This window comes from Pelophylax lessonae, assembly GCF_965119305.1.
Source record: "Pelophylax lessonae genome assembly, chromosome: 2".
NCBI classification, from domain to species: Eukaryota; Metazoa; Chordata; class Amphibia; order Anura; family Ranidae; genus Pelophylax; species Pelophylax lessonae.
Genome location: NC_138769.1, coordinates 166,162,326 through 166,306,504, shown reverse-complemented (window position 1 = coordinate 166,306,504; position 144,179 = coordinate 166,162,326). Strand labels below are relative to the sequence as shown.

General features: G+C 44.0%; 2 protein-coding genes and 1 pseudogene across 4 annotated transcripts; 2 read left to right on the top strand and 1 right to left on the bottom strand.

Moving 5' to 3' along the window:
- The first annotated feature begins 19,751 nt into the window (after nucleotides 1-19,751).
- Nucleotides 19,752-23,101, top strand: LOC309548006 (annotated as a pseudogene). The gene is made up of 2 exons: nucleotides 19,752-19,765; nucleotides 22,404-23,101. The product of its transcript is annotated as an uncharacterized misc_RNA (transcript).
- A 14,526-nt stretch (nucleotides 23,102-37,627) lies between these two features.
- SAT1 (spermidine/spermine N1-acetyltransferase 1) lies at nucleotides 37,628-46,936 on the bottom strand. The gene is made up of 6 exons (XM_082248476.1): nucleotides 46,696-46,936; nucleotides 45,606-45,657; nucleotides 43,804-43,887; nucleotides 42,794-42,895; nucleotides 42,629-42,669; nucleotides 37,628-38,150 (listed from the first exon to the last, which is right to left on the bottom strand). Exons 1-6 carry the CDS (start codon nucleotides 46,759-46,761, stop codon nucleotides 37,980-37,982), a joined length of 516 nt encoding a protein of 171 aa, XP_082104602.1. The 5' UTR covers nucleotides 46,762-46,936; the 3' UTR covers nucleotides 37,628-37,979.
- A 25,060-nt stretch (nucleotides 46,937-71,996) lies between these two features.
- Nucleotides 71,997-139,121, top strand: ACOT9 (acyl-CoA thioesterase 9). 2 transcript variants are annotated; one of them, XM_082245925.1, is made up of 16 exons: nucleotides 71,997-72,047; nucleotides 85,898-85,995; nucleotides 89,479-89,505; nucleotides 100,159-100,204; nucleotides 100,295-100,465; nucleotides 100,651-100,688; nucleotides 113,647-113,730; nucleotides 117,902-118,005; nucleotides 120,228-120,301; nucleotides 120,594-120,661; nucleotides 122,773-122,884; nucleotides 122,986-123,076; nucleotides 124,387-124,472; nucleotides 124,689-124,776; nucleotides 131,083-131,233; nucleotides 138,549-139,121. In XM_082245925.1, the coding sequence occupies exons 1-16, from the start codon at nucleotides 72,031-72,033 to the stop codon at nucleotides 138,620-138,622; spliced, it is 1,329 nt and encodes a 442-aa protein (XP_082102051.1). In that variant the 5' UTR covers nucleotides 71,997-72,030; the 3' UTR covers nucleotides 138,623-139,121. The 2 variants fall into 2 exon arrangements, with proteins under 2 accessions (XP_082102051.1, XP_082102052.1); XM_082245926.1 differs by lacking the exon at nucleotides 89,479-89,505.
- Nucleotides 139,122-144,179: the final 5,058 nt, after the last annotated feature.

Sequence of the window (144,179 nt, the reverse complement as noted above, 5' to 3'; positions counted from 1 at the left end):
ATCAGATGGTAGTTGGATGTAAACTGACAGGTGATCTGTTTACATCCAACCACTCATAGAGTAGAGCGGGCTGTTCTTGTGCATATGTGGAGCAGACACGGACCGGCCCTCCACCTGCTCAGCGGTAATCAGAGGACTCCCCGTGTGAAGGGGGCCTTAAAGTTACTTACGTGCCTGCCCACAATGTACACTTAGCTGCATATGCACAGCTCAGTGTAGAATTTTGTAAATTCTGAGATGACTGAACTCCCACACATGTACGGAAGTGACATGTTTTCGGCCAGGCCAATGGAAATGGCTGGGGATGGATACCTAAAAGCCACCAAACTGCAGATGTCAGCAGCCGGCGGAGAGCTAAGGGACTTTGCAGAGAAGGTGAGTAAATCTCCACTTAAAGGTCTCATTTACACTTGTGGTTGGGGCAAGGTAAAAATAGGGGGTCAAATAAAATAAATAACAAAATACTTAATTGGGGTACATTCCACTCTGTACTGTGATGCAGTGAATGAATTTGCTACATTACAATACAGTTCAATTCACACAATACCTTACATTCACTCAGTGGTATGATGGCTGATGTGTTGTACAAGCCAAAATTTCCCCATACATGATGCCACTTTTCCCCAAAAGCATTATGTGGCCCCTAAAGTACCACCACAATACAGTTCATCCAAAAAGTATTCTCAGCGTTTAACTTTTTCTGCACTTTGTTATGTTACGGCCTTATTCCAAAATGTATTAAATTCATTATTTTCCTCACAATTCTACAAACAATACCCCATAATGACAACATGAAAGAAGTTTGTTTGAAATCTTTGCAAATTTATTAAAAATAAAAAATGAAATAATCACATGTATATAAAAATTCACAGCCTTTGCCATGACACTCTAAATTGAGCCCAGGTGCATCTTGTTTTAACTGATCATGTGGTAAATTCAGTTGATTGGACATGATTTGCAAAGGCACACACCTGTCTCTATAAGGTCACACAGTTACCAGTGTATGTCAGAGCACAAACCAAGCAATGAAGTCCAAGGAATTGTCTGAGACCTCGAAGACAGGATTGTATAGAGGCACAGATCTGGGGAAGGGTACAAAAAATATTCTGCAGCATTGAAGGTCCTAATGAGCACAGTGGCCTCCATCATCCATAAATGGAAGAAGTTTGGAACCACCAGGACTTTTCCTAGAGCAGGCCGTTCCGCCAAACTGAGTGATTGTGGGAAAAGGGCCTTAGTCAGGGAGGGGACTAAGAACCCGATGGTCACTCTGACAGATCCAGCATTTCTCTGTGGAGAGAGGAGAACCTTCCAGAAGAACAACTACCTCTGCAGCGCTCCACCAATCAGGCCTGTATGGTATAGTGGCCAGACGGAAGCCACTCCTCAGTAAAATGCAAACTACAGCCCGCCTGGAGTTTTCCAAAAGGCACCTGAAGGACTCTAAGACCATGAGAAACAAAATTATCTGGTCTTATTAAACAAAGATTGAACTATTTGGCCTGAATGGCAAGCGTCATGTCTGGAGGAAACCAGGCACCGCTTATCACCTGGCCAATACCATCCCTACAGTGAAGCATGGTGGTGGCAGCATCATGCTGTGGGGATGTTTTTCAGTGGCAGAAACTGGGAGACTAGTCAGGATTGAGGGAAAGATGAATGCAGCAATGTACATAGACATCCTTGATGACTCAGACTGGGGCAAAGGTTCATCTTCCAACATCCTAAGCACACAGCAAAGATAACAAAGAAGTGGCTACAGGACAACTCTGTGAATGTCCTTATGTGTCCCAGCCAGAGCCCAGAACTGAACCCCACTGACATCTCTGGAGAGATCTGAATATGGCCGTGCACCAACACTCCTTATCCAACCTGATAGAGCTTGAGAGGTCCTGTAAAGAAGAATGGGAGAAGCTGCCCAAAGAAAGGGGTGCAAAGCTTGTAGCATCACACTCAAATAGACTTGAGGCTATAATTGGTGCCAAAGGTGCTTCAATAAAGTATTGAACAAAGGCTGTGAATACTTATGTACATGGGATTTTTTTTTCCCGTTTTTTATTTTTAATACATTTGCAAAGATGTCAAACTTCTTTCACATTGTCATTATGGGGTATTGTTTGTACATTTTTTAGGAAAAGAATTATTTTTTTTTCCATTTTGGAAAAAGGCTGTAAAATAACAAAATGTGGAATAAGTGAAGTGCTGTGAATACTTTCCGGATGCACTACACCTAGCGGTGCAATGTCAGAAGTGCATTGCAGACCCCTGCTCCTCACATCCTACATGGCACTGCAACAAAAGCAAAGGAAAAGTTCACAACCTTTCAAAACATTTCAACAAGCAAAGGGTGTGATGGGGAGCAGGGGGTAAGAGAGAGGAAAAGAGTTCACAGGCCTTTATTGAAAGGACAAAAACACAAAAGGGTGAGTGGGGGAAGGGGAAATTTTTTTTAGACATCCTCTTCCTGCTTAAAGAGGAGCTTCAGCCTAAAATTAGCATCAAGCTCAGCATGTATGTTGAAACTGTGCCCATCTTCCTCTATCAGAAAGTTGAAATCCTCACCAAGCACTACTGCTCAGGTTGTGACAAACTGGGTCCTCAGGGTCTGGAAGAGCAACAGCCACACACTCTTCTCCGGGGAGGTGTACACATTGATGAGCCTAATCGGCTCTCCTGCCCATGAACTGTCTATGACTATGACCAAACTTTGTCAATAGACGAGCTCCTGGACAACTGTGAGACGACCACCCCTGACAAGAATGGCCACCCCGGCATATTTGCAGTCACCATGTTAGCCTATGTACATGGCCACATAGGCTAACATAGAGGGACGTTTAGAGGCTGACATAAAATGCCTGTAAAAGCTAAATGTTTTACGCCTTGTGTGCATGAGGCCTAAGTTTTGCCCTTTTTTAACAGTTCTCAGGTTTTGTAATTTCTTGGCGAAATAGGTATTTTAATGCATTTCTTTTTCAGCGGGCAACAATGTATAAAGGATCAAACAAGGAAAGTGAAGAATAGTCGCGCATGTTTGGACTTTTTTTCCCTTATTACTCAGTGATTATTCTCTGCCCCAAAGCAGTTATTTGTGCTTTTGACCCCTTTCATTCTGCTGTAATTATAATTTATGATGCGGAAATTATGTTGACGACCTTGTCCGCCTTTTTCAGATTTTAAGGATGCCGACAGGAAAATGTAGTCAAAATAGTATTCAGTTATCATAATATGGAAAAAAAAGTTCCTACTTCAGCTTAAGAGGACAACACCCAAAATTAGGTTTTTAAAATGGAAGTGATAAGGACACTTTACACTTTAGGGCTTATTCAGCAGGGCAAACAGCCAAAGTGCAATAAACCATACCATACAATCAGAATGTAGCTTTTAATAATCCAATCTCTTTTTTACTTTTCTATTTCAATGTATTTATTATTATTGGTTTGAGCATTTAGTACAGATCAAACAGTCCACATTGTAGGTACAGAGCCAAATACATAGATCAACAATATTGCAAACTGGTGTCCAATAAACACTGTAGGACGATCAGTGAAGATTTTTGCTGGTGCGTATCTCATACCAAGGAGAAGAATAACAAATGCGTACACAGAGTTTTGATATTGGTACTAATATATGTGTAGCGCTTAACCCATAAATACACAAAATGTTTGTAAATGTGAGTATGTGACAAACAATATCAAAAGCATCAAATAAATGATGAGTCCGTGGATTCTAAAATGATAGTTCCAACAGATATGTGCACAAATAAATTAATTCCAACAACTGAATGTAACTCATATAGTTGAAAGATATATGAGTAGCAATCCAAACTTGTAGGCGCTGATCCACAGAGTTACACAGGTGAAAAATGATGTAGTTGGTCATCCAAATTAATGGATAAACCCAAAAACGCTTGAAAGAGTATTGGCAGGATCCACCCAGTTCACTGGTATCGGACAGCAAGCATTCAATAGAAAAAACTCCGCGATCATAGATAAAACAAAATATATGGAGAAAAAATAGCGTGATACCATACAGAGAAAATGGGGGAAACAGAATAAAGTGGGAGGTTGCACTCACACATGAGACCCCATATATCCCGTGTATCTCTTATAAATCATAGGTGGAAAGAAGCACCGCAGATCCCAGAGAATTCCACATCCTTACTGCGCTGACAGTAAAGAACCCCTTACATAGTTTAACCACCTCCCAACCGGGCCATAGTACATATACGGCCGGGTGGGAGTCTCGTCCTTCTGAATGGACGTTCCCGGAACGTCCTTCAGAAGGAAAGAGATCGCGCCGCCGCGGGCACACGCAGTGGCGCGGTCTCGATGTGCCTGTGTCCCTAGGACACAGAGCAACAAGCCTCGGCAGGAGGGCCCTGTGATTGACCCTCCTGATCACATGACGGCTGTGACCAATCACAGCCGTCATGTAATGTCAATACAGCCGTTGTAACGGCTTCGATCTCTTCTCCTCCTGACAGATCCTGTCAGTGAGGAGAAGAGAAGAGGATCAATTCTGCAGCTGGGGTGATCAGTGAGTATTTCTAATTACTCACTGATCACAGGGGGGGGTCTGTGCTGGTAATCAGATGATTGATTACCAGTGCAGCCCTGGGGGGAGGGGATGCCACTAGAGCCACCAGGGATGCCCACCCATGACCACCAGGGATGCCCACCATGGCCACCAGGGATGGCAAACAGGGCTCAGAGAGCCTGCCAGTGGTGCCCCCCTATCAGTGCTGCCCACCAATGCCATCTTTCAGTGCTGCCCACCAGTGCCCGTTATTGCCATCTATCAGTGCCGCCCACCAGTGCCCATTATTGCCCATCAGTGCTGCCTATCAGTGCCCATCAGTGCCCCCCATCAGTGCCGATCAGTGCCGCCCATCAGTGCCCATCAGTGCCGCCTATCAGTGCCGCCTATCAGTGCCCATCAGTGCCCATCAGTGCCGCCGATCAGTGCCCATCAGTGCTGCCTATCAGTGCCCATCAGCGCTGCCTATCAGTGCCCACCAATGCTGCATATCAGTGCTATCTATCAGTGCCACATATCAGTGCCCATCAGTGCTGCATATCAGTGCTACCTATCAGTGCCCATCAGTGCTGCATATCAGTGCTATCTATCAGTGCCACATATCAGTGCCCATCAGTGCTGCATATCAGTGCTACCTATCAGTGCCCATCAGTGCTGCATATCAGTGCCACCCCATCAGTGCCACCCCATCAGTGCCACCCCATCAGTGTCTCCTCATCAGTGCCTGTCAGTGCGGCGTCATCAGTGCTCATCAGTGCAGGAAAAAACGTATCTATTTACAAAATTTTATAACCTAAACAAAAAACTTTTTTTTTTTTTCAAACTTTTCGGCCTTTTTTTATTTGTGCACCAAAAAAGAAAAAACCTGGCGGTGATCAAATACCACCAAAAGAAAGCTCTATTTGTGGGGAAAAAATGACATAAATTTGGTTTAGGTACAGTGTTGCATGACCGCGCAATTGTCATTTAAAATGCAACAGCGCTAAAAGCTGAAAATTGGTCTGGGAAGGAAGGGGGTTTAAGTGCCCTGTATTGAGGTGGTTAAGGTTAAACCACTTTTCTTCTAGTTTTAGTGAGTGGCCACGTGTCTTATTGTATTCCCTTTCTCTGAAAAGTTTGTTCCTTATGCTGTGGTAACCAGGAAAGTATTTGTACATTGATATCATATCCCCTCTCAAGCATCTCTTCTCCAGAGAGAATAAGTTCAATGCTTGTAGTCTTTCCTCATAGCTGATGTCCTCCATTCCCCTAATTATTTTTGTTGCCCTTCTCTGGACTCTCTCTAGTTCCAGCACATCCTTCCTGATGAGGACCGGTGCCCAGAACTAGACGGCATACTCCAGATGTGGCCGGACCAGAGTCTTGTAAAGTGGGAGAATAATCTCTTTTTTTCTGGAGTGAATTCCCTTTTTTTATACATGCCAGTATTCTGTTGGCTTTGCTTGCAGCGGCTTGGCATTGCATGCCACTGCCAAGCCTGTTGTCGACTAGGACCCCCAGGTCCTTTTCCATCTTAGATTCACCCAGAGCGAGTAACTTGCGTTCGTGCTTCTGACAGCCAAATGCATTACCTTACATTTTCAACATTAACCCTAATCTGCTATGAAGTTGCCCACCCCATTATATTGTTCAGGTCTGCTTGTAAGGTTACCATGTCCTGCATAGAAGTTATTGCCCTGCTCAACTTAGTATCGTCCGCAAATACCGAGATTGTGCTTTTTATCCCATCCTCTAGGTCGTTTATGAATAAATTAAACAGGATTGGTCCCAGAACAGATTATTGGGGGACCCCACTTTCCACACCCTCCCAATCTGAGTACTCCCCATTTATCACCACCCTCTGGACTCACCCCTGGAGCTCAGTTCTCTATCCAGGTACTCACCATATGGTCCATACCTACGTACCTTAATTTGTACAGTAAGCATTTGTGGGGAACTTTGTCAAATGCCTTTGCAAAGTCCAGATACACCACATCCACAGGCCTCCCTTTATCTAGATGGCAACTCACTTCATCGTAGAAGGTTAATAGATTGGTCTGGCAAGAACGATTTTTCATGAATCCATGCTGATTACTACTAATAATACCATTTTCATTACTAAAGTCTTGTATATTGTCCCTTAACATCCCCTCCAAAATCTTGCAGACTACTGATGTGAGGCTGACTGACCTATAGTTACCCGGGATATATTTCGGCCCTTTTTTAAATATTGGTACCACATTGGCTTTTTCCCAATCAGCTGACACCGTACCCATCTGTAGACTATCCGTAAAGATCAAGAATAACGGTCTGGCTATCACCTGGCTGAGTTCTTTAAGAACCCTCTGGTGCAAGCCATCCGGTCCCGGTGATTTATTTATGTTAAGTTTCTCAAGTTTAGTTCTAAGTCTATCTTCTGTTAACCTGGGGGGTACTTCCTGAGGTGTATTATTTAATTTACCATAACAAGGTGGGTTAGTGTAGCCCCCAATTCTTTTTTGAAGACTGAAGAGAAGAATTTATTTAGCACTTTCGCCTTCTCTCTGTCCTCTGTGACCAGATTCCCTTCATCGTCTTTTATTGGTCCAATGTGTTCTGGTTTCGCTTTCTTACTATTTATATACCTAAAAAATTTCTTGGGGTTTTTTTTACTCTCTTCTGCTATATGTCTTTCGTGTTCTATTTTAGCCGCCTTGATTTCGCCTTTACATTTCTTATTGCACTCTTTGTAATGTTGGAATGCTGCCAATGACCCCTCAGCCTTGTATTTTTTTGAAGAACTTTTCTTAAGTTTTAACCGCCTTAGCGGTATCCCCGAGCGTGACTCGGGGTAGGAATTTTCTGCTATTAGCGGTATCCCCGAGTCACGCTCGGGGTCAATGGGCAGAGCGTGCAGACAGCGCAGCGGAGCTTCTCTTACCTTATCCTGGCGATCCAGCGATGAGCTCTCATTGCTGTGACCGCCAGCCGAGATCTCCGCCGCTCGTCTGTCGGTAGGAGGACTTCCTAGTTCCGTTCCCTGCAGCAACAATGCTGCATGGGAGCGGAACTAGGTAGGGAAATTAAAAAAAAAAAAAACGTTGCACAAAACACATAACACATTTTATATTATATATATGCATATATACATATATATATATATATATATATATATATATATGCATATATATATATATATATATATATATATGCATATATATATATATATATATGCATATATATATATATATATATATATATGCATATATATTTATATATATATATATATGCAAATATATATATATATATATATATATATATGTACATATATATATGCAAATATATATATATATATATATATATATATATGTATATATATATATATATATATATATATATATATACCTATATACACACACACACACATATATATATATATATATATATATATATAAAATTATATTATTGATTCGATTATAATTCATGCGTTTTATATATATATATATATACACACACACATATATATATATATATATATATATATATATATATGTATATATATATACACACATATATATATATACACATTTATATATATAATATGTAACGCATGAATTGTAATCTAATCAATAATATAATTTTATTATATATATTATATATTAAATAATAAAATAATATTATTGATTCGATTATAATTCACTTGTTTGTGTTTCAAATTTATCACATCTGGGATGTCTACTAGAGACTTGTTTTGGTCAGGTTTAAGTCAGTAATTACTAAGAATTGTAGGCCTATAATACATAACGCCAAATTTCCATGAAAAGAATTGTACCGCTTTTGGAACAGAATTCCTGACAGAATCATACCGCCAGGGAGGTTAATATGCATTTTTATATTGGAGTTTAGCCACCCTGGGTTTGATTTTGCTCTTTTCAACGTATTCCCCTTTGGAATGCACTGGCCAATCCCTTTATTTAGTATGTTCTTGAAGCACTCCCTTTTTTCCTCCGTGTTCTTTTTCTGAGGGTTCTATCCCATTTAATATTGTCTAGCACAGAGCGTAGTTTAGGGAAGTTGGCTCTTTTGAAATTCAGTGTCCTTATATTACCCTTGTGTTTCCTATTTCTATGATTTATACTGAAACTAATTGACCTATGGTCACGGTTTCCTAAGTTGCCCTGTATTTTTATATCTGTGATCAGGTCCGTATTGTTGGTAATCAGTAGGTCTAGTACCGCATTTTTTCTTGACGGTGCGTTCACCATCTGACCCATGAAATTGTCCTGCAAAACATTTAGGAACTGCCGAGCCATGGATGAATGCGTGGTTCCTTCTGCCCAGTCTATATCTGGATAATTAAAGTCCCCCATTATAATTAAATTTCCCATCCTTGCTGCCATTCCAAGCTGTGATAGGAGGTCCGCCTCTTCCTCCTCTGTCTGGTTTGGGGGCCAATAGCATACGCCCAATATTACTCTCCACATAGTACCTTCCCTTTGAAGTTCTACCAATAGGGATTCTACCTCCTCCTTAGCTCAGGTTGCAATGTCGTCCCTCATATATACCTGTACACTGTTCTTAATATACAGACATACCCCTCCCCCTTTTTTACCTCTCTATCTCTGCGATATAGGGAATATCCCTGAATGGTCGCCAATCAATCATGAGAGTGGTCAAACCAAGTCTCTGAAATCCCCACAAAATCGAATTCCTCCTCATACATTAGCAGCTCCAGCTCTCCCATCTTGTTGGCCAGGCTTCTAGCATAGGTATACAAACTATGTAATTTTGTCCGGTTGCATACTATATCCCCGTTCAATGTTTTTAGGCTGCTCTTGTGATTTTTTCCCCATACCCACCTTGGGTTTAGGAACTCTGAACACCCTACCGCTAATGTCCCCATTTATGCCCGCTGAACCTTGCTCCCGCTGGCTAATTCTACATCTGTACTCTCCCCCCCATCACCTAGTTTAAAAGCCCCTCTAACTTGTTGGCCATCTTCTCTCCCAGTACAGCTGCGCCCTCCTGTAAGATTCTGGTACCTTCGGTACCCTTCCAGCCCATTTCTTCCGCATTGCGTTCCACCATTTAGGTAGGTGGAACGCATATAGCTACCTGTCCCTTTAATTCTCATGACGTCATCACTAGGCGCCGCTCTGAGCGGCTATTTCAATCGCCGGCTTTCACTCACAAGGTGTTCGTGCAAACCGCTTGTTATACAGCCTTGTCTGACGCTGCCGAAGCCTCCAGCTATTTCCTGTATCTCGCTACTGATCCTGTATCTCGCTACCTGATCCTTACCTCATTACCGGACCCCTCATCTCTCTAAACCAACTAGTGATAAGTACCCCACAAGGGATTCCTTCCTATCAACTTACACTATCTACTCTTGCATACTAAAGACTGTTGCTATCTATGCATTACTATTTCTATCATCTGCACTGTTACATAGATTGCTAGCTCTTGAGTCTACTACCATCTATATCCTTGCACTGAGTTAGCAATTCCTGTACACTTCATCTGCTGTCCCCTACCACATGTTATTTGTACATGATTGCTAACCTATCTGCATACTATCTATCACCATCTGCTAACACTCCTGAACATTACTATTGAGTGCCTATCATTGCTATCACTACTCACGCCTGTCCTTCCAGCACATCACCTCTATACTATCGTATACAACCTATCACTCCAGGAACATCTTATCTGAGTGCCTGTATATTTGCATGCTGAGGCAGGCTGGGCCACAATGATGAGTCTGGAGAGTTGGATATGGTGATTCAACACATCTCTACACGACTACTGAGTGGAAATTCTGCAGCTGCAAATCCAGTTCACTAAACAAACGCCGGAGCGTTACACCTCCCCATTTAGGTGCAATCCATCCTTACTAAAGAGCCAGTAGCTGACTGAGAAGTCGGCCCAGTTCTCCAGGAACCCAAAACCCTCCTTACTACACCAGCTCCTCAGCCAATTGTTTACTTCCCTAATCTCCCGCTGCCTCTCTGGCGTGGCTCGAGGTACAGGTAGTATTTATGAAAATACTAACTTGGAGGTCTTTCTCCTCAATTTAGCTCCTAAGTCCCTGAAATTGTTTTTTTTTAGGACTCCCCATCTCCCTCTGACTTTGTCATTGTTCCCACGTGTACCATGACAGCTGGGTCTTCCCCAGCCCCACCCAATAATCTGCTCACCAGATCCGTGATGTGCCGAACCCGAACACCCGGTAAACAACAGACAGTTCGGCACTTACGGTCTTTTTGATAGATTGCCCTCTCTGTCCTTCTAATAGTTGAGTCCCCTACCACCAGAACCTGTCTTTCCTTTCCCTTGCTCCCCCCCTCACTGGAGGAGTTCTTCCCCTGGCAGCTAGGGGCGTCGCTCTGCTCCAGCAATGCTGGTCCATGACTGGTTTCCCCAACATCACACAACAGGGCGTATTTATTGGGATGCTCCAGCCCAGGACAGGCCTCCTTGCCTTGTTCCCTTCTACCCTTCCTAACTGTCACCCAACTACTCTGCTCTAATGCCTGCACCCTTGTATCTCCGCCCTCCTCTGTTTTGGCCCCTGCCTGCACCTGCCGGGTATGTTCCCAGCTCTCCTTCAGTATGGAGATTCTTCTCAGTGTTGCCAGTTGTTCACAGTGCCATTGAATTGTCTTTCATTGGTGTTTGTCTTCCTCCAGTGTCCCTAATTATGAAGATTCTTCTGAAAATTTGGACAGAAGACTTTTATGCCATACATGTGCTTTCTACCTGCTGAGAAGGCCTTGTTTTTCATTGCTCCCCCAGATGTCATCAGCACCACCAGTTCCATTTCTGGTGAAACAAGATATTTTATGTCAATGGCAGCACTCCAATCCAGTGAGACTCTGTTAATAGCCTGGCTATTGAATTGGCTGGACTAGAGGTGCAGGGATTCTCATCCGAGGTGGTTCAAACCTTGGTGAAGACCACAAGACCATGAACGCTACATATGAGAGGATAGGAAGGAAGTTTGTTCTGTTTGCTCAGCAAAGTTTTTCGATCCTGTGTCCCCAGCTCTAGCCAATATTCTTAACATTTTCACAATCAGCGCATGAGGTTGGTCCAGCATACAACTCCATTAAAGTACAGGTCTCTGCCTTTATCCTTTTTTTCAGGCTACAGATGGGTGGAAAAGCCATTGAACAAATGCTTCATGCAGGCAGTAATCCATATACAACCACCGAGGCGATCCTTGTTCCCTTCATGGGACTTGGTTCTGAAAGCACTAGTACAGGCATCCTTTGCTCCAATAGCTTCATTTCCATTGCAGTTCCTAAGGGTAAAACTAGTTCCTCTGACAGCAGTTGTTTCAGACAGAAGAATGTTGGAGATTGCAGCACTTTCCTGCAAAGATCCCTTTTGTGTCTTTTTACCAGAAATAGTGATACTACGTCCATCTCCAAGGCTCATTTCCAACGTGCTATCCAGTTTCCATGAAGACTGGGGGCAATCCCTCCGAGCATTTACACGAAGTCACTGAGCACACTGCAGGGAGACTTTAGTTCCTTACACATGGACAAGTTGCTACCAGTGTACATGCAAAGGTCAAAAGACATGAGGAAAGTGGACAATCTTTTAATTTTGCCATCAGGTCATCCTCTACTGATTTACCAGGGTGATTAATTTGGCTTGCAGGAAGTAGGGCTTTCTGCTCAGGAACAGGTGCAAGCTCATTCGAGGGGTGGCAGCCTTTGGGGTAGTTATGCCAGGATTCCAATGAAAGATATGTGAGACAGCTAGCCCTTCATTCGACTTTACAAGGTAGGTGTGCAGTCAGCAAGTTCTGCAAAGTGTGGGACGAGACAAATAAATTATGTTTGTCTTTGGGCGCTTTTCTTTGATTATCAATGTTTCTTTTCATGTGTTCTCTACCACCCATTTATTCAGCTAGTTATATCCTATTGTGTGCTGACGTGAGGTAGAGCCAGGGATACAGAAAATTGTTATCAAATACTTACCATAATTTTCCTTTCCTGGCCTATCCTCACGTTAACAACAGGACTCCCTCCCTAGTGGCCTGTCGCAGGCTAGATTATCAAACACTTCAGTGGGGGAGGGGCTGTCTTTTATTTAGCTAGGAAGAGGTGGTCCTGTGGGCTCCAGAGGAGGCATTAACCCATTATGTGCTGACGTAAGGATAGGCCAGGAAAGGAAAATTACGGTAAGTATTTGATAACAATTTTCCGTAATATATATATATATATATATATATATATATATATATATATATATATATACAGGTGCATCTCATAAAATTAGAATATCATTAAAAAGTAAATTTATTTTAGTAATTAAATTCAAAAAGTGAAACTCATGTATTTTAAATAGATGCGTTACACGCAGAGTGATATATTTCAAGCATTTATTTATTTTAATTTTAATGATTATGGCTTACAGCTAGTGAAAACCCAAAATTCAGTATCTCAGAAAATTAGAATATTACATAAGACCAATAAAAAAAGGATTTTTAATACAGAAATGTTGGCTTACTGAAAAGTACGTCCATGTACAATATAGTATGCACTCAATACTTGGTCGGGGGTTCTTTTACATGAATTACTGTATCAATGCAGCGTTGCGTGGAGACGATCAGTCTGTGGAACTGCTGAGGTGTTATGGAAGCCTTGGTTTCTTTGATAGCGGCCTTCAGCCTCATCTGCATTGTTGGGTCTGGTGTCTCTCATCTTCCTCTTGACCAGTGGTGGCCTGTCCATAGGGGGCGTAGGGGCGCCGCCCCCCCCCCCCCAAAAAAAAGAAGAAAAAAAAAGATTTAAAAAAAATAAATAAATTTAAATTTTTAGTCCACTAGGGGCACCAGACCTAGTGGTGGGTATGGGAGGGGGGTTTGACCCCACGTGCAGGGGGCAGAGGCACCGATTGGCGGCCTTCTGGGGGTCATCAGGGCGCTGAGCAATGCGCCCCGACACTCCCACTTTTCTGATGTCCTGGCTGTGATTGGTCCAGACTCCAGCCTGGACCAATCACAGGAGGACATCCCGGGACCTGGTGACATCTTCCCGCCTGCCGGAGAGAGGAGAGCCGCCGCCGTGCCCGTGTGAGGAGTCGGAGTGGTCGGGAGAAGTTCGTAGAGGAGAGAAGAAGCACTGCTGCAGCCGTCCGTGAGTGTCAGTATCGTCACTCGAGGTAAGTTCGTGATGCCTCAGGGGGGGCCCATGATGCCTCAGGGGGGGCCCACCCGGCCAACACACTGTCACTGACAGCTTTGAAGGGGGCACGCACGCACGCTGATCTCTGCATTCGGGGCATCATGTATGCTGGTCACTACATTAGGGGCACGCACGCTGATCTCTGCATTGGGGGCATCATGTATGCTGGTCACTACAGTGGGGGCACGCACACTGATCTCTGCATTGGGGGCATCATGTATGCTGGTCACTACATTGGGGGCACGCATGCTGATCTCTGCATTGGGGGCATCAGGTATGCTGGTCACTACATTTGGGGCACGCACGCTGATCTCTGCATTGGGGGAACCACGTATGCTGGTCACTACATTGGGGGCACGCACGCTGATCTCTGCATTGGGGGCACCACGTATGCTGGTCACTACATTGGGGGCACGCATGCTGATCTCTGCATTGGGAGCATCATGTATGCTGGTCACTACATTGGGGGCACGCACGCTGATCTCTGCATTGGGGGGCATGTACGCTGGTCACTACATTGAAAGGGGGCATGTATACTGAAAGGGGGCATGTATACTGGTCACTACATTGAAAGGGGGCATGTACACTGGTCACCGCATTGAAAGGGGGTATGTACGCTGGTCACCGGATTGAAAGGGGGCATGTACGCTGGTCACTGCATTGAAAGGGGGCCTGTACTGTGGGGTTTGTGCTAGGTGGCCTGTACTGTGGGATTAGTGCTAGGGGGTCTGTACTGTGGGGTTTGTGCTAGGGGGACTGTACAGTGGGATTAGTGCTAGGGGGTCTGTACTGTAGTGTTTGTGCTAAGGGGCCTGTACTGTGGGGTCTGTGCTAGTGGGTCTGTACTGTGGGATTAGTGCTAGGGGGTCTGTACTGTGGGGTTTGTGCTAGGGGGCCTGTACTGTGGGGTTTGTGCTAGGGGGCCTGTACTGTGGGGTTTGTGCTAGGGGGCCTGTAGTGTTGGATTAGTGCTAGGGGGTCTGTACTGTAGGGTTTGTGCTAGGAAGCCTGTACTGTGGGGTTTGTGCTAGGGGGTCTGTACTGTGGGGTTTGTGCTAGGGGGCATGTACTGTGGGGTTTGTGCTAGGGGGCCTGTACTGTTGGATTAGTGCTAGGGGGTCTGTACTGTAGGGTTTGAGCTAGGGGGCCTGTACTGTGGGGTTTGTGCTAGGGGGTCTGTACTGTGGGGTTTGTGCTAGGGGGCCTGTAATGTGGGGTTTGTGCTAGGGGGTCTGTACTGTGGGGTTTGTGCTAGGGGGCCTGTACTGTGGGGGTTTGTGCTAGGGGGCCTGTACTGTGGGGTTTGTGCATGGGGGTCTGTACTGTGGGGGTTTGTGCTAGGGGGCCTGTACTGTGGGGTTTGTGCTAGGGGGCCTGTACTGTGGGTTTTGTGCTAGCGGGTTTGTGCTTGAGGGGTTTGTGCTTGAGGGGTTTGTGCTGGGGGGTCTGTACTGTGGGGTTTGTGCCACTCTCAGTCAGTGTATCCCTTAATAGGGTGTCTCTCACAGTATATCCCATAATAGGGCCCCTGTTTCCTATTATGGGATATACTAGTACTGATGGAGCCCCTTAATATGTGATATATTGGGAGAATTTGTTCACGCAAGCAAAATACAGGGGACAAAATGGGTGGAGTCTATAAGGGGTGGGGCTTCTGAGAAATGGGAGGGGTCGAAATGGAAGGGCGGGGTCTTGCGCCCCACCATCTTATAACTTCACCAGCCGCCACTGCTCTTGACAATACCCCACAGATTCTCTACAGGTTTTAGGCCAGCCGAGTTTGCTGGCCAACCAAGCACAGTGATACTATGATTATTTAACCAGGTATTGGTACTTTTGGCAGTATGGGAAGGTGCCAAGTCCTGCTAGAAAATGAAATCAGAATCTCCATAAAACTGGTCAGCAGAGGGAAGCATGAAGTGCTCTAGAATTTCCTAGGAGAGGGCTGTTCTGACTTGGACTTGATAAAACACAGTGGACCAGCAGATGACATGGCTCCCCAAATCATTGCGGGCTGTGGAAACTTCACACTGGACCTCATGCAACTTGGATTCTGGGCATCCCCACTCTTCCTACAGACTACCTAATTATCACCTATACAGAGAACTATTTGTGCGTATAGTTACATCACAAAAATATGTCCAATCTCATTGTTGTAATGATATTTATTGTCAGGCTTCTCTTTCTAAATTGCACTTTAATTAGTCACAATTCCTTGTAATTAAAATAAAAAAGAAGGAACAGACCAAAGTGTTTAAATCCAAAAGGCAAGCAGCAAAGTCAGAGTTAATCTCTTAGGCCATTGTCATTCAGGAAGTTGTGGGTATGTAAAACCAACAATTGCTAAAGTAAAACAAGACCTGCCTGTAATCCACTCATGGTAGCAGAATGTACACACGGCTCCGTTGCTCAGTTCATGAGGAATCATACAGATCTCAAGCACAGGACACTTTGCTTCTTCCAAGTGTTCCATGAACACAAAATGTTTTTAACTATCAAATAAGCTCCTTCTACCTCATCTGTAAAATATTTTGGTAATGTAATAAAAGGAACACTGCAGAGTACAGAGCAAATGGGCATGTGCGCAGAGAAGTGTATAAAATGTACTACATTCTCTTGTATATGTAAGCCTTCACCTTTTAAAACAACTGAACCACTTTAATACAGGGCACTTCCCTCCCTTCCTGCCCAGGCCAATTTTCCCCTTTTAGCGCTGTTGCATTTTGAATGACAATTGCGCGGTCATGCAACACTGTACCTACACCAAATTTATGTCATTTTCCCCCCACAAATAGAGCTTTCTTTTAGTGGTATTTGATCACCTGTGCGATTTTTACTTTTTGCTAAACAAATAAAAAAAGACCGAAAAGTTTGAAAAAAAAAAAAGTTTTTTTTGTTTATGTTATACAATTTTGTAAATAAATAAGTTTTTTCCTGCACTGATGAGCACTGATGAGACTGCACTGACAGGCACTGATGAGGAGGCACTGATGGGGTGGCACTGATGGGGTGGCACTGATGGGGTGGCACTGATAGGCGGCACTGATATGCGGCACTGATAGGCACTGATATGTGGCACTGATAGGTAGCACTGATATGCGGCATTGGTGGGCACTGATAGGCGGCACTGCTAGGCACTGATAGGCGGCGTTGATGGGCACTGATAGGTGGCACTGATGGGCACTGATAGGCGGCACTGGTGGGCACTGATGGGCGGCACTGATCGGCACTGACGGGCGGCACTGATGGGCACTAATGAGCACTGATAGGCGGCACTGGTGGGCAATAATGGGCACTGGTGGGCGAACTAACGGATGGCAATGATGGGCACTTGTGGGCAGCACTGACAGGGAGGGCACTGGTGGGCAGCACTGATGGGGAGGGCAATGGGGGGCTCCCTGAGTCCTGATTGCCATCCCTGGTTGCCATAGTGGGCATCCCTGGGGTCATAGTGGGCATCCCTGGGGTCATAGTGGGCATCCCTGGTGGATCTAGTGGCATCCCCCCCCCCCGAGGGTCTGCACTGGTAATCAATGATCTGATTACCAGTGCCGACCCCCCCCCTGTCAGGGGAGCCGCCGATCGGCGCTCCTTTACTCGTGCCTGTCAGGCACGAACTAAGGAAAGCCGATCAACGGCTGTTCCTGTTTTACTATGTGACCAGCCGTGATTGGACACGGCTGATCACATGGTAAAGAGCCTCCGTCAGAGGCTCTTTACCGAGATCGGAGATGCAGGGTGTCAGACTGACACCTCGCATCACCGATCGCCGCTCTGCGCGCCCCCGGGGGGCGCGCAGAGCTGTGTTATCCTGCCGCCGTCATATGACGTCCGGTCAGGATAACACAACCACATTCCCGCCGTCATTTTGTAATAGGGCGGGCGGGAAGTGGTTAAAGTACAAATGAAAGGTAAAACATTAGATATAAAAAAAGAATTAAAGGGTAATACATGATCACCTTCCCTCTGTTCTCAGCTGCATAAAGAGGTGAGGGTGGAGAAACAGCAGTACACTGATCTTCCACAGTGAATGTTTGTGCGGGGGGGGGTTGTCTACCACATTACCACAGCTAGAGAACGGACCATGCTAGTGTGGTGTGAGGTCGGTTTAGGAAAGCAGAAGGACTTGCAGGAACACTAGAGATTTCACAAACAGGAAAAATACAAAGAGGGGAGGATACTTTTTCATACAGGTACATGCTATAGCAGGCACATATCAGGAAATGTTATTTAATAAAAAAAAGTAAACACATAGTCTAGTCTGCCAGAGCCAGACTATTCGGTCTGATGATTGTCAAAAGGATTGATGTGTCTGTTAGTGGGGGACATTTTTTATTATCAAATCATATTCAGTTTTTGTGTAAGCTATATATTAATAAAATTGTAAAAAAAAAATAAAAAAAAAAATAGTTTGGCCTCGGAAATTGGGAACATGAAATGAAAATAAATAGAATACATTACCAATCAAACCACCAAGCTACTCCATCACTCCCTCGTTATCTTTGGTCTTGTCTATTGCAACTCCCTCTACCGAGGCTATCCTAGCTTCAGTCTATCATGAATGCTGCTGCCAGATTCATCCTCCTTACCAACCATTCATTGTCCACCAAACCACTCTGCCAATCCCTCCACTGGCTTCCAGTCACCTAATAAAAAATACTCAAAATACTAACAACATACAAAGCCACCCACAACCTAGCCCTGAGCAACATCACCAAACTTTATTTAATGTATCACCCACACTGTCGTCTCAGCTCCTCCCAAGACCTCCTGCTCTCTAGCTCTCTCGTCTCCTCCTCCCTTGCTCACCTCCAGGACTTCTTCAGAGCCTCTCCTATTATCTCAGACTCTCTACCCCAATCTGTCGGACTATCCTACTCTGTCCACTTATAGATAATCCCTAAAAACCCATCTTCTTAGGAAAGCATATCCCACCTTTACTGTACTTTTACTTTCTTCATCAGGTCATCACTCACAGTTACTACTTTTTGTACCACTGGCTTCTTTTTAGATTGTAAGTTCTCACAGGCAGGGCCCTCCTAACCTTCTTGTCTTTAATGTTATTGTAACTCTACTGCCCCCCTTTATATGTTGTCTTGAAAAGCACTGTGCAAACTGCTGAAATTATATACATAATATGCCAGGTTCTATTTTCTTTTCAGATTATTCCATGTCTGCTGGTCCATATGCACCTGGCCAGCTTTTATTAGATATCATCAAATAAACTGTCTACTACCATCCTAATCTAAAAGACAATAACCCAAGAACTTTTATTTAGTAAACTCAATACTGATACAAAGATTCAAGCATTTATGTACCTGGACCCTGCACGATGAGCCTAGCATGAAAATGCTAGTTGTCTGGCTGCCCTCATTGGCTTTATGACTTAGAAATACTGACAAGTTTACTGTTCAGACTTCATTTACAGCATGCTTGTTCTAGGCTAGTGCCTTTAGAAAGTAATGAAGCCAGAAAATCAGCATGACAGAACTAGCATTTAAGATTGATATCAATGGCTGCCTCAATATTTCTCTCAGTACTGGTTTTATTAAGACAACTGTAATAAAAAACAACTTCTATAAAATATGTAGTTTGTACAAAATGACACAGGTGCTAGGCCTGAAAGCATATTAACACCTTACCAAATCTGTGCCACAAACAGCCACAGTCCCTTTTAGCTTTAGAGTCTTTTTACACGGGCGTTCTGGCTGGTGGACTCCGTTTTGCTCAGCAGGGGATCGACCCGCCAATCCCCACTTAGTAGGCGGATGACAGATCTGTCTCCACTCACTGTGCAGAGATGGACCTGTCAGAGCCCCGCTCTCCTCTATGGGAGATCGGATGAAAACGGATTGACTGTCTGTTTTCATCTGATCCCATCCGATCTGCCAGATGGATAGAAAATAGAGTTACCATCCATCTGGATTTCACAGACAGGATCAGATCGGATAGCAGCGGGTGTCAGTGGACATGTCACTACTGACATCCACTGCCCCATAGGGGTGAATGGAGCATCCGATCAGGTCCGCCCAAAAAACTGATAGGCGTACCTGATCGGAAATGTCATTGTCACAGTAGGTCTTATTTTCTAGCAAGTGGTAAGATGTGTATTATATTTTTTATATATATATATAGATAGAGTATCTCACAAAAGTTAGTACACCCCTCACATTTTTGTATATATTTTATTATATCGTTTCATGTGACAACACTGAAGAAATGACACTTTGCTTCAATGTAAAGTAGTGAGTGTACAGCTTGTATAACAGTGTAAATTTGCTGTCCCTTCCAAAAAATAACTGTGTTCCGGGTTCGAGCCGAGACTTCCAGTCTCATACCTGGTACACAGTGGAGTCTATGACAGGGGCACTCAGCCATTCTGAGAAAGCATGGTATGCTATCAATGAATGCAAACCTCTGATTGACTGAGTCAGAGAAGTGGGCTGATGACCTCATAACCTCTGACTAAGCCAATCAGTGGAAGCTTTGTGCCGCTGTGATAGACTCTACTGTGTTCCGGGTATGAGACTGGAAGTTTCGAATCGAACCTGGAACACAGATGTACAGTATATCAAAAGATGGAGTTCAGCTTTATCCTTTGGCACTGTGATTGGCTGTAGAGTGCTGATGTCAGTACTTGATCATGAACTGTCACAGTTCTAGGAGTGCCAATGAATCGTGCCCCAGAAAAGACAGCAACTCATGTGTGGTGGCTGGATGTTAAGGCCTACCTGTCTTTTCACCACACATCTGTGTATTGCTGCCTTAAAGGCTTTAATATTCCTTAAAGTCCAACTCCAGAATCTGTGGGTACATTTTTTAATCTGGCTGTAGATCGATCAAAATTCAGTAGGTTCAGGGGTTGCACAGGCGGGGATTGCATTGGCAACTATCATCTTGGATAAAGTATTAATATTGGATTAAGTATTGCACTTCGGCTCAGCACTTTCTAAAAAGCTCTTCTCTATCCCTCCACAGGTAATCTATGCTGCTTCGAAAATCCACCTTTAACTGAAATAGAATCATTTCCCACAGTCATTCTTGGAGACTTCAACATCCCTGTTAATCTTAACACTCCTGCTACCTCTAAACTTTTGACCTAAAACAATGGACACATGCTTCTACACACTCTAATGAAATAGAATCATTTCTCTAATTTGCTTAATGGTAATCTATGCTGCTTTCAAAATACACCTTTAACTGAAATATAATCATTTCTCTAATTCGCTTAATGGTAATCTATGCTGCTTTCAAAATCCACCTTTAACTGAAATAGAATCATTTCTCTAATTCTAAAACAATGGACACATGCTTCTACACACTCTACTGAAATAGAATCATTTCTCTAATTTGCTTAATGGTAATCTATGCTGCTTTCAAAATACACCTTTAACTGAAATATAATCATTTCTCTAATTCGCTTAATGGTAATCTATGCTGCTTTCAAAATCCACCTTTAACTGAAATAGAATCATTTCTCTAATTCGCTTAATGGTAATCTATGCTGCTTTCAAAATCCACCTTTAACTGAAATAGAATCATTTCTCTAATTTGCTTAATGGTAATCTATGCTGCTTTCAAAATCTTTTACCTCTGTCCATAGAACACTGATGTTTGTTTTGCTTTCTCTTGTCTATACCCAAATTATGTGATCTATCGGCCTCCTGGACCGGTATCAGGCTTCCTTGATGACTTCTCTGCCTGGCTACCTTACTTTCTCTCTTCTGAAATTCCCACAGTCATTCTTGGAGACTTCAACATCCCTGTTAATCTTAACACTCCTGCTACCTCTAAACTTTTGACCTAAAACAATGGACACATGCTTCTACACACTCTACTGAAATAGAATCATTTCTCTAATTTGCTTAATGGTAATCTATGCTGCTTTCAAAATACACCTTTAACTGAAATATAATCATTTCTCTAATTCGCTTAATGGTAATCTATGCTGCTTTCAAAATCCACCTTTAACTGAAATAGAATCATTTCTCTAATTCGCTTAATGGTAATCTATGCTGCTTTCAAAATCCACCTTTAACTGAAATAGAATCATTTCTCTAATTTGCTTAATGGTAATCTATGCTGCTTTCAAAATCTTTTACCTCTGTCCATAGAACACTGATGTTTGTTTTGCTTTCTCTTGTCTATACCCAAATTATGAGCTGTCCTTATCTTTATTACTCTGCCATTCTGCTCTCTTGCTATTCCTTGTAGTCTGTCTTTTGTGTGAGAAGTTTATTCTGTCAACCATGTGTCCCTCCTATGCAATCCTAATTGATTAATTGGCAATACCTCCACCCAACTCAGTATAAATGTAAGCCCTTTCTAGGGGAAGCACAGGCGGGGATTGCATTGGCAACTATCATCTTGGATAAAGTATTAATATTGGATTAAGTATTGCACTTCGGCTCAGCACTTCAGCGAATGCACAAAGCATACAACTGCAAGCCTACAGACAGACTACAGGTGATCTGAGACTCTATACAACTTTTCCATCTCACATTCAGTCTACTTCTCAATCTCACCACCCTATATTATGCAATCCCTAATTCTCCTTCTCATGTTTGCATCCTCTCTCCTAAAACTTTCTCTCCTTTACTCCTCTTCTCTGCCCCACAGCTTGTATATATCACCCTCACTCCTATCCTCACCTTTATACTGCACTCATCAACTCCTGCTGATTCTGAACCCACACACCAATAAAACCTCCAGGACACTGAGATGTGTCCCCTCTCATAAATCATACTCCCATATCACCTCCCTCACCCTTCTGCTTCTCCTAACCTCTGGAGATATTTCCCCAAATCCTGGACCCCCATCATTTACCTTTGGCAAACATACCCGTCACCCCCTATCCTCTGACACCAGCCGAAAATCCACACAATCTGGTTTCTATTCCTCTTCTGCCTAAAGCCAACCTCCCCTTCTCCTGCGCCCTCTGGAATGCCCACTCTGTTTGCAACAAACTCACCTCTGTCCATGACCTATTTATCACAAACTCCTTCAACCTGCTTGCAATTACTGAGACCTGGCTTCAAGAATCTGACTCTCCTTCTCCTGCTGCCCTCTCCCATGGTGGCCTCCTGTGGACTTACTCTCCCAGGCCTAGTGGACGGAAAGGAGGTGGGATTGGAATTCTGCTTTCCCCTCAAAGCACTTTTCAGGTTCTTCATCCACCCCCTTCTCTGTCTCTCTCCTCATTTGAAGCTCACTGTATACGTCTATTTTCTCCAGTTTCATTGAGAATTGCTGTGATCTATCGGCCTCCTGGACCGGTATCAGGCTTCCTTGATGACTTCTCTGCCTGGCTACCTTACTTTCTCTCTTCTGAAATTCCCACAGTCATTCTTGGAGACTTCAACATCCCTGTTAATCTTAACACTCCTGCTACCTCTAAACTTTTGACCTAAAACAATGGACACATGCTTCTACACACTCTAATGGCAACAGCCTTGACCTCATGTTCTCCTACCTATGCACCCCTCGCAACCTCTCCAACATTCCATTCCCTCTCTCTGATCACCACCTCATTAGTTTCAGTCTCTCCTTGTCCTCCTCCTTACCTTCCAACTACCGAACAATTACCCGTAGAAACCTTCGCCATCTTAACCCTTCACTTCTTTTTTCTGCTACAGATGGTCTCTTCAACACAATCTCATCCCTTTTCCTGCCCCAACATGGCCACTTCTGTCTTCTGTCTAGTTCACTGTCATCTACCCTGGATTCTTTGGCCCCCCTCACTACACACAGAATCAGGCCCCGACCGCTACAACCCTGGCAGATAGACAATACCAGAAGCCTCAAAAAACATAGTCGCGATCTTGAGCGTCTGTGGCGTAACACTAAGTCACAGCAAGATTTCAGCCAATATAAATCTGCCCTCCAAAAATACAGTTCCTGCCTCCACACTGCCAAACAGACCTATTCTATCACTCTCATTAACACCCTCTCACACAGTCCCCGTCAACTCTTTTCTACCTTCAACACTCTACTTCGTCCTCCATTACTTCCACCCACTAACTTACTCACTGCCCAAGAGATTGCCAATCACTTCAAAAATAAGATTGATACAATTCCTAAAGAGATCTTTACACTACAGATATCTCCCTCACCTTACATACCTTGTCCTCCTGCACAATCAATACTTCCCTTGTTTAACCTAACTAGTGTAGAGGAAGTCACTAAAATTTTTTCTAACGCCCACCTAACTTCCTGCCCCCTGGACCCTGTTCCTTCTCAAATACTAAGGTCAGCCTCTGGCTCTATCCTACACTCTTTAACTCATATCTTCAACCTCTCCTTCTCCACTGGCATCTTCCCCAACTCTCTAAAACATGCACTATTAACTCCCATACCAAAGAAACCCTTTACTAGACCCCACCAATCTTAACAACTTAAGACCCATCTCCTTACTCCCTTTTGCTTCCAAACTCCTTGAACGTTTAGTCTACAACCGCCTGAGCAAGCACCTCATTGAGAATAACCTTCTTGATCCCCTTCAGTGTGGATTTTGCCGGCAGCACTCCACAAAAACGTCTCTCCTTAAACTTACAAATGACTTACTAACAGCTAAAACCAATGGTCACTACTCAGTACTCTTACTTTTGGACCTCTCTGCTTCCTTTGATACTGTTTACCACCCCTTCCTTCTCAGAAAACTCAAAAGTTTGCTCGGTCTCCCTGACTATGCTCTCCATTGGTTTGAATCTTACCTAACTCACCGCACCTTCAGTGTCACTTACAATTCCACTTACTCCCCTGCAACTCCTCTTACCCTTAGGGTCCCCCAAGGTTCTGTCCTTGGACCGCTAGTATTCTCAATCTATACCTCCTCCCTGGGTCAGCTAATAGCCTCCCATGGCTTCCACTACCATTTCTATGCTGATGACACCCAAATCTACCTCTCTACCCCTCAGCTCACCCCATTAGTCTCCTCCCTCATTACTGATCTACTAACAGACATATCAGCCTGGATGTCACACCACTTCCTCAAACTGAATCTATCTAAAACCGAGCTCATATTATTTCCTCCTCCACGTGCCTCTTCCCCTGAATTCTCTGTCAAGATCAATATAACAACTATCAGTCCTTCCACACATGCCAGGGTGCTAGGGATAACCCTGGACTCTGCACTGTCCTTTCAGGCTCACATCCAATCCCTGTCCAAATACGGCCCTTTTTAACCAACGACACCACCAAGCTTTTAATTCACGCCCTGGTTATCTTTCGCCTCGACTACTGCAACTCCCTCCTCATTGGATTACCTTTACATAGATTATCCCCCTTTCAATCCATAATGAATGCTGCTGCAAGACTTATCCACCTTACCTACCGTTCAGTGTCCTCCACCCCTGTCTGCCAATCCCTTCACTGGCTTCCACTCACCCAACAAATAAAATTCAAAGTACTAACAATAGTTTACAATGCCATCCACAACTCTGCCCCCAGCTACATCACTAACCTGATCTCAAAATATCAACCAAGCCGCTCTCTTCGGTCCTCTCAAGACCTCCTGCTCTCTAGCTCCCTTGTCACCTCTTCCCATATTCGCCTTGAGGATTTCTCCAGAGCTTCTCCCATTCTTTGGAACTGTCTACCCCAATCTGTCAGACTGTCCCCTAATCTATCCATCTTTAGACGATCCCTGAAAACTCTTCTTATTAAAGAAGCCTATCCGGCTACTAACTAATACACTGTTTCACTTTCTTCATCAGCTCATCCCCCACAGCTATTACCTTTTGTATCAATTGACCCTTCCTTTTAGATTGTAAGCTCTAACGAACAGGGCCCTCTGATTCCTCTTGTTCCAAATTGTATTGTAACTGTAATGTCTGACTTCATTTTGTTAAGCGCTGCGCAAACTGTTGGCGCTATATAAATTCTGTATAATAATAATTAAGTTGAATTTGTTTGTAAGTCAGAACAGGTAAATTTTTTAGGTGTAGCTCCAGCCAAAAAAATAATTTTTACGTTTTTTGGATAGCATAGGGAATAGTTAAAACCCTGTGAACATTTGTTTGGCTGTCTGTACCCGTTCAGAAGATTTCACCTCAATTTCTGTTCCTGAGAAAATTGGATTTTGAACATTTTGAGTTGTTGTGGAAACAAGGATTGGTGATAAAGCTTCAGTGGAGACACCTTTTTCCCATGATGACTCTTACAGTAGAGAATTTCCCTTCCTAGGGGTAGATTTCCTCTCCCTTCCTGTTGTCTCTCTCAGTTTGTAAGTAGGAGTCATTTGTAAGTCCGATGTTTGTAACCCGGGGATCGCCTGTATACACTTACAGTGACCTCTAAAGAGTGATCCCTGGTTGATCGCTCTTCAAACGACATTTGACAAGCAATAAGTAGGTGTTATGCCATCTTCTCACTGCCTTTTTTTACCCCTAAAAACCTGCGCCGTAAACCCATTGCAAGGTGGTCGAGGCGCAGGCAGTATCAGTCACGTATGGCAGGCAGTAGTGACTGCAGATTATGATGGAATGAATGTCAGGGGAACAATTCTTGCATGTGTACACCTCTGTCCACTGTCTTTGTAACTTTAGGGGGAGCGGAGTGGGGGTGGTGGGATAAATACACGACTCAGCTGTGGTCTCAAAAATACATGACTTAGGAATGGGCTCATTGGAAACCCACATCACACATCCAGCAGGTGATCCAGCAGGTGGTGCTGTGCTGCAGGAGAAAAAGAGGCGCAGATACAGTATGCAACCTGCCAAAATTACGAGGGTTGTATACCAATGCTAAAAGTCTGGCCAACAAGATGGGAGAACTGGAGCTGTTAATGTATGAGGAGGATTTTTATTTTGTGGGAATTTCGGAGACTTGGTTCGACAGCTCTCATGATTGGCTGGCAAACATTTTGGGGGTATTCTCTGTATCACAGAGGTAGAGAGGGTAAAAAAGGAGGAGGGGTATGCCTTTATATCAAGAACAACCTGCAAGTGAATATGAGGGACGATATCACTAATGGAGCTAGGAAGGAGGTGGAATCCCTATGGGTAGAGCTTCAAAGGGAAGGTATTATGGGGATAGTAATATTGGGCATATGCTATAGGCTTCCAAACCAGAGAGAGAGGAGGGAGAGGTGGATCTCCTATCACAGCTTGGAATGGCAGCATAGATGGGAAATGTCATTAAAATGGGGAACTTAAATTATCCGGATATAGACTGGGCAGAAGGAACTGCACATTAATTTAAGGCTCGCCATTTCCTAAATGTTTTGCAGGACAATTTCATAGGTCAGATGGTGAACGCACCAACTAAAAAACAATTCGTTACTAGACCTACTGATTACGAATAATACAGACCTGATTGCGAATGTAGAAATAAGGGGAAACTTAGGAAACAGTGACCATAGGTCAATTTGTTTCAGTATAGATCACACATATAGGAAACACAAGGGTAATACAAGGACACTGAATTTCAAAAGAGCCAACTTCCCCAAACTGCGCTCTATGCTAGACGCTATTAAATGGGATTAAAATCCTTGGAACAAAGAACACGGAGGAAAAATGGGAGTGCTTAAAAAGAAATTCTTTAAGTATATAAATAGTAAGAAAGTGAAGCCAGAACACATTGGCCCCATAAAGGATGACAAAGGGACCCTGGCTACAAAGGACAGAGAGAAGGTGAAGGTGCTAAATAAATTCTTCTCCTAAGTCTTCACAAAGGAATTGAGGGGCTACATTAACCCAGCTTGCAATGTTAAAGTTAATAACATGTCACAGGAAGTACCCTCATGGTTAACAGAAGACAGACTCAGAACTAGACTTGAAAAACTTAACATAAATAAATCACTCGGACCAGATGGCTTACACCCGAGGGTCCTTAAAGAACTCAGCCAGGTGATAGCCAGACCATTGTTTCTAATTTTTATGGATAGTCTTCTGACAGGAATGGTACCAGCGGATTGGAAAAAACCCAACGTGGGACCAATATTTAAAAAAGGGCCAAAATATATCCCGGGGATTAGCCTAACATCAGTAGTCTATAAGATATTGGAGGGGATGATAAGGGACTATATACAAGACTTTAGTAATGAAAACAGTATCATTAGTAGAAACCAGCATGGATTCATGAAAAATTGCTCTTGACAGACCAATCAATTAACCTTCTATAAAAGAAGTGAGCTGCCATCTAGATAAAGGAGGGCCTGTGGATGTGGTGTATCTGGATTTTGCAAAGGCATTTAATTCAGTTCCCCACAAACGCTTAATGTACAAACTAAGGTACGTCGGTATGGACCATAGAGTGAGTACCAGGGGCGAGTCCAAAGGGTGGTGATACATGGGGGATGCATGTAATGGTCTAGTGAGGAAAGTGGGGTCCCCCAAGGATCTGTTCTGGGACCAATCCTATTTAATTTATTCATGAACGACCTAGAGCCGGGGTCCTCAATAGGCAGACTCCGGGCCACCTCCGGACCCACACGGACTTAAATCTGGACCGCTGATGCGGTCTGCTTCCTTCTGTCATCAGCGCGGGGGGTTAGAATTGAGAGGATCAGGAGGATCGGAGTGGCTGTGTTTTACACTTACAGCGCTGCATGATTACAAAAAGCCGAGTTCTTCTGCGGCGGAGAGGATGTCCTACAAAGTCCCGTCTCCTGGGCCAGCTCTTACCTATGATAGACAGAACACTGGTGACGACTATCATAGGAGCCGGTGTCCAGGAGGCGGGACTTTGTAGGACATCCTCTCCGCCGCAGAAGAACTCGGCTTTTTGTAATCATGCAGCGCTGTAAGTGTAAAACACAGCCACTCCGATCCTCCCGATCCTCTCAATTCTAACCCCCCCGCTGATGACAGAAGGAAGCAGACTGCTTCGGCGGTCCAGATTAATGGGGGCACGCTTACTGGTCAATCTGCATTATTGGGGGCACGCACACTGGTCAATCTGCATTATTGGGGGCACGCACACTGGTCAATCTGCATTAATGGGGGCACGCACACTGGTCACACTGCATTATTGGGGGCACGCACACTGGTCAATCTGCATTATTGGGGGCACGCACACTGGTCACTCTGCATTAATGGGGGCACGCACACTGGTCACTCTGCCTTATTGGGGGCACGCACACTGGTCACTCTGCAATATTGGGGGCATGCACAATGGTCACTCTGCATTATTGGGGGCACGCACACTAGTCAATCTGCATTAATGGGGGCACGCACAATGGTCAATCTGCATTAATGGGGGCACGCACACTGGTCAATCTGCATTAATGGGGGCACGCACACTGGTCAATCTGCATTAATGGGGGCACGCACAATGGTCAATCTGCACTAATGGGGGCACGCACACTGGTCAATCTGCATTAATGGGGGCACGCACACTGGTCAATCTGTATTAATGGGGGCACGCACAATGGTCAATCTGCATTAATGGGGGCACGCACACTGGTCAATCTGCATTAATGGGGGCACGCACAATGGTCAATCTGCATTAATGGGGGCACGCACAATGGTCAATCTGCAATAATGGGGGCATGCACAATGGTCGCTCTGCATTAATGGGGGCACGCACATTGGTCGCTCTGCATTAATGGGGGCACGCCCACTGGTCAATCTGCATTAATGGGGGCACGCACAATGGTCGCTCTGCATTAATGGGGGCACGAACAATGGTCGCTCTGCATTAATGGGGGCACGCACACTGGTCAATCTGCATTAATGGGGGCACGCACATGGTCACTCTGCATTAATGGGGGCACGCACAATGGTCGCTCTGCATTAATGGGGGCACGCACACTGGTCAATCTGCATTAATGGGGGCACGCACATGGTCGCTCTGCATTAATGGGGACACGCTCTGCATTAATGGGGGCACGCACATGGTCGCTCTGCATTAATGGGGGCACGCACAATGGTCGCTCTGCATTGGATGGGGGCAAGTTTTGGGGAATGCCTTTTTTTGTTGTTGGCGTTCTGTATTTGGAATTTGACGGTCACTTTTCCGGACCTCGGACTTAACGGAAAATTTGTAAGTGGACCTTTCAAGTTTACATTTGAGTACCCCTGACCTAGAGGATGGAATAAACAGCCCAATCTCTGTATTTGCGGATGATACTAAATTAGGCAGGGCAATAACTTCCACGCAGGATATGTAAATCTTACAAGATGACCTGAACAAAATACTGGGATAGGCATCTACATGGCAAATGAGGTTTAATGTTGAAAAAAGTAAGGTAATGCATTTGTGGGCCAGAAATACGAAAGCAAGTTACTCACTAGGGGGAGAGCCTTTAGGAAAATCTAAGATGGAAAAGGACCTGGGGGTCCTAGTAGACGACAAGCTCAGCAATGGCATGCAATGCCAAGCTGCTGCAAGCAAAGCCAACAGAATATTGGCATGTATTAAAAAGGGGATTCACTCCAGAGATAAAACAAGAATTCTCCCACTCTACAAGACTGTGGTCTGTCCACATCTGGAGTATGCCATCCAGTTCTGGGTGCAGGTCCTCAGGAAAGATGTGCTGGAACTAGAGAGATTCCAGAGAAGAGCAACAAAGCTAATAAAGGGACTGGAGGATCACAGCTATGAGGAAAGACTGCAAGCATTGAACTTCTTCTCAGTGGCGTACCTAGAGCATTTGGCACCCGGGGTGGATCCTATATCTGGCACCCCCCCCCCCCCCAACTTTAAAATGTAAAAACACCCACAAAAAATTGTAATGTGTTCAAGAATATATTTTTTGCACAAATTTCACAGCCCCCCATCACAGTGCCCCTTGCAGTCTGCCCTCCGTCTCTCTAATCACAGTTCCCCCTTTTGCACTCTCTGCCTCCCCTGCACAGTCCTACCTTCAGCATAAATAGATAGCTAATATTATTAGCAATGTGTTTAAGTTTGAGTAATAGATTGGAGACTTGCTAAAGGAGATATTCAGAGACTACAGACATGATACAGGAGATGGTCAGAGACTACAGACATGATACAGGAGATGGTCAGAGACTGAAGACATGATACAGGAGATGGTCAGAGACTGAGGGCATGATACAGTAGATGGTCAGAGACTGCAGACGTGATACAAGAGATGGTCAGAGACTGCAGACATGATACAGTAGATGGTCAGAGACTGAGGACAAGATACAGTAGATGGTCAGAGACTGCAGACGTGATACAAGTGATGGTCAGAGACTGCAGACATGATACAATAGATGGTCAGAGACTGCAGACATGATACAGTAGATGGTCAGAGACTGCGGACATGATACACTAGATGGTCAGAGACTGCAGACATGATACAGTAGATGGTCAGAGACTGCAGACGTGATACAGGAGATGGTCAGAGACTGCAGACATTAGTACAGTAGATAGTCAGAGACTGCAGACATGATACAGTAGATGGTCAGAGACGGCAGACATGATACAGGAGATGCTCAGAGACTGCAGACATAATACAACAGATGGTCAGAGACTGCAGACATGATACAGGAGATGCTCAGAGACTGCAGACATGATACAGTAGATGGTCAGAGACTGAGGACATGATACAGTAGATGGTCAGAGACTGTAGACGTGATACAGGAGATGGTCGGAGACTGCAGACACGATAGAGAAGATGGCCAGAGACTGCAGACATGATACAGGAGATGGTCAGAGACTGCAGACATGATACAGGAGATGGTCAGAGACTGCAGACATGATACAGGAGATGGTCAGAGACTGCAGACATGATACAGTAGATGGTCAGAGACTACAGACATGATACAGGAGATGGTCAGAGACTGCAGACATGATACCAGAGATGGTCAGACTGCAGACATGTGTAATGTTCCGGTACCTTTGGTACCCTAAATTACACTTTCCACAAGTGTATGCGCCCTACCATTTACTTTTGGAAAGGTGCGCATACACCTTTAAGACTGGAGCTGTCATCACTCAGCGCCGGACTAGATGGCTATTTAAGGCGTCGGCTCTCACTCACATGTGTTCGTTCAAACACCCTTATCTGGATGCTAACCTTGCTTGAAGCTTCCATGCTTGCAAGCTTACTTCGCTGACGGAACCTCGCTGCGCTGATCCCTGTATCCCGCTACTGGATCATCCGCCTCTCCTGAACCACCCTTCGGCTGTATCGCTAATAGTGCTAAGTACCCCGCAGGGGAATTCTCTATAAACTTATACTAAGCTTACACTATCTAGCTCTGCATAGTAGAGACTGTTTATCACATCTGCATAAACTAGATTGCTAGCTCTTGAGACTACTGCTACTTTTCTGCACTGGGTTGATCTCTTTTGTATGTCCACCTGCTATTCTATCATCTGCTATCATACAACATTGTTAAACCTTCCTGCATCCATCTGCTACTGTCTCACCTTCAAGTGTCTATCACCTACCACCTCCACTCAACCTATCCCTCAAACCTTCATCATTGTGTTACCACATATATAAAGTCACTCTAGGAACCAGCTTGCTAATTGTGTGTATTTACTGGCTGAAATAAGACCTTCCACACATGATGAGTCATTGAGGTTGGGAATGGTATCTCAGCATATCTCTTACATGACAACTGACGTGGAACTATTTCTGCAGCTGAAAATCCACACCATATAAGAAACGCAGGAGCGTTACAACATGATACCAGAGATGGTCAGAGACTGCGGACATGATACAGGAGATGGTCCGAGACTGAGGACATGATACAGTAGATGGTCAGAGACTACAGACATGATACAGTAGATGCTCAGAGGCTGAGGACATGATAGAAGATAGAAGAGCACTAGGGGGGCCTGAGAGCACAGACGAAGCAGAGAGCACTGGAGGAGTTGAAGGGCACGGTGGGGGAGGGGGGCTGGAGAGAATTAAGAGGGGGTTTGGAAAGCATTGTAGGGGGGTTGGAAGGTGAAGGGGTGGAGAGCACTGGGGGGGACAGGGAGCACTTGGGGGCGAGCAGGGAAAACCATGGGGGTGGAGAGCACTGGGGGGACAGGGAGAACTTGGGGGTTGGGCAGGGAAAATCAGGGGGGTGGAGAGCACTGGGGGGGGACAGGGAGTACTTGGGGGGCAAGCAGGGAAAATCAGGGGGGGTGGAGAGCACTGGGGGGACAGGGAGAACTTGGGGGGGTGGGCAGGGAAAATCAGAGGGGTGGAGAGCACTGGGGGGGGACAGGGAGCACTTGGGGGTGGGAGAAAGCACTGTGGGGAGCTGAAGAGCATGGGGGGGGGCTAAAGAACAGGGGGGGTCAGCAAAAGAAGTTGTATAGGAGGGGGATGGGGCAGCTGCATATAGATTAATTGATCTTTCCCTATTCTTTCTGCAGGAGGGAGAGGAGGAGAATCAGTTATTCAGCAGGCAGCTGCAGGAAGATTAGAGAAAGATGAATTCCTCTATATGCAGCAGCCCCATCCCCCTCCTATCCAGCACACACACTTGGGCAATGGGCGCTCACCTTCTTCCCGACAAGGCTCCGCCCCTTCTTCCCACGCGGCTCTGCCCCCTTATTCCCGCCGCGGCTCCGCCCCCAGCTGGCAGCACGGACTGAAGGAGCTGCCACTGCAGCTGCCTTCACACTGCGGGATCTGTCTGCACACACCGGCAGGACACCAGCTGACACCCCCCAGAGCGTGGCACCCGGGGCGGGCCGCCCCCCGCCCCCCCCCCCCATTGGTACGCCACCGCTTATTCTATCTGGAGAATAGACGCTTGAGAGGGAATATGATAGCAATGTACAAATACCATACTGGAAACTCTAGCATAGGGAACAATGTCCATTTGCTAAAATTAGAAGAGAAGCGGTTTAACCTTAAACTGCGTAAAGGGTTCTATACCGTCAGAGCGGTAAGGATATGGAACTCTCTTCCACAAGTAGTGGTATCAGCGAGGAGCATCGATAGTTTAAAAAAAGTATTAGATGGGCACCTTAACGACCACAACATACAGGGGTATTCGAGATACTATTAACATAAACACACACACACACACATAGGTTGAACTGGATGGACTGGTGTCTTTTTTCAACCTCACTAACTATGTAACTATGTATGAATTGAATATGTGTCAGCGCTGCCCAAACTATTTTCTATACTAAGAGCAAGATTTGTGGGACTTTAAATGAGGACAGTTGCTAGTAGATATTGAGGGTAATATGCAATCTCAGAAAAGATAAATTTATTACATAATGCATAAAATTACATTGTGAATAAATGAAATGCTAAACATAGAGAACTGAACATGAAATATTTAAATACATAAAATACATATATAATAGTCCATCAAGAACTACATAATCCATCAGTACGCTGTATAAATAAAATAACACCATGTAACTCAGTCTTCAATTGTTAGGTTTTCTTCTTCATATCTTATAGGCTCAAAAAAAAGCGTTTCGTGGTGCAATATCCACTCATCAGGAGCTAGTATTGAAAATCTGGGTCTGTTAATATAAATTAACAGTGAGATATAGCATATATGATTAGGCATAATATATCCATTGCTCCAATGTAAAATAAAGAGAACAGCCACTTACTAAGGTAGCCAGATCCAAAATAGAATAATTCCAACCAACAAGGAGGTCAGCTAAACCCAGCAAAGGTCGAGGTAATATGTTTGATGACACCTCTCACGTTTGTCTTTGGCTTTTTCACTGCTTGACTACCGATGGTTGGTGCACTATATATCTCAATTTCTCTTTTCTTCTCCACTTTTCATAGGGTGCATATGTCTTTGCACCCTCCATTCATCAGTCACATTATGGGTTTCTTGGGTTTCACCCCCCTAATTTTTACTAATATTCCATTTTGGTATTCTGGTTTCACCTTATCTCCACCTTTACACACTGTGGTATCTTTGACATTCCAGCAGATCCTTCTGATGCCCCTGTTTGGGTATACATCATTATACCCATTTAAATATATATTTTCTATTCTTTCTCTTTTTTTGGAGTACAAATAACTTTTTATTATTACTATGCAACATGATGAACACACGGGCATTCATGATTACAATTATATCTATATACAAACAATTATTGCTATCTTTCTAGATCGATCTGGTCATGAATCTTTCTCCATTACCACCGAATTCTGGGATGTACCGTCCGCTCTCCCTGTGGGACACTTCCATGTCTTCCCTTCATCTCCTCCTCCCCATGTACCGACCTCGGCCCATTTATCCGCCTCAGCCCCGGGTTAGACCTTTGCTGGGTTTAGCTGACCTCCTTGTTGGTTGGAATTATTCTATTTTGGATCTGGCTACCTTAGTAAGTGGCTGTTCTCTTTATTTTACATTGGAGCAATGGATATATTATGCCTAATCATATATGCTATATCTCACTGTTAATTTATATTAACAGACCCAGATTTTCAATACTAGCTCCTGATGAGTGGATATTGCACCACGAAACGCTTTTTTTTGAGCCTATAAGATATGAAGAAGAAAACCTAACAATGGAAGACTGAGTTACATGGTGTTATTTTATTTATACAGCGTACTGATGGATTATGTAGTTCTTGATGGACTATTATATATGTATTTTATGTATTTAAATATTTAATGTTCAGTTCTCTATGTTTAGCATTTCATTTATTCACAATGTAATTTTATGCATTATGTAATAAATTTATCTTTTCTGAGATTGCATATTACCCTCAATATCTACTAGCAACTGTCCTCATTTAAAGTCCCACAAATCTTGCTCTTTGTTTTTATGTATAATAGGGATGGAGGTTCAGTTATTTAGTTAGACCTCAGATCATGTTCCCCCTTTCCCTTTCTATTTTCTATACTACATAAAGTGCCAAATATTTATGTGCAAAATGGCAATGTAAACCAATATTGATGATGTAATTTACATAAGTTACTGCAGCAATTCCTTAAAAATCAAACAATATATAAATCAGTGCTGCTAAATATCTGTGATTCAAAGGGGAAAAAACGTGACATCAAAAGTAGTTCATGTGAAAATAAATAAGTAAAGTTCATATCAAATAAAAAGTTCTGTGTAATGGTGGCAGAAGTTGATTGAAGTGCTCATGCCACTAGTTCTGCCACCATTACATTGACTGGACTTATCTTTTAAAGTCTTTGTTGTGATCTTTGAGAATGAATTACAAGCAGCTAGAGAGATCAGGGGTGTTTTAAAGCTTCTTTACTATTTACTAAGAATATTTAAATACTTTGATGTCCATAGACTAAAGCACAGGTTGACTTTAAATAGGTGCTTCTTCTTTTTGTGTTTCCTGTTGCTCATGCCTACTTTATAGTAAGCCCTATTTCAGCATTTTAAAGTCATCCACAATATGATGCAAACAATCTCATACTGCATACACTTCCTGTGTGCAAGTTCCTTCATCAGCCAATCAGGTATACCTGGTTATCTAATGTAGTCTACCAAAAGTGAACTTTTGCCTTTCCCATACTGGGCAAAGCAACACGTTCACTATAATGCCCCCCCCCTATACCTTAAGTTATGTTCCTTGTTGCTTTGTTTAGCTACCATAAGTAGTTGAAGCCACCCTGGTAAACTTTAGGTTTCTGAAATCATAGCTTACACTCGCCATGGTCTCTCCCTATGTGAATGCACTAGTGCTTGGTCCAGCATTGCCACATAGAGTGAGTCCTGTGCTCCACCATATCCAGAAAAGCAAAGTAATTTCTTTGTTTCTAGCAGTTGACGGGGAATTGCAAATGACAAATGGGACACTCCTTGGTACTACTTGGACACTTTCAAGTTCATCAAGGAGCAGGGACTGCATGGAGTTAAACCTGACTTGTGGAATCAAAAAAGTATCTACAAGTTGATCAGAGCAACAGACATTGTTGAGACTGTTCCAGGCCTCCCTTCAGCCACTTGCAAAGTGGTCTGGAGGAATGTCTCTTTAAAGGGACTAATCAACACGCAAAAAGATCTGGCATGGATGGCTATCCAGGGGGGGTTGCCACTCAGGACATTTATGCATGACAGAAACCTGTGCAGATACAGGCACTGCCCTTTTTGCATCATCCAGGAGGAAACTGCTTTTGTTTTAGAGAATTAGGGAAGTGCCAGAAAAGAGGGAGAGGTTGAAGATGTGAGTTTGAGAGCGTAGAATAGAGCCAGAGGGTCAGAGGGTGTTTTATGCATTTATACTTATTAGCAATTAAGCAACACTTGTTATGCGATTATATATTATATGAATTATCCAGTTTTTATTTATTTGTGAATTTGCACATTTTGGGATTTATATAGTTTCTCGGGAGATCTGCACAAGTTTTTGAATATTTATTTTACTGTTACCTAATAACAGCAATTACTAACACTTTCGCACATTAATCAAGGAATTGTATATATTTGTTTTTTGCAAAAACCTCATCATTGGTTACACATTGTATACCAACATCACCAAACCATATATTTATATACAGCTACAGCGCAGCACCAGTATTACATTATATTACCCATCACATTGGCCACGGATTAGCTAATCGGTGCTTGCAGCAGTTAACAACTTTACCACATTTAAAATGATAGCACGGGAGCACTTACTACACATAAATTTAGCAACTCATAATGACCATAACAGGTGTGCAGACCTATAGGCTCAAGTACAGGTATCTTACCAACACTGTTCCTGAGAGATGTAATAAGGAAGTTCAAAGCCTATGTTTAGCTGAAATTAAAAACATAAAATTTAACACAAGAGAGACATAAGTATGACGTGTCCCTGGTGCTGATTCATCTTCTTTTAAAAGAAATCTCAGTTACACCCCCACCTTCTCCTAAAAGAAGAAGAATCAGCACAAGAGATACACATTATACTAATTCTAATTTATGTCCTTTGTGCTGATTTTTATGTTATTGATGTTAGCTACACTTAGGCTTTAACTCTTTAGCATTTACTGTAAACTGAAAAATCAAGTTTGGGTGGACTGATCCTTTAGACTGGTGACAAGCTTTGAGCATTACAGTAGTGCTTTGAGCATTACAGAGAAAAGACAGACGACTTGGACATAGTACAACACATGCTGCTCTTTAATTAAAATAAAAAAAACTGGTTAATTATACAAAAACCCTAAATACCAGTGTGTACACTGTACACAATCAAATGACTTACAAGAATGAAGTAACATATATTACACATACAACTGAGGATCTTATTTTTAGGGCTCTTTAAACAGTCTTGGGCCATGAACGGCATAGCTGAAAAAGCAGAGGGGGGTAAGGGTGACAATCGCATGCTATAATGCCACTGGTACTATAGCTTTTGAATTAGTTGCCATGCAAGACGCTAAAGAATACTAAGCAGGCAAAAGAAAAGCAATTTTATTTGTAAGTAACAATTTCTTCTTGGAGGCACTGAGTTCACTCCTCAGCCGCCATCTTGCACAGGTACTCCTTGTCAATTTTAAAGAGGCGCCAGCCTTCTTCAGTGGACAGATCTGATGCTCCACGTCTTTTATAGAACCTGATCGATGGCTCATTCCATTCGGCCACCAGGAAGTGCATGCTGCTACAACGGCACTTTACAGCAATCTAGGCAAAAAAAAAAAAAAAGTTAGTTAGGTTGTGTACACCAACAAGATATACAGCTTAACATTACTATACTTTATTTGATTCCTATACAATTACAAAATAGTAATTTGTGTTGCTTGATTTGTACCAGCATAAAGAAAATCTGTTTTACTGACAACAGGATATTGCTCCTAAAGTGCATGTAATTTTATTTAGTTTAGGCCAGGGCTCGACAAACCCCAGGCAACCCCAGGTCGCCATGCAAAAGGTTTTTAATTTTGTCACCTGGAGTGCTGCCCGAATTCTTCCAACACCCTGGGTGTGCCGTCTTCCCTCTCCCGCTATGTATCCTGGGCTCCGCTTGCCCATCTGCGGGCCCAGGACTGCCATAGCGGGTGCCACCAGGTAGAGGGGAGGGAGTAAGGCGGAGACGCGCCTGTTCTCCTTCCCTTCTAGTTGTTGACCCCAGAAGTGATGAAAGTCCCCATTGAAAGTTTTCCTGGCAATCAAGGCCAGGAAAGAATGCAATTTAGTGCGTTGTGGATTGCATTACATTCACTGGAGCACAGGGGAGACATGCAGGGTCTTTTAGACCCTGGATGTCTTATTAAAGAGAACTTGTCACCAAAAAAAAAATCATCACATAGGGTTCCCTATGTGATGTAAAAAAAAAAATTAAAGTTAAACCCAAGCACATAACCCCCACCAAAAACAATTGAGGCCCACCCCCACATATACGCATGTAAACGCACACGGCGAGGTGCCTAAGCCTGAAAACATAGATTGGGATACACATGTTACATATCCCTGCACACGCTGGAATGAGAGCAATAGTTCTAGCACCAGACCTCCTTAACAATAAACGCTTTATAACGCTAAATTGATGACCTTTAGGGGGCTTTTAAAGCATTGCTTTAAAACTTTTTTTTTTACAATACAAAATATTGAAGGACAGAAAAATAGCAAACATAATGCTGTATAACATACTGTAAATATGGCGTTTGGTCCACATGAATAAAGGTTGATATATTCTTTGGTATAAAGGTGGTAATGGTATAAAGGTGGTAATGGGAGATAAGAAAGGTAGAACATCAGCTCAATAATAAAACAGCATAGATAGAAGGCAGAGGAGAGCATACAAAAGGGCATCATACGTTATCACTCCAGTATATCCAGGGTTTCCACAACTTAAACGTATTAATTTTTTTTTTCTTTCCAACCTGAAAGAGAAACACATAATGAGCTAGTATGCATCGCATACTAGCTCATTATGAAATACTTACCTTAGAACGAGCCCCCGCCGTGCCACCCGCTTACCTGTATGATGGGCAACATGTTCAGTCGTCCGTCTTCCGGGATCGCGGCATCCGGCCATCTGATTGGCCGGACCCACGATTACATCACTCCCGCGCGTGGCGTGTGGGAGCCGATGGCCACGGCACGGGGCTCTGAAGGAATGGCACCAGCGGCCATTCCTTCAGAGCGCATGCGCCAGTGATGTCACTGGCTACATTTAAGGTAAATATCTCCTAAATTGTTTAGGAGATATTTACAGTACCTATAGGTAAGCCTTATCATAGGCTTACCTATAGGTAAAAGTTGCAGAGGAGGGTTTACTTCCTCTTTAAGAAAACTAGGAAATTTGCCGTTTCTTAAAGCTAGTAAGCGTTAATGCATAAAATTGGTTTTCAGAATCTCTATGGTTTCGGAAGGATTTGGTGCATGTGACTTTTTCCAGGATTTAGTGATGGTGGATCTAGCCGCCAGAAGTATATGCGACACCAATGTGTGAAAGTGAGAGGGAATATGATCTTTACCCATATTAATTAATATTAGGGCAGGGTTGGGCTTCACAAGCATGCCAGTTACTGATATCTGTTGGAAGATTTTCCTCCAGAAACCACCAAGATGCTTACAGTACCATAGAATGTGCAAAAATTTACCAACGGAACCACAGTTACGCCAACAAAGTGGGGAGTTAGCAGGACCGATTTTGGCAAGGCCGCATGGCGTATAATACCAGTGTGTGATTACTTTTAGGGATAGTTCCCAGTGGTCTATACAGCTCAAGGCTCTATAAAGGGATCTAAGGGTTGCTTTCTATTGTGGAACTGAAAATTGTGATGCTAGATCGGTTTCTCATTGGGAGCAAGGCTGAATTCCAGGCAAAGGTCAACTTATCATGGAATAAGTTGTTAAAATAGGATGATGACCTAACAGGGACCTTGTCAGATGACAGAGCAGACCATACCCCATCTGGAAGCCAAAGGAGGCATGAAGGTAGAGAGCGTAAGGCACAAAATATCTGTTGGCAACGATGCCTCTAGTTGCAAGAGGGTTCTCGTTTTGCTTTAAGACCTTTACCGTAAAATTGTGTGACATAATAAATTGAAACTAGCGCTATTTTATTCTCTAGGGCACAGGTGTCAAACACAAGGCCCGTGGGCCGAATCCGGCCCTCCAGGCCATTTTATGTGGCCCTCGCACCTCTCCTGTAGCTGCAGGAGAGCTCCAGTCCTCCTCCAGACCTTATACTTTCTGCTTTCCAGCAATGCCTCCAGCTTCTTCCCAGCAGCGTCACAAGGTAAGAGAGGTGCACTGTGATGTAAGGGAGGGTGGGGCACTCAACTTCTGATGGTGGAGAGGCTCTTGACGTCTTATGTAAGGGTAGGGGATGCTCTTGACATCTAGTCTTACAGATATAACCCGCCCTTTTGAGGGCAATCATAATGCTGATGCGGCCCGCGATTAAATTGAGTTTGACACCCCTGCTCTAGGGTGTCTGCTTTCAGAAAATATATAAGGTTTGGGGGTTTTATGTAATCTTCAGGCCTCAAATGATTTAATAAACGTGCAAAAAACGCATAAACGGCTCTGGCTGTGAAAGGGTTAAAGGGAACATGTTACATGTTCCACCCGTAAGATTTGTTAGGTAAAAAAACAAAAAAAAAACAGGCTGCTAACCTTTTCAGCTGGCTAATTAATAGTTACAACCCCTGTCAGTTTTTTTGTCACCTGTGTCCCTTTACCACTATACCCCCCCCCCCCCCCCCACTAACAAAAGTTTTAGCTTTACAATATGATACGTTTTAAAATAGGGGCTTCTGTATTTACTAACTATACAGTATACTATCCCAGCTTATACAAAAGTAAGGAAAGGAAACTGCCATTACATATTAGCAGACAGTTTTTCCATTTCAGCCCTACGCGACTGTTAGAAGAAATGGCTTTTAGATGGGTGGAAACAGCTTAAATAGGCTCATTTAAAAAAAAAAATGTATGTATATATATATATATATATATATATATATATATATATATATATATATATATATATATATATATATATATATATATTGGTTACTTTATGGGGCCATTTCAGATAAATAAAAAACTTTCTGAGTTCCTTAGGAATTTAAGACAACAGTAGAACCAGTATTTATATTTACAAGGGCATTTGGGCTAGACTAAAACTAGTATATATTGCACTGCAAGTAGAATACTGTCAGAGTGAGCTGTAGGGTAATTTTTATATGTAACATGTAGGTTTTGGCCATTTTTTTTAAATGTGTTCTAGTGTAAAATGCAACTGATTATAGTATTTATTAACCTCGTGTACTCAGCAGTGATAATTTATCACTGCTTGTTAAAGCGCGCCAGGGATTTTCATACTACTGTAACCTCGCTTTGTCTCACGAGATTACAGACCCCCCATTGACTTCTACACAGATCTCCGAGAAAACCGTTCTCCTCTGATCACCCTGGGCGAACTGAAGTTCTCCGATTCATAAAATGGGTGCCAGATGTGATCATTTTCCCCGGAGAACTGTAGAGAAGCCAACAGAGAAACAAATTCACCCGTTCATAAAAGTACACCTAAATTGCCATTTTGGGATTTTATTTACACTCACCTGTTTTTAAAAAAATAGCAAAAAGTGGGCACTTAGATACTTGCTGTAAATGAACGATTGCCACAATTACTCACTATCCACAGCCAATTGATACAATTTGTAAGTTCTATATTATCACAGGATCAACTTGGTGTGAGTCCATATATAATATGACAAATATCTAGAAAATAGTCCCAATCCACCACTCAATCCACCATGTGAAAACGTATGTGATGGTTATCTCTTGTTAATAGGTGAATAAGTGCTCTCTCCACATGCCCAGGTGAAGTGTGCACTTACCAGAAATATGTGGCTGACAAAGCAGCCTATGCGCTGTAATGACAAAGCAGCCTACGCGCTGTAATGACAAAGCAGCCTATGCGCTGTAATGACAAAGCAGCCTATGCGCTTGTATTAATTGGTTGTGGATAGTGAGTAATTGTGGCAATCGTTCATTTACAGTGAGTAACTAAGCTCACACTTTTTGCTATTTTTTTTTGTTTGTACATTTTAGGAGGGCAGCTAATTCTAACAAATTCTGTATTTTATAATATCTATGAGCATCCAAGGAAGCGCCTCTGCTGTGTATTGTTTTTTAATTACACTCACCTGACTCAAGTGCTTGAATATATCTGACCCGATGCCAGAACCTGTGAAAAAAAAAGAAAATTTAAAACAATGTAGTTTGCCATTTGGTTTTAAAACAGGTTAAAAAAGGTTAGACCATAAAAGAAAAGGTTTCAAGATTAGTATTTGAAAATACCCAATACATACCTCTGAATTCATTCATGACAAAGAAGTCTTCCAAGTACAGAAGCTTCCCTATCCATGGGTCATATGTGAAGTAGTACATAGCAAACCCCACAATGGTGTATCCTGTGAAAAGAGATCACTTTTAGCAAGGATCTTAAATCCGAAAGAAACAAAAAACACATTAGCAACTGTTGTATCATATCACCATCATGTTGTCATATACATATAAGTATATTTGCTGTATAATGCAATCAAAACACCTGGCATCATCTAATTTAAATTCCAAAATATTCAGATACTTTATGTGGTAAAACTACCGCCAAGCAGCAGCAAGACAAAAAAAAATTATGCAAGTTAAGGAGCAATTTCCTTTTACACGGCAGTTCAGAAAAGTTGTCCATACGCTAACTCCTTGAAAAATGATTCCATACAAAAATAGACAAAAAAGTTCTCTTTTTAGTTATTGAGCATTAAATCCCAAACTGCAAAGAGAGAATATAGAGGACAAAGGCAAATCCATACAGTTGACCTAAAAGAAATATTGGTAAAATTTGAGCCAAAATGCCAAGGAGACAAAACGTCTACACACCAAGGAAATATATTCTAGAATTGTGTTGGCCATGGCCAACTCTAGATCAGCTTTAGTACAACAGTTGGGAACTGGTTGCTCTCGAAAATAGGCACAGATGGTAAAGGAACGAATCTCTTATGGCTTGCATGGGTTTCTGATCTACCGTGTTTGTTGGTTATGGTTGAATGGAAGTCCCTGATGGCCTTACCTCGTTTCATGCTCATCTATGTTATTGTGTAACGGATCTTTTAGTTACCTCCCCGCCCACCCATGTACACGGAAGGGCCATCCATGTACATGGCGAAGCTAGAGACTGTAACCTGAAGATTGGGGACAAATTAAAAAGAAAATGTGATTTAACAAATATTGCATCTGCTTACATACAGGGTCAATACAAGAATTGCCGCAAGGCTAAAAATGGATCATTGAGTATTAAAAGCATAAAAGAACATCTCATTACCATCAATAGTTTGGTTCTCTTTTGGTACTTCAGCAACAAGACAGTGGTAGAAAGGATGTTCTCCAAAGCCATCTTCTAAAAGATCTATAGATAAGAAAAGAATGAAAAAAAAAATACAATTTATAACAAACAGTCCACAATTATTATCTCCTTTATTCTGTTCTGTGATCCAGCCAGCATGTATCTGTATTATCGAAATACAAAATTATAAAATACTGAGTAAAACAAGTAGTAATGTTCTTTCCATTGGTTTGGCCTACTTTACTTATCAAGGCAGTAAGTAGCCTGTCCATAATTAATTTCCTCTCTGTCTGTTACATTGTATTTAATAAGGCAGAGAGTAGCCTGTCCATAATTCATTTTCTCTCTGTCTGTTACATTGTATTTAATAAGGTAGTAAGTAGCCTGTCCATAATTCATTTCCTCTCTGTCTGGTACATTGTATTTAATAAGGCAGTAAGCAGCGTATGCATAATTAATTCCCTCTCTGTTACATTGTATTTAATAAGGCAGAGAGTAGCCTGTCCATAATTATTTTCTCTCTGTCTGTTACATTGTATTTAATAAGGCAGTAAGTAGCCTGCCCATAATTAATTTCCTCTCTGTCTGTTACATTGTATTTATCAAGGCAGTAAATAGCCTGTCCATAATTAATTTTCTCTGTCTTTTACATTGTATTTATTAAGGTAGTAAGTACCCTGTCCATAATTAATTTTCTCTCTGTCTGTTACATTGTATTTATCAAGGCTGTAAATAGCCTGTCCATAATTAATTTTCTCTCCATCTGTTCCATTGTATTTATCAAGGCAGTAATTAGTAGCCTGTCCATAATTAATTTTCTCTCTGTCTGTTCCATTTTATTTATCAAGGCAGTAAATAGCCAGTCCGAAACATATTTTCTCTCTGTCTGTTCCATTTTATTTATCAAGGCAGTAAATAGCCTGTCCATTATTAATTTTCTCTCTGTCTGTTCCATTTTATTTATCAAGGCAGTAAGTAGCCTTGTCCATAATTCATTTTCTCTCAGTGGGTTCCATTGTATTTATTAAGGCAGTAAGTAGCCTTGTCCATAATTCATTTTCTCTCAGTCGGTTCCATTGTATTTATTAAGGCAGTAAATAGCCTGTCCATAAATTATTTTCTCTCAGTCGGTTCCATTGTATTTATTAAGGCAGTAAGTAGCCTTGTCCATAATTCATTTTCTCTCAGTTGGTTCCATTGTATTTATTAAGGCAGTAAGTAGCCTGTCCATAAATTATTTTCTCTCAGTCGGTTCCATTGTATTTATTAAGGCAGTAAGTAGCCTGTCCATAAATTATTTTCTCTCTGTCGGTTCCATTGTATTTATCAAGGCAGTAAGTAGTCTGTCCATAATTATTTTCTCTCTGTCTGTTCCATTTTATTTATCAAGACAGTAAGTAGCCTTTCCATAATTATTTTTCTCTCTGTCTGTTACCATGTATTTATAAAGGCAGTAAGTAGCCTGTCCATAATGAATTTTCTCTGTCCGTTCCATTTATTTTTAGCTAGGCAATAAGTATCTTTGTCCATAATTAATTTTTTTTCTTGGTCTGTTCCGTATTATTTATCTAGGCAGCACTGTAAAAGCTCATAAGACAAGACTGGCAAGCTGCCCATTCGTTAACACAAAACAAGTCAGCCATTTTGTTCTAAAAATAGGCAGTTTAGAGTACAGCAACCGTCATAAAAACAGGTGAGTTAAAATAATACAGGAAAAAAAAATAAAGGTAAACCTTTTTATAAACACATAAAAGCAAAAAACATAAATCATAGCTTCGTACCTTTCTCAGTTAACACTACTTGGTTTTCCATTTCTTCATATTTAGCCAATTCCTAAACAAAAAAAATGAACATAAACAACAGTTTAAACAAAAAAGAACATAAAGAAATGATTAATAAAGCCGAAGAGCTAGAAGGTTCTTAGATAATGAAAAAATGATGCCAAGTCATCCTCCTTCCATATAACACATCCGTACGTATGCAAGAACGAGTGCAACAAAGAGTGTAAAGGTCAGTAGAGCTTCATCCAGCACATAAAGGGTGGCATTGTCCCCAGCCCACGTATAACTTGGCACAGGAAGAAGAAGGGACGGACAGCGTGGCATAGACATTAGGGATCTTTGTTAATGTTAGGGAGAGGGAGGAAGAAAACGATTTCACTACATTCCTCGGGAAACAAGTGCATAGTTATACACGGCAGATGGTATACTCAAGAGGATTGAGACATCAAACGCCCGGATGTGAAACGTTTTCTTTTTAGATCACAAGCTAACACTCTTGTATTGATTTATATTTTGATTGTATTGTCTCCCTTTATATCGTAATTGTTGGCTCTATATAAATCCTGTATAATAATAATAAAAAAATATCCCATCCTATCATTTCTCTGTAAGTGCCGTCTGTTCGCTATATAAATCCTGTAGAATAATAATTAAAAAATATCCCATCCTATCATTTCTCTGTAAGCGCCGTCTATTCGCTATATAAATCCTGTATTATAATAATAATAATAAAAAATATCCCATCCTATCATTTCTCTCTAAGCGCCGTGTATTCGCTATATAAATCCCTTATAACAATAATAAAAAATATCCCATCCTATCATTTCTCTGTCAGCGCCGTCTATTCGCTATATAAATCCTGTAGAATAATAATTAAAAAATATCCCATCCTATCATTTCTCTGTAAGCGCCGTCTATTCGCTATATAAATCCTGTATAATAATAATAAAAAATATCCCATCCTATCATTTCTCTGTAAGCGCCGTCTATTCGCTATATAAATCCTGTATAATAATAATAAAAAATATCCCATCCTATCATTTCTCTGTAAGCGCCGTGTATTCCACCGACGGCAATGAAGGATATTCACCTTTATAAGTCGCAAAATGTCTTTACAGTCTCCGGGTATAGCTGATCGTATGACATAATTGGCCATTTTCGTCTCTTGCTCTTTTTTCCTTTTCTGACTAGACCTCTGAATGTGAAGAGTAGTAGAAGGTGTTTCTTCATTCGCTTCCCAGGGGCTTCCGCTCCTTAGTCAGTCTGGGACCCTGACTCGGCAGAGACTCCACAAACACGCCACTGTGTTCAGCCAACTTCGATGACGAAGTGCACACGAGCTGCACCTTTCCCTATTTATGGATGCTCAGTTACTCTAACCACACCCCTCCCTGCTTTCTTTAACCAATGGGAGAGGGGCATTACATAACTCCCTAGCAGAAAGTCTTCTTCCCCTCCCTTCTAACGTCAGAGATTCCTGGAAGCCGTGACTCACCATACAGGCTCCGATACAGGCACCAGCACCACCTACTGTCTCCTATACACAAAAAAATAATTATCTTACAGTATAACTAAAGGCAAAACTTACTTTTAGTTTTGGATAGAGTGGATTAGAACCCCTGTTGGTTTTTATTTTTGTTTTTTTTTATTGCGATCTTTGCCCCCGTTAAGGAGAGTCACCCTCTCTGTTTGTTCTGTTTATCATTATTATTGAAAGTGAAAGTAAAAGAAAAACCAACATTTTAGGTTGTCCCCAGAAAAGTAATAGAGGGGAAATCTTCCAATGGGGACACTACTTCTGGGCGTCCCCAAGGAATTCCTTTAATTTGCAAGGATTTCCTCTCATTTCCTATATGGATATGGAACAGGAAGTGAAGGGAAATCTCCTCAATGGGGCACAGATGACAAAAAAAAAAAAAAAATCTGAAAGGGGTTATAACCCTCCCTTGCTCTATCCCAAATGAAAAAAAAAAAAGTTTTGCCTATAGTTCTACTTTTAAACAAAAGAAATTTTATTTTAAGAGCCGGTTCACACTGGGGCGACCTGTCAGGTGACCTGGTCGCCTGACAGGTCGCCGTAGGTCGCCTGCCATAGAGTAGCTGTGGACCCGTTCTAATAGGAGCGACACAAGTCGCTCCGACTTAGAAAAAGGGTCCGAAGCTTCTTTGGGGCGACCCGGAGCGACCTGCATAGACTTCAATGTTATGAAGTCCGTGCCGGCCGCTCCGAGGTCGCGGTGCGAGCAGCGCACCGCGACTTGTGAGGTCGCCCCGGCAAGTCGGATCGCTGTAATGTGAACCGGCTCTTAATAGAAAAATCCTATATTTTGATAAAATAATAATAATAATTTGCAACTTAAGAAAAAAAATAATATTCCTGTCTTAAAAATCCCTTCATTATGCTTTCATGTTTGGAGTAAGGTTGACTGTACATTATTCAATCTGATTGCACAATTTCCTTTAGATCTATGTACTGGAAGGGCTTGCCTGGTTTCATACGTATTGCATAGATTCTTTCAACTTGTTCTTACATGACATTGTTTTGGTAAAGGAGATCGTACAGAGATACAATCAGATTGTATGGTGTATGGCCAGCTTAACTCTAAGTAAAAGACCTATGTAAACCCGATCGCTGAACTCTTTTATGGTTGCAATTTGAAAAGCAGTGTTTAATGTTTTTTGAAAATCTGATGCTTTCATGAAAACATTACCTGGCGAATATGCAATGAAAGTCCTTGCTTAGGCACATCTTGTTATAAGGTGACAACGTTCTGTCCCTGTATCCCAACTGTTCTCCTGTGTTGTCACCCTGTCACCAGGGCTTCTGATGGAGACCAATTAAGCACATATTCCATAGGCATAGTCCACTTTTGTCAACAGCAGGTAACCCAGCCTGAAAAATGGCATTCAGCAATTACTGGAGTATATGCACATGTAGGCAGGAAGGTGTTGCAAAGAGGCTGCAGTAGATCAGCAGTAAATAGGCACTTCTTGTTATAAGGTGACAACGTTCTGTCCCTGTCTCCCAACTGTTCTTCTGTGTTGTCACCCTGTCACCAGGGCTTCTGATGGAGACTACATGTGACCATTTGAACATATATTACATAGGCACAGTCCACTTTTGTCATCAGCAGGTAACCCAGCCTGAGAAATGGCATGCAGCAATACCTGGAGTATATGCACATGTAGACAGGAAGGTGCTGCAAAGAGGTTGCAGTAGATCACCAGTAGATAGGCACTTTTTGTTTAAGGGTGACAAAGTTCTGTCCCTGTCTCCCAACTGTTCTTCTGTGTTGTCACCCTGTCACCAGGACTCCTGATGGAGACTAAAAGTGACCATTTGAGCACATATTGCATAGGCATAGTCCACGTTTGTCATCAGTAGGTAACCCAGCATGAGAAATGGCATGCAGCAATTACTGGAGTATATGGACATGTAGACAGGAAGGTGCTGCAAAGAGGCTGCAGGAGATCAGCAACAAGGATGTAAAAAAAAAAAAAAAAAAAGGATGTAAACGTTGGAAAAAATTAACCAAACAATATTTTATGATGCAAACAAAATGTCTTTCATTTGGGGCTCAGTTACATGGTTGCAGAGTCTGCATTTGAGTGCTGTGTATCCATCCCTGCACGCCTGTCAATCTCAGATGTGCAGGCATGTTTGTGATCTGCTCCATTGACTAACACAGGCTGCCAGCAACTAAAATCAATGGGCTTCCGATGCAGAAAAAATCAAATTTTTGCTGCACCTCACGGCAAATGTACTATGGCGCGTAGCAGCGCATTGCAACATGTGGGGGTTGCCTTAGTGTAGTGGATTGCTATTCAAAATGAATGATACCACAAAGCATCAATGTATGTAACATGCATTACCGCAATGCATAGATCTACATCGGATATGAGAGCCGGTTCACACTTCTGCGTGTGCCGGGTTCGCATGTCATGTCGGAGCGCACTGCTCCGACATGACATGCGATCAGCTGTGCGGTGCGAGTTTAGCCATACAGTTTGTATGGCTAAATTCGCACCGCACCCGCAGCAAAGACGCACAGGAGGCATTTTTGCTGCCGCATCAGGATCGGATCGCACAGCGGTTCACACTTGTGCGATCCGATCCTGTGCGAACTGCACGATCGCACTGCGATATGCGATCAAACTGGGGGTGTCGTTAAGATTACATTGACACCCCCAGCGGATCGCATATGGCAGTGTGAACTGCCGGGGGTGCGTGTGCGATGCGGGAACAGGCTGCGAATTCGCAGCCTTCCCGCATCGCAATAGTGTGAACCGAGCCTAAAAGTTCAAAAAATATTTCTATGGTAGGTGGGAAACAGTTATGCCCCATACACACATGCAGATTATCTGCAGACTTTTGTCTGCAGACTTACCAAAACCATATAATATGAGGTCAAACCTAAACATTTTCAATTTGTATGCAATCCGGCAGGCCCTTGCACTACATAGAAAAGGTAAGTCTGCAGATAATCTGCACGTGTGTATGGGGCATTAGGGACAATAAGCCCAGACTTCTTCTATCCCTCTGAGATACTAGGAGATATATTTCCCAGCACTAGTCTGCATTTCCTTATCATGCCACAAGGACTTAAACATGGGTTAGGCAGGCAATAGATGATCCAATTTTCTTTCCTTCCACCACGGAAAGAAAATCGCTCAATTCACACATCAACACTGACCGTCTCCCGCAGTGATATTGTTCTTGGGGGGCGCAGGGAGCCTTCTCGGGCCAGCGGAACACAATGATTACAGTCAGCGCCTATAGCCACCAGCAGCAATCCTATGTAAAAAATCGCATAGCCTGGTTGTACACAAGTCGATCGATGGATGGACTTGGGTACAATCAGCTTGCCTATACATGGATCGAATCTTGTCCACTCCTTGGTGAACCAGCTGAATTTCGATCCATGTATGGCTAAGCTTTAGTTTTTCCCAGCTGGATTCCACTGGTATTTATGTCATCTACATAATAAAGAATCTGTTCAGGGAGTGTGAAACTAAACCATCTGGCTTTGTAATGGCCCCTTGGCAATTATACGAAACTGTAAATTCCAGAGCGGGAAGAAATGATAGGGAAGCTTGCTATTTACTTTGCCAGGATCCACACAAAATTCAAATGTAAGTTTTAAGTGAAGACAGCAACAAAAAAGTGGTCAGTTACTGGACAAAATAATAGCATTCATGTTGTCCTTGACGTGGAAGGTTAAAGCCTTCCGTGCCGGTTCACACATATGCGATACGGGAACCCTGGGCTCTAATTTCCGGGAGGCTGTCTTTAAACAGCCTCCCAGTGACAGGCTCCCCGCGCGCGCATTGGGGAAAATCTGTGTCGGCCGTGTCCCTTGGACACAGCCAATCACAGATCGTGGTGAATGGCCAATCACAGCGGCCATTTACCACGTGATCGGAACTGTGCAATGAGAGATGATCTCAAATGTGAGATCATCTCTCATTGCCAGCTCTCCTTCCTCACACAGAGACTGCAGTGTGAGGAAGAGCAGAGCCGATCAGCTGTAGGGGACACAGAAAAATGTAATCAGTGTCCTGATTACACAAGGTAAATAAAATACACTAAGTGCCCACAGTGCCCCCCATCAGTGCCCACAATCAGTGCCCATAGTGCTGCCAGTCAGTGCCCATCAGTGCCTGCTCATCTAGGCACTGATGGGCACTGACTAGCAGCACTATGGGCACTGAGTGTGGGCACTGATGGTGCTGCTCATCAGTGCCGCCCATCAGTGCTCATCAGTGCCACCCGTCGGTGTCCATCAGTGCCAGCTATCAGTGTCGAGCAGTGCCGCCTCTCAGTGCCCATCAGTCCCGCCCGTCAGTGCCGCCTCTCAGTGCCCAGCAGTGCCACCTCTCAGTGCCCAGCAGTGCCACCTCTCAGTGCTCATCAGTGCCACCTATCAGTGCTCATCAGTGCCGCCTATCAGTGCTCATCAGTGCGGCATATTAGTACCTACTCATCAGTGCCACCTCATCAGTGCCCATAAGTGCCACCTCATCAGTGCAGCCTATCAGTGACCATCAGTGCCTCCTCATCAGCGCACATCAGTGAAGGAGAAAAATGTATTTATTTTCAAAATTTACTTGCAGAAAATAAGAAAAACTTTTTTTTTTCAAAATTTTCTGTCTTTTTTCTTTTGTAAGAAATAAAAAACCCAGAGGTGATTAAATACCACCAAAAGAAAGCTCTATGTGTGTGATAAAAATGATAAAAAATTTCATATGGGTACAGTGTAGCATGACCGCGCAATTGTCATTCAAAGTGTGAGAGCGCTGAAAATTGGCCTGGGCAGGAAGGGGGTGAAAGTCCTGGTAGGCAAGTGGTTAAAGGGGTCACAGACAGCAATAAAAATTAACAAATGCTCTAATCCCTCTCCACTTTATCCAAAACTGAAAAACAGTTTGGTCTTTAGTTATACTTTAAGGACAGATGACATCTCCCTGTACCATTTCAGCCAAAATATATACTTTACCTATTACTGCAGACAATGTGTGACCGGCTGGCACAGGGATCATCTACAGACATGAGACCAAAGGCAGCTGGATTAGAGAACGAACATTTCATGTCGGTGTAGCACCCTACAAATAGGTGCTAGATAAAACTATAGTGAGCCTTGTCAGCCTAACAGCCGGGCTGTGATTTATCTAGTCAGGGTGTCATGGCTTCCAGATGTGCCTGCTGAGGGGAGAAGTATCCCCGCTGGCTCCTGTGAGAGGCTTCTCATAGGGCAGTGTGGGAAGCCCAATCAGGGGACACATCCCAGCTTGTACCCCAGAAGGCAGATTACGCTGCAAGGGATTCTGGGAGTGGGTATAAGTTTGGGGGGGAAGTGCGTGGCACTGTGTCTTTGGCAGGAAGCAGAGTCCCAGGAAGGAGAGTGCGTCTCTCCTTCTGTCTGAGGAAAGAGGATGTCTCGGGGTGTCGCCTGAGAGTCCAGAGAGTGCTGAGTTGAGCTGTGGGGGATCCGGTGTGCCGAGAGCCTGCGGAGAGAGAGAGGGGTCCAGTCCCAGGAAAGCCTACACAGGTCGTGAGTACTGAGGATTGCCCCTGGGGGTATGCCTAGTGTCAGTGGGGACCACTCCTGAGAAGATTCGGGGATCCAAGGTCAGCTAGTTGTAAAGAGGGTGACAGAAGGGTGAAGCCGCTCAGGTGTATGTCTCAGACCTGGTGCAGGTCAGATCCGTCATCCAGAGGCATAAGAAATTCAAAGTGTGAGACCGCACTCAGGATGTTGTTTTGTTGAAATCAAAAAGTTTCCTTTATTCCTAAAATAAAATGGACAGACAGTGAACAGGCAGACGTGTCAGGTTGACGCGTTTCACGACATTGCTAGTCACTTACTCATAACCACACAGTGTGGTTATGAGTAAGCGACTAGCAATGTCGTGAAACGCGTCAACCTGACACGTCTGCCTGTTCACTGTCTGTCCATTTTATTTGAGGAATAAAGAAAACTTTTTGATTTCAACAAAACAACATCCTGAGTGCGGTCTCACACTTTGAATTTCTATAGTTGTAAAGGGGGTACCTAGGTTGAGGACCCTGAAGTGTAAAGGGGGTACATAGTCAGTGGACCCTGAAGAGTTCAAGGAGCAAAGGGGGCACCTGCAGTCTGGGCCCTGAATTGTATTGCATGTGCCAGTTACAGTGTTAGCTATTTGGAGTTCTACAAAATACTACCTCAAGCTGTGCCAGGCGGGGAAAAGTATTCAAAGACTTACACAGTGAAGCAGTGTCAGGAGTTCTACATTTCTTAGTCTTGGATCTACTGGACTATAGGTCGGGGATTCAACACTTCCTCTGTAGCACAGAGTGTTCTCAGAGTCAGTGAGCGTTGGCTAGCGTCAAGGAGGCGCCAACAGTGGTGTATTTAGGTTTTGTGCTGCCCTAGGCCTGACTAAACTTGTGCACCCCCTAATTTAAATATGACCCACCCCTTCCTGTAAAAGCCATGCCCCTTCTGGGTTCTGACCCATTCTGTCATCTGTAAACCACAGACCACAACCACAGTGTATCAGTCACATCAGTTCCCATAAGTTCAGCCTCATCAGTGTCCATCAGTGCAACATATCAGTGTAGCCTCATCAATGGCCATCAGTACAGCCCCATCAGTGGCCCCCAGTGCAGCCTAACAGTGCCCATTAGTGCAGCCTAAGATATTTTGACTTGTGTTTGCTGCCACTGATTGTAATTATAGGAATATTTCACTTATTTGTATAATGACTAGGACATCCAGAGTCATTATATAAATATATAAATATAATCAGTGGCAGCAAACACAAGTCCAAATATCTTATTAGATAGGAGTAATCTTACTAACCCAGTGACATATTGCGATAGCACATATGAGGTGAGTGGGTCCAAAATATTATTGCCATCATATACAATTTAAAGTCTTAATTGTATATGATGCAATTCAATATTCTCGCTCAAGGACAAGGATGTTTAAAGAAATAAAAATTAAATTATACATGATGTCTGCCATTCCTGGGGGCGAAGGAGGGGAGGTGGAGCATTAGGCTGCAGTGCCACACTTATTAGCATTGGGGGCCGTCGGGCCAGTTGTATTAAGTGTGGTTGGCAGCCTGTGGTCTGTCCGAATGTCCTCACCCGCCGGTATTATCATACTGGCAGGTGGCAGTGTGAGTGCTTTATGGGGGTGCCAGACTGATTTACCTCCTGGACCCTGCCCTCTGGCCCAATTCGCCCCATAAGTCTGGCACTATACTAAAAGTCTAGCGCAAGCCGGCGGGAACCCTTTTCGTGCGGGAGCCGGGAGGAGGCTGTTTTTTTTTTTTTTTTCTGTGTGGGGTGCAGCTTTTTTGCTGCCCCCCTGCAAAGTGCTGCCCTAGGCCTGGGCCTTGTTGGCCTAGGCCAAGATACAGCACTGGGCGCCAACGGGCATTTTTCCAGGAACAAAGTCCCAACTGTAATTAGTTCAAGCCGAGAGGAGTATCCCACTCATCCCCTTCTCCCATCCCCTTAATTTATAACAAAAAAACACAAACAAAGATGCCAGAGTTGTCACTGTTTCAGTCGTCACACCTGGGGACTCAGGTCAGATGGGCTGGAGAGGATTCCGGTACTAATGGTAGACCCACATCAGGCCACAGGCCTGGAAACCTTGCTACATATATAGCTACCTTTAAAGTGCCCTTTGGTTAATACTAAGCACCTCTAACTAAGCTAGTTGAGTTAAGCTGGCCATAGATTTTTTTTTTTTTATTGATCAGCCAGCTGATCAAAAAAAAAATCAAACGCATTGCTACATCTACACATTCGAGCTCGATGTGGGAATCCTGCCTGCTGCGCTATTGTATTCTTCTATCAGAATATACTGATCAGCGCTGCAAGCGATTGGTACCATGCGATGATCAAACACAAATTTTCCAACAGTCCCTTTTCATAGGAGTTGATCACTAGGTCGATTCCTCTTGAATGGGAATGCCCATAGATGGATCGAAATCCTATCCTATTGACATATTGATCAATCTATGGCTAGCATTAGAAAGTCTATACACTGTGGTAAAAGGAAAAACAACCCTGAATCCTTTTAAGACTGAAAGATGAGGAATACAACTACTTTGTATATGTAAAGAAAGAGAAACCATTGCTGGTCTCAGTTTACAGGTCATTATTAAAGTAAAAGTTCATAACAAAGGTCTGGGTGGAGTTCTCTGTTCTCTAAATGAATGCAAATAACATACACCTCAGCCAGAAAGAGATTTATTTTAGCAAACAATCTAATGAATGTAGGGTGTGCTTGGTTTAAAAAGTAAGGCCAGCCAAAGATGGAGTGAATTTCCTTTCTGCAACACAGACAGTGTTGACTGGGGAATCCCTCCCGCAGAGCCATTGTGTTCTCCTAGTGTGAGCACTTGATCTCAGTCCAATTAAAGCGGAGTTCCGGCCTCAAAATCGACATAATCGATTTTGGGCCATCCGCTTGCTCTAGGTCACCTGAAAAATAAATGGATAGATTTTTTTTTTTGTTTACTTACCTTGTTATTGAAGAAAATATACTCACCTTTCTTCCACTTCCTCCCTCTGCGGCCGCGGCCCGCGCCGTCGCTTCCTCCTTGCATTGACTCCTGGGAGCTGAACGTCATCGCTCCCAGGAATCAATGCGCCTGCACCGGCCCCGCTCATCACTTCCGGTGTGGGCACCTCATTCCCTGCTAAACAGCTACTGGGCATGCCCAGAAGCTGTGGAGGGATGACGCGCTCGCACCAGAAGTGACGAGCGGGGCCGGTGCAGTTCATTCTGGGAGAAGAGGACACGGAAGAGGACGCGCTTGCTTCAGCTGCCCACATCCAAGATGGCAGCGCTGGAGAAAAAATTTTCAAGGTAAGTATTTCTTCTAATAGGTAAGTGCGACCCGGGACAGTACAGAGGCTATCCATTATGGAATGTACTAGCCCTGACTGTCCCGGGGGTATTTTTAGCTAAATTTCACCCCCGAGGCCGGAACTCCGCTTTAAGTACCTCTGGGATGTGCTGGAAAAACAAGTTTGAGCCATGGAGGCCCTACCTCATAACTTACAGGACCTAAAGGGTCTGCTACTGATGGCTTTAAGTCTAGTGGAGTCCATGCTTCGATGGGTTATGGTGGGTGGTCATAATGTTCAGTCAGTGTATGAGCTCTTCTAATGTAGAAATTTACATCAAACACATAACAGGCAGCTATATTTCTCCTCCAGAGAAAAGGAGTTCTTCCAGTGAGTAGCGATGAGCTTTTACAGTTATGCACACAGGCCTGAGCTATCCTGCCAAGAAGCCATCACTGTGGCCAGCCAATCATAAGTGGCAGAGACAGTTCCTGCCCTGTAGCTGCATGTATACAAGGACGCGGCTGTTGGGTGGAGAATTTCTCTGCCACTTATGATTGGCTGTCTGCTCTGCCAACTTTCTGGAGAATATCTCAAGTGTCTTCAGACACGGGTCCGAACCTGCCTGAGGTATTCTCCGGAAGCTTTCAAAACCAACAGCTAATCATAGGTAGTGGGGGAATTCCCTGCTTCGCAGCTTCGTTTATACAGACCCCCTTGCATACGTGTGGCTGAAGGCGGGGAATGTCTTTGCCGCCTATGATTGACTGTCAACTTTGACAGCTTCTGGCTGGGATAAAGCCTCGTACACACGCAACGATTATCGGCCGACCGATCGGCCGACTTTTGTCCAGTGTTGTTGTGTTGGTTGAAATGTGCTCTAGACTGCACACAAATTTTCTCGGCCAACAAAAATCTACTTCAGAAGTGATGTCATGTGATGGTTTACTTTCCGTGTGTTTTTTCATCTCTGAGCATGCCCAGTCTTGCTCATCAGATTTTTGTCTGCCGAAATCTGTACCGACTCACGTAAAATCGGCCGTTGTGGTGACGGCCAACCAAAATTTTATAGACTTCACACCAGATTTTATTTGGCCGAAAAGTCGGTTGTCGAAAGCATCATACTAACAAGCCGAAAATCGGCCGATCGGACATTGGCCGAAAATTCACGGCCAAATATCGATGCGTGTGTAGGAGGCATTACTCAGGCAGGTTGGAAAATGCCCAAATTCATCCCTACTAAAGATATGAAATAAATAAACTATGAAATGAACAGTTACATACATATTCAACAGTATACCAAGGATCTTGCACAGCAGTTTGAAGAAACTTTTTATTGCAAAAGGATCACATTAGGATAGACGTTCCAGAGTCAAGCAGGATCCCTTCGTCAGGCATGTGATGAAGGGGCCCTGCGTGACTACGAAACTTTGCACCTATCCTAATGTGATAATTTTGCAATAAAAAGTTTCTTCGGACTGCTGTGCAAGATCCTTGGTGTGCTGGCAAATATGTATGTATCTGTGATAGATCCAGTGTCCAGCTGGTGATCGCTGAAGCACACACAACAGATGTGCCTATATCCAGGAAGGTGAGCAATGGAAATATGAACTAATATGAAATTAACAGTTTTTCTCACAGAAGGCAGAGGCTGTGGCTTCGGGATTACAGTAATCCCCCGCTACATCGCTGTTCCGTTTTTGCGGTTCCGGTAATTTGCGTTTTTTTTTTGTAATGTTATTTTACTATATAAATCATTAAAAATGAAAGATTTTTGTGTTTTTCATAGCTCTTGCTCTGTCTTTAAACACACTTTTAAAACAATAGAAACTCATTTAAACACATAAAAGATACTTATGCTTCTACACGTACAGTGACAGTAAAAAAATCATTCCTACAATGCATTTTAATAGGGTTTTTCTATTTCGCGGAATTTCACTTTTCATAAATAGTACCAATAAAATACATTATTAAGAAATAGTATACCCAATAAATATCATAAAGTCAAATAAGTGTCAAAAGGTGCATATAAGTGCAAAATAAAGTCCAATACAAAGTTCATAAGTGACTTGGTGAAAGTTGATATCACTGTAGTACAAACAAAAGTGCAGGTGCTCAGTGCTGGATCCTCCTATGGTCCAATAGCTGATTGAGTGTTTTAGGATAAGTAAGATGTACGCTTACCAAATGTAGTGGGTCTGAGTTACCTTACGGCACAAAGACCAATAAGGCTTGATGGCCCTCCTGGCCTCAGATGCGGTACCTGCTAGGCTTATCCCTCATAGACCGAGATCCCTTCCTGGACAAGCAATGTCCTCAAGATCCGGTTGGAGAGAAATAAATGGCTCCAGATGGTGAAGTACCATTTGTAAAGGTTTATTTCAATAATAGAGATCAAAAGTACATGTATAATGCGGTTAAAAAAAAAGCCGCACCCGCTAGCGTGAAGTCTGTAGCGTGGAGAGCGGTATCCCCCGTACTGCGTTCCAGCCGACTTCCGGGTAGGCGGCGTACGTTCCACCTGACGCGCGTTTCGTCAGAGCGTATGACGTCTTCAGAGTATTTTATTGGTACTATTTATGAATTTTATCAATTTTAGTGATGACATTTTATCTTTATGAATAATTTTTGCCTTTAACCTATAATTCCCTGTCCCTAGTCCCTATTAGCAAGCGCTATTCAATCCCAATTAGTTTGGGGTTCATCCATTCTAGTGGCTAGTAGTGACAAACAATTAAGGCTGCATGCAAAGGATTGTGGGATATGGTATAGCTACGGCCCGCTTGGAACCCCAACCGAGGTGGTACTGTTTAAGCGAGCCGTACCATGTAGTGGAAAAGCGCCGCTGTACCAAACAGTACTGAACCATTCTAACACGTACCATGCGGTACCATGCAGTGGAAAAGCGCCAAACCGAGCCAAACCGATCCGTTCCATGCAGTGGAAAAGCGCCATATGTGTACTGTCCTCTTGCCTTACAGCTGTAAGTTTACAGTGTAAATGAAAAACTTTAAATCCTTCTCACTGCTTTCTGGGGTAGTCCTGTTGTGAACCCGGCTGATGGTAGACTGTGATAAGGGGACGGGTATCCCGTCTAAGATGGTCTGACGGGCTCTCTCGATATATCCTCTGTAGAGTAATAGATAAAAAAGAAAAGCTCCCAATAGTTTAAAACTAATAAACAATTTTATTGGAATCAAAAGCAGATGAAACATTCACATTTCAAATAGTAGCATAGAGTACATCATCCACCAGCCGCAAACTCGTCATCCGCACAACATTTTCGGTATGCCTAGCGCTTGGTCCCGACGCGTAACCTGATGAAGTCACGTGGGTGTGATCACAGAAGTAAACACAAGCATGAGGAGAATAGAAGAAAGTCAGTAACCGCCTTCTGTTACAGGGACATCGTTCCCAATCTGTGCCCGCCAGTCCTGCTAATCAGTGCCAACCAGTGCCACCTGCCCACCATTCAGTGCCCACCAGTGCTGCCAATCAGTGCCCACCAGTGCTGCCAATCAGTACCTCATCATCAGTGTCACCTATAGGTGCTGCCTATTAGTGCTGCCTACCAGTGCTGCCTATCAGTGCCCATTAGTGCCACCTCTCAGTGCCTTTCAGTACTGCCTATAAGAGCCCAACAGTTTCACCCATCAGTGTCCACCAGTGCCGCCTCATCAGTGCCCATTAGTGTAGCCTCATCAGTGCTACCTATCAGTGCCAATCAGTGCTGCCTCATCAGTGCAGCCTATCAGTGCAGGCTCATTAACGCACATCAGTGAAAAAGATAAATTACCTGTTTGCAAAATTTTATAACAAACTATAAAAATTTTTTTTTAAAGTTTCGGTCTTTTTTTGTTTCTTTAGCAAAACATAAAAAATCCAGCGGTGATTAAATACTACCAAAAGAAAGCTCTATTTGTGTGAAAAAAAATGATGAAAATTGTATTTGGGTACAGTGTTGCATGACCACGCAATTGTCATTCAAATTGTGACAATGCTGAAAGCTGAGAAATGGCCTAAGCAGGAAGGTGGTATAAGTGCCCAGTAAGCAGGTGTAAGTGGAGTGCACGCATGGAGTCAGTGCTAGGTGCACTGCAGGGCTACATACAGTTACTGGGAGGGAGGTAGCGGTGATAGGCTGGACAGGTGGAGAAGGCAAAGGCTCTGCCTGTCCCTCCTAAATGCATCAGAGACCACGGGGATGTATAGTAACATCAAGAGAGTTTATTAACTACTTCCGGCCCGCGCTATAGCCGAAGTACGGCTACAGCACGGGCTCTAATTTCCGGGAGGCCGTCTTTATACAGCCTCCCAGTAACAGACTCCCCCGCGCGCTCCCGCGAGCGCGCATCTGGGAAAATCTGTGTTGGCCGTGTCCCTTGGACACAGCCAATCACAGTTCGTGGTAAATGGCCAATCACAGCGGCCATTTACCACATGATCGGACCGTGCAATGAGAGATGATCTCATATGTAAACATATGAGATCATCTCTCATCGCCAGCTCCCCTTCCTCACACAGAGACTGCGTGTGAGGAAGGAGCAGAGCCGATCAGCGCTTAGGGGACAAAGAAAAATGTAATCAGGGCACTGATCACCAGTGGCAGTGCCCTGATTACAAAAGAGGTAAATAAAATAACACAAGTGCCCACCATCAGTGCCCACAGTGCCCGCCATCAGTGCCCACAATCGGTGCCCATAGTGCTGCCAGTCAGTGCCCATCAGTGCCTGCTCATCTAGGCACTGATGGGCACTGATTAGCAGCACTATGGGCATTGAGTGTGGGCACTGATGGTGCTGCCCATCAGTGCTCATCAGTGCCGCCCATCAGTGCTCATCAGTGCCACCCATTAGTGCCCAGCAGTGCCGCCTCTCAGTGCCGCCCGTCAGTGCCGCCCGTCAGTGCCGCCTCTCAGTGCCCAGCAGTGCCACCTCTCAGTGCCCAGCACTGCCACCTCTCAGTGCCCATCAGTGCCGCCTATCAGTGCTCATCAGTGCCGCCTATCATTGCTCATCAGTGCCGCCTATCAGTGCCACCTATCAGTGCTCATCAGTGCGGCATATTAGTACCTCCTCATCAGTGCCCATAAGTGCCACCTCATCAGTGCCCATCAGTGGAGCCTATCAGTGCCGCCTCATCAGCGCACATCAGTGAAGGAGAAAAATTTATTTATTTTCAAAATTTACTCGCAGAAAATAAGAAAAACTTTTTTTTTTTTTCAAAATTTTCTGTCTTTTTTCTTTTTTTTTGTAAGAAATAAAAAACCCAGAGGTGATTAAATACCACCAAAAGAAAGCTCTATTGTGTGAAAAAAATGATAAAAATTTCATATGGGTATAGTGTAGCATGACCGCGCAATTGTCATTCAAAGCGTGAGAGCGCTGAAAGCTGAAAATTGGCCTGGGCAGGAAGGGGGTAAAAGTGCCCGGTAGGCAAGTGGTTAAATACCAGTCATCTGTTCGAGGAAAGGTACCCGATATGTAGGAGGGTGACCTATATTAAGTGCCTAGCATAGCCCAGAAGAATCCACCCCAGGGCAGGCCTCTCATGTGACCCTTGCTTGGTTCCTAACAAAGAAGGAAACATGGAGGGCATGACTCCTAACACACGACCCCTACCCTACCTACACCTGCTCAACCAGGTTTGACAGGGATGGGTGCATGGCCCCTGATACACTGGCTCTGTGCCAGGTCAATGCTCCTGTCCCTGTGTACCTGTCAAACCCAACTGGTGAGTCCTAATTCACTAATATGCGCTGCCTGCATGCTGCTCAGTGCTGGGACAGAAAAGGGAATGAAGGGCTCATCCAGCTGTACAGGGCTAAGCGCCCATGTGGATGAGCCCTTATGGAAAAGTATCAGCTTGTGTAAACACTAGGATTGCACTGATACTGTATTTTTATTGGTCAGTACGAGTACCGAGACTTGTACTCAAGTACTCGCCGATACCGAGTACCGATACCTTTGCGGTGCAATTTGACCCTATAGAAAATAAATGAGCTAAAATCACACTGCAAAGATCTGCATGCAGTTTCCTGCACCGCTCTTTAGTGAACCCAGGCTGAAGTCACTATGACTATCACAGGAGCAGTGAGGAGTTCGAACAGGGATTGCACCTCATTCCTTGTTGAAATCCCATGCGATTCTTTGCAGTGCGATTTGAGCCCATTCGTTTTATATAGGCTCTAATTGCACCCCAAAGATATTGGTTTAGGTATTGCGGCATTTGCACACGTACAAGCAAATGCTCAGCATCGGCACCGATACCCATGCAACCCTAATAAACACCTGTGTGCGTTCAGCTCTATGACATCTCGGAGAATTAGAAGGTATGGGGTCATGTCTCTAGTGGGAGAGAGGAATCATGGGAGAATTACACTCACCAGCCACTTTATTAGGTTCACCTGTTCAATTGCTTGGTAACAGCCAATCACAGACATGGCAGCAACTCAATGCATTCAGACATCTAGACGTGGTGAAGGCAACTTGCTGAAGTTCAAAGCAAGCATCAGAATGGGGAAGAAAGGGAATTTAAGTGACTTTGAACGTGGCATGGTTGTTGGTGCCAGACGGACTGGTCTGAGTATTCAAAAACTGCTGATCTAATGGGATTTTCACACACAACCATCTCTAGGGGGTTTACAGAGAATGGTCCAAAAAAAGAGACAATATTCAGTAAGCGGCAGGTGTGCAGAGGAAAACGCCTTGTTGATGTCAGAGAAGAATCGTCAGACTGGTTCGAGATGATATAAAGGCAACAGTAACTCAAAAAAAGCGTTCATTACAGCCAAGGTATACAGAATACCATCTCTGAATGCACAACACATCTAATCTTGAAGCAGATGAAGACCACACTGGGTGACACTCCTGTCAGCTTAGAACAGGTAACAGAGGCTACAATTCACACAGGCTCAACAATACTGGACAATAGAAGATTGGAAAAATGTTGCCTGGTCTGATGAGTCTCGGTTTCAGTTGCGACATTCAGATGGTAGGGTCAGAATTTGGCGTAAACATGAAAGCATGGATCCCTCCTGCCTTGTGTCAACGGTTCAGGCTGGTGGTGTTGGTGTAATGGTGTGGGGGATATATTCTTGGCACACTTTGGGCCCCTTAGTATCAATTGAGCATTGTTTAAACGCCACGGCCTACCTGAGTATTGTTGCTGACCATGTCCATCCCTTTATGACTACAGTGTACCCATCTTCTGATGACTACGTCCAGCAGGATAATGCACCATGTCACAAAGCTCAAATCATCTCACCACTGTTTCTTGAACCTGACAATGAGGTCACTGTACTGCAATGGCTTCCACAGTCACCAGATCTCAATCCAATAGAACACCGTTGGGTAGGGTTGCCACCTCATCAGTGGCGGCTGGTGCTCAATGGGCTGGGGGGAGGGGAGCGGCAGGCGGACCACACCATACCCCGCCATCGGACCACACCAGCCCGCACACCATACCCCCCCCCAGGTCGCCGGCTCACTCACTCTCTCACCCTGGACATGTGGAGGGCAGTCGGCAGTCAGCAGCAGCATCCCCATAGGTCTCCTCCCTCCTTGGCCGATGGCATGGCTTCTCCTTTTGGCCAATCGGGAAACGGGTGTCAGGACACGCTTCCTGATTGGCTAGGAGAAGAATCTGTGTGACAATAGTGAATATTAATTCGCTATTGTCACACAACTGGGTGGGCTCAGGGCACAGTGCTCTGTGCCCCAAGCCCACCCTTTTTTGAAGCCTATTAGAGCCTCTGGCTCTAATCACGTGCTTCAAAATAAAAAAAACCCTTTGGAATCCATGCATCGGGTGCCCTGCATATAGATTAGGGGGCCGGACGCATGCATGCACCTCATACCTTTAATCCAGGAAACATAATAATTACACAGGTGCTGAGGCCCGTCAAACTCCGCTTTGCTCAGCAGGGGATCGATCCCCGCTGAGCAGGCAGATGACAGCTCCATCTCCACTTACTGTGCAGTGACTGACCTGTCTGATTCCCCGCTCCCCTCTATGAGAGATCGGATGATAATGGACCGCCAGTCTGTTTTCATCAGATCCTCCTGACGGATGGAAAATAGGGTTTCCATCTGTCTGGATTTCACAGACAGGATCAGATCATAAAGCAGCGAGTGTCAGTGGAGATGTCACCACTGACATCCGCTGCTCCATAGGACTGCATGGAGCATCTGATCAGGTCTACCTGAAAAACTGCCAGGCAGAGCTGATTGGAAAGCCTGTGTGAAAGGGCCCTTAGGCACCATGTGGATTTAACCGCTTGCCGACCGCCTTACTGCGGCGGTCAGCCCCTCACAGGCAGAGCGACGTAGTACTACGTCGCTAGCCTGTGAGGGTCTAGGGAGCGAGCGCACGCCCCCGGGAGGCACGCTCCCGCGCGGTCAAGGGCCCCCCCGCGCGTGTGACCGGCGGACCCGATGTCCGCCGGTCACTCGGCGATCGTCGGTGCAGAGGGAGAAAGGCAGACGGCTAATGTAAACAAGTTGCCTGTCATTCTCCCCTGTTTAGAAACACTGATCATATGGTTCTACTATGTAGGACTGTTGATCATTGTTTCTACAGCTCAAGCCACAGCCAATCACAGTTAGAAGCACGCCCCTAGGGACACACACAGCCCCTCCCTTTAAAAAAAAAAAGTTAACCCCTTCACTGCCAGCGTCCTTTTTACAGTAACAGTGCATATGTATAGCACTGATTACTGTAGAAATGTCACTGGTACCCCCAAAAGTGTCAAAAATGTCAGTCAAGGGTCCGATCTGTCAGCCGCAATGTTGCAGTACCGCAAAAAAATCGCAGATCGCCGCCATTACGCGTTAAAAAAAACAACAAAAATGACAAAAATCTTTCCCTTTGTTAGTAAACACGATAACTTTTGCGCAAACCAATCAAAATAGGTTTTTGCGATTTTTTTTATCAAACATAGGTAGCAGAAAACAAATTGGCCAAAAATGTTAACAAATTTTGATTTTTACATTTTTTTTGGGGAATTTCATATAAAAAAATGTAAAAAATATTGTTATTTTTGCAAAATTGACGCTCTTTTTTTGTTTATAGCGCAAAAAGTAAAAATCGCACAGGTGATCAAATACCACCAAAAGAAAGCTCTGTTTATGGGAAAAAAAGGACATCAAATTCGTTTAGGTACAGCGTCGCACGACCGCGCAATTGTCCGTTAAATTCACGCAGTGCCGAATCGCAAAAAAACCCCTGGTCGGAATGGGGGTAAAATCTTCCGGGGCTTAAGTGGTTAATTACCACCTTTATCAGCCACAGAATCTTTGTAATTAATTTGTGTCCTGGTTTAAAGGGATGAGGTGGCAACCCTACCTTTGGGATGTGGTGGAACGGGAGATTCGAATCATGGATGTGCAAACGACAAATCTGCAGCAACTGCGTGATGCTATCATGGCAATATGGACCAAAATCTCTGAGGAATGTTTCCAACACCTTGTTGAATATATGCCATGAAGAATTAGGGCAGTTCTGAAGGCAAAAGGAGGTCCAACCTAGTACTAGTAAGGTGTACCTAATAATGTGACCGGTGAGTGTATATCATACTAGTAAGGTGTACCCAATAATGTGACCGGTGAGTGGATATCATACTAGTAAGGTGTACCTAATAATGTGTCCGGTGAGTGTATATCATACTAGTAAGGTGTACCTAATAATGTGACCGGTGAGTGGATATCATACTAGTAAGGTGTACCTAATAATGTGTCCGGTGAGTGGATATCATACTAGTAAGGTGTACCTAATAATGTGACCGGTGAGTGGATATCATACTAGTAAGGTGTACCCAATAATGTGCCCGGTGAGTGGATATCATACTAGTAAGGTGTACCTAATAATGTGACCGGTGAGTGGATATCATACTAGTAAGGTGTACCCAATAATGTGACCGGTGAGTGGATATCATACTAGTAAGGTGTACCTAATAATGTGTCCGGTGAGTGGATATCATACTAGTAAGGTGTACCTAATAATGTGACCGGTGAGTGGATATCATACTAGTAAGGTGTACCCAATAATGTGCCCGGTGAGTGGATATCATACTAGTAAGGTGTACCTAATAATGTGTCCGGTGAGTGGATATCATACTAGTAAGGTGTACCTAATAATGTGACCGGTGAGTGGATATCATACTAGTAAGGTGTACCCAATAATGTGACCGGTGAGTGGATATCATACTAGTAAGGTGTACCCAATAATGTGACCGGTGAGTGGATATCATACTAGTAAGGTGTACCCAATAATGTGACCGGTGAGTGGATATCATACTAGTAAGGTGTACCTAATAATGTGGCCGGTGAGTGGATATCATACTAGTAAGGTGTACCTAATAATGTGGCCGGTGAGTGTATATCATACTAGTAAGGTGTACCTAATAATGTGGCCGGTGAGTGTATATCATACTAGTAAGGTGTACCTAATAATGTGACCGGTGAGTGGATATCATACTAGTAAGGTGTACCTAATAATGTGGCCGGTGAGTGTATATCATACTAGTAAGGTGTACCTAATAATGTGACCGGTGAGTGGATATCATACTAGTAAGGTGTACCTAATAATGTGACCGGTGAGTGGATATCATACTAGTAAGGTGTACCCAATAATGTGACCGGTGAGTGGATATCATACTAGTAAGGTGTACCTAATAATGTGGCCGGTGAGTGTATATCATACTAGTAAGGTGTACCTAATAATGTGACCGGTGAGTGGATATCATACTAGTAAGGTGTACCTAATAATGTGCCCGGAGAGTGGATATCATACTAGTAAGGTGTACCTAATAATGTGACCGGTGAGTGGATATCATACTAGTAAGGTGTACCCAATAATGTGACCGGTGAGTGGATATCATACTAGTAAGGTGTACCTAATAATGTGCCCGGTGAGTGTATATCATACTAGTAAGGTGTACCTAATAATGTGGCCGGTGAGTGTATATCATACTAGTAAGGTGTACCTAATAATGTGACCGGTGAGTGGATATCATACTAGTAAGGTGTACCTAATAATGTGCCCGGTGAGTGTATATCATACTAGTAAGGTGTACCTAATAATGTGGCCGGTGAGTGTATATCATACTAGTAAGGTGTACCTAATAATGTGCCCGGAGAGTGGATATCATACTAGTAAGGTGTACCTAATAATGTGCCCGGTGAGTGTATATCATACTAGTAAGGTGTACCTAATAATGTGGCCGGTGAGTGTATATCATACTAGTAAGGTGTACCTAATAATGTGACCGGTGAGTGGATATCATACTAGTAAGGTGTACCCAATAATGTGACCGGTGAGTGGATATCATACTAGTAAGGTGTACCTAATAATGTGCCCGGTGAGTGTATATCATACTAGTAAGGTGTACCTAATAATGTGTCCGGTGAGTGGATATCATACTAGTAAGGTGTACCTAATAATGTGCCCGGAGAGTGGATATCATACTAGTAAGGTGTACCTAATAATGTGTCCGGTGAGTGGATATCATACTAGTAAGGTGTACCCAATAATGTGACCGGTGAGTGGATATCATACTAGTAAGGTGTACCTAATAATGTGCCCGGAGAGTGGATATCATACTAGTAAGGTGTACCTAATAATGTGTCCGGTGAGTGGATATCATACTAGTAAGGTGTACCTAATAATGTGGCCGGTGAGTGTATATCATACTAGTAAGGTGTACCTAATAATGTGCCCGGAGAGTGGATATCATACTAGTAAGGTGTACCTAATAATGTGCCCGGTGAGTGGATATCATACTAGTAAGGTGTACCTAATAATGTGCCCGGAGAGTGGATATCATACTAGTAAGGTGTACCTAATAATGTGACCGGTGAGTGGATATCATACTAGTAAGGTGTACCTAATAATGTGACCGGAGAGTGGATATCATACTAGTAAGGTGTACCTAATAATGTGCCCGGTGAGTGGATATCATACTAGTAAGGTGTACCTAATAATGTGCCCGGAGAGTGGATATCATACTAGTAAGGTGTACCTAATAATGTGCCCGGTGAGTGGATATCATACTAGTAAGGTGTACCTAATAATGTGCCCGGAGAGTGGATATCATACTAGTAAGGTGTACCTAATAATGTGACCGGTGAGTGTATATCATACTAGTAAGGTGTACCTAATAATGTGCCCGGAGAGTGGATATCATACTAGTAAGGTGTACCTAATAATGTGCCCGGTGAGTGGATATCATACTAGTAAGGTGTACCTAATAATGTGCCCGGAGAGTGGATATCATACTAGTAAGGTGTACCTAATAATGTGCCCGGTGAGTGGATATCATACTAGTAAGGTGTACCTAATAATGTGACCGGTGAGTGGATATCATACTAGTAAGGTGTACCTAATAATGTGTCCGGTGAGTGTATATCATACTAGTAAGGTGTACCTAATAATGTGGCCGGTGAGTGGATATCATACTAGTAAGGTGTACCTAATAATGTGGCCGGTGAGTGGATATCATACTAGTAAGGTGTACCTAATCAGGGCCGGCCTTAGGTGTTCAGGCGCCCTGTGCGAGCTAATCCTGTGGCGCCCCCCCCCCCTCCGTGCGCGCATTTTCTTGCACCTTTTTTATGATCACTAATAACTTAGCCCCCTTACATCAGAGACCCCCCACACAGAGCCCCCTTTACATCAGAGACCCCACACAGAGCCCCCTTTACATCAGAGACCCCACACAGAGGCCCCTTTACATCAGAGACCCCCACACAAAGCCCCCCTTAATTTAGAGGCCCCCCTACATCAGAGAGCCCCCCTACACACAGAGCCCCCCCTCACTTCAGAGACCCCTCCACACAAAGCCCCCCCTCACATCAGAGACCCCACACACACATCAGAGAACCCCCTCACACAAAGCCCCCCTCACATCAGAGACCCCACACACACATCAGAGACCCCCACATCAGAGAGCCCCCCTTACATCACAGACCCCCCACACAAAGCCCCCTTACATCAGACCCCCCCCCCCGTGGAGCCCCCCACATCATTATTATTTTTATGTGACTGAAACATGTTAGTGGGTATGGCTAGCTTATATCCTGAATAAGAACACTGATGGAACACTTAGGCCACACAAAGCCCCCCTTACATCACAGACCCCCACACAAAGCCCCCTTACATCAGAGCCCCCCCTCCACACAGAGCCCCCCACATCAGAGAGCCCCGCCTTACATCACATACCCCCCACACAAAGCCCCCTTACATCAGAGCCCCCCCTCCACACAGAGCCCCCCACATCAGAGAGCCCCCCCTTACATCACAGACCCCCCTTACATCAGACCCCCCCATGGAGCCCCCCACATCAGAGAGCCTCCCCTTACATCACAGACCCCCCTTACATCAGAGAGCCCCCCCTTACATCACAGACCCCCCTTACATCAGACCCCCCCACATCAGAGAGCCCCCCCTTACATCACAGACCCCCCCATGGAGCCCCCCACATCAGAGAGCCCCCCCTTACATCACAGACCCCCCTTACATCAGACCCCCCCCATGAAGCCCCCCACATCAGAGAGCCCCCCCCTTACATCACAGACCCCCCTTACATCAGACCCCCCCATGGAGCCCCCCACATCAGAGAGCCCCTCCTTACATCACAGACCCCCCTTACATCAGACCCCCCCATGGAGCCCCCCACATCAGAGAGCCCCTCCTTACATCACAGACCCCCCCTTACATCAGACCCCCCCCACGGAGCCCCCCACATCAGAGAGCCCCTCCTTACATCACAGACCCCCCTTACATCAGACCCCCTCCTTACATCACAGACCCCCCTTACATCAGAGAGCCCCCCCTTACATCACAGACCTCCCTTACATCAGACCCCCCCACATCAGAGAGCCCCTCCTTACATCAGACCCCCCCATGGAGCCCCCCACATCAGATAGCCCCTCCTTACAACACAGACCCCCCCTCACACAGAGCTCCCCACAAAAAGCCCCCCCTTACATTTTTTTAAAGGAGAGAGTCCTCCTCACTTACCTTCTGCTCTCTGCAGCTTTTTTTTTTTTCTTTAAACTTCCCGCCCACACATCCCCGGGAGTGTGGGCGGGGCGGGACGAGGAGAAGGGGCGGGTCGAGGAGGAGCTGACGATCTCTCCTCTGGCGTCAGTGCAGGGAGGGAGGAGAGATCGTCAGCATGGCAGGATCGGAGCGGAGGCTGAGCTGTGTGTGATACACAGCTCGCCTCACTGCTTCATCAGTACGGGTGATCGAGGCACAGCCGCACAGCGGGAGGTAAGCGGCGGCCGCGGCCTGTGTTAACCCTGTCCAGGCTGCGATCGCCGCTCACCTCCCGCTGTGCGGCCTGAATCAACTGATCTGCGAGCTGTGATGGCCGCACGGCGCCCTTGTTGCCCATGGCGCCCTGTGCGGCCGCACGGCTCGCACACCCCAAAGGCCGGCCCTGTACCTAATAATGTGACCGGTGAGTGGATATCATACTAGTAAGGTGTACCTAATAATGTGCCCGGAGAGTGGATATCATACTAGTAAGGTGTACCTAATAATGTGCCCGGTGAGTGTATATCATACTAGTAAGGTGTACCTAATAATGTGCCCGGTGAGTGTATATCATACTAGTAAGGTGTACCTAATAATGTGTCCGGTGAGTGGATATCATACTAGTAAGGTGTACCTAATAATGTGTCCGGTGAGTGGATATCATACTAGTAAGGTGTACCTAATAATGTGCCCGGAGAGTGGATATCATACTAGTAAGGTGTACCTAATAATGTGACCGGTGAGTGGATATCATACTAGTAAGGTGTACCTAATAATGTGTCCGGTGAGTGGATATCATACTAGTAAGGTGTACCTAATAATGTGGCCGGTGAGTGGATATCATACTAGTAAGGTGTACCTAATAATGTGGCCGGTGAGTGGATATCATACTAGTAAGGTGTACCTAATAATGTGCCCGGAGAGTGGATATCATACTAGTAAGGTGTACCTAATAATGTGACCGGTGAGTGGATATCATACTAGTAAGGTGTACCCAATAATGTGACCGGTGAGTGGATATCATGCAGTCACAATGTAAGTAAGGTGTAGAAAACCGGATGACTCTGCATTGCAGGATGAAATATCATGACTAGACAAATATGGGGACACTGTCAGCACTGAAAACTTTGCAATAACCTGTGACAAGTTCTAAACACACATTTCTGTCTCAGCAAATTCAGAGAACTATACACTCTGAGTACATTACTGCAGCTTGATAGAACTGTTACAATATCATTATATTGTACAGCATATCATTTTGATGCGGGTGTTCTAAAATTTTGTCGGACCCGTGAAAAAATCGGACCTCGTCACTTCCGGTTATGGGAGTCTCAAGTGCGCATGCGCACCAGACATTATCTTGGTTTGGTAAACTTATAACACAGAGCGACCAGTTGAATGAGAGGAGGCGGGGCTGAGGTGGGACGGAAGACACCGCCGCGTCATCTGCAGAGCTGAATAGAGGAGGCGGGACGGAGGTGCGACCGTGTAATAAATGCGACTCCTTCTGTTTTATTATCTTTACTAATTATCGTATTATTTACCCTTAGGATTTCATTACATTTAGTATTTCTTATTTTGCATTATAGAAATACCAAATGTCATGAAATCCGAAGGATAAATAATACGATAATTACTAAAGATAATAAAACAGGGAGTCGCTTAAGCCCTGCATATATTACACGGCCGCACCTCCGTCCCGCCTCCTCCGCCAGCTCTGCATATGTGCCTCCGTCCCGTCGCACCTCAGCCCCGCCTTCTCTCAATCAGCTGTCCGTTCTCTGTTATAATTTTGCCAAACCTCGAAAAATGTCTTCTGCGCATGCGCACGGACGACTCCTATCAACTGTTTTGTGACGCTCTGTCATCCTCAGACGCTCTGCTCCGTCACCTCTATGGTGTTGGAGGACCTGTGAGTGGATTGGTAGTGAAGGATTTGATGGGCGGGGAGAGTGCGGAATGGATTGGCTGCTGGCTGCTCTGAAGGAGAGGTATCTGTGAGTGGAGTTTGTCCCGAACCCAGCGGTCAACATGCTGCTGTCTCTGAGGTAGATGACTTGTGAGGGGCACAGCTTGTGTATCAGCATCCCGCCATTGTATGACATGACATGACATGGTCTGGTGTAGGACAGGCGAGAATTGGGAAAGATGGGTGTGGTTACAGGACATTGTGTGTGTGTGTGGGGAGCTTCCTTGTTCTCTGGAATGTGACAGTCCACAGGGCAGCACTTTACAAGTCCTCATCTTAACCACTTTAAGACCGGAAGTGATTTGCCCCCTTCCTGACCAGGCTCTATTTTGCAATTTGGCACTTTGTTACTTTATGTGGGAACAGTGCGAATATACAGCGTGTTCCCGCATCGCATCCGCAGCACAGGCAGTTCACACTGCAATATGCGATACGCTGTTGGTTTCAATTATTATTATACAGGATTTATATAGCGCCAACAGTTTGCGCAGCGCTTTACAATTTGAGGGAAGACAATACAGTTACAGTACAGTTCAGAACAGGTGGAAATAGAGGGCCCTGCTCGTTAGAGCTTACAATCTCAAAGTTAACGACACCCCCATTTTGCAGTGCGATCTGACAGTTCACACAGAAATCGGATCGCACTAATGTGAACCACCATGCGATCGGATTCTGCTGCGGACCAAAAAAGGGTCCTGTGTGTCTTCAGAGTGATTGCGGTGCAAATTGAGCCATACAATCTGTATGGCTGAACTCGCACCGCACAGAGATAGCATGTAATTTTAGGAGCAGTGCGCTCCGAATCATATGCGATGCATGTCTGTGATCGCAATAGTGTGAACCGGTGTAACGTGAGAATTACCTACCCCGTGAGAAAAACCTACCCCTCGTCACTTCCGGCCAGGAACAGCTGAGCAGCGCAGCAGTGCGCATGCTCACAGCCCTGGATACCTAATGGAAGAGCTGAGGATCAGACTAGTGCGCATGCGCACTAGTCTGAAACGATCTCGGTGTCCGTTAAAAAAACCTACCGACGCGGCGGTGACATAAAATAGCTGTGCTGCAATATGAGTCATCTCCGCTCCTGTCCCGGTCACTTCCCTGATCTTGGCTAGTAAATATAAAAGCGGCTGGCGGCTCCGTGATTTATGTTTTCATACAGCCGCCGCTGCTTTTATATTTAGTAGCCGAGAGCAGGGAAGTGACCGGGACAGGAGCGGAGATGACTCATAGTGCAGCACAGCTGTTTTAATGTAACTGCTCGCGTTACACAGACTGCCGTGAACCGGAAGTGACGGGGGTAGGTAATTCTCACGGAACACCGGCACTTACGGACAATTGCGCAGTCATGCGACGCTGTAGCCAAACTAAATATGCGTCCTTTTTTTCCCACAAATAGAGCTTTCTTTTGGTGGTATTTGATCACCTCTGCGGTTTTAATTTTTTGCGCTATAAACAAAAAAATAGATCGAAAAAAAAAAAAAAAAACAATATTTTTCACATTCTGCTAAATGACATTCCCAAAAAAATTAAAAATCAAATTTTTTCTAACATTTTAGGCCAATTTGTTTTCTGCTACATATTTTTGCTAAAACAAATTGCAATAAGCGTATTTTGATTGGTTTGCGCAAAAGTTATCACGTCTACTAACTACGGGAAAGATTTATGTCATTTTTATTGTGTTTTTTTTTTTTTTTTTGCAGGACTGCGTCATTGTGGCGGACAGATCGGACCCCTGACTGACATTTTTGACACTTTTGGTGGTACCAGTGACATTACTACAGTAATCAGTGCTAAAAATATGCACTGTTACTGTAATAATGACACTGGCAGGGAAGGGATTAACCCTGTTGCTGATCAAGGGGTTAAATGTGAGCCTAGCGGAGTGATTCCTACTGTGGGGGCGTGGCTTCTGAAATGACCATAGAGACATGTGATCCTTTATAGCAGGATCACATGAGCTCTGTGATCATCCCAGGGAGAAAGGGGGTCAGCTGTGTTTATAACAGCCGACCACCCTTCTCTTTCAGCGGGGAGCGATCGCGGGTGTCAGGCGACAATCGGAGCTGCCTGACATACACATCGGCTTCCCTGCTGACGATGGGGGGCGGGAGCGCGCCTGTGGCAGCGCGCATTTGCTTACCCCCTAGCCTTCTGAGAGCGAGTGACGTATACCTACGTCGCTTTGCCCAGGAGTGGCTGCCTGCTGCAGTAAATCTGCGGTAGGCGGTCGGTAATTGGTTAAGCTGGATACACACTATACAACTTTTGTTGGTAGATTTCCTTTAGATTAAAGCCCCGTACACACGTACCGATCGTCGGCCGAACGATCGGCCGTCTTTTGTCCAGGGCTGTCCTGTCCGCTGAAAAGTGCTCTAGACTGCACACAAATTTTGTCGGCTAACAACAGCCGACTGCAGAAGTGATGTCATGTGATGGTTAACTTTCCTTGTCTTTTTTTCTTTTCTGAGCATGCCCAGTCTTGCAAATCTGCTGTCTGTCGGCCGAAATCTCTACTGACTGGCGAACAATCGGCCGTTCTGGTGTTGGCCTACAAAAACTTTAATGCCTGCACAACAGATTCTGTTCGGCCGAAAATGCGCTGTCGGAAGCTTCATACTAACAAGCCTACGATCGGTCGGCGGCCGAATATTTGCGGCCGACAATCGCTACGTGTGTACGGGGCTTTACCGTCAGCTATGTTGTACAAGGACCTGTCTGACTGCATACAAATTGAAAGTGTTTAGGTCTGACCTTATATTATATGGTTTTGGTAAAGCTTGATACACACTATACAATTTTCTTTAGATTTACCAAAACCATATAATATGAGGTCAGACCTAAACACTTTAAATTTGTATGCAATCAGGCAGGCCCTTGCACTACAGTCTTCACCAATGGGGTATTGACTTCCTCTCCTTAGGAGTAGCTAGGCATAAGACTTGTTAAAACAAAAGCATTTACATAGACACACCAATGAGGGCTGTCCCACTGGTCCAATACCCCCCTGCAATAGCCATCCCAACTCAGTTTGTCTTCTGCCTAGTACAGGAGTAGACCGGCTTCCCTGTGCTTGGGCTACAGTCTCAGCCTTCTTCTATTTTATGATTTTATTTTCTGAAAATGTCTTTTTTTCTTTGCATTACTAGCTGTTTATTTTGTCAGCGTTAGTCGGATCTTCGGATGAAGACGGCGTTTGCGGAGCTGGGAATCGGACTGGTCGTCCTGGTGCTCCGGGACGGAGGATCAGATGGAATCCCAGCCCGCCATCGAGCGTTTAGCAGGCTATGTGTTCGCCCTGGCCTCGCAAACGACCCATCCCTGTCCTCAGGGATGCAGCCTGTGGAGTGGCTACCTCACCGGACACATCCACGGTTCGTCTGTGCACTCCTGGTGTCCTGCGTTTTTGGCTGGCGGCACTCTCCTGCCATCTGAGGGCGGGTGGTTTTCCGTTTGATATGAGGCACCCCACGCCATTGGGTACAGGTAAGTACACTCTGTGTGGGGCCTCTGTCTGGGGTCAGCAGTCCTGTGTTTCTGTGGTGTCCCCGATGTCTGTGCGTTTTGGGCTCCCAGATCCCGGTCCTTGCGGGGGTCTTTTCTCACAGCCAGCGCTGTGTGGGGTTTTGGGGGATCCCTCTCCTGTGTCACTAAGGTGCTTGGAGGTACAGACACGTGCAGCGACCGCTGCGGGGTTAAAAACCATCATTTTAGGTGTGGGCAGCATGTCTGGCTTCACTATGGGCGCTTATACAGCATTGTATGTAGTGTATTTTGGCGCCATCTTGTTTGTGGCAAACGATCGTTCCGAGCAAAAGTCGGTGGCCATTTTGCCGAAGCCTCCCATTACTTTACCTAGGCATCCGTTTCCTTAGCTCGCAGCCTCAGTTCAGTCTCTGCGGTGACATCACTTCCTTCACTCAGGAGCGACCCGACGGCGGTGGTAACACACTTGTGGGGCTCTGTTCTGCTGTCCTTCTTTTCCTCCCTTGTGCAATCTTCCTGGCTTCAGTTTGTTCCTGCGGGGGGTCTGTGTTCCACAGTCATTGCAGCGGTGTGCTGTGGGGTCCGCGGCGCGCTTAAAGGGCCAGTACCTTTTAAAAAGTTTTTTTTTTTTTTTTGCAATGAAATCCCAGGACAGCAAATTCCCTCCAGCCTTGGTGGGGGATTCAAGTTCCTCTGAATCCTCTACCCTGACTACTTTGGCTGCTGTAGTGGTGACTTTGGTGTCCAAAATGGATGTGCTGATGACTAAACGTGCTGCTAGAAAAAGGCCTAGGATTTCTTTTTCTTCTGATTCTGAATGTGACATGGCTGCTGTAGGTAGCGTGCCCCTTTCAGGGTCTCGCTCTTCTCAGGACCTGCAAGAGTCTGAGGGGGAGGCGGAGGTTACAGGGGTGGATGAATTCCACCCCCCCCCCCCCCGGGACGCCAGAGGAACGCGCAGCTATGGATGCGCTGGTTTCTGCCATTAAAGAAACACTACATTTAGAGGATGAGCCCAATCGTCCGGGCATTGTGTCCTCTTTTGGTACACACAGGACCCGCAAGACGGCGCAGGTTTTTCCTTGCCCCGCTGAGTTTCATCACACTGTGAATGAGCAATGGCGCAATTTAAAACACACCTTCACGGTGCCTAAAAGGTTTCAACTTCTCTACCCTTTTGCGTCTACTACGGTTGCACGCTGGTGTGTGGCTCCTCAAGTGGATCACACTGTAGCCAGATTGAACAAGGCTACTCTGGTTCCCACCGAAGATTCTCCGGTATTTAGGGATCCTACGGATAGGAGGCTGGAATCTCTTGCCCGCCACACCTACGTGGTGGCGGGCTCCATGCTCAAGCCCATTTTCGCCTCTGTCATGGCAGCTCAGGCTGTGGCGATTGGACATAGGTGCTCAGACCCACTCTCGTGGCTGATTCTGCCCCCCCCCCCCCACTACCATGGAGATGGTGGACCAGATTTATCAAGGGGTCATGTATTTGTGCGATGCGGCCTTAAATGAGGCCCTATTGGCTGCGCGCCTGTCCAGTGTCACGGTGCTTAACCGTCGACTGATATGGTTGAAAAGCTGGTCGGCTGACCAGAAAGACGGTGGCTGATATTCCCTATGCGGGGTCTCGCCTTTTTGGAGACTCCCTGGATGAATTGGTTAAAGGAGTCACTGGGGGCAAGAGCACTCTGCTACCCCAGCATCCTAAGGGCATGTTTTTCCACGGCAAGCGGGGTTCCACCTTTAAATCTAATCGGGGCTCCTTTCGTGCCTTCAAGGCACAGTACAAGGGGAAACCCTTCAAGGGCCAGGGTGGCCAGAGAAAGCCCTGGGCCAGCAAACAAAAATCCGGCCAAGCTGGTGCGGCGGCTCAGTCCGCCTCTACCTGAAGGGGCGCCCTCACCCGTTTCAGGGGTGGGGGGACGTTTGCACGGTTTCCTCCAACCTTGGCTGCTCCGAGTTCTGGACAGGTGAGTTCAGGAAATCATTCGATCAGGGTACAAGATCGAATATCTTTCACGGCCGGCAGACAGATTCTTTCCCTCAAATCTTCATTTGACCCCAGGGCGGTTACAGGACCTGCATCAAGCGGTGCAGGATCTCCTCGCTCAGGGGGTAATCGTCCCGGTGCCTCATCGGGACAGGTTTCGGGGGTTTTACTCCAATCTGTTCACTGTGCCCAGAAAGGAGGGCAAAGTGCGTCCGATTCTGGACTTAAAAGCTCTGAACCGCTTTGTGCGTGTTCAAAAGTTCCCGCATGGAATCGCTCCGCTCGGTGGTGGCCTCCCTGAGTCCGGGAGAATTCCTGGCCTCTATCGACCTGAAGGATGCGTATCTACACATCCCCATTTTCGAGGTTCATGAGAGGTACCTCCCGGTTTGCTATCGCGGAGGCCGGAGGATCATTATCAGTTTGTGGCGTTACCTTTTGGTCTCGCTTCAGCACCAAGGGTCTTTACCAAAGTATTGGCGCCTGTTCTGGGCCTGTTGCGGGCACAGGGCATTGCGGTCTTGGGATATCTGGACGTTAAGGTCGAGTGCCAGTAAGAGCCTGTTGCGCGATCTGTCCACTACGGTCCAGACGCTCCAGGAGTTTGGTTGGACCATCAACGTTCAGAAGTCGACCTTGTCTCCTTCGGTTCGTCTCCCATATTTGGGAATGGTTCTGGACTCTGGTCAGGCAAAGGTGTTCTTACCGGAGGACAAGCTCCGGGGCTGCAGTGAGGTCCCTCAGGGACAACAAATCCTCCTCACTCAGGACCTGCATGCGTTCCCTGGGGTTGATGGTATCGGCCTTTGAGGCGATACCATTTGCACAGTTTCACATGCGATCTCTCCAAGCGGAGATCCTGGCCAGGTGGGACAGACTACCTCAGTCCTTGGACCTGAGAGTGTCTCTGAGTCACCAAACCAGAATGGATCTCTTGTGGTGGCTTCAGTCCCCGGCTGTTTCGGAAGGGAAATCCTTTCAGCTGTTACTATGGACGGTGATTACCACGGGCTGGGGTAGCGTCCTGGGCAACCTATCTGCCCAGGGCACTTGGTCGGAGGAGGAATCTGACCTTCCGATAAACATATTGGAATTGAGAGCGATCAGGCTGTGCCTGCTCCACTGGTCGGATCGTCTTCAGGGCCGTCCGGTACGGGTGCAGACGGACAATGCCACTGCGGTGGCGTACATCAACCACCAAGGGGGCACCAAGAGTATCCAGGCGGCCCAGGAAGTGACCAGTATTCTGTCTTGGGCCTTGACTCATGTCCCGGCGATATCGGCAGTTCACATTCCGGGTGTGGAGAATTGGCAGGCCAATTATCTGAGCCGCCAGACCCTGGACCAGGGGGAATGGTCCCTGCACCCGGAGGTTTTTCAAATGCTGTGTGCTAAGTGGGGATCCCCGGATGTGGATCTGTTCGCATCTCTGCTAAACCACGCCTCGGATGCGCTGGTGGTGCCTTGGCATCGGTATCGTCTGATCTATGACTTTCCTCCGATTCAGTTGTTGTCCAGGTTCCTTCGCAGGTTGGCCTCGGAACAAACACTGGTGATTCTAGTGGCACCGGACTGGCCACGCTGGTCCTGGTACGCGGACATCGTTCCCCTGGCCGTCGAGCCTCCATGGCGGCTGCTAATGCGAGAAGATCTGCTGTCTCAGGGACCGATCTTCCATCCTGCTTTACAGTCACTGGCTTTAACGGTATGGCTGTTGAAAGCCAGGTTCTGAGAGACAGGGGTCTCTCCTCAGAGGTCATTCCTACTTTGATCAAGGCTAGAAAAGCCTCGTCTGGTAAGATTTATTACCGTACATGGAAAGTTATTTTGCCTGGTGTGAGTCCAGGGGTTTCTCTCCTCGTTCATACTCGGTGGCGAGAGTGTTTGGCTTTCCTTCAGTCTGGTGTGGACCAGCGCCTTGCGTTGGCCACGATTAAGGGCCAGGTATCTGCACTGGCTGTTCTTTTCCAGCGCCCTGTGGCGTCTTATTCCTTGGTTCACACCTTTATTCAAGGTGTGCGTTACTTGGCCCCTCCTCGAAGGGAGCCCTTACCTCCATGGGACTTGAACTTGGTTCTGTCCGTGTTAAAACGTTCCCCGTTTGAAAACATCACGGAGATTTAGTTACCTCTGCTGTCTAAAAAGGTTGCCTTTCTGATAGCGATCACTTCTGCTCGCAGAGTGTCGGAGTTGGCGGCGTTGTCTTGCCGCTCCCCTTACCTGGTGGTTCATAGGGATAAGGTGGTCTTGCGACCTAACCCGTCCTTTCTTCCAAAGGTGGTTTCGGATTTTCACCTCAATGAGGACATTGTTTTACCTTCGCACTGTGCGAATCCTAAGGAGATTGCCTTGCATTCTTTGGATGTTGTCAGGGCGATCAGGGTTTACCTGTCTTCAACTGAATCCTTTTGAAAATCGGATTCTCTCTTTGTCCTTCCTGAGGGACCTCGGAAGGGTATGGCTGCGTCTGCGGCGACCATTGCAAAATGGATCAGACAGACAATTGTTCAGGCCTATTTGTTGAAGGAACGGGTACCACCCTTCCCTGTCAAGGTGCACTCTACCAGATCGGTGAGTGCGTCCTGGGCTTTCTGGCATCAGGCCTCGGTGGCCCAGGTGTGCAAGGCTGCGACTTGGTCGTCAGTGCACACCTTTTCCAAATTCTACAAAATTGATGTTCTGGCATCAGCTGATGCTTCCTTTGGCTGCAAAGTTCTCTGTGCGGCTGTACCGTAGTGGACCCAGGTTTTATTGCGGGTCCCTGGCTGTTGGGGTTGTTTATCCCCTTGGCTATTTGCTTTCCTGGGTTGTTGCTCCTGTTGAGCTTTTTTGTTGCCCAGAAGGTTCCCTTGCTGTTCACGTAAGGTTCCTTTCTCTGATGTGGGTACTGCGTTGCCTTTTCTGACGGTTGCGTTTCCCACCCCTCATGTCTACACTGCTTTGGGTCATCCCCATTGGTGAAGACTGTATGAGTGGGCGGCGACTGTCGGAGGACGTAAGAGAAAACTGAATTTTTGTAAAATCTTACTGTAAAATTCCTTTCTCTGAGTCCTCCGACAGTCGCCGCCCCCGCCCCTCTTTTGGGGTTCTTATACACTTAACTGCTTGCTACCAAACTGAGTTAGGATGGCTTTTGCAGGGGGGTATTGGACCAGTAGGACAGCCCCCATGGGTGTGTCTATGTAAATGCTTTTGTTTTAACAAGTCTTATGCCTAGCTACTCCTAAGGAGAGGAAGTCAATACCCCATTGATGAAGACTGTATGAGTGGGCGGCGACTGTCGGAGGACTCAGAGAAAGGAATTGTACGGTAAGATTTTACAAAAAATTCCGTTAGTCACTTTTTGAAACAGGGAGAGGGAGGGTGCACCTCATGGGGGGGGGGGGGGGCGCAGTCTTGGCTTCACCAGTGCTCTATGTGAGCCTGTCCCCAACCTAGCTCTTTTTCCTCCCCCTTCTCCTTCGTGAGAGGGAGGGGAGAGAGGAAAGAGAGTAGTGGTGATGTGAGAAAAAAAGCAGCAAGTGCCCTCTGGAGGCCAGAAGGTGGCAGAGCAGGTTGGGGAGCAAGCGCCCTCTGGTGGCCAAAGGCTGTCAGTGCAGGTTGTGCTGGCTCACTCTTCCCTCTGCCAACCCCTGCCGAGCGGCCTGGCTCCCACCTTTGTGTGGTGGTTGGGGACCACTGTATAAAGGATAGGAGGGTTTGGTTCTTATTTAATGCCCATATGAACTTTAACCACTTGAGTGTTAACCTGTAAATACCTTGTCGTTGCCAGTAGCAGAGCTCAGGCATGCTCACACTAGAATTCATACCCCCACATGTGTGATTGCATCAGGAAGCTGTCACTTGTACAGGACCATCATCTTTGGCTGTGGGGCATTCCCTCCCTGCAACCCCACGTATACAAGTGACAGGGAATGCTTCGGCTGTCGATGATTGCTCCATACAGGTGACAGCTTCCTGGCAGGCTCACGCATGCACGTTTGAATTCTAGTCTGAACACGCCCAATCTCTCATCACTAATTACTGGGTCAGTTTTCAGCACTGTGAGTAAAGCTACTTTCACATTGCTTTGTATCAAAAACGCATAATTGTCTTTGCAGTGTTTTTACTGTTTTTTTCTTACTTTGCATTAAATTTAATGCAACACATTATGCGTCTTTGATGCATTTGCATTGTCTTTATATTCCTACTATTCTAGTGCGATTTCCAGTGTGACTTTAGAAGTTATCAAGCCAGGGTTCACAGAATTGCATGACCAGGGAAATCACAAAAATCTAATTTTCTGACTTCAGTGCGATTTCAGCCCCATAGACTTTTATGCTATCCCACAGAAGTTGAATCAGCATAGATGAAAAGCACTCTGACTTTGATTGCTTTTTTTTTTTTTAACTCTCAGCTATATTTCTTGGTCATCCTTGCTGCCTAAAGGCTAGGTTCACATTGAAGCAGCTTTGATCTTTTCTTCTGTCGGGTGATCCTTCTTCTGTCGGGTGATCCTTCCTTCCTTCTGTCGGGTGATCCTTCCTTCTGTCGGGCGATCATTCTATTGAGTGATATTTCCTTCGATCGGATCTTTGAAGGAAGGATCGGACGTTCATAGTAAGGATCGATCTATCGAAGGAAGGAAGAATCGATAGATGGAAGGGTCGATCTATCGAAGGAAGGAAGAATCGATAGATGGAAGGGTCGATTAATTAAAGGAAGGGAATCTTGATCGAAGGGTTGATCGTTCAAAGTAAAGATAGATTAAAGGAAGGCTCCAAAATCGCAGCTGTATCAAAATCGATAAGAGGTTAGGGTTAAAAAAAATAAAACTGAATCCATCAAAGTTGCATATAAATGCTTCTTATGTATGCTGATGCGACTTCCGGGAAATAACATCGAAGTCTAAGGGGCGTAAATCGCACTGAAGTTCACCAGGAACCTTTTCCAAAATTGCAATATGCTGAGTTGATTAGAAGGGCACCATTGAATATAATGTGATTTCCCTTGTCATGCGATTCTGTGAACCTGGGCTTGAGAACTTCCCACAGGTGCGTTGCATTTTTAATGGCTTTTCAATGCATTTTTGATGTGGTTTCCATTCATTCCAATGGAGGGATGCGTTTTTGGTGCTGTTTTTTTACTGGGCCAAATATGCACCATAAAAGGTTTTTTTTCTTTAACTGCAACTGAAGCGCAACAGACCAGTGTGAACTAAACAAAAATGGGTCCATGTGAATGCAGCCTAAAGGTGACTAATAGAGAGGCTGAATCTCCCTAACAGGGGCACAGACAGCAATAACATGTTGACAGACATTCTAATTCCTCACCACTTTATTCAAAACTAAAAAAGTTTTTTGCTTTAAATTATACATTTTAAAAATGCTGTGCTTGCCTACAGGAGCACACCTTTGTTTCGCCAGGGTATCCACTTTTTGTGCCACTGCATTGTTCCACTTATCCATCAGTGCTGCGTTAACTACATCAGTACAGAACAGGAATACAAGTGTGGCACTAAAGGTAAATGTGCCCCCCCTCTGTGGTTTAACCAGCTTTCTGTGTTGTCACAAGCCAAGAGTCAGACCCAGAGACTGTCTGTCGCCTGCCAACTGTCACTTTGAATGGAGGCAACACAGAAAGTTCCTAAACATTTGTAATTGACTATGGGCTCATTTACATGAGTGACACACTTTACTGCCTCTCTGAAAAGCAATCCACAGTGCTCGATTTTCAGTGGACAGTAGTGTAACGGCACCCAGGAGGTGATACTGCTGCTGTCTGAATGCTATGTTTTTGTTTTTTTCTTGCTTGTTTTTTCAGGCAAAAGGGTTTTTGTTTTTTTGATGAAAAAACATGCCACAGCCACAAGCCAAGCGCTTGGCTCAGGGTTGCAGCATGGCCCCAATCACTTGAATGGGTCACGTTTGACGGCGGTTCTGCCTGCCAAACGGGTGTTATAATTTTCACCACTAACATGGCCACTGGCCTTGTCAACCTGCAGGTCAGCAATCGGAGGGTGGTAAAACCACTGATCGCCCCCGGCCACCCGTGTAAACTTTGCTTCACATTATTGCTGGCCTTGTCAACTTGCATCTTAGTGGTGGTAAAACCGTTGATCAGTTGTCTATTTTTCCTAGAGGTGCACCGAATATAAATTTTGGTGCTGAAACCGAAAATGCAGGATGCACTTGGCTGAAAACTGAAAATGACAGTTTACCCATTTCCTGCAAACCGACGTACTTGTACGTCAGCTTAAAGAAGTGGTTGTACCGAGATGATGCCTGCAAACCTGGTACCGTTTTTAGAGCTGGAGGTCGGCTTTCAAGAGATGACAACCAATGCGGCTCAGTAGCCGCTCGGCCGTTATCCCAGTGAACGGGAGGGGCACCCCCCCTCCTGCCGCTTTCCACGGCTCTGCCCGGGTCTCCCGTCCCACCAGCCAGCATGTCCACCCGGCTGGTTGAAGTCCCGCACTAGGCCGGATTCGGGTTAGATCGGGTCTCTGATCATGCAACCCGGAAGTGACGTCACTACTGGTTTACTCGACTGCCAATGGTGCCAATTAGAAAAACTGTCAGTTTTCACAATGATTTCAGCGTTTTGAATACTTTGAAGTGCAGTGGAGGGGTTTGGCATGTTTTAGACCCCAGATCCCTCCATAAAGAATACCTGTCACTGCCTATTACTGTCACAAGGGATGTTTACTTTGCTTGTGACAGCAATAAAAGTGATCAGATTTATTTATTTTTTTGTAAAACAGTATTTAAAATAAAATAAATAGGAAAAAAAAAAACTTTATGGCTCCTTTCACACGGCCGCTCCGTGTGAAAGGTCCGCTGCGGGACTTTTTTTTTTCCACGGAGCGGATGACATTTCTGTCATCCGCTCCGTGTGCCCGCATATCATCCCATCCGTTTGCGGATGATATGCGGACCTAATGTAAGTCTATGGCACTGCGGATGTCAGCGGATGACACCGCTGAAATCCGATTTTCCTTCCTTTCCGTTTTTTACACGGAAGGAAAAATAGGGTTCTGTTCCGTTCCAAAAAACGGAACAGAACTGAAAGAAGGAAAATCGGATGTCAGCGGATGGTATTCCGCTGACATCCGCAGTGCCATTCACTTACATTATGTCCGCAAATCATCCGCAAACGGATTGGATGATTTGCGGACACACGGAGCGGCCGTGTGAAAGGACCCTAAAGCGCCCTTATCGCTGTGAGCTTGCGTACGAAAGAAAACAAATACGTAAGTCGTGCCTGCAAATGAAAATGGTGTTCAAATCACACGTGAGGTATTGCCGTGATTGTCAGAGCGAGAGCAATAATTCTAGGAAAAGACCTCCTCTGTAACTCTATACTGGTAACCATTAAAATGTTTTAAAGCGTCGCCTATAGAGATTTTTAAGTACCGTAGTTTGCTGCCATTCCATGAGTGTATGCAATTTAAAACTGTAACATGCTAGGTATCTATTTACTCCGCGTAACATTATCTTTTACAATATACAAAAAAATTGGGTTGATTTTACTGTTTTGTTTTTTTAAATTCAGTGAAATATATTTTGTCCAAATAATATTGCATTTGAAAGACTGCTTATATAATATATATATATATATATATATATATATATATATATATATATATATATATATATATATATTATAATGTTTGGGGATTCTAAGTAATTTTCTAGCACAAAATGCTTATTTTAACTTGTAAACAACGTTTCAGAAATAGGCTTGGTCCTTAAGTGGTAACAAAAATGATATACATAATTGTATTCGACTTTTTAATTGATATAATTAATTTAAATGAATATGAATTTGTCGCCCATTATCGCCACCTTTAAGAAAAATGTATCCCTTTTTAAATTCTTTGTATATCTTCACACTGGTATGTTGCGCTTCCGTTGTGGTGTTAAAAATCCGGCTTTCTGCATTTTTGGTCAGTCAAAAAAAAACTGCACCAAAAACACACCTCCCTGTTGAAATGTATTGAAAACGCAGCAACAACGCATCAATAATGCACCCCTGTTACGTTTTTTATGCTGTTTTTGAGTCACGTGACCTATGAAAAACGCGGCATAAGCACAGTAAAATCGTGGCGAAATTGCGCGTGTTTTCGGCCCCTTTTTCGCTTATCAGCAAAATTCTGAAAACACAATTTTCAGTCGATATGTTTCAACGGCCGTAATTTCGGTGCATCTCTAATTTTTACCTCTTCCCTGGCCATCTTTGTAAATGAAGTCTATTTCCTCATGCCAACCTAAAAAGGTCTTCTCACCTTGCTTGATGGCACTTTGGTTGCCCATTAATTAAAGAGGAGCACCTGTCCCCCCCCATCCCCCAAAAAAAAAAAAATTAAGTTGGCAGCTACAAATACTTCCCCTTTTGGGTGAAGTTCTGCTTTAGGTACAAAAAAGATTTTCGCTTTTTATTTTTCTTTGTCTTTTTTCTCTTTACAGACCTGGTATAACATGTCAGATATCACGGCTTCTGAGCAGATCGTTGATGACCACGAGTACAGTATACCCTAATGGGAAACCGCCAGATATGAGTGAAGGTAAAATTGGCAAATGTAATTTACTGAATCAGATTTTTCAAAGAGGTTTATTTTTTCATAACTGTAGACCATCTTGAGTCAGTCCTGCCAGATACGATATATGACTTTAAACCAGGGTTAGGCAACCTCGGCACACCAGCTGTAGCAAAACTACAAATCCCATCGTGCCTCTGCCTCCGGAAATCAGCTCCACAACAACTGGAGTGCCAAGGTTGCCTACCTCTGCGTTAAACAATGCTTGTTTGTTTTTTGGCATGGACAATTTTTGGCACAAGGCTTTTGCCACTGAAGACAAAGTAAAATCAGCAAGTTGCCTAAAGTGTCAGAAAGCGCCTAACCATCCTTAACTTTTAAGCCTGTACCCTAAAATTTGAACACCATGCATCTAAAAAAGCTATGAGGTTTTAGGCCCAGGAGGTAACCGGTTAAGCAAAAGATGGATCCAATGAAGCTGCACATCAATGCAGACCCATTGATACTGAATGAATGGCAGTCTCAGCCCGGGCTTCTGCCAGGTTACACACCCAACACGTTTCACTCAGCCCCTCAGAGCTTAATCATGATTAAGCTCTGAGGGGCGGAGTAGAACGTGTTGGGGTTGTGGCCTGGAAGGAGGCCAGGCTGAGACTGCCATTCATTCCAGTACCAATGAGTCTGCATTGATGTGGAGCTTCATGGGATCCATTCTTTGCCTAACAGTTGTTTGGAGCCGAGACAAGCCGCTTCCCTGGCCTGCACTCAGTGGTGGAGACAGGATTGCTTTCCCTTGCAGCCTGAGCTGCACACATTTTTCCATTACCGGTTCCCTAGGTATCCTCCTATACCAGAAAGTGCACTGCTATATTTCAGGAGTTCCAGACAAAAGGAACATTTCTCAAGGTATTGCTTAAAGCGAAACTAAACTACCAAAATATTCTCCTCCACCTTCCAGCGTATGCATTTGGAAGCTTGCATGCGCAGCTTAGTGTGCCATTAGTAGAAAAACGGGGAGCAGGCAGGTAGGTTTTTGTTATTGAAGAAGAGATAGCTCTTTATTGCAGAAAAGACATGTTCTATGTGCTTGCAGTTTTCTTTAAGGGCTAATTCACACCAGCTGCTGCATTATACCATGCAGCGAATGGTACGTGATGCAGTCTGGCCAGATCAGTGCAGTGCTGATGTGCCGATTTTGCCGCATCGTACTGTTGACTTTTTTTTTTTCAATAGAGCTTTATTGAAATGTCACAAAGACATTTTGTAAAGTTCAATTAGATGCCGCGCGGTGAAAGCCAGTGGATTGGTTCACACTGCGCTATTTTGAAAAAAGGTACTGCGCACTTTTTTTTTTTTTTTTTTTATATACGGCACACCATTTGCAATGCATTTTGCCTTGTCATGCACTGGGATTGCACTGGAATAAATGTCCAATGCATTCCCACTGCATCTGGTGTGGATATACCCCAACTTAATTTTAGGTTAATGTTTCTATATTTTCCCAATAACATTGCAAATATTCACTTTTCAGTTTGACTCCACTATATTGGGAACACAAAATAATTTATTCCTAGCTCATAAGTGAAGGGAAATGTGACAAATGAATTTGAACTAAAAATATATTTTACAATATTTTTATATGCAGGTTTCATATCTGAATAGCCATAATGAACACATTCTTCTCTCTGCTGTACTAATGCTGAATTTTGACTTGCCAAGCACGCTATTTTTGCTGTTTTGGTAGAAGATAAATGGGTTAAAAGATACCCGTGTGCCAAAAGTGAATGTTGGGCAAAGAGAGTATAGCCACTTCTTGTTGTCTAAATAAAGCACATTTTTACTTAGAAATATGTAAAAATGGTATTAAAGTGATTTGTAAAGTCTCATTTTCTTTTTTTTCTATAAAAATAACAAACATATCATACTTACCTCCTCTGTGCAGTTGGTTTTGCACAGAGCAGCCCGGATCCTTCTCTTCTCGGGTCCCTCTTTATAGAACTCCTCCCTTCTGCTCCCTGTGTCCATTCAGACATTGAGCCGTGGTTCGGACCTGTCCCCTCTCTCTCCTCATTGGCTAACTAACTTTGATAGCAGCTGGAGCCAATGGCGCCGCTGCTGTGTTTCAGCCAATCAGGAGGGAGAGTCCCGGATGACCGAGGCATTTGTGGACATCGCTAGATCGAGAGGGGGCTCAGGTAAGTATTAAGGGGGTGCTGGGGAGGGGGCTGCTACACACAGAAGATTTTTTCTCTTAATGCATAGAATGCATTAGGATAAAAACCTTCTGACTTTACAGCCACTTTAAATCTAAAAATAAAATGTAATATATGGAAGTTATTGTGTGGTGGCTGCATTCATTATTGTTTTTTGTTCCTTTATTTTCACCTTGTGATCCAGCCAGTAAGTCTGTTATTTTTCAGATTCTTTTAACAGACCAAGTGGTCAATCAAAAGTGGCAGATAGAGGACTGAGAAAAACCCTTTGATGATTATAGTGGTCAACTATTGTAGAACCTTTATCCCAAAAGGAGAAAAAAATCTTTAGCTGTAACTGCTTATAAAGTATTATCTGGTGTTCAGTTTTCATTTGTTAGCCATCTAAATCTGCTAGTACATCTAACACTATCCTTTCCACAGACTGACAAAGATGCTGCCCAAAGGTGTGCCTATTGTTCCTCCATAGAGAATGGAGACACCCTAAAACAGGAGGTGTATTACTGGCCAGATCACCAGGTAAAATTAAAGGAATTAAATATCTCTTGGAGTTGTCATTTACCATGGCAGCCGAGGACCTATTTTTTGAGAAGGAGACGTCCGCAACGGCAGCCTCCAAACCACCTTCCTATAGATTTCTTTTTAAAGCAAACTTGTCACTTAAGTTATCAAAGTTTGAAAAAAACAAAAAACAAAAGTCCTGTAGTACTTTATGTTATATTACAAAGTCCCTGTGGAGTCATAGAATTGGGAGTAGTCGACATGCACTAGCAAACTCGTCCTAATCTCCCCTGTACCCATAACCAGTAGAAAAGGGGATGTTGTAGCTAAGTGGATGCAGCCCCGAATTACAAACTAGAAAGTCATTTAATCGGGTTCAAAGAATTTGGCTCATGGTTGCAGCACGGCCCCATTTGACTTGAATGGTTTAGTTTGACAGGCAGTGTCGCCTGTCAATTTGCTATGTTAAATTTACAGCTTAACCACCTGTTTTTACCACCCCCGGCTGCCCATGAGAAAGAGGCTTTATGTTCCTTTGCTGTTGGATTGGATAACTTTATCCAGGTGGCATGTGTACCTGTGTACCTTTTTTAATAGGCAAGGTGTATAAAGCATCATATCTGAAAAACAGAAAGTTGCAAATGATGGGGACTTCATCAAAGTCATCACATGTAATTTCATGAGGCAGATGGCTTGATTTGCACCACCGATACATAGGTGCGTGCTTTGTAGGTATTCACATTTTATGTTGTCTCAATTGTACCTTGCCTGTGTAAATGTTTGTTTTCCCTTGTAGGATGCATACCTGTCCATGTGAATAATGGTGTGTGGTAACTCAAAGCATTTTTATAGCACTCACTTTGCTTTAAGCCTCTTGCCTCCTGTGCATTTTGCTGTGGCTATGGATTATGGAAGCTTTTTAACGTGCTTACCAAGCACATTTTAATGTATTATTAAATAAACACAATGAATGATGGTTGATTGCGCACTTTACCCTAAATTCATACAATTCATTTTATATGTAAAGGGAAAAAAAAATCACGTTACCTTTTTGTGGTTTCTAAAAAAAAAAAAAAAAATTCTTACAAACCAATTTCTTTGAAATGATTTATTGTGTTGATCATGTGTTGGCAATGAAGGTGTTACCCATCCATGTATTTGGTTTTGTTCCCCTGGGTGATTCCAGGACTTAATCGGGTTTCCTGCCTGTTCTCCATTTGATAAGGGGAAAAAAAAAATAGAAAATCATACTTACCTGGCGTGTAGTGGCCATGATAACGAAGGTGATACTCCCAGTGTTGGGCTCGATAATTGCACTTCAGGTGTGCTGACCCTTTTTATCTCCCTTAGCTGCATAATTTGTAATAGTGGAGGACTGTGTTCACACTTAGAAAAAAAAAAGAAGTCCATCTGTCAGAGCATCAAGCTATTTACATCTATTTGCATTAACATTCACACAGTCTGAATCCCATATGCATTGTACATTGCTCAGTTTGATTTGTTTCCATGCATAGGTAAACCAGCTGGTTTGTGTTCTAAACGAACAGTGTTATTGGCTAGCATAAAATATTGTACTTAAATCTTGGTTTGCTATTATTAAATGCTCGAGGATTGTATTTACTGTGGCTCAGTGTGCAATCTACAACAAAACAGGCAAATATCGCCTAACTTGAAGCTGAATTTCAAGAATTCTGCCACTTTGTAAAAAGTTAAAGCACACTATGAGTTAAGTCCAAGGAGGGGCAAGACATTTAATGAACTTGTTAAGACTGTGGACCTCGCGCTTATGGGGTGTGGGATAACAATAAAATGAGTGTTTGTAATTAGCTGCCTGCTGCAAGAAAAGTGCTAGTGCTTTGGTGAATGAGGGTCAGTTTTATTTCATAGCAGCGCTGCAATCACTGACCCTCATTTAATGAACTTGTATCTATTGTTAATATCTGACAAGCTTATGGCTCTGCCAGAGGATACTTAAAGACCCTTGCGGCTGTGAAAGAGGGCAGAGAAGCATACAGAGCAGCTATATTATCCTCTCCCTTCTGCTGCTCATTCACAAAAGCCTTTGAATTTTGCAAATGAGTTCACATGTTACAAAGGCTTCTGCGATTGGGCAGGAGGGGAGAAGCAGGCATGGCAGTTGCAGCAAATCTACTGTTGAAGATGCTGAGACCTGAAAGATCTGTGTTGGACTCCTGGAACTACATTGAAAACTGTGTTCCGTGAGTAGTATAATAAACCTGTCAGATAATATTATTATAGATACATTCAGGAGATATCGTGCACCTCCTTGGATCTAACTCATAGTCTGCCTTCACTTTTTACAAAGGATCTGAATTCCTGGAATTCAGCTTTTAATTGTAATCTTGAATATAGAAATTTAACGAGCTTGCCCTCCTTTAACTACAACATATTGATTTAAATAACAGTGTTTGAACATGCCTGCACTAAATAATGAACCTTTGGAAAAATCCAGCCAGCAAAATGCATTGTTGCATGCACCATCAATCCACTCACGCATGCACCTTATTTGCACCTTATTTGTTTCTATCTTAACTTGTTTTTTTTGGCTTCTAAGTTGCTTTTTATTATTATTATGTTTAGTTACTTTTGTATCACTTTATAGACAAAAGTAATAATAAGGTTCCTTTAAGACCCCGTTCACACTGGGGCGACGCTACTTGCCAGGGCGACCTCACAGGTTGCGGTGCGCAGCTCGCACCGCGACCTCGGAGCGGCCGGCACGGACTTCAAATCCATTGAAGTCAATGCAGGTCGCTCCAGGTCGCCCCAAAGAAGCTCCGGACCCTTTTTTTAAGTCGGAGCGACTTGTGTCGCTCCTATTAGAACGGGTCCACAGCTACTCTATGGCAGGCGACTTGTCAGGTGACCAGGTCGCCTGACAGGTTGCCTCAGTGTGAACGGAGTCTTAGAAGGTCGATTCATCCCTATGGACAGGTGGGTGTAAATGGACTTGTTTTCGTTTACACTCTCCTACCACCAGGTTCCATCAGGTCCACTAAGGGGATCCATACTCTTCCATTTTAGATAGATCGGATCGCAAGGTAGTCGTGAGTAAACAGGCGGTGGAGTTCGTTTACTCCCGACTGCCCAAATTGCAGAGTGGGCTCAGAAACTAAGCGGGCACAGAGTTATTCACCTGCCCTGCTCCAAGCCGCAGGAGAGCTCTTATATGATCCCCTGCTGATAGTAGTGAAATCTGCCCCATGTGAAAGGGGCCTAATTGTATTTCACATAATATCTTTGCCCCCCATGGAAAAGGCTGTGCAGTTTATAGTGCTGGGAATGATTACAGATGGAGCAAATTGTAGTGTACAAGAAGATCTCTGTAAGCATAGAGCGCAAAGGTTTTCATGCAAGATGATGCTTTTAAAAACGCCTAATAGAGATGGGCTCAGAGGAGTTCGGGATCCTAGTCCCAACCCACCTGCCCGATTCCGCCAGGAAGCCGACACTGCACACGGCTAATCAGGCAGTGGGAAATTTCCTGGTCTGTGCAGATGCGGACTGGGAAATGTCTCACTGCCTGTGATTAGCAGTGTTGGCTTCATGGCGGGATCAGGCAGGTGGGTTGGGACTAAGATCCTGAACACGCCTGAGCCCATCTCTAAATTGCATAAACAACTATAATAGTGCTTTGAAGCATACCTATGGCTCAAATGACAACTAGAGCAAACCTCAAAAAATGTGGAGCCAGCTGTCCTTTTTAAGGAGCATTGGTTACCTAGTACCAGAGATTTGTTCAGTCCTGGCGTCTCCATCAAGTAGGTGGCAGAATGATAGCTGTAAATCACTTTCAAAGGGTAACAAGGGTTAAAAACAAAATTATTCCCTGATTCGTCATATTTTTATGCCTGTCCCATGGTGAGCGGTGCTTGCATTTATTAGAAATTTAGGTTGTTCTGACAACAGAAGCATTTCATGCACTGGCATTTGAGCTGTAAATAAGTAAAATGTCTGAATTACTTTGGCCTTTCCACCAATATGCCTACCGAATGCTCCAGTCACTATGAATTCGATATTCCAATACTGGCTTTACAAGGTATCAAGGCTATAGCAATCTGAAGTCCCTATGGAGATTCAGGGAGATTCCAGAGATCCGTTCAAGCTGTGCCCTAAACATCAGATTTTACTTACGCAGTACACACCTTTCCACTCTCTATCTAATCCCAGCTTTCAGGAGCTGTCAGTGTGAAGCTGTCAGTGTTTATTTATTTTTTGATTGTAATATGCATTATTTAGATTTAGCGTTTAGGTATTCGCATTGAAATGTATTAATTTTTTCTTTTGTTCATTGACTGACACAGCTCCGGATATTCTTAACCATCGGGTTATACTGCCCCCTACAATAGTAGGACATTAGGCAGAAAAAGTCTGGCTATGCTTATGGGCAGTCCCAGGGGGTATACTCCCTCTCCCTGCCATAGGTACTCAGTTTTTTTTCTGCCTAGTCAGGAGTAAGGACCTAGTTCCTTGCTGGGATCTCTGGTCTGGCAAAATCTTTTTCTTTTTTTTTTCTTCTGGTTTTTCCTGTGAGATCTACAATCAAGACGGATTGGGCAACAGGCTGGATAATCTAGATCCAGTGGTCACCCCAGTCTGGCCAGTGAGCACGAGCAGACCTCCACACTGTGCTAGGTCGGCAACGATATAGCTCCACCAGACAGGGGCTGGCCTGCGAGTTAAACGCCTCACAAGGTCACATACGACCGGGTCTCGGCCCAAGTCACAGTGTTCCTCCTGGCGGACAGATCCCCCATTTTGATGGCAAGGGGTTCGGTCTGGAGCGGTGCCTGCCTTGTTCCTGATATGGTGAGTAGCTTCCCCCCCCCCCTCTCCTCCTGGAGGGTTTTGGGGTGGACGCGGGCCACTAATGCTGAGGCTGTATGAGTGGTCTGGTACACCTCCCAGGGTGGGGGCAGGGGGCAAGGGGGTGCGCTGGGCAATCGGCTGTGCGGGGGGGGGGGGTTGTACCTGGTGGGGGCTCCTGCAAGGGCCTCCCGTCCTGCCTGTGTCTGTCCTGAGCACTAGGGATCCTCCTTGGTCCCTGGGAGCCTCGTGGGGCTGCCATTTTCTCGTAGCCTTTGTGCTACAGTTAGTGCACAGTGGCCATATTTGTGTAGTCCGGCGGCCATTATGCAGTGGTTTTTCCATAGAAAACAGCAACGGCAGAAACAGTGGAGCCCTATAGGCGGCGATTTCAGCGGTGGGAGCCCCTCCTTATCCCCTGGTGCTGACTTCTGGATCCTTTCCTTTCCAGATCACCGTACGTGCAGTGCAGATTCTCCTGGTAGCTGTGGTGCCTGGTTTCTGTGGGGTGGTGAGTCTGGGGTCCTCTCCCTCTCTGCTGAGGATTGATTGGGACTCTGTGACTGGCAACCGGGTGTGCTGCCAGAGCGATGGAGGTGTCCCTTAGTAGTGCGTTACACTTTTTTGTGGGGTCCTTCTGGTTACTCATGGAGTCTTTTTTAGAGCACATCTCCCCACCTGATCCCCTCTCTGAGGCCATGGGGTCCTTCGGGCCCCAATCATCCATTGACGCTCTGACGGCAGTCCTGGAGTCCTTTGTGTCCCAGGTGGAGTTAGCTTTTGGGCGATGGGCTGGCAAGTCAAGAGTGGGCTTCTCCAGACCCGAAGACAAGGACCCTTCAGCTTGACGGTGCGTCCTTACCTGTATCTGGGGTGGGGGGATGTCTTCGTTGGTTCCCGGACCCGTGGACTTCCCCGGTACAAGACAACTGGGTCCACTAAGTGTTACGGTTTGGCTACAAGATCAAGTTTCATTCTTACTCTCTGGAAAGGTTCTTTCCTTCCAGACTGTCCCCGGTCTGCTTATAGGCTCTTTGTGGCGGTGCAAGACCGTTTACTTCAAGGGGTGATTGTCCCAGGTCCGACTTTGGGTTTTACTCAAACCTATGTACAGTCCCCAGAAAGGAGGGCAAGGTGCATCCAGTTCTGGATCTCAAGGTGCTGAACTGCTTGTGCAGGTGCAGAAGTTCAGAATGGAGTGTGTTCGCATGGTGGTGGCTTCCCTGCCTCAGGGGGATTTTCTTGCCTCCATCGACATCAAGGATGCTTACCTTCACATTCCAATATGTGTCGGTCACCAGCACTTCCCCTGCTTTGCCGTGGGAGAGGTGCATTATCAGTTTGTGGCGTTACCCTTTGGTCTTCACGAAAGTGTTGGCCCTGGTTTTTTTTTTTTTTAATTGAAAGGGAAACTTCCAAGTATTTCAACAGTTACAGTCTATAAAGATCAGAAGTCAGAATATAAAACATAATGGCAGATAAATATGTGAGAAGGAAAGTGTTTCAGTTCTGAAATTGAATACTGCCAACAATTCAGAAAAAAAAAGAGATACTGGGTCAGACTTTTATGTGAGAAGGGCATATCAAATTAAAGTTTCATTTATAAGGCTTAAGAGATAGAGGAGAGTCAAGGTAGGATGTAGAAGGAAAGATAAAGAACAGAGATAAGCATACAGATATTTAAAGAGAGGAAAAGGGAGGAAGGGGAAGGGGGGGGGGGGATGGCTGGCCTAAACTGGGCCTCGGATTCTAGGCTCGATGATTTCCGTTAATTCCAGAATCGTCATCTGTAATTAAGCATCTGCTTTCTCCAGAGAGGACAAAAGTGTTCCACTGATGCCATCTCCTGGTGTATTTATCAGATTGGTGGCAAGCAGATAGAACCAAGCTTTCCAGCTTATTAATCTCATCCACCTTCTTGAGCCACATGCCTATGCTTGGTGCACAGGAGCTTTTCCATTTAAGAGAAATGCACATTTTGGCAGCGTTTAGCAAGTGGGTAATAGAGTTTTTGTAATGCTGAGCTGGGATGTTAGAGACATGAAGGAGGAAGAGAGCAGGGTCATTGGGAAGCGGGTTGTCTATAAACCTCTGGGCAATGTCACAAACTAGCTCCCTGAATTGCTTCAACCTAGGGCACGACCAGAAAATATGTAAAAGCGACCCCCGGTCCTTCCCACATCTCCCAACAGCGGTCCGTAAGCCCAGGGAAAACTTTTGGTCAATTTAACCGGCGTGTGATACCATCTTGTTAGGAGCTTGAAATTGGCTTTGTGTGTTTTTGTACAGATAGATGTTGTGAATGTGGGCTGGATCATGTGGTCCTTCTGATCTGGGGAGAAGGTACAATTTAAGTCCCTTTCCCACTCAGCTAGGTATGGAGGTTGAGATCGCCCTACTGGTGTAATCAGCAATGAGTAAAGTTTACACAGCGTGTGCGCTAAAGTACCCTTCTGGGAGCAAAGCCATTCAAAGGGTGTCAGTTTTGTATCAGGATGGTAAGAGAGAGGTAAAGGTTTAAAAAAATGATTAAGTTGGAGTGTAAGTTGGAGTGCCCTCCAGAAGTCCAGTCGGAACAAGCCCGATGGATCCATTAGGTCATCAATCGTAGGCCAGCTCGAGGGTGTGAGGAAGTGGGAGACTTGAACAACAAGATTCCATCAAGGATTTGAACACCCTGTGTTGATATCCGGGGGTGAACTGGTTATTTCCCAGTACAGGGAACAATTGTGAGCACGTCCGAATTGGTGAGAACTGCTCAAACAATTTCAAGCAAGTTTTAATTGTGTGTCCATTAAGAGGGTGGTGCCATATAGAGTCTGGCAGTGTCAGGTGGCACCAAGGGGCTCTGCTAAGGGGTACTTTGCATTGGGCTTGAAACTCTGGCCCAGACTAGAACAATTCCGTGTGTCGACACCAGTCAATAAGTCTTCCCAGCTGGATAGCCTGAGAGTACCTCTGTAAGCCCGAAACCGCCAGTCCTCCCATCTGTCCTTGAAAGTTAGAAGTTTTTTACTTAGTCTGGGCTGTTTAGAAGCCCAAATGAATTTCACTAGTAGGGTGTCAATCTGTCTGAAGTAATGGTGAAGAATGGATATTAGAAGTGCTTGGAAGAGGTATAAGAACTTACAAAGTATACATATTTTAATAATGTTGCATCTACCAAACCACAAATGGAAGCCTCTGCTCCACCTCTGTAACTTTTCCAGGACTGATTTTAGGAGTGGGGGAAAATTGCATGCAAATACTTGAGAGATTTTGGGTGGAATAAAAGTTCCAAGTTATTTCAGCGTGGAACTTGTCCACTTTAATTTGGAATTTAATTGCAAATGTTGTAGGAGGGAGTTTGATATGCCCACCCCCAAAGCTTCGGATCTGGTAAAATTGATTTTCAGATTGGACAGAGCACCCACCATATGTCAAAAATTTGTGGAGAAGGTTTGACAACGAGACAATATTGTGAGGGAAAACCGCATGTAATCCGCATATGCAGATATTTTCTGCTGGGTTTGGCCAACCCTGACACCTGAGTTATCCGGGTTTAAGCGTATTCTGCACAGGAAGGGTTCTAGGGATAGAGCAAGGGCGAGAGGGGACATCCCTGTCTTGTCCTATTCGTGATTGTGAAATACTTACCTACATACCTACACGTCGAAGCACTGCGAACATAAAGTCCCATCGCACTTTATCAAAGGCTTTTTCAGCGTCGGTGCCGAGTAAGATACATGGAGTTTGGGTCTTGTTAACTATATGTAAAAGGTTTAGGACCTTTTGTTTTGGACTACCCTCTTCTATCAGCAGAGTCTCCTACTGCGCTAATGGAAAACTGGAGATCCCCATCCGGACCCTGAGGAAGTTCGGCTTGATTCTGAATCTTCAGAAGTCTTCCTTGGTTCCTTCCACGAAACAAGACTATCTGGGTCTGACTCTGGACTCGACCTTAGCCAGAGTACTCCTTCCTCTGCACAAACTCCAGAAACTGCAGGCTGCATTTTGCCTCCTGCTGTCCAGCAGATAGTCATTCCTCCAGACTTGAATGTGAGTGCTGGGCCTGATGGTGTCTACATTAGAGGTGGTCCTGTTTGCACGGTTCCATACAAGATCCCTGCAAGGGAGATTCTGATTAAATGGGACAAAACTTCACAGTCTCTGGACAACAAAATCCAGCCGGGGGGGAAAAAGGGTCCCTGATCTTGTGGCTTTGTTCTCCGGCGCTCCGACAGGGTAAATCTTTCCTCCCTTTGTATAGGACAGTGGTCAACACGGATGCCAGCCTGTGGGGGTGGGAAAGTGTTCTTGACAGAAATTCTGCTCAGGGGGTCTGAACCCCGGAAGAGTCCAGACTACCGATCAATATCCTGGAGCTCTGAGCGATCAGACTGTACCTGGAACATTGGACGGATCATCTCCAAGGTGGCATAGCCGTGGCTTATGTCAGTCAGCAGTGGGGGCACAAGAAGTGTCCTGGCAACTCGGGAAGTAGTTCTCAGGTGGGCAGAATGTTCATTCCAGCTCTTTCCACCGTACACATTCCGTACACATTCCCGGAGTGGAAAACTGGCAGGCGGATTACTTCAGTCGGCAAGCGTTGGACCAGGAGGGATGGTCTCTTCACCTGGAGGTGTTTCATCAGTTGTGTCTCCGGTGGGGCACCCCCGAGGTGGATCTGTTGGCGTCTCGGCTCAACAGAAAGGTGCAGAGGTTCGTGGCACGGTCACAGGATCCTCCTGGCGGATGCCACAGACGCGCTGGTGGCCCCGTGGGGTCAGTATTGTCTGATTTACACCTTCCCTCCTCTCAAGCTTCTGCCAAGACTTCGAAGCAGGATCGAGCCAGAAGGAAACATCTTAGTGGCCCTGGACTTGCCTCGCTGGGCCTGGCACGCCGATCTAGTGTGGCTGGTCATCTACATTCCTTGAAAGCTTCCTCTCAGGGAGGATCTGCTGTCCCAAGGGCCAATCTTCCACCCTGCTTTAGTGGCTGGCTTTGACGGCTTGGCTGTTGAAAGCCAGGTACTGGAGGATAGGGGTTGGTCTGATTCAGGAATTCCAACGCTGTTAAAAGCTAGGAAATCTACTTCTAGGAAGATCTACTGTTATACATGGAAGACGTACATTGCAAGGTGTGAGTCCCTTGGGGTTCATCCTCGCTCCTTCTCAGTGGCTTGGATCTTGACCTTCCTTCATGGGGGGGGGGGGGGGGGTTGGGTTGAACAGAAATTGGGTTTGAGTACCATCAAAGACCATGTGCCGGCTCTGGTGGCCTTCTTTCAATGACCCTTGGCCACACACTCCCTGGTGCATTCCTTTCTTCAGGGTGTTCGCCATTTGGTTCCTCCAGTGCGGTCTCAGTTGCTGCCTTGGGACCTCCAATTTGGTGCTTTTGGTCCTCCAGAATTTTACCGCTGAGATTTTTCGGGAGATTCCCTTGTTTACACGGTCTCGGAAGGTGGTAATGAAGACGTGGGGTTGACTGGTGGTGTTATCCTGTCGTTCGCCTTACTTGGTTCAGAGATGGTGGTTTTTCGCCCCTATCCGTCAATCCTTCCAAATGTTGTCTGATTTTCCATTTGAATGCAGATATTGTGTTGCCTTCCCTGTGTCCCAGGCCAAAACATCCTAAGGAAATTGCCTTGCATGCCTTGTATGTGGTTTGGGCAATTAGGGTGTACCTGGCAGCTATGGAGTCTTTTGGGAAGTCAGATTCACTATTTGTGCTTACGGTTGTCCGCTTCCTCTGCGACCATTCTCAGATGGATCAGACTGACAGTGATTCAGCCATATTCCATTTGGGGTCAGGTTTCTCCTTTCCCTATCAAGGTGTACTCTACTTGGGCGCTCAGTGCATCCTGGGCCTTCCGTCATCAGGTGTCAGTGACGCAGGTTTGCAAGGCGAGCACTTGGTCGTCGGTGCACACTTTCACAAAGTTTTATAAAGTGGATGTGTTGGCATCTGCAGATGCCTCTTTTGGACACAAGGTTTTGCAGGCTGTTGTTTAGAGGACTTGGTCCTCTTTGAGAGTGTATTTTTTTTTTTCAGGTGGGCTCCAGTTGTTTTGGTTAAGCCCCTGTTGCCTGTTTGGCTACTGTTTTTAGCCTTGGAAATTTTTTGCTGTTCCCACACCTCATGTTTAACACTGCTTTGGGACGTACCAATTGTTAAGAATATCAGGAGCTGTGTCCGTCAATGAACGAAAGCGAAAAAGGGATTTTTGACTGACTTACTGTAAAATCCATTTCTCTAATGTTCATTGATGGACACAGCACCCACCCCTCTGTGGAGTTGTATTTTCTTTGACACTGCTTGTAACAAAACGTACCTACTTTAGCAGAGAGTGAGTACTGGGACTGCCCATAGGCGTAGCCAGACATTTTTTTTTTTTTCTCCCTAATTTCCTACTTCTGTAGGGGGCAGTAAAACCCAATGGTTAAGAATATCAGGAGCTGTCCGTTAATGAACAACAGTGAAATGGATTTTACGGTAAGTCAAAAATCCAATTTTTTGCTAATGCTAAATAAATTAGAATAGGCTATATGGTGGCAGTTTTCAAAGTCTGCGTCTCCTCTTCTGTCTGTTGCCATTGTCCTGACTACCTCTCTATCCTGTTCTTTCACTGTATAGTAATGGTGACTATTGGGTTCTCTTTCAGTGCGTGATAAACTTAGGGAAATAGTTGGAGTCTCTACAAACTGGCGGTAAGGTGCTTTTCTCTAGTATGCCGGGATATTGGGTGCAAATTTGCCAACCATTACAAATATTGTATAACATTTCCTGTATTTTGATAGAGATCATGTGCAGGCTATGGAGGAAAGAAAGGCTCTACAGTCTTTACTGGCTAAGAGGCAAGAGGACCTCCCACCACGTAGAATGAAAGACAGCTACACTGAGGTTATGCTGCCACTTGGTAGCCAGCCAGAACTACGAGAAAAATACCTTAATGTTTACAACAGTGTCCGGTAAGAACAACCTTTGCAACCCATCTGCTTTTAGAATGTCTGTCAGTTTTTTTGTGGCTAAATTCTAAAGACTCTCAGAACAACTTTTTTTTTTTTTTTCTCATATGGAACATACAGTATGATGTATGTATGTGTGATGTATGTGTTATTTTTATATGGTTGTAATTGTGGCATTTTTGTTATAGGTTTGGTAGAATTCTTGAGGATCTTGACAGCTTGGGAGGTACAATATTCCACTGTATCAACATTTGTGTTTGATAGAAGGGTATTAATGTTGGAAAAAAAACAAAACAGTATGAAGTTGTTTCACAGATGGGTTTAGAATTTAAAAGCTAAGATATGGCCATTGCTTCAACTTTGCTTTGTTAAAGCTGGGATATTTAAGACTGGCACATCTATTGGTTTTTACGAGCCAGGACAGGCAACTTTCAGGCAGACCAATTTAAAAAGTTGGTCCAGGTAAGTGGACCTGGTAAAGCTGATCTCCAGCTTTAGTTTCACTTTTAACTACTGAATTGGTTGATGCGGGCAGATGTCACAATCTCCGCATCAGCCAATCACAGGAAGCTTTGTATATAGAGAATGCAAAGCTGCCTATGAATGGCTGGGCAATGCTTAGGCTAACTCAAAATTGTTCCAGGAGTGGGATGAGAGATTTACATTCCACAGCCTGAACACAGTGCTTTATACTGTATGTAGCTGAAGTGTACCTGTTGTTAGTATAGGAAATAGGGCAGCGCTGTGGCTAAGTGGTTAGCACTTCTACCTAGGAGCACTAGGGTGTTTGGTTTGAATCTCCGCACTACCTGTCTGCAGTTTGTATGTTCTCCCTGTGCCTGCGTGGGTTTCCTCCCTCACTCCAAAGACATGCTGGTAGGTTAATTGGCCCCTGTCTAAGTTGGCCCTAATATGTATGAATGTGAGTTAGGAACCTTAGATTGTAAGCTCTTTGAGGGCAGGGACCGATGTTAATGAATGTACAATATATATGTAAAGCCCTGCGGAAAATTGGCCGCGCTACAGAAGTACCTGTAATAAAATTTTTAAAAAAGAAATTAGTTTGCTTGGGCCATAAACAACAGAACTAAAGTAAAAGCAAAGCTAGAGATCAGCTTTAACTTCAGGAAGAGTAGTCTGATTAGTTCAGTCATATGTCTTGCCTTATCCTCCATCTGCACAATTTATTGCCTCTCCACCTCTGAAGATCACTGTAATGGTACTAATTCCTCATGGGTGAAGATAGGCAATGCCTGCTTGCTTACTCTCCTTTGCCTCCTATTCTCTCCCAGCCAGAGGATTGGAGAACTAAACAGCCTTGGCATATTGATGAGGTCATACCTCTGCCTACCACTTCTGTAAGCATGTTCAGCTGCCTCTCCCTCTGCTGTGCAGTGAATTACAAGAGGTTTATATCAAGATAGTTTCAGGTTTAAATGCTCGCTGTAAGTAAAGCTACAAAACTGTACAGTAGGTGCATCTCAAAAAAATTAGAATATCATTAAAAAGTTAATATATTTCAGTAATTAAATTCAAAAAGTGAAACTTATATTTTATATAGATGCATTGCACACACACACACACACAGTGATATAATTCAAGCATTTATTTATTTTAAATTTGATGATTATGGCTTGCAGCTAGTAAAAACCTAAAATTCAATATCTCAGAAAATCAGAATATTACAGATGACCAATAAAAGCAGGATTTTAATACCGAAATGTTGGTTTACTGAAAAGTGTGTCCATGTGCAGTATAGTATGCACTCAATACTTGGTCGGGGATCATTTTGCATGAATTACTGCATCAATGCGGCGTGGCATGGAGGAGATCGGCCTGTAGCACTGCTGAAGTGTTATGGAAGCCCAGTTAGCTTTGATAGCGGCCTTCAGCTTGTCTGCATTGTTGGGTCTGGTGTCTCATCTTCCTCTTGACAATACCCCACAGATTCACTATGGGATTTGGGTCAGGCGAGTTTGCTGGCCAATCAAGCACAGTGATACCATAATTAAACCAGGTATTGGTACTTTTGGCAATGTGAGCAGATGGCAAGTTCTGCTGGAAAATGAAATCAGCACCTCCAATAAGCTGGTCAGCAGAGGGAAGCATGAAGTGCTCTAGAATTTCCTGGTAGAGGGCTGTGCTGACTTCGGACTTGATAAAACAAAGTTGACCAATGCAATTGCTTACCTTTTAAAGGAGAATAGCCAAAGCTATTTTGGCTATACCTCTCCTGGGGATCACAGGAGTGCAGTTAGTTCTGCACACCTGTGGCCCATTTTCAGGCGACAGTGGGTTAAAGCCCTCAGTCAGCTGACATCACTTAGCTGGTCCAAGCTCAGGAAAGATCCTGACTTTCCAGTTGGGATCTGTCCAGATGCCTGAACTGGCAGCTGGCTTAAGCCCCGTACACACGTACCGATCGTCGGCCGACAGAACGTCCTACAAATGTTCGCGGCTGGTGTGTTTGTTGTTTGTCTGTTGAAAAGTGCTCTAAACTTGCCCAGGACATTTGTCTTCCGACAGAAAATGACGTCACTACGTTCCACGCACGTTCGCCGCTACAAAAGAGGAAGTGAGTGTTTGGCCGTGACCCTTCTGGGCATCTCGCGCTGATTTCGGTAGCATTTGTTTGGTTGACGACATTTCGCTATTTTCCGAGACATCGTTCGAGAATTTATTATGGCGACCGTGAATTCGTCCGTTGCTGTCGTTAGTGTTGGAGTTTTGGCTCTGAGACGACGTACGAGCAATAGGAAGAAGAAGCGGACCTCCTGGACGAAAAATTGGTTGCTTAACCGTGATCAATTTTCTCATATGTCCTTGCTGAGGGAGCTCCAGGAAAATAATCCTGATGACTTCAGGAATTATTTGAGGATGACGGATCCCATCTTTTACCGTCTTCTTGACCTGGTGTCCCCCTATATTCTGAAGCAGGATACTTGTATGCGGCTTGCAATTACTCCTGAGCAAAGGTTAATTGCGACGTTGAGGTATCTTGCAACAGGGAGAAGCCTGCAGGATCTGAAGTTCACCACAGGCATCTCCCCCCAAGCTCTTGGTATCATCATCCCTGAGACCTGCTCTGCCATCATCAAGGTCTTGCAGAAGGACTATATCAAGGTATGTTTGATTTTTTACATTACATTACATGTATTACTAGTTTCACCCGAATTATGATGTTTTTGGATGTACAGCAATTGACACAGGCCATTATTTGTAAACTACCCTCTGTCCGCATGCACATAGTAGTAAAGATGTAGATTATCTTTAACCATTTGTAAAATTACCCACTAACCACCCCACCATTCTCTCCTATGTGTCCCTAAACGCATTGCCTGTTAACAGTATTTTGAATTTGGGTCATTTTATTGCTTTCCCTCAAACAATTATTCCTTGGCCAATGTTTTAGTACCTAGTTAATGATTTATCTAAAATACATCAGTCCATCCATTCCCACCTATGATTCTGTATGTTTATGTAATGATGTTAAAACCTTCACTGACCACAAGCCCTTATTGATGTATAAATGCCCAGTTTTACTTACCCATCCCCCACCCACATGCTAAATCTCAAAGTCAGCATATACCAAAGCTCAAGTTCAGAGGTCTTCAAACTATGGCCCACCAGTTGTTCACGAACTTCAATTTCCATCATGCCTAGTCATGTCTGTGAATGTCAGAGAATTACAAGGCCTCATGGGATGTGTAGTTCTGCAACAGCTGGAGGGCCGTAGTTTGTAAATCTCAGCTCTAGCTGGTGAGTATAATGGGCCATACACACTAGAAGATTGTCAGAACAATTTATCCTTCCGATTTACCAAAACCAAATAATATGAGGTCCAACAAACACTTTCAAATCCTATGCAATCTGGTAGGCCCTTGCACTACATAGAAAAGGTAAATCTGCACGAAAAAGTCTTCAGAGAATCTTCTAGTGTGTATGGCCCTTTACAATATAAGAACAATAGGAGGTTGAAAATAAATGTATGTAGATGTTACATCCCCATATCCAAACCTTTGCCTTCCTGTTGTATATTTTTTTAGCAAGTTGCATAAGCATTTAACAGACAACTGTGTGTGTAATTAATAATGTGATGTGCTCAAGCACTAATTTTCTTTTTTTTTATTTTTTCCCCACAGTTTCCTTCAAACGCAGAGCAATGGCTGGAGATTTCTGATCAATTTCTGGAGAAGTGGAATTTTCCCAATTGTGGGGGTGCTATTGATGGGAAGCACGTCCGCATTGTCCCCCCTCCGAATTCCGGCACATTTTATTATAATTATAAAGGTTTTTTTAGTATAGTCATGCTAGCCATAGTTAATGCAAACTATGAGTTTATTTTTTTGGATATTGGCAAAAATGGCCGCAATTCGGATGGGGGAGTTATTGATCAGACGGAGTTCGCTCGTCGTCTAAAGAACGGCACTCTGAACCTGCCATCCAGGGAGCAAACTGTTGAGGGTATGAGCTTTGTGTTTATCGCAGATGAGGCTTTTGCGCTTGGGGAGCATCTCATGAAGCCCTACCCTCAGAGGAACCTCACCCCAGACCAAAGGATTTACAACTACCGGTTGTCCAGAGCTCGCAGAGTTGTGGAGAATGCCTTCGGGATAATGGCCAACCGGTTCCGGATATTCCTGACGTCCATAAACCTGGCACTGTACAAAGTGGATAATGTGGTCTTGTGTTGCTGCATTTTGCACAACTTCCTACACAGGAATGCACAAAATTATGTATTGCAGCAACTGGATACTGACCCTGCTATGCCAGGTACAAGTGGAGAGGCCCAACCTTCTAACCAAGTGGAGTCCATGCCGTCAATGGAAGTTGGACGGTCAGCATTGGCATCACACAGGGCCCGTCAGATCCGCCAGGAATATCTGGACTATTTCGTGGGGAGAGGAGCTGTGTCCTGGCAGCAATCACTGTCACACACCCATTAATCTTGTTAAAGATTGGACACACAAGATAAATGTCAGAGATATATTATTTTTCAACACATTAAACAAAAATTGCAATGATTCTGTATTGTGGATTATAATCATTTGGGCACATATGCCAAACACAATTATTTGGGTTAATCATGTGTTATATATGTGTGACTTTGGAAGGGTTAATACATTCATCAGTGTGTTTCTTGACTGTAGTCTCTCACCAGCTGATCCAAAGTGATGATGGCCATGTGTTATTTTTTAGCCAGTGGTGTAAATACAAGGGCCTTCTGCACCCCACAAAATGTACACAAACCCTGTCACATTGAGAACTAGGTCACACCCAAGGTTCATCTAATGTCACCTTACATTGGTGTTCATTGTCCAGAAGTTGCCCATACTATATATTTCATATAATACATTAGGGTATTAACAAAGTACCTACACCTGTTATGTTGTGTTCATTTATGACATCCTTCTCACTGCCCACCAATGTTAGGATATGTCAGTGTTATGTGAAACTTGATCATTGTTCATCTCAAAGTGTTATATATATAGGTAATGGAAAGTGAACTAGAGCAACGAACAAGCAATACACTATAGATTACACTGATCTCCCTACACTGATTGCTACTGGCAATATCAATGCCATATTGAATCCTAGGACTGCTAGTACCTTGAGTGTTGAGTCACACTTATGCGATGCGGGAAGTCTGCGACTTTGCAGCCTTCCAGCATTGCATAAGGGTGACCCGCCACTTACTTTTTGCACAGGATTGTATTCCACAAGTGTTAAGCACTGTGCGATCCAATCCAGATACATCAGAAATAAAGGGTCATGTGCGACTTGTATGCGTGTTCAGTGCGAATGTAGCCATACAAAGTGTATGTCTCAATTCACACTGCACATCTGATGGCATGTAATATCGTAGCGCACTGCTCCTTTATTACATGCGATCAGATGTTCATGCGAAAATCAGCTATACAGTTTGTATGGCTCAATTCGCACTGCACTCGCACAAAAGTCGCACATGATGCATTTATTCAGCCGCATCAGGATAGGATCGCACAGTCGTTCAAACTTGTGTGATCCGATCCTGTGTGAAATGTCAGATCGCACTGTGATATGCGTTAAAACTGGGGGTATCTTTAACATTTCATTGACACCTCCAGCAACTCGCATATGGCAGTGTCCAAAATGCTTTCATTAACATGTAAATATGTGAATAGGACAGCCATCATACATTTAGTGCTTCTTTACACAGCTTTAGACCTCGACCCCCCAACGAAAGTCTAATAAAGAATTGAACACACATTGTTGAATGTAAAAATGTTTTAGTATCAAACATTCACAGGGTTAGGGTTAGGGTTAGGGTGTTGTAAAGTGCTTTTCCCAAACTTGGGTACACTCTTTAACATCTGAGTGTAATTAAAATGCCATAAAACATTATAAAAAATTTGTAACATCAAGAACATCCCAATACAAACATTAAAAACGTAGGAAAATTGTGGCTTAAAATTTGCCAATCATGTCCACAAAATTGCACATTTTGATTTGTAATGCCGTTGCAGTCTCCTTTATTTGTTCCAGGTCTGCGCAGCATTGGAGAGCCTCACGGGTCAATTTGGCTATTGTGCAACTATGTAAAACATGGTCTGTAAAAAAAAAAAAAAAAAAGAGTCAATGTGAATCACCTACATGAGGTCATAATAATAGAGAAACATTTGGTGTCCAGGTAATCTTAAATTCCTCTCGAGTTAATACCTACCCTGTTCTTATGCTCTTTTGCCCTAGGCTCTTCTTCTTCCTCCTGTCCTCCTCCGATGCTGTTGCTGATGATTCTGCCGGTCTCCTGAGCTTACTATAGATTTATTAGGGGTGTGAACGCATGATGACGTCATTGTGAGGGCATGGTCGTAATGTATATATATTAAGATGCAGAGACCAGAGACGGGCAGAATGCACGGCAACAGCATCGGAGGAGGACAGGAGGAAGAAGAAGAGCCTAGGGCAAAAGAGCAGACAACATAAGAGCAGAAGATTGGACAGCAGAAGAGTGGAGAGGAGAAGATCCAAAGAGCAGAGTGGAGAAGACTGGATGAAGATATTTAAGAACATTTCATAAACGTCTCCTGTCGTTATTCACATACACTTCCATTTATGTGGTTAATGTGTAGGGGTACTATGTACCCCATACCCATTCACATAGGGATTGGGGTCTGGGATCTGGGGGCCACCCTTTGTTAAAGGTTGCTTCCAAAGTCCTAGGAACCCCCTGGCCGCATGACCCCCCAAAACCACCAGACAGGGTTGTGGGGATGAGGCCCTTGTCCTCCTCTACATGGGAGCAAGGTGCTTTTGTGTGTGCGGTGCAGAGGCCCCCTGGCCCAAAGCAACAAAACCCCCCCATGTTGAGGGCATGTGTCCTGCTGTGGTCCAGGGGGTGTTTGGTCCGCTTGCTCGTTCTCTTTCCTGGCCTGACAAGCTGCATGCTTGGATAAGGGTCTGGTAGGGGTTTTGGGGGTAACCCACGCTGTCTTTTTGTTTTGGGCATACCCTCAAACTCAATAACACACACAAAAGGCCTGGTTGTAAACTTGGGGTGGACACCCACGGTGGGTTCTTCAATTTTTTGGTGTAGTTCCCCCTCAAAAATCTTCACAACGCAAGTGGCCCCGCAAGTCAGAGCATCCTGATCCGACTTACGGTGCGACTTCCATTCAAATAAAGAGGCTCCCATAGGGAACTAGTGTTGTAAATTGGAGGCTAAAAATAACACTGATAAAAATCATTCTGAAAAAACCTACGTGGGCACACAATTGGCTCTTGGACACTTGGTCCTGGTTCCTCCACAGTTTCGGAAGTGGCTTCCACGCTGCTTGCCAAGTTGCCAGGAGATCGGGGTTCTGACATGGCTGGGGATGCCACATCCTGGCATGATGCAACATCTGCAATGTAAATTTGTAAGGGAATACAAGAATATAAGGTTAAACAATCATTGCAAATACACATATTTCTATGATCCCACTACACAAAAATCTGTGACTACCAACCTTCTTGTTGCTCTGGTGTCTGGTCACTTGTTGGCTCCACCAGAATCACCTCAGGCATAATGTCTTCATCTACATAATACAAAACATTGGCCATATCATAAAAGTCACAAGAGGTACATTTGTTAGGACATGGTGCCCTGCTTGATAGCTCTTTTAGTAACAAATATGAAGACATGTACATGGTTATCTACGAAAAATATGGTACATTAATGTTTGACAGTGCATAGGAACCAATTACCTTTAGTGGAATCTGTGCCACCATCTGGGCCCATGTCCTCCTCTTCTTCCACAACTGCCGATGTAGCTGCCAAACCTCTCCTCCTCCTTTCCCATTGTTTGGCACGGAGTTTACGTTTTTCTCCTATTTAAAGGTTTGAATAATAATCTGTGATTAATAGGAATGTTTGCTGAGAAGATTCGTGCAGGAAAGAACGTTCGTTGCAACACAATACATATATTTTTAACTATGGCTTCCTGACTTTTAATGTCATATACTAAAACATCAACAATAGATCGATCAAATCACGACATGACAACTAAAATGAGTAATCTAACTTTTTACATAGACATTATAATCTAGACATGTTAATACAACATACACCAAATTATAAAAAACATATTGCATGATTAAAAAAATAAATAAAAAATAAAACTTACTTTTTTTCAAAATCCGATGGATTTGGGAAAGCTGATCCTGCTCACGGTGTTTGAGGTCAGACCACCGTTTCCGAATCTGATCTTTCGATCGCTCCACACCGAATTTTTTTACCAAACAGGCCACCACCTTGTCCATGATGCCATCTTTCCTGGCATTGGGCCGATCGTAATTTGCCAACTTGCCATCATAATCCATTTTTTCTAAAATGGAGACCATCTCCACCATTTCTGGCTTTGACATGGGTGTAGCCCTTGATTTTCGGGTGGCCCAATCACTTCGGCCCACACTAATTGAGCTCCCAGATTGTTGAGACATTATTCTTGATTACAAGATTTTTCCACTGCTTCAGGTGTGAGTGTCGCATGTAGGCCTGATCTTCGGCACGTACACACCCCTGCACAAGCCCGCCACTGGAGGAGGAGTTGACGCCTGCGCTGTATTTAAAGGACGCCAGATCGTTCGGCCGACGATTCGCTAGCGGACATATCGAGAGTTGGAGCACGATCGAGCAGCGAATCACGACTTTTCCCCACAAACAAAGGTACGACTCTTTTAATAGAAAGTGTGTGTTTTGGGCCCTATACAGCTTTTATTAGGAATATCTTTATTATGTGCCAAAATACATGCTATTTTAATATGTTTTGTGTTGTTTTGTGTCTTGCAGGCATATACTGTCCTGCAATATGGTGGACAATTTCACCAGCCATAATTTCCTCATCAGCTTCATTGATGAATTCAGGCAACTGCCGTGTTTGTGGCAAGTCAAGTCCGCAGATTATAAAAATAGAAAACTCAGAAAACAGGCCATGGAACATTTGGTGGCCTTCTACAAGCCCGTCTGTCCTCGGGCAAATTTTAATTATATCCGCAAAAAAATAAACAGTATTCGCACTGCCTACAGGCGGGAGTTAAAAAAAATAGAGGAGTCCACCCAGTCTGGAGCAGGTGCACGGAATGTATATGTACCACGGCTGTGGTACTATGATAACATGCGATTCCTGGCAGACACCATGGAATCCAGGCCGTCAATTTCAACACTGCCTTCTACTTCGGCAGAGGGCTCAGTGTCGGTTGATCCAAGCCAGGATGAGGATTTCCTGGAGGAGAGTTTTACTCAGGTATGGCATTTCACAATATATTGTCTGCTAAAATGTAATCATGTAACAAAATTATAAGCTAAACCATAATTGACCCTTTATGTAAACGGGCATAGCAAGGGGTTGGCATGACAGGCAACCGCCAGGGGCGCAGGCCAAGGGGGGTGGGTCACAAAAACATTGGCATTGTTTTATTGTTTATTTTAACAATCCACTCAGCCTGCACACCCCAGAACCCCCAGTTTGCAGGCGGATTCATGCAGGTGTAAAACATTGAGAGCTGCTTCATGCAGGTGTAAAACATTGAGAGCAGCTGAGCCAAAAGACCAGGAGACTGAGACTGCCTCTCACTGCATCCCCAGCACACCTCCGGTCTTACAAACACTGCTGCATTCCCAGCACACCTCTGGTCCTAACAAACACTGCTGTAGCCTCAGCATTCCTCTGGCTCAACCTTTTTTAATACAAAACTAACAGCTCCTGCAAATGATACATCCATCCTTGCTTCCATTTCTCTGGTCTCTCACTCTGGGTCAGCAAGGCAGGTGGCTTCCTTATTCCTGTTTCCCTGCACTGCTTCACCCTCAATGCCCTACATCAAGCCCTCTGCAAGTTCAGGCCCCTCTCTCTCTGCAACCCCCTCCTCTCTCTCTCACACCCCCTCTTTCTCTCCCTCTCTCTATCTCTCAACCCTCTCTTTCTTTTTCACACCTGAGACAATGATTGCCCACTAGAGAGCTCTACACTGGGCAAACAAGGGGCAAATTAGAAACTTTTAATGCCCTTTAATTTTTTTTTTGGGGGTGGGTTACAGTTTTACATTGATCTTGGGGGGGGGGGGGGTTGTTGCCAAATACAGCTCCTCAACAAGGGCACTGGAGACCCTAGATACGCCACTGTATGTAAAGTCTGCTATTTGTTCACAATAATATAACAAACATGCATTTTTATATACACTATAACATTCTAATCAATTGTTCATTTCATCAACAGGGAAGTGTCACTGAGGAGGAGCCAGGTTGCAGCCAGGAGCCTGGGGAGCCTGCGGAGCCTGAGGAGCCTGTGGAACTATTTCCACCACCACCTCCTCCTGCCAAACGGAGGCAAAAGAGGAAGCACGTGGATGACATAACCGATGAATTTATCCAGGAGGCCACCATAGCCCTACGTCGGAAACCGGAGGCCAATGAGTCCTTCGGCAACATGACGGCAAAAATTTTGGATAAGGTGGACCTCAGGCAGTGTCAGTATGCCAGAAAAATTATTCTTGATGTGCTGCAAAAGGCTGAAAACGGCATACTTACTGAGCACAGCCATGCATGCCAGGAGCACCCGTGCCCTCCACCTCCACCTCCACAACACCCACCACCTCGCCAAATGCCACATGGCCAGTGGCAATATGGCCAGCAGGATCCAAACCTGCCCTCATGGCAACCTGATTACAGTTACCAGCAACTTTAATTTTTGTAACCCCCTATTATTTATTTTACCCCTGTTTGCCAGTTTCTATTTTAATTTTGTCCAAATGGACCTTTTTTATGTTTAGTTTATTATACGGAAAGTATTGATGTTTGCTTTGGTTTTTTTTTTGCTGAGATCCAAAAAATAAAGAAAATGAAAATAAAAAATGGCCTATCTGAATTTGTTAACATGTTTAATATTGTGCATAACCTGAAAAATATGTTTTAGACATTAATTCATACAAGAATAAAGGGTCATATCAATAGTTAGATCTTTGGTGTGAAAATACAAAAATAATGGTGAAGAGTTAAAATTATTTAATTATAAAATTTGATAGAACAGATAGAATAGACAAACATTATCTTCATCATAACAGAACACATGCCTTTTTATTAGAAAAGTATGGCATTATGAGCAGCATCTTCCTTCTTCTCACATTTATCAAGATGAGCATGTGCTCCGCATTTCACCTATTTCTTGGACTTCCGCGAGCCGAAAGTTCTTTCTGAATAAAATGTTGAGTTTACTAGAGAAAATTCTTCCGGGAACTCATTTGGTTTGATCATGCGTGTTGGGATTTGTAGCTGTGTGTCGGCCGAATTGTGTACTGACAGGCGAACAATCGTCCGTTCTGGTGTCGGCATACAAAAATTTTCATGTTTGCAAGAAAGACTTTTGTCCGCGGATTGTGCGCAGACATCTGTCGGAGGCACCATACTAACACGCGTACAATCGGCAGATCCTTCGTCCACCGACGTTTGTATGCCGACGATCGGTACGTGTGTACGGGCCTTTAGGCTCTCAGCAAGTCACTGAGAGCCTGAGCCAGCTGCTCCTGTCCCACCAAGACCGGTGCACCCGTGAGCACTGAAGGAACAGAGAGCCAACAACTGACAGTCATCACTTTCTCCTTACTGAAGGCTGAGAACTGAGCGATCAGCAGATGGCTTAGTCTTAATGGCAGCAGGAAACTGATGCAGCATTGGTCAGATGCTGCATCCACCTTGGTGGGTATAAAGGTTTGTTGTTGTGTGTGGACAGGAGAGAGAGGGTGCCCGCTGAGAACACACTTGAATCTCAGCAGGTGCTGCTGGGGAGTGATGGCAAACTGCCCATCCTCCTGTCTCCCCTTGACATGTGACATATCGCATGACCGAAGAGGGAAAGATTTAGCAGCTGCCTTCATTCCCAGTGTATGCCACTCTAAGACTGTGGTGTGAACTGTACACATGGGGGGGGGGGGCGCAGTTTGCCATCTTTGCCCTGGGTGGCCTTGTCCCAGAACTGGGGTCAATGCCTGTCTTATGGACAACGGTAAAGTCAGCAGTCTTCCCTTTGATTGTGTAACCTACTGAACCAAACTGAGAGACCACTTAAAGGGTCAAGAAACCTTTTTACAGGTGTTTTGAGTTAATTAGCTCATTACAGTGTGATACCATGAGTGTACAATATTGGACTTTTTTACAATAATCTAATTTCCTGAGATATTGAATTTTGGGTTTTTACTAGCTGTAAGCAATAATCCTCCAAATTAAAAGAAAGGAATGCTTGAAATAAACCTAGATATATAAATCTGTTTTTCATTCATTCTGCCTTCCGCAGCAAACTTACTTCTATCATTTTTCAAAGCTAAGCTGAAAGTACTTCAAAGTTTTCATTTGCTTTTAATCAATTTTGAATGCGTGTAATTTGGCCAACACATACCACATACACTGCTAGAAATTAATTTGTTCAAGAAATTTTTCCATCCTGCTTCTTTGAATTTTCCCATCAATGTGGTTGAGAATAAACATCGATTTGACCCCACTGACCATTAGTAAATCATTGTTAAAACTACAAATTTTGAATGGAATTGTAGTAGTGTATGGCTAGCTTAAGTGCTAAAACAAGAAAGAATAGGGCATTTTTGAAAGATCTATGTTGACGTACCGTATATGGAAGTTATTGCAGTATATACTGATTTTTGCTTTTCTGTACTAGTTCTCATCTGCTACACCCACACCAAGTCTGAATCGCGTAACACATCTCCTCTTTCAATAGTCACTGCCTTAGTGGACAAAATTGGTGAGTGATATAACATACCTGGAATAAAAAATTCCAAACTTGGTACTAGTTTTGTTTTTTTACTGTGACCGATGATAATCTATTCACAATAAAATATTTTTTAAGTCAAGTCATTGATATCCATTGATAATGTTTGTATGGATTGTGGTGTGCATCATCTATTAGGGTTGCACCAATATTGTTTTTTTACTGGTGAGTATGAGTACTGATACTTTTGATCAAGTACTAGCTGACACCGAGTATCGATAACTTTTGCGGTGTTATTTGAGCCCATCCAAAATGAATGGGCTCAAATCGCACTGCAAATCCCTTGTGAGTTGAACAGGAATGTGATTCGATTCCTGTCCCTAAGTCACTATGACAGTGCAATTTGAGCCCATTAATTTTGTAAAGGTATCGATTTTAGTTATCTGAGAATTCGCAGAAGAACTTGTGGAAATGCTAAGTATCGGCACCTATATCGATACCGGTATAGGTGCAACCCTATCTATTATAGTTTAATTTATTTTTCTAGTAAACGTTTTTGTGGGTATTTTTATACTTAATAAAAGATATTATGGTACAATTTAGAATAAGGGTCCTTTCACACGGAACGTAGTTGGTTCTCCTCAGCGGGGATCAATCCTCTGTCCTCTATGGGGAGATTGGATGAGAACGGACTGCGTGTCCGTTCTCATCCGATCCCATCCGATCCGCCAGACGGATGGAAAATAGGGTTTCCATCTATCCGGATTTCACAGACAGGATCGGAATCGGATAGCTGCGGGTGTCAGCGGAGATGTCTCCGCTGACATCCGCTGCCCCATAGGGATGCATGGAGCATCCGATCCGTTCCGCCTGAGAATCGGATCGCCCATGTGAAAGGGGCCTAACAGTTCATACCAATGACCCAGCTGACATGGCAAAAACTCATGCTAGTCAACCTGTCTAATAATTTTTAAGTAGATAAGTGTTTATTTTTTTTGCCTTGGCATACACTGTAACCACTTTAGGACTGCCCCATAGCAGTTTTACTGCTCTGTGGCAGCTCCCCTATGCTGAATCACGTATATATACACTTCCGCCTGCAGGGGGCGCATGCACGCCATCAACAGTCCACTTCTGCTCTGATTATTCAGAAGCCGATCTGCGGGTGTGCGGGGCACTGGATGTCTGCCGGTACCCGCCGATCATCAGTAATACACACACAACTGAGATCTACCTATGTAAACAAGGCAGAGTTTCGTTTTGACAAGGGGGAGGGAAGGAATGGATTTTGTGTTCCTGCAAAGCAGAGAAAAAAAATCTATCTCTTCCTTTTAGTAAAAGCACATAACACAGTACACAAAAACACTGGCTAGGCACACAGTTAAAGGAGTTGTAAAGGCAGAAGGTTTTTCTTATCTTAAAGGAGTGGTAAAGTCTCATAGCTTTTTACCCTTATGCATTAAAGTGAAAAACCTTTTCTGCTTCAGCTGCCCCCCCCCAACACCCCCCCCCTTTTTTCTTTCCTGAACCCGATTGTTCCAGCAAAGAGCACAAGCCCTTTCGGGTCTCGGTCCTCATTGGATAGATCGATAGCAGCAGGAGCCATTGGCTCCTGCCGCTGTCAATTAAATCCAGGGACACAGGACTCGGGGGCGGGGCCAAGTCCTGCTGTCTGTAATTGGACGCAGCAGCAGGACTAGAGAGCGCGCCCGCACGGGTGCCCCCATGGAAAGCGGCTTTCTGTGGGAGCACCCAATGAACAGGAGGAGCAATGCCAGGGCACCCCAGAAAATGAAGATCCAGGCTGCTCTGTGCAAGACCCTTGCACAGAGCAGGTAACTTTAACATGTTTGTTATTTAAAGAAAAAAAAACCTTTACAATCACTTTAATGCATTCTATGCATTAGGATAAAAAACCTTCTGTGTGTAGCAGCCTCTAATACTTACCTGAGCTCCATCTGTATCCAACGATGTCTGGGACTCTCCTTTCTGATTGGCTGAGACAAAGCTGTGGTGCCATTGGCTTCCGCGGCTGTCAATGTCAGTTAGCCAATCAGGAGAGAGAGGGAGTGGGGCCAAACCGCAGCTCTGTGTCTGAATGGGCACACGGAGATGCAGCTTGACTTGGGTTCCCCATAGCAAGCTGCTTTCTGTGGGAGCACTCGACAGGAGGGGAGGGGCTAGGAGCAGCGAAGAGGGACCCGAGAAGAGGAGGATCCGGGCTGCTGTGTGCAAAACCACTGCACAGAACAGATATGTTTTACAACATGTTTGTTATTTAATAAAGAAAAAAAAAAGAGATTTTACAATCACTTTATACCTTTGATCGCCCTCGATTTTTAACCCCTTCCCAGCCATTAGTACAGTGACTGTGCATATTTTTAGCACTAATCACTATTTTTTGTTTATAGAGCAAAAAATAAAAAATGCAGTGGTGATCAAATACCACCAAAAGAGAGCTCTATTTGGGGGAAAAAATGACATAAAAGTTTTTGGGGTAGAGCGTTGCCTGATTGCGCAATTACCAGTTAAAATAACACAGTGCCATATTGCGAAAAATGGCCAGGTCATGAAGGAGGGTAAATCTTCCGGAGGTCAAGTGGTGAAAGTGTATATAAAGCTTGGATAGAGTGGAAAGAGGGAATGATTAGTCAGCTTTTTTTTATATATTTTTTTATTTTACTGCTGTCCCTGTTGTCCCATCAGAGAGATTTTCTTCCTGTTGTGTTGAAGAACAAAGGCAAAGGAGATCTTTCTAAAGCAAGGGTGGCCATACACCTAAATATTTTATTTTCATAATCAGTCTGGGGGTCGAATGGAAAAAAAATCCAACGTTTCAGCCATACTATACATGCTATACATCACGGATGGACGAATCTCCCACTGCAGCTAGTTTGTATTTTGACAGCCAGCAGGGCCAGACCCCAGCTGTATCTACAACAAATGAAGAAAAGGGGTTTACAAAGATAGTGGATCATGGTAACTTACTAAAACAATAACATTCACCCAATCAATATTAAAAGTAGACAACATTGACTAAAAACAGGTCTGGCAGCTGCACACATGCGCATGTACACAGACAGACATTCTTTCAAATATAGAATAGCTTCCTGACTGGTACGAACCAGAAAAAGGGGGGGCTGGATCTGATTGGATCAGTCAGAATACAAGGGCACAGCAGAGGGGATTCCTTGTGTTTTTTTTCCGATCAGACCGTCAGTCAAATGTCCAAAATGTCATATAATTGAAAAGAAAAAGAAGGTAGATTGACTGTCGGTCTAGTTCAGGGGTCTTCAATCTATGGCCCTCCAGCTGTTAGGAACTACAATTCCCATCATGCCTAGTCATGTCTGTGAATGTCAGAGTTTTTTACAATGCCTCATGGGATGTGTAGTTCCGCAACAGCTGGAGAGGATCCCTGGTCTAATTTAAAAACAAAGCGATTAGTAAGTCAGTAAAGCAAAAGTACATTTCAGTGGGTCTGGAGAAGAACCCTGTGAATACCACATAAGATAGAACTGATAAGAGGGTTGGCCTTAGATTTTTCAATCAGGTCAGGTAGGTGTGGGAAGACAGGACCACCCACTAAGTGAAGTTCAATGGGAACCAGCCAAAATTTGAAGTGTCTAACCAGTTTTAGTTGTCACCAGGTTTCACCATTGGAAGATTTCCCCTTACCTGTTCTGGTGGCAACGCAAAAATGTTAGATTTCCTTTCACTTTCAGTACCAGCGACAATGGTCACCAGAACCAATACTGAGGGTGAATCTCTCCAGCAGAAATAAAGACCGCAAGAAAGACCTAAAAAGGTTAAAATCTTTCCACTTGCTTTTCAAAACAAAAAAAGAAAACACTTTGCTGGCCACAAAATCCAACTTTTATAATCTTTAGATTTACCAACAATGATGTGCTACTAGAACCTAACTATACAAATCCCAGAAGATCAGAACTTTATATAAATCTTTTGAACATTAACTCAGATTGTAGTATGTATGACCAATTACAGTCTTTTATCTAAAAGGATAAAACAGACTGAGCACTAGCGTTTCGTGGCACTCAGTTTTGTTAACTTGGGGGAAGATAATTATTGTCAAGAAATGTTAGGCCATTTTTCTTTTACTTTGAACTCTTTATTTTTATTTATATTGATTTATAATAAATTCTTTGCTTTACTAAATTGCACTGTTTATCATTACTTATTTTAGATTTACGTAAGCAGATCATTTCTCCTGACTGTGACATTAAGCTGACAGGCCATGTGTCATGGGTTGGGAAAACTTCAATGGAAGTCAAAATGCATATGTTACAGGTATGTATTATGCAATGCCTGTATATGACCTTACTGTGTTATTGTTTTTTCCATTATAAATACCATTGACATTGGTTTTTCTTTTTTATTTATTTAAACGTAAATGTGTTTTTACTAGATTTTGTATCTGAAAGAAAAAGAAAAGAAAAGCCTACATAATATTCCACTTGTCTAGCCAAGTGACTTATTATATAGTTACATCCAAGAAGATATTACAGGGAACCTACAATAACAAAAATACACGTGCCACCATTTCTGACATTTTATACAAAAAGAATGTAGCAAGGGAAGTGAGAAATCTGATCTTCAAAGCTGGCCAATTATTGGCTGGTATCAGCTGGTTCAACAGAAACCAACTAATGTTCGGCCAGTGTGTACAGCAGCCTGTCCGACTTAAGCCAGCCTAACATCCCGCCTCTGTCGCAACGGGCATGCTGGAAAACCAGCAGCTGATCGGCATTCATTCAGCGCTTGCAGGCAATGGCTGCGAGCGCTGACTGGTGTGTTCTGGTGAGGGGGGGGTTAAGATCGTTGTACTAACATTGCATAGTTAATGACTGTCGTGAATCAGTGACTTAGAAAACATTGACGCTAGTGGATTAACATAATAGATGGGCAAGAACATTTTTCAAAAGCAGATCAGCAGTAGCATCCCACACTTTTTTCAGGACAGGTTCACTTTAAGTTGCCAAAGTATACTGATCTCCAAACTTGGTGCATGATTAGCAATGTCAGTGACCTGAGATGATCAATAGGGAAGTCAAAATTGGACAGTGTATTGCATTTTGGGGGTCTTAACCTGAACATTGATCCCTCAAAATAGGCTTTCATAACATCATTTTTATTTGTTTAGAAGGCTGTACCCACATCCCAGGTCTATTTCCGCAGTCCTCATACCAGTTGGGCAGCTTTTCTTAAGCTAAGTTCACACTGGCATTTGAAGCAGGCATTTGAGGGGTATGTTTAATGCTCCTCAAACACCTATGCAAATGATACTAGGACTGTACACAGTGCTGTTCACATCAATACATGAAGCGTTCGCATCACGCCACTTCGCTTCAAAATTGAAGCCTCATGTCAAGTCTGGAGGAGTTTGAAACCTTTCTATGCTTCTCATTCAAGTCTATGGTAACGCTCTGCAAATGCGCTGGCAGGCGTTTGCAGTGTGGTTGCAGTGCAGTTGCGGCGCTTTAAAATGAGTAAAATACAGCAATGTGTGCAGAATTGTGGCATACTTTTGTCACCTTGGATTACTTACCGCAACGTGACAGACGTTCTTCTGGATGCACTGGAAGCCTCAATCTGGTTCTGCTGCGTATCAACCAAGGTCTAAGAATCTCCAGCAGTGCATCAAAGTATGTGATTTTTATGCGGGCATAGTCCTAAAACTTCTGAGGGTAGGTGTGTAAATCATGATGCAGGGCATGAAAGTGCCCTTTAGAATATCTCTGAGAGATAATTGGATGTACCCAATAGCGCCTGGATGCCCTTCTCCTCTTCCTTTGTTCAGTCAATTGCTCATACATCCGCATCATCTGCAGGAGGCCAAACATAAGATAAAGCTTAGCAAAGGAATCCTTGCATCTAATGCAGTATGCACAGGAAGCATTCACCATGACAAGCCACACCTCAAATTGTTTATTTCCTCTGTCACTCCTTTAAAAAAAAAAAAAAATATATATATATATATATATATAATATATAGGCTTTTGTGGAGCAGTTTAACGTGCCTTAATGCACAACAAACCATGCATAGGGCGTTTGGAGAACCTTTTTAACTCATCATTAATGCTTAAAAAACGCCCCTACTAAAGCGGATTAACACCGTACTAATGCCTACACTAAAGCGCATTAACGCTATAGGAGTGTTTGTTCAGAGTTCGAAATTAAGTCAAGTGTGAACAAGCCCTTGTAGCGATGCATGGTAATTGGGAATCATCATACATGTGGCTTTGAACCTATAGCACTTACTAAATATAAAGTATGTCTACCCAGGAAAATGTAAATGGTCACTGTAGGCTGCTTGTGCATCACTAAAGTAAAATGAGCTAGTGGTGACAGCAGTTGTCACATGAGCTAAGGACGTATACAGTGGGTCCTTCTGTTTGGCAGTGCCCCTTTAATAGAAGTGGATGATAGTTTAGCATTAATTATCCATAAAGAAGATTACTTGGCAAATAACTACATATTATAGATCATCTTTGTGTTGTTGATGGTTACAGCTTCATGACGGTGTTTACAGTCCCCTGTTGGATGCAACGTTTGTTATGGTGGCCCGGGATCCAGAAAACAGGAGGTAAATAAATAGGTGATAAATAGAAATGGTTACAGATTACCTCTGTCCAAGAATGTGTATTGGAATAGCCTACTGTTATAATAAGTAGAGAACAATAACACAGCGCATACATTTTGAGAATAAATGCATAAACTATTCCAGGTATGGGGATAGTCCACCAGATAATTACTGTTAAATGAATAGTCCAATGTTTCAAAAGAATATGGTGTCCAGAGTGAGTTTAATGGTGCTGGACTTTTTAGTGGTTATTGTTATGATAATTAAACTTCTCATGACTTATTCATTTCCTTAGGCCAGCATTTGTTAATCCTTTAGTTCCTGATGGAGAAGAAGAGGAAAATCTTTTCAAGCAAGGAGAATGTAAGTGTTTATCTAACACAGCCTTTCTCAACTTTTGCAGCACAGAGATACCCTTGGAATAACTTTCCTGTACCGGGGAACCCCTAATAAAATATACCATATCTACTATCTAACTAGCTTTCAGTACCTGTGTGATGGTCATTGTAAAAAATGCTCCTTACGCTTGTTGGGGATTGCTAAAAAGATCATTGTTGTCAATAGTTACTTATCTGAGAGGCAGAAATTGCTCAGGGAATGCTTAGCAATCTCTGGAGGAAGCCTACAGTATATGTACACGGAACCTTGGTTGGGAGAGGCTGATCTAACCTGATGGTAGAACAGTGTTTGTGAACAAACTGATTACATATATGCAGTGTTCTCCTGACTTTATATGACATAAAGAAGAGAAGAGGGAGGTGGTGTGACCCTCATTGTTTTATACTAAGCAGTTGCTCCTATAACCTTCTAGTCCTCTTCGATTTGTCTTTATTGTTGCATAGTAATTGGGAGCTAAGATGGAAACTAGAAAACATATTTAAAGACAATTCTGTCTAGATATATATTTTTTTAACACTGTCATGAGTTTTTACTGAACCCTTTTAAGTATAGATTTGTGAGACAAGAATCCACTAGTTCTTAGGAGTGGTGACCCACCCCACCTATCCTGTCTACCCTGTACAAAAAAAAAAATCTTTATACTTACCTTATTTTAATCTACACCAGCCCTTTACAGCTCCAGCTCCCCTGTGTCAGTGAGCGGCTGCTACAGGGGAGAGGAGGAAGTGCTGACATCTATGGCCATGGGAGCCTATGGGTGATGTCACAGATCCCCGAATCCCCACCTGTTGACGAGCGATCCATGACACAGGACAGTCAGACCTACTGAATCGCGTAACCAGTCCAAACTAAAAAAAGGTGTAAGTATAGAGATCTTTCTTTACACAGTGTAGCTAGGAGGAAGGGGAATGGAATGTTTTTAAGAATACTGTAGTTAGTGTTAGACTTGCATTCCACTTTAACATCTACTAAGATGATGATGGCCAAACAGGTAGTCAAGTTTAACTAGTTGACGGCCGCACTATAGCCGAATGACGGCTACAGCGCAGACCTAAATTGCCGGGAGGGTGTACATTGATGTCCTCTTGGCAACAAGCGGCCTGCCCGCTCCCTGCAGAGCGCGCCCGGCTGGCTCTGTGATCGACGAGTCCATGAGACTCGCCTTATCACAGATCCGAGATGGGGGTGATTCCGCCCCCTTACTACGTGATCAGCTGTTAGCCAATGACAGCTGATCATGTAAAGTAAACAGCAATCGTCAATCAGCTGTTTTTTTTTTTTTTTTCTCCTCACACTTCTTGTGAGGAGAAAAGAAACAACGATCGCCGGCTGCTGTCAGAGAGACATTGGTCCCGAAGAGGAGAGGGATTATTTGTGCCCCCAGTGCCTACCAGTGCCATCTGCCAGTGCCTACCAATGCCATCTGCCAGTGCCACCTACCAGTGCCCACCAGCGCCACCTACCAGTGTCACCAATCAGTGCTCACCAGTGCCACCTATCAGTGCCCCGTCATAAGTGTCCCCTACCAGTGCCTATCAGTGCTGCCCATCAGCCCATCAGATATTAGTGCCCATGAGTACCGCCTATTAGTGCCCTTCAGCGCCACCTACCAGTGCCCTTCAGTGCTGCCTTATCAGTGCCACCTTATAAGTGCCCATCAGTGCAGCCTACCAGTGCCTATCAGGGCCCATCAGTGCTGCCTCATCAGCACACATTAATGACAGAGAAAAATTACCTGTTTGCAAAATTTTATAACAAACTATAAAAACTGTTTTTTGTTTTTTTCAAATTTTTCAGCAAAAAATAAAAAACCCCAGTACTGATTAAATACCACCAAAGGAAAGCTCTATTTGTTTGAAAAAAATGTTAAAAATTTCATTTGGGTACAGTGTTGCATGACCGTGCAATTGTCATTCAAAGTGCGACAGCGCTGAAAGCTGAAAATTGGCCTGGGCAAGAGGGGGGGTTTAGGTGCCCAGTAGGCAAGTGGTTAAGGCCACTGGGGCCCAAATTAGTGCAAAGCAAATGTCGGGCGTTTCATGTTTACAACTATGCTTTTTATCTTCCTATGATAGTGAACAAGTCAAGGCGAGTTGCATTCAGTACCGCGTCTCTTCTGAAAATGGCTCCAGAAGCAGAGGAAAGGAAAATTGTGCATGACATGTTTCTTAACACACTAGATACAAGGTATACCCACAAGGATAAAATACCAGTCATTTGAATATAGATGGGGTAAATATTCTTTCTGGAGTTTTTCACAAATGTCTTCTTCTAATGTAATTCTATAGGACAGTGAGCTTCAGAAGTCGTGTATTGCCTCACAACTCTGTGTGGATGGAAGATGCTAAACTGAAGGGCTTGGAGATCTGTCATCCACAGGTATTATCTTTATATCTTACATCCTATATTTTTGCACTAGTGTATGTATATGTGTGTATATATGTGTATATATATATATATATATATATATATATATATCTCGAATTGTTCACTGTGAATAAAAAAAATAAAAAAATGTCCCCCTACAACCACATTATCATAGTAGCAGTTCTGGCCTTCCTTCTGAGCTGAAGAAAGTCTGTGATTTTTGCATACTTTGGGAGTCCAGAAGCTGATTTAATTCCAGTGTTTGATGGGAGTATGTGGTCTTACTTCCCTGCTGAAGTGATTCTCTGTTATATTTAAAGTGAAAGGACACCAATAATTGCCAGTTAGTGCATCATATAATTTAGAAACCTTGTGGAGATCATTTAGCTTGTTGAAAACATTTTTTGAACTCTTTTGTGTTCTAAGCAAATGATCCAAATGTCACTTTGCTGATTTACTTTTCAAGCCTGCTAAATGGTACTTTACCCAGTCCATTCTAATAATAAAAATTACTGTATAATTATACATCCAAACATATAGTAAAGTGATGTCCAAACTGCATGCTGGGGGCCAGATGTGGCCCTTTGCCTGCTTTTATCCGGCCCTTGGGGCACGGTTTCATCCACTGATACCAACAATGGGGTATAATTCCTCCCACTGACCTCCACGAAGGGACACAACCCCCTCCAATGATGGGGCATTATTCTTCCCAAATGACACCAATTATGGGGCACAATTCCCAATGATATCAACAATGGGGCCCAATGATCTCAGGGATAGGGCACAATTCCTCCCTGTGATACCAACGATGGGGCACAATTCCTCCCACTGACACCAATGAAGGGGCACAAATGCTCACACTAAAACAAACAATGGTTATTATTTTTTCCCCACTGATGTTGAGACCTTTTTTACTCACAATGGCCACAGTCTGTCCCCCCTAATGTGAAGGTTTGAAAACCCCTGACCGGAGTCAGAGATGCATTTATGTATGGATTCAAAATACTTTTTTTTTAATTCATGTTTTACAGTGTAGAAATTATCTGGATGGAATTTATTGGATTATTATCCTTACATTGCATCAGAAATAATGCAGTCCTATACAAAATCACAAATGAATGCATCAATATGCTTCAACTGAAAATTGCAATGCGTTTTGCAAAAATCCTATGTGCATCTATGGTCAGCATTAGTATTGCTTCACAAACCTATGTCATGTTCATATCTGCTTTGCTGCAAATCTTCTAGAATATTTCTTGGTTCTGTGTGAGCTCAATGTTTTTTTTTTTTTTGTTTTTGTTTTTTTTTTTTTTCAACTTAAGCAAAGGAACATCTTCAACAGGATATTTGGCGGTTTTCTAATGAGAAAGGCCTATGAACTGGGATGGGCTACTGCATGTTCCTATGGGTAAGTGATCTTTCCTTTTATTGTTAAAATATTTTTTACTCCTTTTTCATGATGAATATTTCAGGATTTGTTTTTATATACATATGTAAGATTCTATTAGCTGTGTACTACTACATGTCTTTTTCAAGACCATGGGTAATGCATACCCTAATGTATTTCATTGTGTGTGTATATGTATAGAATATAAAAAATGATTTCCACACCTTTCTCTTCTAGTGGATCTAGACCTTACGTTGTAGCCGTTGATGACATCATGTTTCAAAGGCCTGTGGAATTGGGGTCCTTATTATTCTTGTCCTCTCAGGTAGGATTTTACACTTAAGAGTTAAAGATGTATTCTTTTAATGGTCACCATATATATTACAATCTGACCGTACAATGTTTGTACAAGCAACTTTAAATTTACCAAAACTACATAATCTAGGAACCTAGATCAACTATGCAATCAGGTAGGTGCTTGAACTATATAGTTGTTGGTAGATCTAAATGCAATTGTACAATCAGATTGTAACCTGTGTGGTGAACTTTGGATATACCAACAAGTATGTAGTAGAATGGTCTGACTAATTGGATACAAATTAATTGACTAGATTAGCTAAGTAGGTCCTCTTATAAATTGGTTTTGGTTGATCTAAAGTTGAATGTAAAGAAAATGTACAGCCAAATTGTATTATGTATAGTAAAACTACTGTAAGTCTGATCAATATTTTGTTTTAAAATCCACTGGGCTGAAGTCTTCAACCAGTGATTTATTTTTGAATAGTAACATAACACTTTAAGTACTTTGTCCACCCAATCCTTAAATGCCAGTATTGGGCTAATGCTAGTGGGTTGTCATAGCCATCTGCTTCTTATATTTCCCAGTACCACCTACCTGCTGAGGCCTTATTGAGGCTGTCTAGTTGCTAGTTACATTTTACATTATGGAAAATATGGCAGCATGGGCTAGGCATACCTCCCAACATTTTTAAATGGGAACAAGGGACACCTCTTGGCAAAAGTATGTAGGCATAGGACACACCTCCTGCCACGCCCCCTTAAAGAAGAATTATACAAAAAAGATTAAGGCACTAATGTTGGAGAGAAGGCCTAGCTTGCAGTCTGCACTCTAATTCAACCCAAAGGTGTTCTATCGGGTTGAGGTCAGGACGCTGTGAAGACCAATCCAGTTCCTCCACCCTAAACTTGCTCATCCATGTCTTTATGGACCTTGCTTTGTGCACTGGTCCAAATCATTTGGTGGAGGGGGGATTATGGTGTGTGGGTTTTTTCAGGGGTTAAGCATGGCCCCTTACGTCCAGTGAAGGGAACTCTTAAGGCATCAGCATACCAAGCATTGTAAATAAAATCTAAATGATTGACCATCAATCAGTTAGAATTTAAATTGTTGGGACTTTGAATGAGGCACTGCCTATCCAGGACAAAGTGCCTCCATCCCTAATGCTTATGCAAAATAAGGGGGAAGGGGAGTAGTGAGAGTTTAAGGAAGATATATTGTGACGACTGGTATGTATAACGTAGGTAAAACCTTACAGAGCCATATGTAATATATAGTATTTGTTAACTTTAGCCAGTTGTCACATAGGGATTAAGAAAGGGGTAGAGGGGGGAGGTTGGGACTTTGCATGAAGTGTGTGGAGACGATTGGTGCGTAAACAGATAGAGCTACATAAGGCGAGCCTCACATAATGATAAAAATAATAATAATTTTTATTAATGATGTCATAAACATGTATAAAAATAGCATAATGGCATGGATATCAGTAATACAACAAATAAAAGGATGACAACGCAATCAAATACAGGAAGGCTGACTGGTTATAAACTGTATGGAGCACTGTTCATCGAATAGCATGGTAAAATCCAAAGATATATAAAATTATAGGATGCGTTTCGTGGAATGTATTCCACTTCTTCAGGAGCAGATGCATCGTATGTTGCTGTAAGGAAGAAAAAACTCCTTTTTACAGGCAGCATAGAAAATAAAAAATTTAATTATAAGTAATTATATTATAATAGGGAAGGGATATGATGATCCCTAACCTAGGTGTCTCCAACCTGTATACTTACAGTTCAGAAATTTAGTCAACTCATAGATGTTGTGGGAAGAAGACCATTAAGGGGAACGTCTATACCGGGAAGCATACCAAGCATTTTGGACAAATTCATGCTTACAACTTTGTGGGAACAGTTTGGGCAGTGGCAGCCGGCTGATAGGGGGCGTAGGGGCGCCGCCCCCCCCCCCCCCCCCAAAAAAGAAAAAGAAAAAAAAAAGATTATATAAAAAAAAAAAAAAATTTGGCGCCCGCCTCATTGGTGCCTATGGGGGGTGGGGTTTTCCACCCCCAGAGGCGCTGAGAGGCGGCCTTCTGGGGCGTAACTGTAGCGCAGAGCACTGCGCTACACCCACCCCCCTTTTGGAGCCCGCTCCATTGGTGCCTATGGGGGGGTGGGGTTTTCCACCCGCAGAGGCGCCGATTGGCGGCCTTCTGGGGCGTAACTGTAGCGCAGAGCACGGCTCTACACCACCCCCCTTTGTGATGTCTTGGATCATGATTGGTCCAGACTCCAGCCTGCGTGCATCAGTCACCGTCACCGCCCGGTCAGCTTCCCGCCGCCGCAGAAGAGGAGTCGCGAGGAGGGGAGAAGCCGCCGCCGCCGCTCTGCAAGATCCGATCGAGGAGTCGCGAGGAGGGGAGAAGATCCGATCGGCAAAAGAGCTGCCCGCAGTGCAGGAGAAGTTGGGGTGTCCAATGTCGGCGAGCACCATGTGGGGGAGCTGTCCCTCTTGAGCCAGGAGCGACGTGTCTCCCGTCTTCAGCAGCCCACAGCACAGCAGTCTGTCCGGTGAGCCAGCCCAAGAGCAGGTAAGTGACCTGACCTGTGACATGACCTATGACCTGACCTGTGACATGACCTGTGACATGACCTGTGACCTGACATGACCTGTGACATGACCTGTGACATGACCTGTGACCTGACATGACCTGTGACATGACCTGTGACATGACCTGTGACATGACTGTGACATGACCTGTGACCTGACCTGACGTGACTGTGACATGACCTATGACACGACTGTTACATGACCTGTGACCTGACCTGACATGACTGTAACATGACCCGTGACATGACTGTGACATGACCTGTGACATGACTGTGACATGACCTATGACCTGTGACATGACCTGTGACCTGACCTGTAACATGACCTGTAACATGACCTGTGACCTGACATGACTGTGACATGACCTGTGACCTGACCTGACATGACTGTAACATGACCTGTGACATGACCTGTGACCTGACCTGACATGACTGTGACCTGACCTGACATGACTGTGACCTGACCTGACATGACTGTGACCTGACCTGACATGACTGTGACATGACCTGACATGACTGTGACATGACCTATGACCTGACCTGTGACATGACCTATGACCTGACCTGTGACATGACCTATGACGTGACATGACCTGTGACATGACCTGTGACGTGACATGACCTGTGACATGACCTGTGACATGACCTGTGACATGACCTGTGACATGACCTGTGACTTGACCTGTGACTTGACCTGTGACTTGACTGTAACATGACATGACCTGTGACTTGACCTGTGACTTGACCTGTGACCTGACCTGTGACCTGACCTGTGACATGACTGTGACATGACTGTGGTCAGGTGGTCACTGTGCATTAATGGGGACATGCTGGTCAGGTCACTGTGCATAGATGGGGGGACATGCTGGTCAGGTCACTGCATTAATGGGGACATGCTGGTCAGGTGGTCACTGTGCATTGATGGGGACATGCTGGTCAGGTGGTCACTGTGCATTGATGGGGGCATGCTGGTCAGGTGGTCACTGTGCATTAATGGGGACATGCTGGTCAGGTGGTCACTGTGCATTAATGGGGACATGCTGGTCAGGTGGTCACTGTGCATTAATGGGGACATGCTGGTCAGGTGGTCACTGTGCATTGATGGGGGACATGCTGGTCAGGTCACTGTGCATTGATGGGGGACAGGCTGGTCAATCTTGAACCAACTTAATGATTGTTAAGTCACGCAATTTTTTACAGCGTTTTTTTGCCGCAAAGCAATACCTATTATATATATATTTTTTTTTTTTTGCGCCCCCCCCCCCCCCCCCAAAAAAAATTTTGAGCACCAGCCGCCACTGAGTTTGGGGTTGGCCCCTTCCTGTTCCAACATGCCCACACCAGTGCACAAAGCAAGGTCCATAAAGGTATGTATGAGTGAGTCTAGGGGGGAGTGGGAGTCCTGACCCAAACCCGATAGAACACCTTAGGGATGAATTGGAGCGCAGACTGCGAGCCAAACCTTCTCTCCAACATCAATGTCTGACCTTACAAATGCCCTCCTGGAAAAATGGTCAAACACTCCCATAGACACACTCCTAAACCCTGTGGACAGCCTTTCCAGAAGAGTTGAAGCTGTTATAGCTGCAAAGGTTGGGCCAACTCAATATTGAACCCTACGGACTATATATATATATATATATATATATATATATATATACACACACACACACACACACACACACACACACACACACACACACACACACACACACACACACACACACACACACACACACACACACACACACACACACACACACACACACACACACACACACACACACACACACACACACACACACACACACACTGGGTACGGAAAGTATTCCGACCCCCTTAAATTTTTCACTCTTTGTTATATTGCAGCCATTTGCTAAAATCATTGAAGTTCATTCTTCTTCCTCATGAATGAACACATAGCACCCCATACTGACAGAAAAACACAGAATTGTTGACATTGTTGCAGATTTATTAAAAAAGAAAAACTGAAATATCACATGGTCCTAAGTATTCAGACCCTTTGCTGTAACACTCATATATTTAACTCAGGTGCTTTCCATTTCTTCTGATCATCCTTGAGATGGTTCTACACCTTCATTTGAGTCCAGCTGTGTTTGATTATACTGATTGGACTTGATTAGGAAAGCCACACACCTGTCTATATAAGACCTTCCAGATCACAATGCATGTCAGAGCAAATGAGAATCATGAGGTCAAAGGAACTGCCTGAAGAGCTCAGAGACAGAATTGTGGCAAGGCACAGATCTGGCCAAGGTTACAAAAAGATTTCTGCTGCACTTAAGGTTCCTAAGAGCACAGTGGCCTCCATAATCCTCAAATGGAAGACGTTTGGGACGACCAGAACCCTTCCTAGAGCTGGCCGTCCAGCCAAACTGAGCTATCGGGGGAGAAGAGCCTTGGTGAGAGAGGTAAAGAAGAACCCAAAGATCACTGTGGCTGAGCTCCAGAGATGCAGTCAGGAGATGGGAGAAAGTTGTAGAAAGTCAACCATCACTGCAGCCCTCCACCAGTCGGGGCTTTATGGCAGAGTGGCCCGACGGAAGCCTCTCCTCAGTGTAAGACACATGAAAGCCCCCATGGAGTTTGCTAAAAAACACCTGAAGGATTCCAAGATGGTGAGAAATAAGATTCTCTGGTCTGATGAGACCAAAATAGAACTTTTTGGCCTTAATTCTAAGCGGTATGTGTGGAGAAAACCAGGCACTGCTCATCACCTGTCCAATACAGTCCCAACAGGGAAGCATGGTGGTGGCAGCATCATGCTGTGGGGGTGTTATTCAGCTGCAGGGACAGGACGACTGGTTGCAATCGAGGGAAAGATGAATGCAGGGATATCCTGGACAAAAACCTTCTCCAGAGTGCTCTGGACCTCAGACTGGGCCGAAGGTTTACCTTCCAACAAGACAATGACCCTAAGCACACAGCTAAAATAACGAAGGAGTGGCTTCACAACAACTCCGTGACTGTTCTTGAATGGCCCAGCCAGAGCCCTGACTTAAACCCAATTGAGCATCTCTGGAGAGACCTAAAAATGGCTGTCCACCAATGTTTACCATCCAACCTGACAGAACTGGAGAGGATCTGCAAGGAGGAATGGCAGAGGATCCCCAAATCCAGGTGTGAAAGACTTGTTGCATCTTTCCCCAAAAGACTCCTGGCTGTATTAGATCAAAAGGGGGCTTCTACTAAATACTGAGCAAAGGGTCTGAATACTTAGGACCATGTGATATTTCAGTTTTTCTTTTTTAATAAATCTGCAACAATGTCAACAATTCTGTGTTTTTCTGTCAGTATGGGGTGCTATGTGTACATTCATGAGGAAGAAGAATGAACTTAAATGATTTTAGCAAATGGCTGCAATATAACAGAGTGAAAAATGTAAGGGGGTCTGAATGCTTTCCGTACCCACTGTGTGTGTGTGTGTGTGTGTGTGTGTGTGTGTGTGTGTATATAATATATATATATATATATATATATTACTGATGGTATTTTCAGGCACATGAATGTTTTTCACCTGTAATTGCTGAAAGTAATGGGTCTTATGGCAAGTAGCGATCTTTATAGCTTAGTAAAATTAGCCTGTTTTATGTTATTGAAGTTAAAGTTAAGAGGACGACCATACACTCTTTTTTTATAAAGTATTTCTTGTCCAGTTACATAATTTAAATTGATCTGTGCATGTATTCTGTTTTTATTGTAGGTGTGCTATACAGAGAACAATTCTATTCAGATCCGAGTCCACAGTGAAGTTTCGGATCCCATCACTAGAGAACATCACACAACTAACATTTTCCACTTTACATTTATGGCGGAAAAGGAAGTGCCTTGCATTGTACCGAAGACATATGGAGGTGAGTGGACATTGATCTGGTATTATTTTTATTACGAGACCCTCTTGGGGACCATGTATGTGGTACCATCTAAAAATACGACACTAGTGTAGAAATACTCTTCAATGAGAAACATGGAGGTGACACCATGGCCATTCACATACAAGCAGTAGAGAAAGTGGTGATTCTAAAGAGGGGAGATGTATTTAGGGTGTTGTCTGAACTTGAGGTGCACTATACAGATTAAAAACTAGAATCCCAGAAGTTCTCAATTTTGATTGGCTCCTCACTCACTTCTATGAAGAAGTGTTGATACATTAAATACCTGCATTGCAACATAGCAACAGGAACATCTAAAGGAAAGAAGGCACATTAAAACGGAGGTCCATTCAACATTAGACATAAGGCAATATATGGGACCCACACACTTAGACACTCTTGTGTTTAAAGTAGATACCATTTGTGATACCATATGTCTAGGATATCTGTACATATTGTTATTATTGGCTGAAGACAGACACTGCATCAAGGAGGAGAGGTAAGTTTGGTGCCATTAGCCATTCATTCATCCAAGAAACAGTGGTTTATGGCTGGACATCGGGCTCGGTGATCGCTCCACGTGTACGAGCTGTTTTGCTCTGGCGGGCTAAATGTGCTTTGAGCTTTGTCGGCTATCCTTCCTAGAGATGCATTCCATTATTCCCTGGTAATTGTGAGTCTTCTTCTTTCTTCTTCCTTCTCATGTTGTTATATGTTGCTGTTGTATAATTTGTGAGTTTTTGATAAGTGAACTGCCAAATGTATTTCTAGAGGCGGTTTGAACAAGGTATCTACCGCCTCCTTACATTTATCTTGCTTTTTGTCCACTTAAACAAATGTAATCACTATGTATCTACTGTAAATGCACATATTGATTCATAGCTTTAATATGGATTTATGAGGTAATATTCGGGAAGGTCTGTCTATCAACAAAGGACAATGTAATTGTATAATGTACGTGCCTTTTGGAGCTGTTTTTTCCCTTTTGGCTGGACACACCACATGCCCATCCTTGAGTGGGATGAGAGGGATCCTCCCATCAGGTGCGATCAGTTCCATTGTTATACAAATAGTGTGTGTGCACGTGTATATGTACGTGTGTGTGTGTATATATGTGTGTGTGTGTGTGTATATGTATGTATATGTATGATATATATATATATATATATATATATCAATTTACACTTTGCTACAATGTAAAGTAGTGAGTGTACAGCTTGTGTTAAAGTGTAAATTTGCTGTCCCCTCAAAGTAACTCAACACACAGCCAATAATGTCTAAACCACTGGCAACAAAAGTGAGTGCACCCCTAAAGTAAAATGTCCAAATTAGCCATTTTCTCTCCCTCGCTTCTCTGCCTTTTGGCTAAGATCAAGTGTAGTATCTGTTCTTATCAGTGATCCAGTGGGGGCGCTGTGCTGTCATCTGACCTGACCAAGGTTGGGTGGCGGCTATGCAAACCTGCTGGAGTGATAGGGACCTGGAAGGTTAGTATTGGCAGGAACTGAAACTGGAGCGCCTGAGCGTAATTGGGGCTAGGAGTAAGTTCTCCCCGAGAAAGCTCGAAGGGTCCATTACCTCCTGATTTTATTGGACTACCTTGTCTGTCCAGGGGCCGTGAGGGCAGAAGGTCTGCGGGTGACTGTGCCCCCTGGGAGTGGTCACCCCAGGGGTGGTTATAGTAACACATGGGTGTGGGACCCCACAGTGTGAACAGGCACCAAGGTCACAGCACCAAATTTGCTTACCTTTCTGCATTTTCCCTCACTGTTTGTCACTTTCACTTTTGTTGAAGATTGCTAAGACCCTAAAATTGAGCTGCAGCATGTTGGCCAAGACCATACAGCGGTTTAACAGGACAGGTTCCACTCAGAACAGGCCTTGCCATGGTCGACCAAAGAAGTTGAGTGCACATGCTCAGCGTCATTTTCAGAGGTTGTCTTTTGGAAATAGACGTATGAGTGCTGCCCACATTGCTGCAGGGGTGGGGGGGGGGGTCAGCCTGTCAGTGCTCAGACCATTCGCCGCACATTGCATCAAATTGGTCTTCATGGCTGTCATCCCAGAAGACAGCCTTTTCTAAAGATGATGCACAAGAAAGCCCGCTAACGGTTTGCTGAAGACAAGTAGACTAAGGACATGGATTACTGGAAACCTGTCATGTGGTCTGATGAGATCAAGATAAATTTATTTGGTTCAGTTGGTGTCAAGCGTGTGTGGTGGCAACCAGGTGTGGAGTACAAAGTAGGGATGCACCGAAATGAAAATTCTGGGCCGAAACCGAAAATGCAGGATGCCCTTGGCCGAAAACCGAAACCAAAAATGACTTTTTCCCCCAAAAAATTTTAAAATAGATAGAACAGGGGCATACACCAAAAACAGGCAGAGACGTACACCTGTCGCTGCCACCCTGTCACAGTATATGTACTGTGATGGGTTGGCAAGAGGTTAATTTAATTACCAATGGTATTTCTACGTCATTGAGAGGCGGGCGGCCGGCCAGAGGCGGGACTTTTAAAACCTGCGCTGCGCCCTCCTCCTTCCTCACGGCAGCCATATTAATTTCGGCATTGTTAACCCATTATCGGCCGAAATGGGATAGGCTAATTTTCGGCCAATAATTTCGGTGCATCCCTAGTACAAAGACGTGTGTCTTGCCTACAGTCAAACATGGTGGTGGGAGTGTCATGGTCTGGGGCTGCATGAGTGCTGCCGGCACTGGGGAGCTACAGTTCATTGAGGTAACCATGAAAACCAACATGAACTGTGACATACTGAAGCAGAGTGGTTTAGACATTAATGGCTGTGTGTTGTGTTTTTATTTTGAGGGGAAAGCAAATTTACACTGTTATACAAGCTGTACACTCACTACTTTACATTGTAGCAAAGTGTCCTTTCTTCAGTGTTGTCACATAAAAAGATATAATAAAATATTTACAAAAATGTGAGGGGTGTACTCACTTTTGTAAGATACTGTAGGTAGATAGATGGATAGATTGATAGATATAGATCTAGTTGTATGAGTCCTGGGGATAGGAGGTTATGAGTAAGCGCTAATTGTAGCGCAAAACCCGTTAACTTTCAGCTGTAATGTGATGATTTTAAAGAAGATTCAGTAGAGGTTGAAGTGTAGCGGATTCCAGATCCTTTTTTTTCACTCTTATTTAAAATTCCCAAATGCAATAAAAAGAAGTAAACCTAATGCAGTTGATGTGCTAAGGAGCAGATGCTATTCATTTAGCAAAGTAAATCTTTACTTTGAAAAGTGAATGATGGCAATTATGAGGGACCAATTTTGACATGAAATACACAAAGGAAAATTAGAAAAAAAAAGATTTTTGCTAGCTCATGATTGGTTAATTAAAATGGACACCGTTTTCTTTTACTAAGCTCAGTGAAATTCACTTTGCTAAGTGAACACTCTTTATTCTATTAGTAAATCAACCCAATTAAAGCAGATCTCCAGCTTTTGGTGAAGTTTAGATTGTTTGGACCAAGCTGGTCCAAATGAACTATTTACTTCATTAGCAGAAGCAGTGGCTTGTATAAACAGTATGTTGCCTCAGTTACGTACAGTATACAGTGCTGTGTTCTGGCAGTGGGACAACACCTTCCTGTAGCTGAGGCTACATACAGTTTATGCAACGCTGAGAGCCTCTTCATCTGTTAGTGAAGAAAGTAGTTTGTTTGGACCAGCTTGGTCCAAACAAATGATTTAAACTTTAGAAAAACATGGAGATCAACTTTAAGTTGTTCGAAAGTTTTCTGAAATTATTTTTTGAATAAACGTTTGTTTGTGTTGTATGTTTGTAATTGTATTCCATTAGAAAATTTGTGCATTATTGAATACTATATGTATGTTAATGTATGCAATCAGCGTTCTTGCTGATAAACTGCTTAGAGTAAATTGATTACAGGATAACCCACATGGAACTGGTAGATTTCTAATAGAGATTGACCGGTAGAAATATAAATAGATTTTAGTGTATTTATTTAAAGGAGAGGATTTTTTTTTTGGAGGAGATAAACCCATAGAAGGAAATTTACTAAAACTGGTGCACTCCGAATCTAGTGCAGCTGTACAAAAAAAAAAAATAGGAAAAAAAAAAATTTTAGTCGCCGTTAGCTCGCGCACGAAAGAAAACGCATATGGAAGTCGAGCCGCAAATTAAATCACTGTTCAAACCACACATGTAAAGGTATCGCCGCGATCGCCAGAGTGAGCAATAATTTAAAAAAAAGAGCTACACTCTAACTCTAAACTGGTAACCATTAAAAAAATTTTAAAGCGTCGCCTATTGAGATTTCTATTGGCCGTAGTTTGTTGCCATCCCACGGGTGTGCGCAATTTTAAACCGTATCTAATGTTGGGTATCTAATTACTCGGCGTGACCTCATCTTTCACAATATACAAAAAATTGGGCTGACTTTACTGTTTTGTTTTTTTTAAATGCAGTGAAATGTGATTTTTCATAATTTTTCCAAAAAAATGGCGTTTTAAAGACCGCTGCGCCAATACCGCGTGACAAAAAATATTGCAATGATCGCCATTTTATTCTCCAGAGTCTTTGCTAAAAAATAAATATAATGTTTGGGGGTTCTAAGTAGTTTTCTAGGAAAAAATACAGATTTTAACTTGTAAACAAAAAGTGTCAGAAATACTGTAGGCCTGGGGCTTAAAGCGGAGTTCTGGCCTAGGGGGTCAATTTGAGCTAAAAATACCCCCGGGACAGTCAGGGCTAGTATATTCCACAACGAATAGCCTCTGAACTGTCCCGGTCGCACTTACCTTTAAGAAGAAATACTTACCTTGAAAATTTCTTCTCCAGCGCTACCATCTCAGGTGTGGGCAGCTGAAGCCGCAGCGTCCCTCTTCGTGAGTCCCAAAATGCCCTGCACCGGCCCCGCTTGTCACTTCCGGTGCAGGCATGGCATCCCTGCACAGCTTCTGGGCATGCCCAGAAGCTGTTTAGCAGTGAATACCGCGCCTGCACCGGAAGTGACGAGCGGGGCCGGTGCAGGTGCATTGATTCCTGGGAGCGATGACGTTCAGCTCCCAGGAATCATCGCAAACCAGAAGTGACGGTGCAGGCTGCGGCCACAGAGGGAGGAAGGTGAGTATATTTTCTCCTATAATAAGGTAAGTGACCAAAAAAAAAATCGCCATTATCCATTTCTTTTTCAGGTTCCCCTTAGCAAGCGGATGGCCCAAAATTGGTTTTATCGATTTTGAGGCTGGAACTCCGCTTTAAGTGGTTAAGCTTTGACAAAAAAACCTGGAAGCTGATTGGTTAATATGCACAGCTGCACTAGATTCTGTGTGCACAAATTTTACAAATTCACACTAGGGCGACCTGTGAGGCGACCTGGTCGCCTCCCATAGGGAAGCTGCGGACCCGTTCTAATAGGAGCGACACAAGTCGCTCCGACCTAGAAAAAGGGTCCGAAGCTTCTTTGGGGCGACCAGGAGGTGACCGCCATAGACTTCAATGTTATGAAGTCCGTGGCGGCCGCTCCGAGGTAGTGGCGCGCTGCTCGCACCGCGACCTCCAAGGTCGCGGTGCGAAGTAGCGTCGCCTGCATGTGAATGGGGGCTTATTTTGCTCGAAAGGTTGTTTACAATATTTATTGAACAAAAATATTTAAACACAGCCAACACGTTTTAAGCTGATGGATCCCCTCTTTATCATAGCTAGCTTGTAAAAAAAACAATACAAATATAATAATGCCATTTGGGATACATAATAATCAAATGAAAGAAGTTCATCTGGCTCTGTGTGAATGTGATCTAATATACAGTGCAATAAGCATTCCTGCTGAAGATCCGATTAGATTAAATAAATTACAGGACAATACACATTAATTTGTTTTTACTCAGTCTGCAGTTAAGCTAGGGCCGAATGTCAGGAGACATTGGCCGATTAAAAAGAAAAAAACAGCCGACATTCAGCCCATGTGTATGCCAGCCAGTCTGAAAGAAGCCAGCCATTTGGTTTTTTTTGTTCAATTCAGTGGGACCCGCTGTACTAACAATCTGACATGGGTACAGTGATCCCAAGCCCCCCCCCGCTGAGCTGTTGTGTTCTGAGAGGAGGGACTGCAATTGTCAATCGTACATTGATCGCTGATCGCGAGCCAGTCGGCTGTTGGTTTTTGAGCATGCACGTCCGATGGTTTTTATTGAACTGGCCGATGCTACCAGACATTCAGCCCATGTGTACTAGGCTTTATGCCAGCCATAGATAGATCAAATCTGGGCCGGTTCAGCGGGAACTGGCCAAGATTCTATCCATCTGTAGGCATGCTGATTGTACGATTGACTTTGGTACAGCCAGCATGTCGTTACTTTTAGCATGCCATTATTACCAATGGCTATAGCTGCTAGCAGTAATCGCTGTGTTCTCCCAGGGCTGGTGTGCTGGGGGGGGTTATCCCTGCTGGGAGAACACAGCAATTACTGCTAGCAGCTATAGCCATTGGCAATAACGGCATGCTAAAAGTAAACAGTAGCTTCGCGGGAGGGATTCCCCCATCAACAATCAGGGTGAATCAAGTGTTTTTGTTTTTCTTGCAACCTGCGGTTGCAGGAAAGAAAATCTCATAATCTATGGCCTGCTTTATACCATAAGTGCCCTCACTCCCCCTTCCAATCCTAGACTTTGAGTACTCTACAGTATGTGTTTGGGATTATTGAGGCACAAAGTATGCATTTTAACAAGAAGTAAAATAAAAACATTGTTTATATGAATTACAGGTTTGCCTTACGTGATTCATTTAGTTAAAGTGGACCTTCGCTCTTTTTCTAGTTTACCTAATATTGCTCCCTTCTGCCTCCTTTCACACAATTGCAAACTTTTTTGAAATGCCTTTATTTTTTTTAATGAGCAACCTGGAGCTTCATTCTTTCTCACCTAGGCAAGAATGACATAGCCCCAGCTGCCTGCAGCCTCCTGGGATAGCACATCATGCATCCCATGAGGCTTCAGGGCATTCTATAACAGATTTGCATGCTAAGGGCATGTCATGGGGGTTGGCTTCCAGAACCCAGAAGAGACAACCATCCCCTGAAGACATACAAGATAAAGGTGGCTTCATGGGATGGGAACCTGTAGGAGTACAGCGGCGTGGGGGGAGAGGATAAGGGTGGATCTGCTAGGTTAGTAAATATGTTTTTGTAGCATAGACAAGACGTAAGTGACAAATTAATTGTACTTGTATGGGGGAAGGTGCAGCTTCTCTTTTTTAAACTGTCAATGTTTAATGTATCATTCACTTAATGTTTATTCTTTTTCTACAGAGTCAATGCTCTACTTAGATGGAAAGCGTCATTTTGATGCAGCAGTACAAACCAAAAATGGCCAGAGCGTGTGATCAAGAATTGTTATTCAACTGACAATATTACCAACAAAGTTTGGTATACATCGTTACATTAAGACTGTTCCCAAAGACACGAGGTGGAGATGATATAAAAGGACACTAAGCACTTTGAAAAAAGAGCTGAAATGTATTTCTGCCGCAACGCCTTCCATTTTATTATGCACTCTTTTTATAATCATGCACATTTTGCTTATGGGTAATATGAGTTTTATAGAGTTTTATGAAAGCATGTTCTGATGTTGCTTGTAAATATCTTTTATTTTTTTGCATTTGGTTCATACATATCAACTAGCATGCTATGTTTTTTTTCTTCTACACCTAAATGGTCATTCAAGAATGCTTAGCGTGATAAGCATATATTTATTAAGACAAAGAGCAAGTAGCCATAGAAACAAGTCAAACTACTACAAAATACTATATACTACAAGTCCAGATACTACGTACTACAATGACTACACCAACTTCTTTAATGTCTGGGTAAAATGTGGTTGCTTTGAGACACAGCATACCTGTGTGTTTTGTACCATGTTTCTGAATAAAGGCCATAGTATCAAACAAGTTTTAGTAGAAATCCAATTATGTAGATATTACAGTGGTGCTGTAATGGCAAACAAATGAGGACTGCTTTATTAAAGCAGCATTAAACCAAAAATGTTATACATTGCAGCTTACCAGTCAGATGTGGTGGCTGCATTGGTTTTCTTCTCATTTTCACCTGGTGATCTGGCCAGTAACACATCTCTTGTATTAGAGTACTCCACTCTGGATGAAGGAGAACAGGAGGTACTCTTAGACAGCAGTATTGTCTGTCTGGGGGAGGGGAGTATTAGCAGATTTAGGTACACTAGCAAATTGAAGCCAAATTCTAACTAATACTTTATAAGCAGGTACAGCCAACGTTTTTTTCTTTTGGGATAAAGGTTTTACAAAACTAAGGGCTGATCAGTGTACACACCCCTGCTAGTGTTAAAGGAGTTGCAAAGGCAGAAGGTTTTTTTTTATCCTAATGCATTCTGTTCTGTGCAGCAGCCTCCCCAGCACCCCCTAATACTTACCTGAGCCCCATCTTTATCCAGCCATGTCCACGAGTCCGTTGGCCGTACAGGACTCTCCCTCCTGATTGGCTGAGGCACAGCAGTAGCGCTATTGGCTGCTGTCAATCAAAGTCAGTTAGCCCATCAGGAGAGAGAGGGGACGGGCCGAACTGCAGCTCCTTGCTGTGGGGACACTTGATAGGAGGGAGGGGCTAGGTGCAATGAAGAGGGACCCGAGCAGTGGAGGATCCTTGCTGCCCTGTGCAAAACCAACTGTACAGAGCAGGTAAGTGTAACATGTTGGTTAAAAAAAAAAAAATAACACGAGACTTTACAATCACTTAAAATGATTTGTGTCATCTGTGTAATTAATACTGCTGGGGAGCTTGTTCTTTTGAAAAGCAACAGACTTACTGGTTGGATCACCAGATGAAAATTGAAGATAAAAAGCCTAAAAGAAAATGAATGCAGTCATCATATCTAAGAAATGGTGAGCTGTAATATAATAAATGTTTGCTTTTGGGTGTAATACCTCTTTAATTACAAGGCAACTTGTTTCTCTTAATATGCATCATGTGTCATTACTGTAGACTTAAAAGTAGAATTACAGACTAAACTTAGAGCGTTTTTGTTGAGAAAAAAAACACTCCCCTCTGGGTGATCTATGAACATTGCAAGGATATTAACAAACTTCGTTGCAGATTCCTAAATTTTGTTGTTCTGAAGAAATCACTGTGTGATTGTCTGTTTCCATGTGAAAAGTGTATCTAATGGGAGTGGTTTCATAATTATCAATTAGCTGCTGCACCTGCAGGGCTTTAATGAGGAAAATTGCAAGGTCTGCATCCCTTTTTAGACGTGGTTTCCTATTGGAAGTATCTTGCCAAAAATTAAATTATTGTTGCAGGGGATGCCTGAAATCTGACTTGTATCTTAGTGTAGACTTCTGGGAAAATCAGTGAGCCAATCAGACAAGCTGGAAATGTTTCTGGGGGCATCCTGTACACATTCAAGAGTTTCCTTTACTAGAACTAGGGGTCCAAGCCCAACCCCTGGAAAAACCACTCCACACCATAATCCCCCCCTCCACCAAATGATTTGGATCAGTGCACCAAGCAAGGTCTATAAAAACATGGATGAGCAAGTTTGGGGTGGAGGAACTTGACTGGCCTGCACAGAGTGCTGACCTCAACCCGCTAGAACACCTTTGGGATGAATTAGAGCGGTGACTGTGGGCCAGACCTCCTCGTCCAACATCCATGCCTGACCTCACAAATGCACCGCCGCAAGAATGGTCAAAAATTCCTATAGATTCACTCCTAAACCTTGTGGACAGCCTTCCCTGAAGAGTTGAAGCTGTTATAGCTGCAAAGGGTGGGCCAACTAAATATTGAACCCTACAGACTGGGATGCCATTAAAGTTCATATGTGTGTAAAGGCAGGGTCCCAATACTTTTGACAATAATAGTGTATATATAATTATTGGGATGGGTGCTCACCAGTTCTGAAAGGGCATCCAGGGTTGTCCCTCAGCTCGCACATGTCCCCTGGTGACCTCAGCAGCATGATCTGTGATTGCTGTGTCCGGTGATCAATGTTAAGTAACAGGCTGCTGTGATTGACCTGTGACCAATCAAAGCGATTACATGATAACAAGTAAACACAACTTGCTTACTACTGTGATCTCGGTGATCGGTCACCGTAATCACATGGTACAGGACCAGTCACAAGATGCAAGTCATTCAGGACAGTTAAAATGATTGCTTTTACAGTGATTGTCACCGTACAAGCAATCACAGGTTAAAAAAAAAAAATCACTTTCTCAGAGCAGTACAGTGTCACTATGGTGACACTGCACTACTCAGTTGCTAGTATGTAAAAAATTATATATAACATTTTTCTCATAACGCAGCACCAGTCTGTGTCCCTGGTCACCCTTGCACCAGTCGCAGTGCCCCTGATCATCGCCACAGCCGTCATTATGTCACCATTATTATTATTCAGGATTTATATAGCGCCAGCAGTTTACACAGCGCTTTACAATATAAACCATAAAGTCTTGTTCACATAAGCTGTGCTGTCTGAAGAGCCATGTTTGGATGGCTCTTCAGAGAGCCTTTGATGGGCAGCAAGGAGGCATTGCAGGCCTTACCACCTGCTTTAACGCCTTGAACCCCACACAAGCAACTCCATTTACTTGAATAGGTCACGATCGGCAGGCATACAGGGGGTATACGTTCTTCTGCTGAGACATAACTTGTTGACATGACAACTTTGTGGGGAAAAAAAACAAATTTTTATTTAATTTCATTCTCCATACCCGACAGAATAAATAAATGCATACATTGAATTAGGTTATTGTTACCAAATAATTTGCAGAATACATTTTAGCCTAAATTTGTGATGACAGATAATTTATTGCAAGATTTTTGACAGAAACGTGTTTTTATTTTTTCAAAATTGTCAGTTTTATAAAGCAAAACAAAAAAGCCAGTGGTGATTAAATACTAGGGCTGGGCAATATGGCTGAAAACTGTATCACGATATCAGTGTTTCATATCGGTCGATATCGATAATTATTGATATTTTTTATTACCCATTTAAAATAAGGACCCTAGGGTGAGAATGCAGGGCGGCGAGCATGGTACAGGAGAATGCAGGGTGACTGGCATGGTGCAGGAGAATGCAGGGTGACTGGCATGATGCAGGAGAATGCAGGGTACTGGCATGGTGCAGGAGAATGCAGGGCACTGGCATGGTACAAGAGGATCTGGGGTTGTGGACATACTACAGGAGATGCAGTGCTGTGGGCATGGTACAGGTAGACCATGCCCGCAGCACTGCATCCCTTGTAGTGTGCCCGCAGCCCTGCATAATGGCAGGTAGTGAAGCTGTTTCACTTACCTGTTCCAGAGGCGCCTTCATTTTAAAAATGGCGCTGCCCGGCGCCGCCACGTCATTGCGCACGCGCCGCCACCGCTCGTGTAATTTCGGCTATTCCCGGCCTCTCACGAGCGGCGGCGCGTGCGCGGTGACATGTATGCGACGGGCGGTGCCATTTTTAAAGCTTAAACCCGTCGGAGCTGACTTTTCGTTTTATCGTTCAAAGTCTTTTATTGCTATCGATCACGGGACTATCGAGATACATATCGGTATCGTTTTATCGCCCAGCCCTATTAAATACCACCAAAAGAAAGCTCTATCTGTCTGAAAAAAAATGCCACCTTTTATTTGGGCACAGTGTTGCATGACTGAGTAAATGTCATTTTGTAATTGTTAAATTGTGACAGTGCCGAAAATGTAAAAAAGCCTGGGCGGGAAGGGGGTTCACATCTACACATCTCTATCTTAGGTGAACCTGTGTTTTGTCCATACTAAACAAGCAAGAGTTCACTTTACTATGAAGCAGACAGAGGCTTGAGACTGTATACAGTATCTCACAAAAATGAGTACACCCCTCAAATTTTTGTAAATATTTTATTATATTTTTTCATGTGATAACACTGAAGAAATGTCAATTTGCTACAATTTAAAGTAGTGAGTGTACAGCTTGTATAACAGTGTAAATTTTCTATCCCCTCAAAATAACTCAACACAGAGCCATTAATGTCTAAACTGCTGGTAACAAAAGTGAATATACCCCTAAGTGAAAATGTCCCCATTGGGCCCAATTAGCCATTTTCCCTCCCCAGTGTTGTGTGACTCATTAGTTTTACAAGGTCTCAGGTGTGAATGGGGAGCAGGTGTGTTAAATTTGGTGTTATCACTCTCACTCTCTCATACTGGTCACTGGATGTTCAACATGGCACCTCATGGCAAAGAACTCTCTGAGGATCTGAAAAAAAGAATTGTCTACATAAAGATGTCCTAGGCTATAAGAAGGTTGCCAAGACCCTGAAACTGAGCTGCAGCATGGTGGCCAAGACCAAACAGCAGTTTAACAGGACAGGTTCCACTCAGAACAAGCCTCGCCATGGTCGACCAAAGAAGTTGAGTGCATGTGTGCAGTGTGATATCCAGAGGTTGTCTTTGGGAAATGGACGTATGAATGCTAGCATTGCTGCAAAGGTTGAAGGGGTGGGGGGTCAGCCTGTCAGTGCTCAGACTAAATGCCGCACACTGCATCAAATTGGTCTGCATGGCTGTCGTACCAGAAGAAAAGCCTCTTCTAAAGATGATGCACAAGAAAGCCTGCAAACAGTTTACAGAAGGCAAGCAGACTAAGGACATGGATTACTGGAACCATGTCATGTGGTCTGAAGAGACCAAGATAAACTTATTTGGTTCAGATGGTGTCAAGCATGTGTGGTGGCAACCAGGTGAGGAGTACAAAGAGAAGTGTGTCTTGCCTACAGTCAAGCATGGTGGTGGGAATGCCAGCACTGGGGAGCTAGAGTTCATTGAGGGAACCATGAATGCCAACATGTACTGTGACATACTGAAGCAGAGCAGGATCCCCCCTCCTTTCGGAGACTGAGCAGCAGGGCAGTATTCCAACATGATAAAGACCCGAAACA

Excerpts from the sequence above, each read along its gene's own strand:
- ACOT9 (XM_082245925.1), top strand. Across the intron at positions 89,506-100,158 it reads ACCTGTCCATGTGAATAATG|TGCGTGATAAACTTAGGGAA; the intron begins GTGTGTGGTAAC and ends GTTCTCTTTCAG. Across the intron at positions 120,302-120,593 it reads CGGGATCCAGAAAACAGGAG|GCCAGCATTTGTTAATCCTT; the intron begins GTAAATAAATAG and ends TCATTTCCTTAG.
- SAT1 (XM_082248476.1), bottom strand. The coding sequence starts at position 46,761 with ATGGCCAATTATGTCATACGATCAGCTATACCCGGAGACTGTAAAGAC. Across the intron at positions 42,670-42,793 it reads TGTCATGAATGAATTCAGAG|GTTCTGGCATCGGGTCAGAT; the intron begins GTATGTATTGGG and ends TTTTTTTCACAG. Across the intron at positions 38,151-42,628 it reads TATTCAAGCACTTGAGTCAG|ATTGCTGTAAAGTGCCGTTG; the intron begins GTGAGTGTAATT and ends TTTTTTGCCTAG.